The sequence below is a fragment of the Crotalus tigris genome, unplaced genomic scaffold (genome assembly GCF_016545835.1).
Source record: "Crotalus tigris isolate CLP2741 ecotype Arizona unplaced genomic scaffold, ASM1654583v1 scf7180000017624.2573661763:2888555, whole genome shotgun sequence".
NCBI classification, from domain to species: Eukaryota; Metazoa; Chordata; class Lepidosauria; order Squamata; family Viperidae; genus Crotalus; species Crotalus tigris.
The window spans coordinates 2,135,322-2,279,500 of NW_024096519.1; the positions used below are offsets into that span (position 1 = coordinate 2,135,322).

At 37.9% G+C, this 144,179-nt stretch overlaps 3 protein-coding genes across 7 annotated transcripts; 1 reads left to right on the forward strand and 2 right to left on the reverse strand.

Moving 5' to 3' along the window:
- Window positions 1–12,268: 12,268 nt before the first annotated feature.
- On the reverse strand, window positions 12,269–59,887 carry BZW2 (basic leucine zipper and W2 domains 2). Of its 3 annotated transcripts, none has more exons than XM_039332727.1 (12): window positions 59,770–59,887; window positions 47,089–47,153; window positions 45,971–46,147; window positions 45,080–45,183; window positions 43,252–43,317; window positions 27,282–27,417; window positions 25,170–25,279; window positions 23,558–23,728; window positions 22,393–22,539; window positions 20,921–21,059; window positions 15,440–15,562; window positions 12,269–12,708 (listed from the first exon to the last, which is right to left on the reverse strand). In XM_039332727.1, exons 2-12 carry the CDS (start codon window positions 47,144–47,146, stop codon window positions 12,671–12,673), a joined length of 1,269 nt encoding a protein of 422 aa, XP_039188661.1. In that variant the 5' UTR covers window positions 47,147–47,153; window positions 59,770–59,887; the 3' UTR covers window positions 12,269–12,670. The 3 variants fall into 3 exon arrangements, with proteins under 3 accessions (XP_039188661.1, XP_039188672.1, XP_039188681.1); XM_039332738.1 differs by lacking the exon at window positions 59,770–59,887 and adding an exon at window positions 59,468–59,489; XM_039332747.1 differs by lacking the exons at window positions 25,170–25,279; window positions 27,282–27,417.
- A 253-nt stretch (window positions 59,888–60,140) lies between these two features.
- ANKMY2 (ankyrin repeat and MYND domain containing 2) lies at window positions 60,141–79,655 on the forward strand. Of its 3 annotated transcripts, none has more exons than XM_039332792.1 (10): window positions 60,141–60,317; window positions 64,420–64,484; window positions 66,588–66,726; window positions 67,456–67,554; window positions 68,119–68,279; window positions 73,016–73,227; window positions 73,600–73,735; window positions 75,284–75,412; window positions 76,257–76,377; window positions 78,485–79,655. In XM_039332792.1, exons 1-10 carry the CDS (start codon window positions 60,251–60,253, stop codon window positions 78,700–78,702), a joined length of 1,347 nt encoding a protein of 448 aa, XP_039188726.1. In that variant the 5' UTR covers window positions 60,141–60,250; the 3' UTR covers window positions 78,703–79,655. The 3 variants fall into 3 exon arrangements, with proteins under 3 accessions (XP_039188726.1, XP_039188745.1, XP_039188735.1); XM_039332811.1 differs by having other exon boundaries at window positions 60,142–60,317; window positions 77,323–78,627; XM_039332801.1 differs by having other exon boundaries at window positions 60,142–60,317; window positions 77,328–78,627.
- Window positions 79,656–84,516: 4,861 nt separating this feature from the next.
- LRRC72 (leucine rich repeat containing 72) lies at window positions 84,517–104,818 on the reverse strand. The gene is made up of 9 exons (XM_039332819.1): window positions 104,599–104,818; window positions 103,135–103,208; window positions 98,635–98,704; window positions 97,947–98,028; window positions 92,994–93,107; window positions 90,665–90,754; window positions 88,677–88,835; window positions 87,705–87,732; window positions 84,517–86,912 (listed from the first exon to the last, which is right to left on the reverse strand). The coding sequence occupies exons 1-9, from the start codon at window positions 104,710–104,712 to the stop codon at window positions 86,747–86,749; spliced, it is 897 nt and encodes a 298-aa protein (XP_039188753.1). The 5' UTR covers window positions 104,713–104,818; the 3' UTR covers window positions 84,517–86,746.
- Between the last annotated feature and the right edge of the window lie 39,361 nt (window positions 104,819–144,179).

Sequence of the window (144,179 nt, forward strand, 5' to 3'; positions counted from 1 at the left end):
GCAGCCATTTTGTAGTGTTACTACCATATATTTTCAAGATTCCAAATAGTCCAAGTCAGGCATATTTGGAATCTTGAAAATATATGGTAATAATATTACAAAATGGCTGTCAAGGAAGATTTCTCTACTCATAAGATGGCCACCTGATAGGTATTGTCTGTACAGATGATGAAATAATATACACACAGACCTGAATATTTCTATTATTCCATGGGACTTTGGTGAAGTTCAGTGGTATTTCTCCAAATGTATTTTATTTCTTTTATTTTAGGCTACCTAGAATCACTTAAAAAGTAAGCGGGTATATAGATCAAATGAATGAACAAACCAACAAACTAGAGGCTGGAATTTCTCTTTGCGGCATTCCAGTTTCCTATTATTGTATTTTTTTAAAGTCAATTGGGAAAACGAGACACAAAAAGTGGTGTCTGGGATTACATTATTCTAACACTGAATTAAAGTTTAGTTCACAAAAGCTTATCTGATAATTCATTTGTTACTCTTGATTATCTTTCATTCTTTTGTTTCTGCTGTGCAGCTGTGTTAATCCTTCCCTGGAAATCAGGAAAACATGTAGATGAGGAGTAAGATGTTTATAAACCTGGGCCTAAATATTGAATGTGGACAAAGTCAAAGGCTGTATGAGTAGGCAGCATTATTAGATTTTTTTTTAGTAGTACCTTGTGTAGAGCTGCATTTAATATCCTTATGAACTCTACACCCTTCTATAAATGGTTGTAATAAGATGGCCAATATTCATTATCTGCATACTCAAGGTGCTTTCTTGACTGAAATGTTCAGTTTACTAGATAAAGGCAAATATAAATATCTGCTACAGCAAGTTCACAATTTAAAGAGAAAGCTGCTGTAGATGATATGTCCGGTGCAAGTCATGTGTTGTATGTAAATGTAGAAATAAAAATGCAGTAATTATGAAAAGATAAATAGGTTGATCAAATGCAAAGGAAGGAATGCCTGAAATGTTTGTGGTGGAAGTGAAATGTGTGAATCCAGAGGGGGGGGGGAGTTAGCATTCTCAGTGTTCTACTATAGCATTAAGTCATATATCATGTAGATGCAGTTTCTTATCCTTGCATCTTGAGATGCAACATTTTCCTTCAGTAGATGATTAGCAACTCTGTGCATTTGTTGTCTGTTGAAACAGTTCAGAAAAAAGGTACCCTTCAACACAAATAGACATTACAGAGCTCCTCAAACAATTTGTAGATTTCTCCCATGCCATTATTTTTAAAAGAAGTTTAAAATGTGGATGTATTCCAATGTTTCATCCCCTTGGCCTCTCAGGACCATAGTTTTAATTCTGAAAATCTAAGCATACTTTTAACTTAATTGTATGCCACTAAGTATATCTAAGCATAAAAAAACATAGTGTCTAGATTTGCCTGAATTTGATGAAGATTTCTGTTTAATGTGGAAATAAATTCTACTGGCAATTGCTCAGAGTTTTGAATTCGGCATAATTGGGACTGAACTGCAAGGAAAGAAAATTAATTTGTATTGGAAATGTGATCCTATATCTTTATACTTCTTGTAAATGTATAAAATTGATTTTGTTTGCTGGGAAAGGCATAGTGATTTTGTCTGACATATAAAACATTAAGAGATAAAAAACACTACATCCAGACAATGCCAGTCAGATTATGTTATCATGGATATCCGTGGGCCTATTTTAAACGTGCTAAGTGCAGTTGATTTTTCCTTCATTGGAGTTCCAAAGGCTCTATTCATTCTGCCTTTGGTGTCTGTTCTTTGATTTTTTACCACCATTCTGTGCTCATAACAATAGTTACTAATACTACAGTTTACTATTAAGTAAACAATCTGATTTGTTTCCAGACCCATTTTTATTTAAAATACAATCAATGAGTTACTAAAATATTTATCAAATTTATGTCAATCAGAAAAACTCCAGCAACTTATAAAAATATGCAAACAAAATAACAGCACCTTAATATAATTGCTACCCTTACTGCCCCAAAGCAATATTTGATACCAGATTCCCCAAAGTTCTCTGGAAAAGCGTTATCTTCAAGGTTTCCCAGAATATATGCCTATTATTCTGACTAATGAAAGGAATGCTTCTGGAAACATTACCTTATGTGGGTTTACTTTGCTATTTCTGCCACAGTTTTAACTAGATCTTAGCGATCAAATCGGAAAAATTGAACATTTGCCCAATCTTAGTTAGAAAGATCATATATTGGGTATGTTTAACAGGATTTTTATTTCCTCTTGCTTGTGCATATAAGGAGCGAACAAAGGAACTACTTCAGATATTACCATTTTCTACAGGCTAGGGTCTCTTGACAACTAGACATGGCTGCCATATTCCTGGCATGTAAAGATTTTAGTTTTTGTATATTCCAAAAGCAGTTGTCTGTTTTAGGTCTCTGATTCACATGTGTTTTCTGCTAGGCTATATGATACGACATTTTGCATTTGGATGAGTTCCTTTTTTAAAGCAAAGTATAATCTAATGCAGGGGTCGGCAACCTCAAAGAGCCACTTGGACATATTTCCCAGAGAAAAGAAAACACTGGGAGCTGCAAAACTTGCGCGTTCACGCACACGAGGGGGAGGGCTTGATTGAAGAATTTAATAAAAAAGAAATAGAGACTGCTGTGCATGAGTTCTCTCTCTCTCTCTCTCTCTCCCTCCCTCCCTCTCTCTCTCTCCCTCTCTTTGTCTCCCTCCCTCTCTCTCTCCCCGCCTTCTCTCTCCCTCTCTCCGATCTTCTGCTCACCTGGCAAAATGGCTTCACGCGGTTCTCTGACAAGGTGACATACATTCTTATTGGGCTGGTTGTCTCTGCCCTTGGTCTGCCAGTCCTCTTCCCCCACTCAGTGTGTGTGTGTGTGTGTATGTGTGTGTGTGTGTGAGAGAGAGAGAGAGAGAGAGAGAGAGAGAGAGTTGCTGCTTGTTACTTTCTGCTTTCTGCTGCTTCCTGCTTCCTGTTGAGATGCAGCAAAGGCAGGAGCCCTGCCCAATAAGCTTGTCCGAGAACAGCAGAACAGCATGAGGCCACTCTCTTTTTACACACACACACACACACACACACACACACACACACACACAGAGAGAGAGAGAGAGAAAGAGAGGAAGCGCAAGTGCCTCTTTCTATCTCTGTCTCCCTCTCTGCAAATAGTGGAGGAGGCTGGGACCCGCAGGAGAAGGCTCAAAGAGCCACATGCGGTTCCAGAGCTGCATTGCCAACTGTGATCTAATGTAATAATCCACTGACAGAACATCTATTTTGTATGTGCAAAGCACATTTTTGCATGCAATTTATCAAACAGGTCTACTTATTGTCTGCAGTGTTACCCAAATCTGATTGTAGGTCTGCCTTGTTTTACCTTTTCCAATAAGGAACTGATCCGGAAGATCATTTCAGAGTAATTTAGTAAAGTACTCTGATAAAGTTGGGTTTCCCTATGAAAAAGATGAAAACAGGAAAAATGGATTAGATTTAATGTTATAGTTGCCCAACAAAGAACTTCAAAGCAAAAGTTGTTTGCTTTAGAAGTACTCATCTGTTTAATTGCATCACCAGAATTAAGGCATCCAATAATATGTGAGTATAGCCACTTACTTTTGAGTAAAAATAAAAAAATTGCAAAGGAAAAACATAAAAATAAATATGGGTAAGATACATTAAGAGCGCTTCTCAAGATTGAACTTGATTATTTCCTTTGTTCGTGGAGGCCTGTGAATAGCTAAAAAGGAAAATATTATCTACAATGTATCAAACGCTCTCCTGCCAATCCTAGTTTTAGAAACAGAAACTTTTCTTGAAGATTAAGGCTTATGGGAAATTATTAGCAATACAAATGAAAAAGCAAATTTAAAACACAAAAAACCCATGTTAGTCAGCCAATGAAACAGTACTACAAAAACCATGTTTCATGTATTACAAGTTCATCCTCTGTGGCCTCAGCAAATAAATATAGGGGAAACAGCTTCATCAGTTAATGGAAAGGATTATAATCTAAAGATAGTAGCACAATGTGTGATTCCTTTCCCAAACCTTTATGCGTTGGTGAGCCAATGCCAAAGCAAAGGTCAAATAATTGGGGGAATATCCTCTTTGTCACCTTTCTGAATTTTTCAGCATTTGCCATTAGTTGTCCTGATCCTTTTTCATCATGCATTATTTAGAGGAATCTTTTTTTCACCAGTGAATAGCAATATTTTTCTCTGCCACCTATGGAGAACAAAACAAGCTAACACAATAGTTTTAAACACTATAAATCTCATAAAGATTAAATGAAGGATGGAAGCTACTAAGAGAAAACAAATGCAATAAATCCCATTGCCCATTTATGAATTTAAATCCACTGCTAACCTGAATCTCTCTCCAGCTTTAATTGGAGATGTTATCTAACCACTTCATGATTTGCAAGAAGAAGAATAGAGATAATTGCTAGCAAAAATGAAAATTATTTATCATAAAAATGGTCAAGAGAAGCCAGCTTGGGTAGTTTTGCCTGGGACACATTCCCTCCAATGGTCTTCAGATTTGCCTACAGTTATAATTATGATAAAATATAGGTAGGAAAGGTTATAAATAATTCTGTTGGGCATTTCTAGAATTGTCATTTATTTATCAGGCAGGTCTGAAAGAAAGGCTGTGACAAGTTGAAGTAGTATATTGAAGGGAAAATAGCCTCAATGTGTAGGAAACCTTTCCAATCATCTTAAGATACACTGAAACTACAATTCCTGGTCAGCATCACTATTGGTAGATGCTGAAAAACTCTTTAAAAAATCTGATGGCACCCTGTTGGAGTAGGCCAAGTGAAACTTTGTGAATCCTACTTCTAATTACAATGGCAGCAACTGTACAAAATTCAATGTTAGACAAAAGTGCTGTTTTCAATCAGATGATGTTGTTCCCCAGAGATGGTCCATTGCTTACCATCTGTTATTTGACATTGTTAAAACTGGCATACATCTATTATACCAGTGTAATATTGTTAATACAACTAGGTCTTTGCAGCATGTGTGGTGCTTCTGCTGCTTGTTTTGTTAGAGATTTCACTCTATCCTCTTTGTTTCCATTGTTTCTTTCAAACCATTTTATTCTTTTCAATAGCATTGCTAGTAAGTGGTTCGTGTTTGAAGACTGTGGATTGTTTCTTCCATGGGAAAGGGCAGGAGTCTTTCTTTTTCCACTCTGGGGTTTTGTACATATCACTGAATACATTGCATAATAAATGAAATGGTGAAAAGAGATTTGTCCATTCTATAATCACTCCAGGCTTTGCCATTTTAGTAGACATCATTTATGCACAGCATCGTCTATTAAATAAACAGCATCTTGACATTATAACCAGTATGTTTCAGATTTTTACTAGTTTTGATTAGTAAAATACATAATCTATTGGTTGGAACCTTATAAGGGAGCCAGACACTCTTCAGCTAGTTTCTGGAAAATGCAGTATTGATATGTTCGATCTGCAGTGTTTAGAATTTTCTTTAGTCATGCCTACCTGCAGGATACTTGGCTGGGAAGGATAACCTAGTGCAGTGTTTCCCAAACTTGACAATTTTAAGGCATGAGGACTTCAACTCCCAGAATTCCACAGCCAGCAACGCTGGCTGTGGAATTCTGGGAGTTGAAGTCCACATGCCTTAAAATTGTCAAGTTTGGGAAACACTGACCTAGTGACTACTGAAGACAAAATGCCAAATTACATCTGCAGATAATAGCAGCCAGTACGTTTTACTTTTTTTTTCAGATTTAGAAATTGCAAGCTTTTTACTAGCCTTTCTGGCCTGCTTCTTATTGCACTAAACCGAATGGGACTATAAAACAGTTAGGTAAGACATAACATTAGAACATCAAATCAAAATGGCAACATATTCTAATACTAAGTGACAAGAAACACAACAGCATAAGTTAAATTAAAAGATGAAGGATTTTATAGTAATGTGTTTTTTTCCTACTTTTAGCACAGGGTATATTGGTGCAATGCCTCAGACATTGTTTTTCTCTTTCTTTTCTTCATTATTTCTCCATTGGCTGAGCTACTGTTATTTTGGCAATCATAAATTGCCTGTTAAATTCACCATTTGTACTTATTTTGCAGATACCAAATCTGACTATCATTAAGATAATTGCAGCCATAATTCACAAGCTGGGACTCTTTGAGTGGTAACAGGCTGACATTATCTATAAATATAGCAACAGATGAGAGAAAATGAAACATGCTCAATGTTAAATGAAACATCACAAATTGAAAACAAAGGTCTGTTAAATAAACTGAGGAGCTGCTTAACAGCCCAACCAGCCACCTGCTGTGCTATCATATGTTTTACAAAAACTCAGTGTCTCTGCCAACTCAAAGAAAAATGCTATTATATATAAGCATTAGGAGAGTATAGAATTATAGTTGTATGCAATTGTTTAGCACCCTGGTCAAATTATGAATTTATTTCCTGAATTTATAATTAAGGTAGTCCTTGTTTAGCCAACACAATTGAGACTGGCAACTTGGTCATTAAATGAAGTGAAATCACGATTGTGCCTATGATCTTACTTCAACTTTGCTTTGCATTATAGACCTGTGAAGATTGAAAACACAAGAAGTTACTTTTTTATTGCTGGCATACCGTATATTCCGGCGTATAAGGCGACTGGGTGTATAAGACGACCCCTAACTTTTGAGAAGATTTTCAGGGTTTAGAAAGTCATCTTATACGCCAGAAAATATTGAATTTCTGTTTATAAATGAGCACAATAGGAGCTCCATTCCTTTGCTGCTAGAAAGCGAATGTTGCCCACCACTGCTTCCCTAATGCTTCCTGAACTCAGCTGGTATTTTTTCCCCGTATATTTTATTGATTTTTTAAAATATAAATCACTTAATAGTTGTAAACAGTGTGTTTGCTGGGTTTACATTTGTAAAAAAAATCATTAACAATTGGTTTCTATAATCTATAATACACATAGTACATTTAGTTGATTTCCCCTTTTCCCCAGAATGTCTTCTTTGCAAACCTTGAAATAATATAGTACTTATTATTTTGATAAAATACATTTAATCTTTAAATATTCCATTTAATGTGCCTAGTCATCTAATCCTTTAGGTCTTATTCAAAACATTTTTTTCTTTGTTATACATTATAATTTCCTAAATTCAGACACATTTAATTATCTAAAACATATCCTTCATCTAGGCCATTTCAGCAGTATTATATTACTTATATCAAGAAATAAAATAAAGGGGGGGGGGAAGCATACAGTATTATTTAAGGAATTCATCTCTCTTAGAATGACATATGTATTCAGAATCTTTTCTGTTTCTTTAACTATATTCAAACAAATGTTTCTTTTTTAAATATTCTCTCTGGTAGATCCGATCATCTATTTTCTTAATTTTCACTTTGATCTTTTTCCTTTGACCAGTATCTTTCTTAATCAATGTGATTTGCTGAATCAAAAAGTTTTTCCATATATTCATGACTACTGCTATAGTATAAAAAGTAAATCAAATGTTTCTTTTTTTTTGTAGATGTAATGTCCTTAATTTATATAGCTTACTGTTTTATACTATTTAATTGCTTTTCCTGAAAAAGAATAAAGTGATGGGCAATGTAGAAAAATGTATGCTTTGTCCTGTTAGTGCTTATTTCTGTAAAAAAAAATAGAGCTGGCCACTAGGGAGCAGATTGATTTTAAATTCAGAGAACAGCTACCCGTATATTCCGGCGTATAAGACGACCCCCGACTTTTGAGAAGATTTTCAGGATTTAGAAAGTCGTCTTATACGCTGGAAAATACGGTAGTTGTAAATGGTTGCTAACTTGTTCATTGTTTTGTAAGGAAATCTGTGCAGATTTGTAATTGTAGTGCTGGCAAGGCAGTATTACAGGGCATTTAGTAAATCTCATTGCATAGCTAAAGAATTTCATGCTGATTTCATGGAGACACCTATGTAGTTTTCTAGCCAGCAATACAGAAATAGTTTGCCACCTCACTCTTTTATTTTTGTTTTTTTAGTTCCCACTGTGGCCTATAAACTTGCAATCCTTGTAATCCCCTGGAGATCTCCTGACTGAGTACACTCTGTACCTAACCCTGATTATCTTCAGAGGTCAGACAAAAACAGCCAGGTGATGTCTTCTGTCAGGAGAGACTTCTTAATGTAGCCCAGCTGCTTACATTTTGAAGTTGAGGGTGTCTCTCCTGCCCATAAATAATTGCCTATGAACTGAAAACCATGTTTGGTGAGGACAAAGAAGTATGAGATGCTCAAATGAGCAGAAATTTTAAATGACTGCATATAGCACTGCCTGAAAAGTGTAGGCAGTGAGGTAGTCCTCGCTTAACGACAATTTGTTCAGCCCCTATTTGAAATTACAATGGTGCTGAACAAATGGTACTTATACCCAACCCTTAAAGTTACAGCCATTGCATGTGGTCACATGATCAAAATTTGGGAGCTTTGCAGCCTCCCATGTTTATGACTACCAAGTGTGTTTCAGCTCCCCCCCCCATTTCTGCCCAATCTCTGCTTTGCTTGACTGTCCTGAAATCTGGTTTCCATCCACCAATCTATACTTCACAATTTCTGCCTACTAAACCTATCAGCCTAACAATCTGCCCTGGAATTATAATGATGGTCTTTACCAATTGTGCAATTATAGAAGTGGGATTACATAGAAGAAGCTCTTTTTGGGAATTAAAAATGGAATCCAATATATTCTAGACTACTGGAATCAATCAGAATAGAGCTGGAAGGGACTATGGATGTCTTCTAGCCCAACCTCTTGTTCAAGCAGGAGACCCCATACCATTTCAGACAGGTGGCTGTCCAGACTTTTCTTAAAAACCTCCAGTGATGAAGCATCATCAACTTCTGATGGCAAGGTCTTCCACTGGTTAATTGTCCTCACTGTTAGGAAGTTTCTCCTTAGTTCCAGGTTGCTTCTCTCCTTGATTAGTTTCCATTCATTGTTTCTTGTCTTGCCTACAGGTGCTTGATAAATAAGTTGACCCTCTCCTCTTTGTGGCAATCTCTCATATACTGGAACACTGCTACCATGTCACCCCTCATCCTTCTTCTTTCTAGACTAGCCAAACTCAAATACTGCAACTATTCTTCATCCTACTTGCTCTTCTTTGCACCTTTTCCAAAGTATCAACATCTTTTTTGTAATGTGGTGACCAAAACTGGGTGCAGTATTCCAGGTGTGGCCTTACTAAGGTTTTATAGAGCGGTATTAATACTTCACATGATTTTGATTCTATGCCTCTGTTCATACAGCAAAGGATTGTATTAGCTTTTTTGGCTGCTGCCACACACTGCTGGCTCATATTTAACTGATGATCCATTAGGACTCCAAGATTCCTCTCAGTTTCTGTTTTTGAGCCAGATTTCATGTAATCTGTACTTGTACCTTTATTTTTTTCATGCCTAAAGCCTTGCTTTTCTCTACATTAAATTTCATGATGTTGGATATGGCCCATTGTTCAAATCTGTCAAGATCTTTTTGGATACTGAGCTTGTCTTCTGGGTGTTGACTATTCCTGCCAGCTTAGAGTCATCTGCAAATTTATGAGTTCCTCTTTTATTCCCTAATCTAAGTCATTTATGAAGATATTGAAGAGTACTGAGCCTAAGATGGAACCCTGTAGCACCCCACTGCTTACTTCCCTCCATGTAGATGTAATACCATTAAGAACTACTAGCGGAGTATGGTTGGTCAGCCACTTACAAATCCATCTAGTGGTGATGCTGTCCTAGCTTACAAAGAAGTAAGTTGTGGTCTGTTTTGTTGAATGCCTTGCTGAAGTCTAAGTATATTATATTCACAGCATGATGTCATTACCTTGCCATACTAAAATCTAGGAAAATCACACAGGCATGCATACACGCACACACACACACACATACACTCACACAGAGACACTCACTCACATACAAATCTCTTTTTTTATTACAACAGAAAGTTCTCAGATGGAGGTAGGAAAGAAGAAAGAGAAGATGTCTTATTTCATGGAGATAATGGAAACGGGATGGGAAAGAGGAAAAAAAAGAATAAAACAAAACAAACTTTTCTTGGACACAGCAATATACATTTAGGGATTGTAAGGACTTCATTTAAATGTGAAAGGAAGAATACAATCTGCCTGATAATCATGATGTATTTAGAGTCCAGGAATTGAAATAAATTGAAATAGAAATTGAGTGCAATTTTCATTAATCCACACTAGAGGGCACTAGGACTTAAATTTAGATTAAAGGCTTTCATAGCACTTCTGATGGAAAACATTAACTACCAGATTTTCTTCATATAAAATAGTTTTGCAGGTTTGTAAATGTTCAAGTGTATAATTAGGAATAGAAATTAATGCAACCTAATACAGAAGTGATGGCAAAACTGACACTACTCCTTTTGTTGATTTGTACTAATTTGGAAAGAGTGATACAGAGACGACTGCATCCTGAACGGCCTTGCTTTGATGGAGATACTGGGGCAAGAGTTTCAGGGAATGAAGAAGCAAAAGAGACATCTAATGTGATAGCAAAAGTCAGAAGACAAGGAGCATGATTAGACATGGTACAAGCCAACATTAAGCCCTATCAATGCTGATAAAGATGGCAAAACATTCTAATTTATCCAGTAGTATAGTTTAAGACAAAACACAATCTGCTTGGAATATGATGAACTGGAAGATCTTCCTATAAGCTGCTACTGCTTCTTTGCTAGAACTATGTTGGTAGTTGATAAGTCATTAGTGGATCAAGGAACTCAAGACAAAATCATAAAAATCATGATTTTTATGATCTAATTTAGATCTATGCACCTTAATGTATTAAATCTAGAAACTTCATTCAAGTATCTCATTCTCCTTCTTAGATTGCTACAGTAGTTCTACAATATTTAATATAAATATGAAGGACAGATCTCCATTTATCTCACACCAATGGATTATTGATACATATTCTTTGTGTCCAGAATAGACTTATTCATCAACATGATTTTCAAGCAATTTTATCAAGATTCTTGGGTTCTTTTCTTTGATTTTCAAGTTGTTATTTTTTAAAAAAAATCATTTATCACACGTATTTACCATTACCTTGCTAATTTCGACCTCAGCAGCAAATGTAAACTAATGTATATTCTTCTTACTTCTGAGGTGTACGATATCTTTACTATTCAGTTACAATTACCAAAGGGTAGATACCATATTTCTGAAACAAATCTGCTTTTATGCAGGCAACAACATAATGTTAAAATGATTGAGATAGCAAACTTATATCCTCCAGTCTTTGTTTAATTTATATCAAACTAGGCAGCATGATTAACAGAAATGATGGGATTAGAATCCAGCAATATATGGAGAGTCAGGTTTTTCATTTTTATCTTAGAAAGAAATAATTCTTACTTACAAGAAAGAAAAAAGGAATACCTTTTAAAAGTTTTTTGCATTCAAATATAGATGATTTCCTCTACTGGAATGCAAAATTTCTATTGCTAAACAATACAGTTAAGTAAATTTTGCCCCATTTTATGAACTTTCTTGCCTATTGACTTTGCTTGCAGAAGGTCAACAAAAGATAATCACACGACCCTAGCATACTGCAATTTTCATAAATACCTGCCAGTTGCCAAGTAACCAAATTTTGATCACATGACCATGGGGTCATGTGAAAAATGGTCGTAAGTAACTTTTTTCCAGTGCCATTGTAAGTTTGAACAATCACTAAATAAATGAGAGTGTAAGTCAAGGACTACTTGTATTTGCATTCAAGTTTTCTTTTAAATCTACCCAATTATTAAACACAGGATCTCTTTAATTGATTAAAATTATTTTAATTGATTAATATAACCACCAAGTCAATTAAATAGGCTTAAACCTTTTTTTGATGTGATTTATCACTGTTTCTCTTCTGTGAGAACAGCCACATAACTGTTTAAAAAAATAAAAGAAAGCAGGCTCCAGTTTAATGTTGGTATCTTAGGGTTGGCACACTGGCTCTTCTTTAGTTTCTTGCTGGTTTTTATGTGAAATATCTATTTAAGTCAGGAGGTTTCTGCCCTGGTATCAAATACTCCTGGAGGTATCAACCTTAAATTTGGAAACATTTCACGTTGGTAAGAAAGTTATACTAAGGAAGCTGGCTATATGTATAAGATAATGTAACTGACTAGTCTTTGAATAATTCTCCTGTAGAACTTCAGCAATAGTTCGTTTCCATACTAACCACTTCTGAAACAAAAAGTCTGGAAACATGAATATATAAAAGCCATTTAATTAAAAAAACATAATGATGTTGACTCACATACACAAACAAATACTGAACTGTGTACACAGATCAAAAACAAAAAACAAAAAAACCCTTATGGGCAGAGACTAGTACCTGAAAATATGCCAACAAAAAGTCCTTAAGCTTTTAATTTCAATTTCTCTAACTGTCTCCTTGCTGAATGCCATTGTCTATGTTAGCATACAGCTTGCCAAAAGAGGCTCATGTATAACAACCAATGCTTCAGGCCTCCAATATTTTATTTTTCTAAACAAACTAACAAAGAAAAAAAATCTGTCCTAAAGTTTCACTATGACACCCAAGGAAGAATCCTGCTTGGATAGTACAAAATTATGAAATAGCAGCCAGCTGTAATCATGTTTGTGCTTTGTTCAGCCATCTTGATTTTCATCCCGTTCAGATTCAGATTCTAAAAAACAAAGAAAAATACTAAGTTTCTTATAGCTTTAAAAATACTATACACACACACATGCACACACACATGCAATCAACTCCACAAATAAATAAGCCACAAGCCAAAAGGAGGAGATTTAAAGTGAGAAGTATTTATTTTAATCAGTGGTGTAAATGCCATCTATTGTCAAGAATAAGTTTCTCCACCCAAGATATTTCGTATGTTCCTCATTAAGATGTGCTATTGGATATGTTGAATTTAACATCCAATACATGTGGTGGGACTGTAAAGATTAAAAATAAATCTCAGGATGGGGACTTTCTTAAGTTGAGAGCCTTCAAATTATAAAACATTTTTAATAGGAAAAATTGGGAAAGAAAGACTACAATTACTACATTTCATGACATACAAAATGTAGCAGTTGTAGTCTCGCCCTCCCTATTTTTCCTATCAAAAATGTTTTATAATTGTACCATGAGATGTAGCAATTACTTTTCTATCAGCTGATAGTACTTCCCAAATAAAAATAGTAACAAACCTGAACATGATATTACTTTACCAAGTACCACTATTCCCACTAAATATGTTTCAGTCTCTGAAGGCCACAAAAATCTCTCACCGAAAAACACAACCGACAAGACCATATCTCCCACCATCAACCACATAGTGCCAATGTCTGGCCACTCCACAAAGCTTTCTTGAAGAAAAGGGCTCTGAGCTATATTAGCAACAAACCAAGGCAAGGTTTCCCCAATGTGAATGACATGGACAGGTTCCAACTATCTCTAGGACTCAGCATTAAAACCTGTTCTCCAATCACTAAGGAATCCTCTCTCCCTGCTGGCTGCTGCTTCTTTCTTGGGACAAGTTGCCTGAGTTGTAATGAAACAAGACGGTCATGAAACGTAGCTATGCCTTTCCTTTTATCATCATTATTCTTATTTTGCAACATCATTTTCCTTGATTTTCAATTAAAATACTACCTAGGATGGTACAATTAAAGACATACAAACAAGGCAACAACAACAAAACAGGAGTGCTGCTGTTCATTTATTTGTGAAAAGCCCCAACATGTGATGTTTAGACAGTTTTACTTTAATAACTCTTCCTGTGTCTCACTTACTGTTTCTTACCACAGTTTATTGTATTATGTGTGACTTTATCTCTTTGGGGGGATGTTACTTCTTTTTAAAAACAAGAAGGAAGAATTACTAAATTGAAGAATTTATAAGAATTGAATAAAGCAAATTTTAATTCTAAAGGCAAAGTACGAACTTATGATCACAGCTGGCCAGCTGTGTAGATTATATTGAATTAGACTTCAAGGGGATTTGTTTTGTGACTTTGCAACAGGATACAAAAACACTTCTTTATAGAGGCCACCATATGGAGATGGAGAATGAAATCAACCACAATTTTAAATGGCTCTATGCACAACAGAACTAGCCATAGCTTTTGATTTAAAAGCAGAAGTAGGAAATCTTGCGATTTTTACTTCAAAATATTCAGCATTTTAGCTTAAATAATACCCACTAAATAAGGTGATGAACTCTCAGTTTCAGGGAAGTGATAGTGAAATAAAGAAGGATGATGTCAAATTTAAGTTGTCAATTTTCCAAAAGAATAACATGCATATATAGGCAGCACATACGAAATACCTCTTCTTACATTTTTTTAAAGCAGCCAAAATTTTTTTTCAGCTTATAGGGCTGCTTTGGAAAATGGTCCAAGGTGTCTCCATATGGGTGCATTTTGCTCAATAAAATGGCATGGCTATGCCATCATATGGAGATACACAGGAACAGCTTTAAAAAGAAAATATGAACCTATAGAAAGGCATAGTTGTTTTGTATGCTTTTCTCTGCATTTCAAAGCACTTTTTCTGAAAAATTTGCAGAATTCTAATGTATATACTAGACATTCCAATAAAGAGAATGGATGATGTGTATTTATGTGTGAGTGTATGAGAGAGAGGGGGAAGAGAGCGAGAGACAGAGAAAGAGAAATAATATTAAACATCTATAAAATAAGAGAGACATTGCAGAGATATACTGTCATTTTCACATTCACAATTGTCACATACAGGTGCACACATTTCTTCTTCCTGTCTCCAGAAACCAGAAAAGGAAAAATAAGGTAAGGAAATGAGGAAAATGGGAAGTAACTATTCAGGCAAGGCAAGGCAATGAGAAGAAAAGAGTAAAACAATTCCTATAGAATTCATAGAAAGATCTAAATTCACCAACAGCAGAAGGTAAGTAATCTATTTGCTGATCATGTGAAGGAAAAATAATAGCATGCAGTTTATCTATAACAACAATGTAAACACCTCTCCTAAACTGAAGACCAATCAAATATTTGCAAACGTATTATATAAATATTTAAATATTTTGGGGATGAGAGTAGACCAATAATGTCATAGGAAGGCTCAACTCTTTTGAATAAAATTGCTAGCCTGACTTGCTGATATTACTAGCCCTACCTAGCAGTGATAGACTGAACCTGAATCTTCTTATGTGCAAAGCAAGATTCTCCACTGCTGACACTGATTCAAGTGTCATTCAGGGACTAGCCAACGCACAACCTGTCTAGCTAATGCATAGCCTATTTAAGCTTATTCAGTTTAGGCAATGGATAATCCAACAGATTCTGTTCTGTGGATCAAAGAAGCTTAGCGCCATATAAGCAAAGAAGAGCTCATGTAATTCAAAATTTAATTAAATTAAAAATTTAATTAAAAAATTACCTTCTTCAGCATTTTTCAGCCATTCCACAAACTTCTTCATTTGATCAAGAAACACACTTTTGCCTTTAGCAAGATGCGCCTCTTTGAACCATTTCAAAATGGCTTCTTCACTTAGGACATCAGCTGAAATTCAAATTCAGAAAAATAACCACTAGTAAATGTTCTGGGTAAAGGATTGAACTATACAAATAATCCTCAACTTATGATAAAAATTGACCTCAAAAATTCCGTTGCTAAGCAAGACAATTGTTCAGTGAATTACATCCTATTTTACAACTTTTTTGCCACAGTTCTTAAAAGAAATACTGTGGTTAAGTGAATCATGCATTTTTTAAGTGAATCTGGATGGAAAGGTTACAAATGGTAATAACGTGATTCTGGGCCAGTGCAACTGTCATAAAAATTAACCCAAATTTTGATCATGTGATCATGGGGATGTTGCAACAATCATAATGTGAAATAGTTATAAGTTACTTTTTTGTGCCATTATAACATCAAATGGTCACTAAACAAATTGATTTTAAGATACAGACCACCTGTAAATAGTATTGCTGCTTTAAAAAAAAAAACATCCTGAAATAATTTACTACTGTGACAGAAACAAACAACAAGGTTACAGTTGGACATTAAGGTATGAAGGAAACAAAGGTTCAGATGTACAGACCTCCAGAGGAGAAAAAAGTCTAATTAAAAGAACAGTGGAGAAGATCTGCTTACAGTATATTTGTATTATTTGCTTAGAAACAGAGAGAATGGAGAGATCTTAATACAATCATTTAGGAGCACAAAAGTGAAACATGCTATCTAGAGGAATTCAAAGGCCAATTGCTTTTTCTTTTTATTTAGAAAAGTCTGATTTTTAACTTTTGTATGCTTTCCATATATAGCTTTTTGCAAGATAAAGATTTTGTCTCAATCAATCATCTTTGAACATCTCTCATTTTGGAGTAGTAATTTAAAGATTAGATAGATATTTTAAATGCTAATACAATTTTTGACGAACTTTTATGGGACTTGGTGTTCTCCCAATAACTCTAGAGAATCATCACTTGGAACAAAGCACATGAACTGTTGCAGAGTGCAATTTTAGAGATTGCCATTTTCTATATCTCCAAGGAAGAGCAATAGACATATAAGAAAAGATATATCACAAAATAAGCTGTGAAATATTGGCATGCTTTCTGATTTGCAAAATTAACGTGCAAGTCAACATAATGTCAAGCTATGAACTCTACTGCCTTTAGGACCGCTGCATGCCAACAGTGGAGGAGGGAGATGGGAGAGAACTTTGGATGCACAGGTGTTCTTATTTGTTATGAGAAAGCCGGAACTGTGGAAGAGTTGGTTTTGGTGAACCAAAGTTTCTTCTCATAACAATTACTGGGAGATGTATTGGACAATGTGACTTGAACTGTCAGAGAGGAGAGAAGGAGATTCATTCCTTTAATTACTTGTTTCCCACTTTTTCTTCAGAGCTGGATTTCACTTTGAATCTACCGAAATGATTCTGCTCAATAAAGACATTAGAGTACTTAATGGTTCTGGGGGTTTTCTTAGTTGGGCTTTTCAGCCGGATGTTGACACATAAATTATGTTTGCTTCCATGTTTGCTCTTGCTGGAAACAAAAGCCAAGAATACCAAATTAGTTAGTGGGGTTTATCCTTTAAAACTGAATATACAATAGTTGTGAATGAAGGGCAGTATAGAATATATTCTGGCCAAATTATAATCTTACAGAAATTAGAGATTCAATGAAATTACTGAAGTCAGACTTTCAGTCAACAAATAGGCAAGGATCTGATTTATGAAGAACGGGAATCAATAAAAAATGTTTAATTTAATGACTGTTTAATATATTCCACAATAAATGTTTCCAATTAAGCTAATTGGAAAGAGATTTAGAAATTATATCTTCACATAGCACCATAATTTATCTGTAGAATTCATTAGTACAAGACATATTAAGAGCTATTAACTTAATGGATTTGAAAAAAGACTGAATCTATTAAATGGAGATCTATGAAAGCCACCAGTTTTTCAATTAACACAATTTCAAATATGAATTACACGGGAAAATGGGGAAAGAAATGCATTTCTCCATTTCCTGCTAATAAGCACCTCTGAGATATCCAGTTGGTCATCATGAACATAAAATGCCAGAATAAGATGGATCTCGATCTGGCTCAGAAGAGCTATTCTTATATTCTGAACTTCTTTCATACTTAGAGATTCAGGTGAAAATTGGGTAAGGAACATATATTATAAGAGATGGATTTCATATTGAGTTATATGGTGGCTTATTAAAATATATTTTTCCAGTAAAGGAAGAATAGGCTCATTGATAGCAAACAAAAAAATCCTTCCATTTACTGTTCAGTGGTCATTACACCATTCAAAACAATAAAAACAAAAGTATTATGAAATTGTTCTACTGAAGCTGTTTTTCCCTTTCAAGTATTTATAGCAGCAATCCCAGTAAGATCCAGCCAAAGAATTTTGGTTTCCATGACAACTAATCTAAGCTTGATGTGAACACAATCCTTAAATAAAACTGAAAACGGAGAAAGGAAGAAACCCAATAATTTAGCCAAAGAATTGACTGCCTTCATGTAAGCCTTTTGAACAAAAACAAAAACAAATTGGCTTGTTCCCTTTGGAAACCTCTTTCCCTGAATTATAGGCTGTTTAATATTTCTAACACTTATGTTCAACTTTCAAATCTTTGTCGCTGTGCCTGAATGCAAGTTCAGCTCAGCCAGCAGAGAAACAACCCAAAAAACTGTCTTGATTTCAGTTCTGCGTCTTTTATTGCCAGAAACAAATGATGGAAAGCCTTGATATCTAGCATACAGCTACTTTTCATGACATTTGTAAAAAGACCATCTTGTGGAAGATGATCATGTTCTAGATACTTCAGTTCATTAAATTTTATAAGACATAGTTATGCTACTTGAGGCCCAAAAGATGTCAATTGCAGTCCCTTTTATTTTTTAATTTGATGAATGACCCACAACTATTTAAAAGCCTGGTGTGACCTCTGACCAAAGAAAATAGCAAACTCCAGCAAGATGCTTCCAAGAATTTGAAGCAATATGAAGGTAAATCTTATCCCACTGCTGTTCCCCCACCACTCTGATTAGACACATTGGTAGAAGAAAGTATAGCAATATTTAAAAAATGGAAAGAAAACAAAAATAAAAAAGCCAATAGGCTTTTATGGTGTTATAACCATGATTTTTTGTTGGGTTGATCTCAACATCTCTAATCTTAGAGAGGACTTGTCAGCAGTTGACCTTCTCTACAGAGCAATCAGAATAAATCCAAGGAATAAGGACTATAATATAGGAACAGGAATATTCTTTATTGGCCAAGTGTGATTGAACACCCAAGGTATTTGTCTCTGGTACATAAACTCAGTGTACATACAAGCAACAAATGCATGAATCTATGTTAGCAGATATAATTCTGCCTCGTGTTCTTCTGGACAGTACATTAGAACACTAGCGATGCAGTGATAACAGCTATGATTTTCACTGCATTTTGGTATTTTTTAAGAGTAGGTTGGAACTGAGAAGTTTCTGGAGGTCCCCCTCCCCCCTCTCAAATTATCCAAAATTGCACTATGCCTTTGTGCTGCCAAAATTCAGCAGTGCAATCTTGAGATATTGATGGTTTATGCAGAGTGCACAGGACTCCATTCCTATATCAGATTAGTATATGCTACATGAATTTCCAAATAAAATTAGTTTACTAGCTGTATAGCAAATAAAATAGGAACTATTAGACATGCTCTCATGATGAACATATTAGCCCACCTGTGCAAATCTTTTTAATAAGCAAGCTAGAAACAAAGAGTATGTTAGCTTCTAGCAAGTTCTTTGGCATACAGACAATGAACTCTTCTCAAATTGATATTTTCATTCTCCTTACTTCATTTATCACTCTGTCATTTCAGTTTTGTGCTAGAATGTATTTTCCATCTCCTTTATATTAATAGACCATCAAAACGTAGGACTCCATCTAATATATCTGTCTCTCTATATTGGTTTATCTTTCCTCTGACCTTAAAAATCTTTTTTTATAGAGAGAGTTATTTAAATTAGCTGACATGTAATTTAGTTGATTAGGCTGATCAAGTCACTAGTCAAAACAGAAATATCTGGTAATGTTTTGATTTTTGATCTGAAACCTAATTTTTCTGTAATGCGTTTTAACCCAGGGGGGTAATAATAGCCATGCAAGTGATTACAGAAAGCGAGAGAACTTTGGTTTCTTAGGTGTTATTGTGTGACGTATATGTACCAACAAACAGAACTGCTAGGGAATTCAAACACCTTTTGCTAAACATAGTCTGCAGCTGAAAGTAAAGTTCCATTCCAGTTTAGAAAACCCCTTGACATTCTGGCAAGAAATGCCTGAGCAACATGCTGGGCTTTTGAAAGCTGCTTTGATAAATGCTTAAAGTTTCTACTCTTTTGTTAACACCTGTAAAACTGCAAACTTTGTATAATATCAAAATCCATAGAAATAGTCACCAAGGAGGACTGATGCTAACTTGAACTTTCTTGTTCAAGGAAAAATTGAATATTAATTTTCTATGGAAAATATTAATACTCCCCTCTCCCAAGGTGTGGCAGGCCATCACTCTTCTGAAAAGGAATTAAAAAATGGCTCTCTATCTTTGAGTAGGGATCCCGGAGGGTCACATAGCTGTGGGCTGGTTGGTACCCTTCATCTTTTTAACTAATTTTTAACTGTGGTCATCCATCCTTGTCTCCTTTTAAATTCATTTTTTTAAAAATTTATAATTCTTAAATGCTGTTTTTATATTTTTACACTTTATTGCCCAGAGTCCCTTGTTTAGGGAGATAAGCTGTTCAAAAATGTGATAAATAAATAAATATGATTGGAATATAAAAATATAAACACAGCTGTCATATTTTTATTATTTTTTCATATACTGACATAAAAAAGAGAGATTGTAAAGAGAGATTGTATTGAGACCTACTCAATAGGTCATCCACAGTTGATCATACAAGAAGGAAATACTATTTTATCAAACTTGATTGATTTACTTTACTAGCAATGGAACATAATTTGATATATTCCTTATTGATGATAAATTTTCATATGCATGATACCTGATTTTATTCACATGCTAGTAGATTTTTTTTTTAAATTCTATTCTTCTTTGTATGTGTCTTGCAATTTGAGAGTTTGTTGTAATGTTTAAGGTACCAGACTAGAAACCAAGAGAATGGAAGTTCTAGTCCCACTTTAGGCATGAAGGCCAACTGGGTGACTTTGGGCCAGTCACTCTGTATTAGCCGAACCCACCTCACAGGATTATTGTTGTAGGGAAAATAGGAGGAAGTATTAGGTACACTGGCTGCCTTGAGTTATTTATAAAGATGGGATAAAAAAAAAACCTAAGCAATGAAGATAACTTTGAAATAAAAAAGATGGATAAAAGGAAGTACCTTTATAAAAGAGCACCACAATCTTCTGAAAGGCTTTCATAAAGTGGATGTTATCATAACAATATTCTTGAACTTTCTGAAGAAGGATCAGTTCTGACTGGCCTTGGGTGCTGAACACTGCCAGTAAAGGTGCATATTGCTAAAACAATCAAAGGAGAAATTGGATTAGTTATTTACAGACAAATACCAAGTAGAATATTATTCAAATGTTTCAAAGGCTACAGAAGTTGATAGTGCAATATTTTCAATACGGGTAGACCTCGACTTACAACAGTTCATTGAGTGACTGTTCAAAATTACAACAGCACTGAAAAAAGTGACATGACTATTTTTTACACTTATAATCTTTGTAACAGTCCCACAATCATGTGATCAAAATTCAGATGCTTGGCAGCTGATTCAAACGTATGACCACTGCTGTGTCCCAAGGTCATGTGATTCCCCTTTGCAACCTTTTGACAAGCAAAATCAATGGGGAAGCCAGATTCGCTTAACAACCATGTTACTAACTTATCAACTGCAGTGATTCACTTAACAACTGTGACAAGAAAGTTTGTAAAATGGGGCAAAACTCACTTAACTATCTTACTGAACAACAGAAATTTGGGGCACAATATGTGGTCATAAGTCGAGGAATACCTGTATTTTTTTTTTACTGCATTTTATGTTGGATTTAAGTGGCTATTAGATAGTTTTACATTATGTAAACCCAAAAGGTGGGACAATAAGTGGCTATTTGCACATATACATGTGAACACACTGATTTTGTTTATTCTCAGTCTCCTATACAGTATAAGAATGCCACTGAATTGAAATTGTATAGTAAAATTAATTACACTGCAATAACTATTTAGTTTGAATAGTGCTCAAATCATCCCCAAAGCCTCCAGGCAATAGAACTGTGAAATTATGTTATGCACTTTATTGTAAGTTTGAAGAGCCTGATATATTTTTGAAAGAGGCAGGTGCCATTTATCATCACAGACATATAACACTGGCCTATGAAGAAGGTGTTTTGTTGGGATATATATCCCATACCTCTCATAATTAGCAATCATAAATAAAAAAGTAATGGTTTACCCTGTCCAGTCTAGGACTGGTGCTAATCTCTGTTTTCCAGCTGAAGGAGCCAGCATTATCTGGAGACGCTTCCATGATGATGTGATTGGCAGGACTATATGCCGATGGCAGACAGAATGATGTTACCTTCCCACCAAAGTGGTACCTATTACCTACTTGCATTTGCATACTTTCAAACTGTTAGGTGGGCAGGAACTGGGCCAAGAACAGGAGCTCACCCCACCATGCAGTACTATTTGGGTCTCAAACTGCCAGGCTTCCTGTTGACAAGCCCAACATCTTAACTGCTAGGTCACTGCACCTCTTTATTAACAGTCATACTTCTTTTCAAACAGCTGCTTACATAGCTAGAACCTGTGTTCTCAATGCACTAACATTTCCCACATGCATACCTTCAAATGCTTAAGTGCTTGTTCTGCAACCAGCTCTTCTTTCTTGTTCCATTCAACAGCATTCATTATACAAGTCCACAGGAGTCCAATCACTGCTGGTTCCGGCAGATCATTTTTTTTCATTTCTTCTTTTACATAAAGCACCATCTGGAATAGGAAATTTAAAACAAAAAAAGCATCATTTTTCAAGCCATTACTTTAAATAACAGTGCCCTATCTGCCACCAATGTCTTTCAATAAGGCAATTTGCTTTTGATCCAGTACTCAGTGGTGTATGGAGAAAATAGAGAAACAAAGAGAAAAATAGAAAAAAGGAAGAAGCATGTCATATTCCTATATGCTTTTGATTTAATTTTGTAGGATTGTGTTCATACACCAAACTCACTTCACAGGAAATGTTCAACTACATAAATTAAAAGAAAATTAATTGCACTTTTATCACCACATAGTGAGTGAGAATTCCTGCAGCTGTAAAACTCCATATGGGAGGGGCAGCTTTGTTTCCTTGATAATCACTAAATGGATTTTCTTCATATGATACACTAAGCTATTCCATCTCTTTGATAAAGATTTAACCCTGGGTTGCAGTGAGTTCAAGTGCAGAAACATCACTTTTTCACCCATTCTCATTCAACACCTATTATCGACACCTATTCTCTTGCCCTGCAAGCAGTGACTCAGTCTTGTTAATGTCACAAGTCAACAGATGCAGCAATAGATAGCATTGGTAATATCTTACAGGACTTCTGCTCTGGATCCAAGATTGGGAGGGACAGCTAAGCATGGAGCAACATAGACTTTTCTGAGATCTGCCCAGTTGCCTCTCCACAGAGATGCATTTAAGGATTTTTTTCCTGGATTGTTTTTTTATTTACTTGAGACTACATGTCTCGGGTTTTTTTTTTTAATGGCTACAGCAAAAATGTGTCAAAATTCACTTAAAATTGACCCTACAATTTCTCATGCCCAATTTTTACATTATGCATGCAAACCTTTATGAAAATCAAAGCAGTAACATCAATTGTCTATGGAACAAGCATTACATGGAGCTATTCTGAAGAACCTATTCTGAGCCTTAAGAACAGCTCTTAAGAGCTACATTTTATCTTTCTCCTGTGGCATACTCTTTCAGTAGCTTAAATAAAAGAAAAAATATTTTTTACACCTCTTTAATTGGACATTCTTGAGAAAGACGTTCCTGGAGTTCTCTTTGTAGTTCTTTTCGGGTCCCCAATGACTGCTGGACTCTAAGGAAATCTGAAAGCTCTTTTAGGCCAGCATCTGTGAAATATTTGGCAAAATGGTCCACATTCTGTCGATTGGCTGGAAACAGTTCCTAGAATAGAATAATAAAAAGAATATTATTTATTTTTTAAAGTAATTTTAAATACTGTAAAGAATCAGAAATATTTTGAGAGAAATCCTTCCTTAAGTTGCAGAAAGAGGCAAGAGAGTACACATACATCATGAAGAACCTAGCTGGCTTACAGAAATTGCCACAGTTCAAAAATAGCACATGGAGGGTCACTGAATCTAGAGATTTAAATGGCTAAGCATAACTGCTAGCTATTTAGGTAACTATCAATAGTTTATCTGGAGGATTAAAGCACTTTAAACAGCAGAAGGATTAAAGAAAGGAGACTAACATATGGGCCAGCACCCAGTTCTGTCCAGGAAGCATTTGAGTAATCCTAACTGTTTTCCAAATTATTGTGATGGATTGTTATTAGGCTGAATTCTCATGAGGGAGGAAGTGCTTTCCAGTAACAGACAGCTCAGTCTAGAGTTAGAGAAAGAGGTGAAGACAACCTTCCCTAATGGTTCTCTATGTATATGATTGCTAGTCATATAATGGGTTATGTATGTGGCCAATCTTTTGTGGTGGTCACTAAGCAACTACCATGGTCATTAAGTAAATACCAGAGTCATTAAGCAAACCAATGGTTTGCTATAGGCTGCTTTTGCCAAAAATTGGAACTAAATGCCAGTTTTCTGCCAAAAATATAAAACACGGCTGTGTGATTGTAGAATGCTGCAAAGCCATCAATGCTGGCCTGTTTGCTGACCGCCCAACATGCGGATAGAGCATGAGAACATCAGAATATATTGTAAGTACCCTTGAGAGGTCCATTGTAACTTTGAATGCTCACTAAGTGACTGGTCATAAGTCAAGGACTATCTGCATGTTTATTTTGGAATAAATCTGAGAGGCTATTTATTTTGAAATAAGCATTAATCAGATCAGTTTGCATTACTATCTGTGTGGATCTTTTCTTATATGAGATTTTGAATAATTGGAATGAACTATTTGATTTTTTATTCTTTTCCTGAAAGCTGAAAATTCCCTGACGAAAGCCCAATCCAGATTTTTTTTTCATAAAGAATTATTTTATTTACCGTACTTTTTGTATTTCTTTGTATGGGTAATCTTAAGTGGCAATTAAGTGATTAACTCCTTAAATAGGACATGCAGTGAATGATCAACAGAAGAAAGAACCTTTTTTCATAGTGGTCATACTAGATGGGATTTTATTTACTTTAAGATTTAAATGCCCTATTTTCTATTTTTCCTTTCTGGTACTTTTTAATTTTTTTTTTACAGTATTGATGTTAGTTCCTCATTGATGATTTTCTTCAGACTTTATGCTTTTGCCATTTTAAGCTTCATATTCATATTTTATGTATTTATTTATTTTAGATTTTTTTTTTTTTTACTTCAGGATTCCTACAGGAGCTTGCTTATTGGTCACATCGATTATAGGAATAGGGATACTTACAAGCAGTCTCTTGTCTAAATTAGTCTTTCTTAAAGAAGAGGTAACAGAGTTGGCATCTTTCTCAAGCATCCATGCTTTAAAAAGCTTGACAGCAAAAGAAGCTGCTATACCTACAGAAAAAAAATATATCCTAAGCAAAGAAGCTGTGGTCTTTATTTAATTCAGTCTTTTACAATCTAATATTCTCTAGATGTATTTAGACCAGTGTTTCCTAACCTCAGCAATGTTAAGATGAGTAAACTGATTGGGGAACTCTAGAAGTTGAAGTCCATATATCTTAAAGTTGCTGAGGTTAAAAATCTCTGTATTAAACTACTATTCTCATTAGAGTTTGCTGGCATAACTATCTCACGCTTTGAGGGGAACTGCAATCCAAAATCTCTACAGGATAACAAATTGGAGAGGTCTGAATTGGTCTCTAAGATTCAAAATTGATGTATTGCTGGTGGTCTTTCACATACTACAACAGCTTTCATTGGAAGTCCATACTATGGTCTTTCTAAAACTGTAATGTTTAAACTATCTGCAGTAGTACAAAATCTAGTTATACATTTATACATATTCAGATTATACATATGCAAAACGATTGAGTAAGCCAGAAAAGGATACGTTTTCAGAAGTGACTAAATATTTGGATACTTAAAACTCCTTGTTTCACAAGAAAGTAAAGGAGAAAGAGAATGGGAGGAAACACAAATGAACAGCCTGTATTATTTGGACAAATGCAGAATCTAAGCAGCTAAGTGACCATAGTTATCATCTGTTGAGAACAGCTAGAAATACACCTAGCCATACCACATTTCTAACATTTTTTAAACATAAGAAAAACTCATCTGAATTCAAAATAGGTTATTCAACTGTGACTGTCCATGGAACAGTGTTTCTGACATCCAGCAATTTTAAGATGAGTGGACTTCAACTTCCAGAATTCCCCCAGCCAGCAGAGTGGCTGAGAGAATTCTGAGAGTCGAAGTCCATTCATCCTGAAGTTGCTGAGATTGTGAAACACTGCCAAAGGGGAATTTCTCAATAGACAATCATAGTAGAATCCTCCCTTTTGTCCCTAATACAAGTTGTCATACCCATCTTGAAACACTTAGATGAAAGTACTGCAGGCATCCCAAAAATGTAACCAAGTAGAAGAGAACAGAAATGGCCTTGGTATCTCTTCCTCAATTCAGGCTTTCACTTGTGTTATTTTTTTTTTTAAAAAAAAATCAATTTTCAGAGATTTATTGAGGAATCATTTAGCTCTTCTTAATCCCATAATGAAGAGTCACCACGTTTAGGGAATAGACCTCTGGCATTGTGTCATCTACTGTTAAAATCTGTTCTGCTACTTAGCCTTCTCTCAAAGATAAATTATACTTGAAAGTTCAAACACATATAAATAACACTCTGTTAACAAAAAGAAGCCTGCAAAATCTTCAATCTGGAACTTCAATGCAGAAGATGGTGAATTTTAATCTCATAATTTTCTTGCTTAAAATATTATCTCTATCCTAAGCATATTTAGAAAAAGAGAAATCTTTAAAGTAAAACAGCAGGAGAAAACAGGATTGTCTCTTTTCTTGCCAATTATTTCCAGTGGCCGGTTTGTTTGTTTTTGGCAAGAGAAAAATGCCAGCAGCTCTTAAGCAATACTCAGGTTTATAAATTGTCCTAACTTATTACTTGGCCATTAGATTCAAGGTCACTTCTTGGAAATACCGATTTCCTGATTTCCTTTAACTTCTTCAGCCTTTTTCTGGGAAGGTAATTATTCACTTTAATGTACTAAGCCCTGCAAATATATTACCCATTAAACAAACAAAACAAAACCCATTAAATTCACAAGATGGCATCCAAGATTCTAAAATTAAATCATAGTCACTCAATATTAACATGATGAAATAACAAAATTATAAACAATTTATACATGCATAGCATGTAGAGTTTGCAGTTTTTATTAAAGTCTAAGAGAAATGGAAAATACAAAGGACCTCAAGGGAGTGATCCCTAATTCTAAAGCCACAATGTCAAAGATCCTGCCTTTTCGAAATAAAGATAACAAAGTTATCCTGTGGGAAAAGATAATGTACATCCTTTGGGATAGGGAGAATTTCTAATTACCTTCTTTAACAATGTTGTCAGTGAAAAGGCTTGTTAAAATGGTAGCAGGTAGTGTTCCATTAGCTAGCAAGATTCCAGTGAGGATTGCCAATTTTGCCTGCTCAGTTTCAGAAAAGGCTTTAAGAAATAACAGGAGCTGTGAGGCAAAAAAAAAAAAAAAAAGGGCACATGTTTTTGGAAGCATATAAATACAGATAACAACCTGAAGTGCCCAGGGCTGCCAAAATAGTTAATGCAACAATTTCAACTTTGGGATCATCAAAACTAAAAATTAAAGTGTTCATCAGTTTATGAGAAAGAACAGCATTTATATTAAATCAACTGAATGTAATTTAAAGTCAATCTAATTAATTTCTGCTGTGGAATGAATTTAGCATACAGTAACAAGAATAAGCAAGATAGATATATTTATTTTATTTCAGAACAGGGATACAAAGTAGAGTATTTGGTTACACTTTGATCCACAACTTTGAATCAAAAGTTCAAAACTGCATAATCATATTTTGCTGACAAAAGAAAATGAATAATTTGTCTTAATTCCTGGAAAATCTATACTGCCTTTTAATTTCAACATGCATTCTTGACCTTTTGACAAATCAATATGTAGACTCTATGATTTAAAATATTGGCTTTTTAACACAGAGCTATGGTACACAAATAACTTTCAATAATCACTGGCTGTGCTTGTAAAATACAGTAGTAAAGATAGATAAGCTTTTTGAACATATATAAAATGACCTTGATGATCAATATTTTCTTCTAAATATAAAGGTTATATTTAGATTTTAAAAAAAAAGCTTTCTATATCCATTCTGTGACTTTGTTAAACATAAATTTAAATTTTAACTATATTCTTTACTGTACTATTTTACTTTACTGTAATATTTCATGAATATGCATACAAAAATTATGTTTTATTATCCACATTTATTGTATTTATTACCTATTGATTGCATATTTTCATTGAGCTGAAAACAATTACGTTATTTTCTGTTGTGTCCTGAGTCTGCTGAAGCAGTCAGTAGGCTCAGAAATGATGCAAATGGTCCCGGGCAGACCAAAAGCTGCCTGGGACCAGATTGACTATCGCCAGCCTTGTGCGCATGCGCAAGGCGCGAAAACAGCCAGATTCCTATTGGCTGACGCTGTCCGAGTTTATCACAGTATAAAAGGCCTGCATGCCTTTTTGGTTGTTGCTGATTGTAAGAAGAAGTCAATAAAGAAAGCTTAATGTTCACCATGTGTCTTCGTTTAATGCCTGAGACCCGAAAACATAAAACTGGTGATGAAAGTGGGATCGCTGCAGACAAGAGGAAGATTTACAACTGAATTGAGGACTCACAGAAGGTCGTGAAGCTTGGAAAGTCGGTATCCAGCTCTGCACTCAGCCAGCCAGTACAGCATCGCTGGAGGTGAGCTTGGCAAATGGACCCCTTCCCCCAGTAAGACGAGATTTGCAGCGAAAGGCATTAACGAGGCCTGTGAAGACTTAAGATGTCGAAGATTGGCCGCTTATCTGACTTTGATGTCTCCCATCCGGAGTGCTGGAATTCATATGTAGCGTGGGTGGAGAACTACTCAATCAGATAAGGGAAGACGGCCTTAAAGCGGCAACCCTGCTGTGTGTTTGTGGACAGGAAACGTTCGACATAGCAGAAAACTTGGTGGCCCCTGCGCTTTTAGAGTCAGTAACTTATACTGACTTGGAAGATAATGCTTAAAGAACATTTCCAGCCTAAACTTTCTGTAATTGCTTGGAGGCACGCATTCGAGCAGAGAGACCAGAGGCCGGATGAGTCTGCTATGAACTTTATTGCTGCCTTAAGACCAGCGGCCAGGCCTTGTGAATTCAAGGACCTGGAAGAGAGGCTGTGAGATCATTTTATTTGTGACCTACGAAGTAGGGAGCTGCAACAGAAGATCTTCGCCAAGGAAGAAGTTTCATTCCAAGATGCATTGAGAGAGGTTGCAGCTGAAGAAGCAGTGGGCGGCGCTGTGAAGGCTTTGCACTCGCCAGAAACCCTCCAGCTACCGTGACCGTCCATCAAGAAGTCACTAGAGAAGATCCAGAAACGAATCCTGAAGAGGAGGTGGATAGGCTACACCAGCCAGCTGAGAGAAGGCCAAAGGAGTGTCCAGACAAGGCTTCAGCATCTCCTCAGTGCATCAGGTATGGAGGACGCCACAAGCGCACAGACTACAGATTCCGCTCCGCCATTTGCCGGGCATGTGGAAGGCAAGGCCACATTGCCTCCATCTGTTTGGGTCGCCAGAAGGTCCAACCTTGGGAAGAATTGCTTCAGAAAGGTACCAGGGTCCCCAGCCAACACAGGGTGGGTTTCTGTGCATCGCGCAGGAGTATTCTGAGGACAGGGACACACAAGCTCCTTAAGAAAAAGCTTTGCATTGACGTGAAGCTGCAAGGGGTTTCCTTGGACACAGGTCCGCTCTATCAATCATTTCACATGACACCTTCAAAAGGATTTGCAGCAGTAGTGTCCTTCGAGTCAAACTCAGGCCATCAAACTTAATCCTCACTGACTCCCAGAATTCCAGAGTCAGTGTGAAGGGGGAGGCTACTCTCAAAGTGCAGCATAAGGCTTTTGAAGGACTACTAGATGTGGTGGTAGTTGGGGGTGATCGCATGAGTCTCATTGGACTCGATTGGATCAAGGCCCTTGGAATCCAAATGACTGGGCTGCACAACCTGCAAACCCCCGGCCTTGCAGAACTCTGCAGGGAATTTGCTGAGGTGTTTAGCTCAGAGCTTGGCTCTTACAAGGGGCCTCCCATTGCCCTACGCTTAGACCCAACTATCACACCTATTAGCATTAAACCTAGAAGGATGCCTTTTGCTCTCAAGAACAAAACTGATGCAGAGCTGGACAAGCTGCTCCAGCAGGGCATCTTAGAACCTGTGGACTCTAGTCCAAGGGAAACCCTCACTGTAACGCCTTTAAAGGCTAATGGAGAAGTCTGAATCTGCACGGACTATAAATGTACATTGAACAAAGCATTGCAAAGCATGCATACCCAGTTTCTGTGGTAAGTCACATTCTGGCCTCCCTCAAAGGGGGGGGCGCATTTTTGCAAAACTCTATTTGGCACAGGCCTACCACAAGCTACCTGTTGATGAGGCAGCAGCTGAGGCTCAAACAATAGTAACACAGAGATGACCCTTTAAGGTTAAAAGATTGAGTTTGGGGTTAATGGAGTCCCTGGCATATTCCAAAATGTCATGGAGCGTAAACTTTGTGGTATTCTTGGTGTCTGTCCCTATTTTGATGACATCCTCATTGCTGGGGAGTCATCTCTAAACTTAGCTGAGAGATTAAGGGCTGTCTTGCTTCGTTTCCGCCAAGCGAGTCTGAAACTGAAGCAAGAAAAGTGTAAGATTGGAGTCACTTCCACTGAATTCTTAGGTTTCAGAATTGATGCTCAAGGCATCCATCTTGCTGAATCGAAGTGATTCAGCAGGCCCCAAGCCCAAAAGCGAGCTGCAAGCTTTCTTGTGGCTCTTAAATATCTATCATGCATTTCTTCCACACAAGGCTGCAGTGGCAGAGCCATTACATCGGCTCTTAGATAAACAAACTCCATGGCAGTGGACTAAAATCAATGAGGTTAAGGCCTTGCTCTCTTCAAATGCTGTATTAGCGCATTTCAATGAGCAACTGCCTGTGTGCATTGCATGCGATGCATTTCCTTATGGGGTGGGAGCAGTACTTAGCCATCTGAAGGCTGATGGGATACAAGTCCCTGTGGACTACTACTCAAAGACTCTGTTATCTGCAGAGCGGAATTACGCTCAGATTGAAAGAGAAGTCTTGGCCATAGTGGCTAGCATAAAGAAATTCCATGATTTCTTATATGGCCGCCACTTCACAGTCTACACAGACCATAAGCCTCTGCTGGGTTTGTTTACTACTAACAAACAGATACCACACATTATTTCTCCACGTATGCTGAGATAGTCCATTTTCCTGTCAGCATATGACTACATGCTAATTCACTAACCTGGAAAAGAGATGGGCCATGCAGATGGCCTCAGCAGATTACTTCTAAAACAGATAGAGGCAGATCCTGCTCCTGCTATTAATATTCTTTCCATTCAGGAGTTGCCTGAATCTCCCCTCAATGCCAGGAACATGGCTGCTGAAAACTGCCATTGATTACATGCTCATACACGTGCTGACATGGGTGTTGTCAGGATGGCCTGACATGTGTCCAGATACAGAGTTTCAAAGCTTCTGGCAAAGGAAGCATGAACTTTCCACTTTCAAGGGATGCCTGTTATGGGGTAGTAGGGTAGTCATCCCAGCCTCACTGAGGTCTAGAATCTTGCTCTCTCTGCATGAGGGACATCCAGGCATAGTAAGGATGAAAGCACTTGCGCGTAGCCATCTCTGGTGGCCTGGGCTCGAGGCCCAGGTGCACAGGTGCCAAGTGTGCCAGCAGTCAAGGCCTGAAATGCCTCAGGCCCCAGTACATAGGTGGGAGGAAACAAAAACCCAGTGGTCACGGGTACATATAGTTACGCTGGGCCCTTTCAGGGGCAATTCTTCCTTCTTCTCATTGACAGCCATTCCAAGTGGCTAGAGGTTGTTCCTGTTTCCTCCACTATTGCTGCCAGGACCATCCAGGGGTTGAGAGGGATCTTCGCCTCACATGGATTTACAGATGTTCTTGTTTCAGATAATGGCCCCCAATTTACCTCTTTTGAGTTCCAGGCTTTTCTTCAGGCCAACTTCATCCAGCATGTGACTTCTGCTCCCTTCCACCCATCTTCCAACGGCCAGGCAGAGAGGATGGTGTGCACTACCAAAGATGCTCTCAAGAGACTCACTTACGGCAGCTGGCATCACAGGTTAGCTGATTTCCTTCTTGCACATCGCACCACACCTTGTACAGCCACAGGGAAGAGCCCAGCAGAACTCCGCTGGAGTTGCCGCCCATCACGAAACTGGACAGGTTGCACCCAGACCGGGTGGCTTTACAGGTGTCACAGCCACGGGCACCTAGGAGACTACAGGTGGGTGATCCAGTCTGAGCAAAGAACTATGGCCCTGGACATCTCTGGGTCACAGCAGTGGTATGCAAGGTCTTTGGGCCGCTGTCATACGAAGTGGCCTTGGACGATGGGTGCGTCATCAGATGACACATTAACCAACTGCGTTGGAGGCTCTCCAGCAACGTTTCCGTGCCTGGCTCTGCTCTCGGGGGGGAGGAGGACCATAATTTGCATTCTGGGCCACAGTCTCCCAGCTCCAGCGGTTTCTCACACACTAATGCACATGTTTCAGTGACAGAAAGGGGGTCATCCTGCACATCAGTTATTGCTCCAGACAGGTAGTCTCACCGGGGGCATCCACATAATCCAGTTATCACTCCAGACAGCGAGTCTCCAGAAAGGGGGTCATCCCATACTTCAGCAAGTGCTCCAAACAGGAATTCTCTTGAAAGGGGGTTTGCCATGGAGGCGGCTCCTGACTCTGGCACCTCTGACACGCACACGGAGCCAAGGGGGTACTGGGGCACATCAGCCACTCAGGCCACTCCAGCTGCTGGTCTTGGGCTCGAGGGACAATGCTCCCGAGAGGAGTCCATTGTGGATTTGGGGAATTCCGCCCCACCACTGGACTTGGGGAATTCCATTCCCCCCCCCCCCAGGAACCCTGGCTGGAATTCAGAGGATTCAGCCAGTCAGCAGCTGGGTGGGGCACCTGAGCTTTTGGGGCATCAAAGTCCTGGCCTGCCTAGCCTGGCAGGTGAGCTGGCAGGCCAGGCACACACTCACTAGCCATCAAGTCACAACGGGCCAAGGGCCCACCTAAACATCTTGAGGACTATGTGAGGTTTCTGTCAATTCTAAGGGAACCTTACTAGTCCTTATACAAGATGCAGAACAAAACACTCAGTGAAGGAGTGTTATTTTCAGCTTATTATTTGTTCTATTTTATTTCTGTATGATTGTATATGTAAGATTGTATATGTATATGCTTGCCTGTGTGCAGGCAGTTGTGATTTCCATTAACCCCCAGTCCCTTGAACACATGTACCTATGCTGTTACATCATAAGGTAAAGTGTTTTATCTAGGAGGGAGGGGGTGTTGTGTCCTGAGCCTGCTGAAGCAGTCAGCAGGCTCAGAAATGTTGCAAATGGTCTTGGGCAGACCAAAAGCTACCCGGGACCAGACTGGCTGTCACCAGCCTTGCGCACATGCGCAAGACGCGAAAACAGCCAGATTCCTATTGGCTGACACTGTCCGGGTTTAGGACAATATAAAAGGCCTGTGTGCCTTTTTGGTTGTTGCTGGTTGTAAGGAGAAGTCAATAAAGAAAGCTTGATGTTCACCATGCGTCTTCATTTAATGCCTGAGACCCGAAAACATAAAATTTTCCATAGCAACATCACTTCAAATAATGCATATGAGAGCTAATTTGTTCTAGTGGTTAAGACGAGAATCTGGCTAGAATATAGGAGACTGAATTCTACTCCTGCCTTAAGTATGAAAGATCACTGGGGACTATGAAATAGTCACTTTCTCTTAGCCCAGCCCACCCCTAACAGAGTTATTGTTGTGGGGAAAGTAGGAGGAGGAAAAAGTATTAAGTATGTTTGCTACATTATTTATAAAAATAATAAACATGGATTATAACTAAATTTGAACAATGAGAATATTTTGTGGGATTTATTAACCGCACTAGTCAAGACCTATTTGTATTATTGCCTAATACAAGCTAAAATGCACTTTCAAATCCTAGTGCTTGCCAGCTGTGTTTCTTAGCATAATCTTTGAACAGAAATTTTTGGACTTGATGCACAATTCACTAGGAGGGAATACATTTAAGGAAGTTCAATTTATAGATGAAAGCAAAAAAATCTTTTACTCGTCTTTACTATGAAACCCCCTTTTATAGATTACTGCCTTGTCGTGGCGAAGGGGCTTATGTAACTCAATGAAGCTATAAGCTATGCCAGCAGGGCCACCCAAGACGGACAGGTCATAGCAGAGAGTTCTGACAAAATGTGATCCACTGGAGAAGGAAATGGCAAATCACTCCAGTATCTTTGCCATGAAAACCCCATGGACAGTACTAAAAGGCAAAAAGACATGACGCTGGAAGATGAGCCCCTCAGGTCGGAAGGTGTCCAATATGCTACTGGGGAAGAGCAGAGGGCTAGTACTAGTAGCACCAGAAAGAATGAAGCAACTGGGCCAAAGCCGAAAGGACGCTCAGCTGTGGATATATCTGGTGGTGAAAGGAAAGTCCGATGCTGTAAAGATTTTTTCTCCATAGGAACCTGGAACATAAGATCCATGAATCAAGGCAAGCTAGACGTAGTCAAAAAAGAGATGACAAGACTGAACATCGACATCTTAGGAATCAGCGAACAAAAATGGACAGGAATGGGTGAATTTAACTCAGATGACCATCAGGTATACTACTGTGGGCAAGAATCCCTCAGAAGAAATGGAGTAGCCTTCATAGTCAATAAAAGAATAGGAAAAGCAATACTGGGATACAATCCCCAAAATGACAGAATGATCTCAATTCGAATCCAAGGCAAACTATTCAATATCACAATAATCCAAATCTATGCCTCAACCACTGGTGCTGAAGAGGATGAAATTGACTGGTTCTATGAAGTCCTACAGCACCTTATAGAATTAACACCAAAAAATGATGTCCTTATCATCATGGGGGATTGGAATGCTAAGGTAGGAAGCCAAAAGATAACCGGAATAACAGGCAAGTTTGGCCTTGGAGTACAAAATGAAGCAGGGCACAGGCTAATAGAATTTTGTCAAGAGAATACGATGGTCATAACAAACACTCTTTTCCAACAACCCAAGAGACGGCTCTACACATGGACACATGGATTTAAGGAATTAGATCTGATAGACAGAGTGCCTGAAGAACTATGGATGGAAGTTCGCAACATTGTACAAGAGGTAGCAACTAAAACCATCCCAAAGAAAAAGAAATGCAAGAAAGCAAAATGGCTGTCTGAGGAAGCTTTGCAAATAGCTGAGGAAAGAAGGGAAGCAAAAGGCAAAGGAGAAAGAGAAAGATACACCCAATTGAATGCAGAATTCCAGAGAATAGCTAGAAGAGATAAGAATGTCTTCTTAAATGAACAGTGCAAAGAAATAGAAGAAAACAACAGAATAGGGAGGACCAGAGATCTCTTCAAGAAAATTGGAGATATGAAGGGAACGTTTCATGCAAAGATGGGCATGATAAAGGACCAAAATGGCAGGGACCTAACAGAGGCAGACGAGATTAAGAAGAGATGGCAAAACTACACAGAAGAACTATACAAGAATGAGCTTAACGTCCCAAATAACCACAATGAGATGGTCACTGACCTCGAACCAGACATCCTAGAATGTGAAGTGAAATGGGCCTTAGAAAATCTGAGCAACAACAAAGCTAGTGGAGGTGACAGTATTCCAGTTGAGCTATTCAAAATCTTAAAAGACGATGCAGTAAAAGTGCTACACTCAATTTGCCAGCAAATTTGGAAAACTCAACAGTGGCCACAGGATTGGAAAAGGTCAGTTTACATTCCAATCCCAAAGAAAGGCAATGCCAAAGAATGTAAAGTTATGCTTAAAATCCTACAAGCTAGACTCCAGCAGTATGTGGATCGAGAACTACTAGAAGTACAGGCAGGATTTCGAAGAGGCAGAGGAACTAGAGATCAAATTGCCAACATACGCTGGATCATGGAGAAAGCTAGGGAGTTCCAGAAAAACATCTACTTCTGCTTCATTGACTATGCTAAAGCCTTTGATTGTGTGGATCACAACCAATTGTGGCAAGTTCTTACAGAGATGGGAATACCAGACCATCTAATTTGTCTCTTTTTTTTTATTGAAAATTTTTAGATTTTACAAAACAATACAATTCCCTTCCCCGAACCCCCCCAACCTTCCCCTGACCTTCCCTGAGCTGAATACAGGCTTAATTAAAAAATGTTCAAAAAGTCTTAAAACAAATATAAACCATAAACAAGTCTAAATACATTAATTAAACAAATTGTAAAATAGTTAACAATAATATATGTATAAAAAGACAAAAATACAAGGAAATACAAGAAAATAGGAAGAAAAAGAAAAGAAATAAAAAGAAAAAAATAGAAAAAAGTCTATAAAGTCTATAAAATATCTTAAGTTTTAAATATAAGTTATTGAAAAGCTAAATAATATTTTTTATATCCAACTTATATTGTATAAAGACTATCCATTTTTTCCATACCAAAAAATACTTCTCTTGCGATTGGTCTTTCAAGAAAGCCAAAATCTTTGCCATTTCCGCCAAATAAGAAACTTAAAAAACCACTCTTGCAAGGTAGGCAAAGATTCCTTCTTCCAACATTGCCCTACTAACAACCTTGCCGCTGTAATTAAATTTAACATCAATGTAGTCTCTTTAGTATTACAATCAGAAACAATACCTAACAAAAACAATTGTGGGGTAAATTTTACCCTTCTTCTGAAAATTCTTTGGATATTCCACCATATCTTAATCCAAAAAGCTTTTATATTTTTACATGACCACCAAATATGATAATAAATAGCATCCAAACATCCGCATCTCCAACATTTAGGCTGTAAGTCAGGATACATACGAGACATTTTTTGTGGATCAAGGTGCCATCTATAAAACATTTTGTAAAAATTTTCCCTTAAATTTTGGGCTTGTGTAAATTTAACATTCCTCACCCAAATAATTTCCCAGGTATCTAATAGAACCGGTTCTTCAAAATTTTGGGCCCATTTGACCATACATTCTTTGACTAATTCGGCTTCTGAATCCAATTCTACTAACACCCCATAAATTCTCTTAATATGGGTTCGTCTTTGATCTTTTATTTGTTTTAATAAATTCTCATCTTCTCTACGTAAACCCACATTACGATCTATCTTCCACCTCTCCACTATTTATCTATAATGAAACCATGAATAAATAATATTTTCTTGTATTAAATCTTCCAAGGATTTTAATTGCCAATTTTTACCATCCCATCTAAGTAGTTGTGCATAAAAAACACTATCCATCTTGACTCCTCTCCTTATCCCTTCTATCGCATGCCCCGGTATAGCCCATAGTGGAATTTTAAAATCACTTCTATAATATTTCCTCCAAACCCGAAGTAAGGAAATCCTTATAATATGAGATTTAAAAACCCTATCAACCTTTTTATTAAAAATTAAATAGGCATGCCATCCAAAAAGTAAATCCCAACCCTCCAAGAGGAGTATTTCTACATTTGTTAAATTAACCCAATCACTTATTAATGTTAAAACCACAGCATCATAATACAATTTCAAATTCGGTACCTTGAGTCCACCTCTCTCATGAATATCCTGTATAATTTTAAGTTTTACTCTTGGTTTTTTCCCTGCCCAGATAAATTTGTTAATACCTTTCTGCCATTCATTTAAGTTAACCTCATTCTTTAAAATAGGTATCATTTGAAATAAAAAAAGAAACTTTGGCAAAACATTCATTTTGATCGCTGCAATTCTTCCCAAAAGAGATAATTGTAACTTCTCCCAATTTTCCAAATCTCTTCGTATATTGACCCACAGCCTTTCATAATTGTTTTTGTACAATTTTGCATTAGAAACAGATAAAATAACCCCCAAATATTTTACCTTATTAACAACCTCAAAGTCTGTCAACTTAACCAAAGTCTGCTTGTCCAAATTAATCATATTTTTAGGCAATATTTTAGTCTTGTTGTTATTAATTTTAAAACCCGAAACCTGTCCATACTGATGTATCAATTGTAATAATTCTATTACAGAATGGGTAGGTTGAGATAAGGTAACCACGAAGTCATCTGCAAAAGCCCTTAATTTATATTCTTTTTTATTAACTTCTATTCCTTTTATTTGCTGTGATTCTCGAATTTTGATCAACAATATTTCCAAAGTTAAAACAAACAGCAATGGTGACAATGGACAACCTTGTCTAGTCCCCTTCTCTATTGCAAACACCTCTGACAAACCCCCATTAACTATAAGTTGTGCCGTTTGCTTTTGATAAATAGCACCAAAAGCTTGTAAAAATTTTTCTCCAAAATTCATTTTCTCAATTAATCTTAACATGAATTGCCAATTCAGCTGGTCAAAAGCTTTTTCAGCATCTAAAAATATCAATCCTGCAGAAACTTGATTGTTTTTATCTAAATATTCTAATAAGTTAATAATCTGTCTGACATTATTCTTCATATACCTTCCAGTTATAAAACCCGTTTGGTCCATATGTATTACATGATGCAAAACCCTCATAAGCCTGTTAGCTAAAATTTTTGAAAAAATCTTGTAGTCTACATTTAAGAGAGATATAGGTCTATAATTCTTTGGTAAAGTGAGATCTTGATCTTCTTTTGGAATCAAAGATATAAAAGCTCTACCCCATGACGGGGGAATCTCTGAACCCTGTAATATATTATTAAAAAGCTCACTTAACTTTGAATCATCTCTTGTACCAATGTTTTGTAATAAATAGATGTCAAACCGTCCATACCCGGTGCCTTACCTAATTTTAATTCTTTAATTACTGTCTCAATCTCCCCACTAGTAATCAAACCATTAATTTCTTGTTTCTGATCTTCTGTTAATTTAGGAAAGTTGGCTTCATTTAAATAATTATCTATATCTAAAACCTGTACTTCAGTACTCATATATAATTTTTGGTAATAATCTAAAAAGGATTTCTTAATCAACTCCTTCTGATATACCAATTTACCATTATAATTTATTTTATCTATAATTCTGTCTGCTTCTTTCTCAATTGATAAGCCAACCATCTCCCTGGTTTATTAGCATTACAAAATGTGTTTTGTTTCATATACAGTAAGTTAGTTGCAGTTTGATCAGCCATCAACATATTAAATTGTGATTTAAGCAATTTTATGGATTCCTTAGCCCTCTCGTCTGTAGGATTTAAAATCAAAGCTTTTTCTTTTAGTTTAATTTCATTTTCCAACTCCTTGCGTTTCTGCATCTGCTTCTGTCTATAAACATTGTTCATTTGTATCAAAAACCCCCGCATATAGGCTTTACCTGCATCCCACACCATTGACATTGAAGTTCCCTTATACATATTTAAAGCAAAATAATCCTTTAATTGCTCCTTTAACTTTTGAACATTCTTTTCTTGTCTAAATAAATTTTCATTCATCCTCCACGATCTCCTCTCCTCTTTTTCATCAACCAATTCCATCCAAACTGGACTGTGATCCATCAATGTCCTGGGAAAAATTTTAACATTCTTTACCCTAAAATATAAATCCGTCGTAATCAAAATAAAATCAATTCTTGAAAAAGATTGATGTCTATCCAAAAAAAAAAATGAAATCTCTCTCCTCCAAGTTATGTTCACGCCAATAATCTCGCAGCTCCCAGTCCTCTTTCAAATCAAAAAAAGCTTTAGGTAGTTTAGCCTGTTTAAAAGAAATAGAGGATCCTTTTTTATCTCTTTGTGTATCTAACACACCATTCCAATCTCCCATTAGTATAACAGATCTGTAATCCAACAAAGTTAATTTTTGATGTAACAGTCTGTAAAATTGTTCCTGTTGTTGATTTGGTGCATACAGTCCCACTATAAGTACTTTCTTACCATACAAGCCCACTTCAGTCAAAACATATCTCCCTTGAGGATCAGATTCTACAAAACAGGCTGATAAATTTTGCTTAACATAAATAACTACTCCCCCTTTTTTTCCAGGAGCAAAAGATACAAAATGAGATCCCAGAAGAGCATTAACAGAATATTTTTGATCTTTAGATATAATATGTGTTTCCTGCAAGCAAATAATATCATTATTATGTTGCTTTAAATAATGAAAAATTTTCTTTCTCTTTTGAGGGGAATTGAGGCCATTAGCATTCCATGTCAGGAGCTTTACCATCTCCCTTAACCAGAAGCCTGGAGAAGACTGCTTGAAGATCTGCCATTGAAGAATGTGCTGCAGAGCTCCTAGGTCTTGCTCCTCCCACAGGCACCGAAACAACTCCTTGAAGAACTTCTTTAACTTCTTTCTTCTGTTGTTCCTTTTCCTTACGTCTATGTGCTGCGCGAGTCATTCTTTGCTCTTTAATCTCTGCTTGTTGCAGCCACTCTGCCTGTGACTTTCCAACATCCATCAATACTACTTCTTCAGACTGCTGTTCCACCTCTTTGCCATCCAAGACTTTCTGCATCATAAGTGGTGGTGAACCTGCTCCCAGGACCGACTTGTAAAACTCCTTTGCTTTAGGAACTGTCTATAACGCATCCCCGCATGGCTCACAACAATACCCATCGGAATCTCCCATCTAAATGGCATCAATCTTTTTTTAAGTTCATTAGCTAAGAAAGCAAACTCTTTTCTCCTTCTTAAAATTTGGGATGGGATCTCCTTTAAAATAATAACATCTTGAGCAGCAATCTGAAACCTCTTGTTGTAAAAAGCTTGTATAATTTCATTACGCAGAGATCTCTTTCCAAAATAAATCACCACATCTCTTGGTAAATTTCTTTGTTTTGCAATCCAGGAGTTAACTCTAAATATCTTTTCAACTTCTCTGAGTATTTCCTCTTTCTCTCTATTCAAAATAGCAGCAAAGTCATTTACCACAATCTCTCTCAAGTCTTGCTGCATGTCTTCTTTCAGGCCTCTGATTCTTAAAGCATATTCCATCTCTCTGTACTGAGACATAACAATGTCATCTTGTGAAATTTCCATCTTTTTTTCCATGCCTTCAAATTTGTCTTCCAGAATATCCACCTTATCTGCCACCTCTTCCACTCTAGAATCCAACTTCTCTACCACAGAAGCAAGTCCTGTTAAGGCCATAACTATATCTTGCCTCAAGATAGTATTATTCTGCTCTAAAAGCTCCTTCATTTCCCCTCTAATCTGAGTATTATTCTGCTCTAAAAGCTCCTTCATTTCCCCTCTGATTTGAGCTACAGCATTTCCCATTATATCTTTCATATCTTGTACCGTTATTGCTGGCAAAGGAGGAGAGGGTGGTGGTGTAGCTTTAGGTTGTGTGCCAGTAAGATCGCAGGAGAAGAAGCCACCTTAGGTACTGTAGAAGTTGCTTGCTTCTTTGAAGCCATTTTAAAAAAGAAAAAAAATCTTATTTCTTCTTTCCTCCTTCTTTAAAAAAAATAAAAAAAAATAAAAAGTCCCTTAAAAAAGAAAAAAAAATAACAAAGGAGAGTTTAACAAAAAAAAAATTCTTCCCAAAGCACAAATCCACCTTAAAAAAAAGTTTAGGGAGAAAAAAAAATCCTCTAATCCATAACATTCCGTTTCACTCAATTTTTTTCAAAAAAAAAAAAAAAAACTTTCCAATCGCCATTTTACTTTCACTCTCAGCACAAGAAAAAACGAAGAAAAAAAGAGAAAAAGAAAAGAAATAAAAGTCAATCTTTCAAACTAAAGTCCAAATGAAATCCAGTAAAAAAATCCTTTATCCAACTCTGTCCGCTTTTTTTAAAAATAACTCACCTGGTCCCTTTAAGCGCGGAGGTGGTAGCGGCGTTTTGCTTTGTTCCTGAAGGAACAAAGACAGCTGGGAGGCGGAGGCAACCCGAACTCCGAGGGATCTCTCTTTTCACCCCCCAGGGAAAAATTCCTGGGGGGTTCAAGAGGCTCTACCTCTATTCAGGTGATACTCCCCTCCCCCCCTTCGCCCGGGAGGGAGGTTTTGAGCCGCGGAACAGCTGGTGCCTGCTGTTCTCCGCGGTTCTCACGCTTTCCCAGGAGGACGGCTACAAAGTAGCCGCCATCACCGACACTAAACCACCGGAAGTCCCATCTAATTTGTCTCTTGAGAAACCTATATGCGGGTCAAGAAGCAACAGTGAGAACTGGACACGGAACCACTGATTGGTTCAAAATTGGAAAAGGAGTCCGGCAAGGCTGTATACTGTCGCCCTGCCTATTTAACTTATATGCAGAGCACATCATGAGAAAGGCAGGGCTAGATGAAACAAAAGTTGGAATTAAGATTGCCGGGAGAAATATCAACAACCTAAGATATGCAGATGATACCACGCTAATGGCAGAAAGTGAAGAGGAACTAAAGAGCCTCTTGATGCGGGTGAAGAAGGAGAGTGCAAAAGTTGGCTTGAAACTCAACATTAAGAAAACCAAAATCATGGCATCCGGCCCTCTCAATTCCTGGCAAATAGATGGGGAAGAAATGGAGGTAGTGACAGATTTTATTTTTCTGGGCTCCAAGATCACCTCAGGTGGGGACTGCAGCCAAGAAAATTAAAATACGCTTGCTCCTGGGGAGGAAAGCTATGGCAAATCTAGACAGCATACTAAAAAGCAGAGACATCACCCTGCCAACAAAAGTGGTATAGTCCAGGCCATGGTTTTTCCAGTTGCAATGTATGGCTGTGAAAGTTGGACCATAAGAAAGGCTGAGCGCCAAAGAATTGAGGCCTTTGAACTATGGTGCTGGAGAAGACTCCTGCGAGTCCCTTGGACTGCAAGGCGTTCAAACCGGTCAGTCCTAGAAGAGATCAACCCCGACTGCTCTTTAGAAGGCCAGATCCTGAAGTTGAAACTCAAGTACTTTGGCCACCTAATGAGAAGGAAGGATTCACTGGAGAAGAGCCTAATGCTGGGAAAGATTGAGGGCAATAGAAGAAGGGGACGACAGAGAATGAGATGGCTGGATGGAGTCACTGAAGCAGTAGGTGTGAACTTAAATGGACTCCAGAAGATGGTAGAGAACAGGAAGACCTGGAGGAACATTGTCCATGGGGTCGCGATGGGTCGGACACGACTTCGCAATTAACAATAACACTATGAAACCCTGAAAAATCTATGCAAATATGAAGTATTGTAATAAGCTTCATTACATTACATTTCAGCAGCCAATAGTTTTATTCTACTTGAAGCATATTAAAAAGTTATTACATGTTAGAATAAAATTACCTTTTTGATTTCATCTTCAAATGCCTTTTCCAAATATTTATATCTCCTGATCAGCTTATTGAAGACCTAAACATAAAAAATAAACATTTCACAAATACAAACTAATTATACTACTGTCATCTATAAAAAAGTTTACAAATAATGATAAAACTAAAATGCAGATTAAATATATATTCATTAATTTACTTATTTATTAAATCATCTAAATACACAGGCAGATGTTTAATGCTATCCTTACTGTTCTGCAGTTTATTTTTTATAGTCAATTCATTTTTGTGATAGCAAACTAACATGTAATACAGTGAGTAAAGCAGAAAGCAGCAACATAAATCAATATTTGCCATTCTTAAATTAAGCAATTTATTATTCCATTGATTATTATTTATCATAATAAAATACACTTTTATCAGATATTATCAAAAATAAACCACTAAATTAGTAGTTAAATTCATTTATAGTCATTTATTAACTCAAGCTGAATTTTGAAGGAGGATTCAAATCAGTCAATTTACTGTTAAAACAAAGTTGAAGTTTCTTTATTTCAAAGAAAGGGATAACTTAAATTACCAGCATTAGCTGGCTCATCAGGTAACATAATCTAGCCATATAGATTTAGCCATATAGTTGTAGCTTCCTGAATTAAATGATCTCACACTGGAGACTACATTTGAAAATGCTTTAGTTAATAAAAAACATAACTTCTAGAAAGTTAGCTGAAGTGGTTGAATGGAATTACAGATTGACCTCAATTGATAATAAGGCACTTAAGCGACACCATTCAAAGTTATGATACCCCCCAAAAAAGGTACTTACAGCCGCTTTCCAATTTACGGTCACTGTAGTCCCCTTATGGTAGTTTATCCTTATGACAGATTGCAAGAAAACTGCAGCGTCCCCCATCTCTCTCACATATCCCACAGGGTTCACCTAACCTAACCTAATCAATCTGGCAATCCACTTGGGTTCAGTTTGAAGAATAGATGACCGTTATGACCAGGAGGCTTTTGCAGAATTATATCTGGTTCACCAGTTAGGACCTTTTCTGGAATAGGAGACCCTACTTACAGTTGTTGTGAGCTGCCTAGAGTTGCTTAAGATGGGCAGCTATATAAATCTTTTAATAAATGATATCTTATTCACCTTTGATTACTACAACTCATTCTATTTGTATCTTTTATGAATACCATCCAAAAGCTTTACCTAGTTTAAAATTCATCAGCTTAAGTACTGATTGTAAATCAAAATTCTACTTCAAGAACTACATTGCCAGCTTGCTTTTATATTCAATTCAAGGTTCTTTGCCATCGTTATAGCCCTAGATAACTTAGGGCTATACTATATAATAATATAATTATTATCTATGGAACCCTTTACTCCCAATGGCTTCTATCCAACCAGTAAGATTAGGAAGACTGACTTTGTGGTCTCTTCTCTAGAAATTATCATTTATAGGGGTCACAGGATCCAGACTTCTTGCAAGTTGCAGAATCAGACTAGCTTTCACCCTGTTCAGATTCATGAAAGCTAATAAAAATGGATTAGAAGTAGAATTAATATGGGTAGCAAACTTCCTTTATGGATTGTGCTTTGTTATCTGACTGCATCACAAATGCTGAAATCTTTTTTAATTTCAGTTGTAATACTAATAGTCTTTTAGCTGGGATGATGGTGATGATGATTGGACTGGAAAGCAATTATACTGTTGATGCTATTGAACTATTTATTTAATTATTTATTTTGCTATTCATGTACACATTTATTAAAGCATAAAGCTTCAAAATAAAAACTACGATCTATTTATCAACTGTCTCAATGTTTTTGACTGAACCTGAGCATAGTGTCGGAGAGCATCATGATCTTCATCTGCAGAAAACACACACTGGTTTGTCATCTTGGTCTTATCATGATCATCTATTCTTGTCCCACCTGGAGCTGAAACGGCACATTCAAAATAATCACACAATTAAATCTTATATTATCCACATGGGAAAAAGAGATAGTATTCATTTTATATATACATATAAAAATATACACACATACATACACACACATTTATTTATGTAGTACCGTATATTCCGGCGTATAAGATGACTTTTGAGAGCGATGAAACAGCCTCCGAACTCGGGGGTCGTCTTATACGCCGAGTCATAACGTTTATTTATTTATTTATTATTTCCGGCGTATAAGATGACGTTCTAGGCATGCGACTCGGTGTCGATCATCTTATACGCCGGAAATGACGTTATTTCCGGCGTATAAGATGATCGACGCCGAGTCGCATGCCTAGAAAGTCGTCTTATATGCGACTCGGCGTCGATCGTCTTGCGACCCGGCGTCGCACTCGGGGGTCGTCTTATACGCCGGGTCGCCTAATACGCCGGCATATACGGTATATGTGTTCAGAACACAGACATTTGCCATATGAAATATTATTACAAAAAGTTTTCAACCATGTAACTACGACATATGAATATCAAAAGTTATAATGACACTGCCTATAATGCAGACTCTAGTTTTATCTTCTATACTCAATACTACTTCACATATTTACAGTAATCATAGAAAACCAAAATTTCTAAAACAAACTTAAGATATACACCACACAAAAAAGAATTAGTTAGGAACAGTTCTTTAACTCTATGGCTAACAGAATCAAGAAGACATGTGGCTAGAACTACTTTTGATGAAAGTGTTGAAGTTTTGTATGTGACATACATACCTAGCATACTGCCAGCTATCAAAATATCAAACAGAGTGTCAGCATAGCGTCGGTAATCTAGCCTTGAGCCCGTAGCATCCAGAAATTTGGCTACCGCTTCCAGGTCGTCACCAGCTTCATTAAGACCTTGGACAATTGTATCCCGAAAGACAGTAGGCTCAAATTTTTCCTTTTCATCTGTAATAGAAAAGTAGTACTAATCAGTTTACACAATTTATTGCTTATCTATATTGACCATAAAGTATTCTTTTCCCATTGTAAGCATATGCTTATTATGCTTATTAATGCACAACTATGCTTATTAATGCTCTAGACCACTATACCACTGAGAATGCTACTTACATTGTGTTCCATTTCCTGCTATTTGTCTCTGTTACCATTAGTTTTAACTCAAATGCTTTTAGATTTATCTTATTATAGAATTCCAAAGCAATATCATACTGATTTTGCATACTTTCAAATTAATGATACAAAGAGAAATTGTGATTTTTTTTTTTTTTACTGAATCAACTTCTTAAGATATACTGGAAGAGTAATTAACATTTTAGATGACAGCATTCTTTCTCTACCAGTGTACTTGTACAATAATAGCATTAAATAAACTTAGCAATTACTATAAAACCTCTCAGATGGTTAGTCATACCAATTTTATATCTGAAGTTTTTTTTCTTCATATCAAGTACATATCAGATTAGGAACATACCTTCTGTTTCTATATAAAAGATATAAAATCTCTTATGTTTCAAAGGAATTATATTTAACATTATGTTTATTGAAACAGGACAATATTACTAAAATTTGAAATTAGTTGATTTTAATGTGTGATAATTTATATAGTTTTGCATAGAATGGGCAGCTATATAAATGTTTTAAATAAATCAATAAATATGCTACAGTAAATCATAATGTGCTTTGTTTTAACCAAACATAATACATAAGCAAACTTTTATGGTTTCCAACTTATTCAATGCTATGTGATCCCAGCAGTTGTTTCAATATATACCATTAAAGCAAATCATTACTTCATTATTTTGTATTTTGTTTGAAGAAAGAAATAAAACATAAAATACTGTATAATGTACTATTTCAGTACTACTACGATAAATTGTTAAGCCTACCCCTCTTTCTTGTTTTGAACCGCTGGCCTGTTAGAACCGGCTTCTGGGGCTTATTCATAAAATTTCTGGAATACAAATTTTAAATATAATTTTAAAACAGAAATATTTTAAATCAAAAGACCATTAAATATTACACTGAAAGTACAAATGATTGTATCACTGCATCTCTCAACTCAGCCCACCTCACAGGGTTGTTGTGGGAAAATAGGAGGAAGATAATGTATTGGATATGTTTCTGCCTTGGGTTGTTTGTAAAAATAAAACAGGATACAAACAAACAAAATAAACTTTGATTTAGGAAAATGACTGACAAAAGGCCACAACTGTTGCAGTAGAAAGACTAAATTACTTTGATTTAATGCTTTCACATTGTTTGTGGATGGCTACACTGATTCTACATGCAGTTTAATGGGGAATCATCCCAAGTCCAATTCTGCATTCCACATACACATACACTGTTTTCTTCATTATGTTCATCATTCTCATGTCTTAATATGTTCTTAATTATTCTTCCTGAGTAACCAGAGTCAGGGAAAAGAAAACACTAAAAATAATCATTAGAAATAAATCCTAAAAGTGAAATGGAAACAAACACCTTAAAAAATAACTAGGAGAAGAAGCCAGACTTATCACCTGTAGTGGACTTAACAGTTTCATTGCAAAGCAGAAGTACCATTCCAGAGATTATTTTTATTTAACATCTATATTTAGCTGTAAAATGCATCACACTATAATCTGCTTTAAACCAGGCTCTGTGATATAGCTACTAAAACGCTAAAACCAATCCTGCTGAAAGAGCAGCCAAATAAATTTAATTATAACTAGAGATCAAAGGAATAGTACAACGTAAGTGGGGAAGGCATTGCTGGATTGATGGAGCCTCACTTAGCTGTGAAAATCACATAACAATAAAGACACATTCAGTTTATTGCAGGAATAAAATGAAGAGTATTAATAAGTCAGATTTGTCAATCTGAAAGATTTGGAAAGTCAAGGCAGGGTGAAGAAAAGTGTATTTTGTAACCATTATTGGTGTACAAAAGTAATTCCAAGACAAGTAGGAACAGAAAAAGGGACTCAAAACTGAACTGAATTGAATATTTTCCTTGGCCAAGTGTGATCAGACACACAAGGAATTTGTCTCTGGTGCAGAAACTCTGGGCATACATGCAAAGCAACAGAATAATGATAATGTTAATAATAATAAAACCAGTAAGAGGGGGAAATAAGAAATACAACAACAACACTATAGCCATACTACATGGGTAAATACACATATACATATACACACAAATACACATTAGACAACACTGTGAGAATTAGTTCTTCAGCAGAGTGATGGTCCAATGCAAAAAAACTTGTCCCTGTGTTGATTTGGCCTACAATAGCGCTTTCCCACTGGGAGACATTGAAAGAGTTTATGTCCAGGATGTTAGGTGTCTATAGATACCTTTTCAACCCTCCCTCTGGCGGGTGCAATGTACAGATCTTCTATGGAAGGCAGAATTACCTTTAGACTTTAGAAAATTTAATATTTTTTTTTTTTTTGCTTTCAGGGGTTACTATCTACAATTAACTGATTTGCTATAACATTTTAAATATTTGCTGGGAGCTGTCAACATATTGCAAAGCATCTTACTCTTCATTTGAAGGTACACTACTTCACTACTTGAAACAGTGAAGCTGAATACCTGGTTCTTGCTTCAGGTGAATGGATGGTGTCTTTAATTTACACAGAGGAAGATTATTTGATTTTTTTTCAATAAGGTTATCTTCATTTGCTAATTTTTAGTTGGTGAAATATGCTAAATCTTCTGGAACTCACATTTAAAAGCCACTGGTATAAAATAAAACTTGGAAATAATGAACAATGGAATTATACACTTTGATTATTATTTTAAATACAGAGCCTCAAAGATTGCATTTATATATTGCCTAAAATACGATTTAATCATACAGCAAATTCTTGAATAAAACATTATAATATACTAAAACAAACCAAATAAAATAAAAACACATTGTGGCTGAAAGTTCTTAGTAAATACATTTAGGATTACATTGTGAATTCAAAATGAACAGACACTGGCATTTAATAGTTTAATTTTTATTGCAGTGCATAATACAAACTTCCTTAGCACATTGCTCAAAACGTGAAATAACAACCAAACAGCAGTCCAGATGATATGAAAAAAATTTAAAAAGTTCAAAGTGTAGCACCCAATATATTGCAAAAGAGCAATAAATGTTCAAAGTCAAACAGAAATACAATGAAGTACAGAAGTACAGAAGCAGAGCATGAACAGAGTATAGGGAAGGAAAAGAAACAGAAAAATATTTCTATTTACATGCTGGAATATGATTTAATGAGAGAGACATGAATGAAATAAGTGGTTAAAGACTGAAGAAAGCAAAGACAATAGGAAGCACTAAACAGAATTTCATTTTTAAATGTCTCAAAGTGGCATTTAATGTCATGAATAATTATGGGAGCAGTATTTTAATACAAGCATCTCCGATAAAATACGATCACTTAAAATTTTATTCTTCTGTTATTCTTCTGTTAATAAATGAAAAATCGTACTTTGGCAGCATTCTCTGTCTAACTAGGTTTGCAAAGCCTTCTTACAAACTACCTGGCTTTGCCAATTGGCTTGGGTCCCTGATAGGGGTGTGTTATGTTGTGGGTGGCTGATGGGGTACAGAAGATCCACATCCTCTTGTTACCCACCCTCTTGATTTCTAGCTATTTAATTTTCCTAATTTAAATCATTTTGAATTATGTTTACTTTTTTGTTCTAATATATGCTGTCCAGGGTTACCGTTAAAGGGAGCATCTCTGGTGAAGGGATTAAATGCATTTACAGTTACTTTTATTTTTAAAAATGAGAATGTGTAATTTATTTTCTCCCTTTTACAGAACAGAGTAAATGCCCCCTTGTACGTTCATACTTATTTTCAAGCTAATTTGATCCAGCTAATGGTGGTGATGGTGATGGTTTAGGAGTGGGGAAACCCTAAATTTTAGACTTTACAGATAGTCCTCGACTTACAACCACAATTGAGCCTCAAATTTATGTTGCTAAATGAGAAATTTATTAAGTGAGTTTTGCTCCATTTTATGACTTTTCTTGCTACATTTTTTAAGTGAATCACTGCACTTGTTAATAACACGGTTGTTAAATGAATCTGGCTTCCCCATTGATTTTGCTTGTTGCAGGGTTGCAAAAGGCAATCACCGTCATAAATAGGAAGCAGTTGTCAAGCTTCCAAATGTAAATCACATGACCATGAGGATGCTGTAATGGTCATGTGTGAAAAATGGTCATAAGTCACTTTTTTCAGGCCCACTGTAATTTCAAATGGTCATTAAATGAACTGTTGTAAGTTGAGGACTACCTGTATTTATTACATTTATATATTTATTAAATTCATTCATAACCTATCTTCATGTCCTGTGACCTATTTTTAAAACTTTTAAAAATATAAAACTTTGTTTTTATTTTGTACATGACAGTACCCAGCTGAAGAAAGTAGTTGGTTTCATAACAAGATCATTTATTTGTTTTAGAGAAGGCAAAGACACATCCCTTGGATGTAGGATATATAAAAAAAAACAGAAATGAAAAACAGAAGAGAACGTGTATATTTCAGCTACTGCAGGATATGCTGCTGACAGGGTGTCACCTGATTAACATGGAATGGAATAGAAAAATGAGCCAGACTGCCAAGTCTAGGGTTTCCAGCCCTGGCACAAGAATCCTGAATTGGCTTGTCAGACCAGAAGGCAGACTGCACTCTGAGTATGGAGATTCAGATACTGAACAGTGGAACATTATTTAATTAAAGGCTGCGTTTGGCAGCTGGAAGATAACTCATATGCATTCCAGTATAAGGAATTATGAAGAGGAAAATAATCCTTGATAAATTGTAAGCAGAAAGTAAGAATAAGAGAGGTAAGAAAATTAAACAGGTTAAAACATGGCATTATACTTCTTATCCTATTCTGTATGTTTATAAAAAAAACATACTGGTTTTGTAAATAATATTTTCACCTATTAGAGCACAGTACTTCACTAGTATAGGTATCATAGTATCCGACTATTTATATTATCCATGCTCTAATATTCTATAACTCAAAATGTTGTACATAATGGTCCTTTCTTGTAGATCCCCCATAATAACTCTGTGGGCTGTGCTGAGAAAAAGTGACTGGCCCAGAGTTGGTTAGCTAGCTTTCACACCTAAGAAAGGATTAGAACACATGATCTCCCAATTTGTAGTCTAACACCTGAACTATTATACAAAACCAGCTGAATACAGGTAGCTCTTGACTTACAAAAGTTTATTTAGTGACCATTCGAAGTTAGAACAGCACTGATTGTTTTTACACGACCATTGCAGCAGTCCCATTGTCATGTGATCAAAATCTGATCACTTGGCAACTGATTCATATTTATGATGGTTGCAGTTTTCCAGTCATGGGAAAATATTTTGCTATCTTCTGACAAACAAAGTCAATGGGGAAGCCAGATTCACTTAACGTTATTTAATGTTACTAATTTAACAACTACAGTGATTTACTTAACAACTGTGGCAAGAAAGTTCATAAAATGGGGCAAAACTCATTTAATAACTGTATCATTTAGCAACAGAAATTTTGGGCTCAATTGTACTCATAGGTTGAGGCCTACTTGTAGTCTTGTTCTAGGCATTAAAGCCAGCTAGGTGACTTTGGCCAGTCCCTTTCTCTTAGACTTAGACCTTGGAAGAAGGCAATGGCAAATCACTTCTGAAAATCTTGCCAAGAAAACTTCAAGACAGTTGTCAGAAGATAATACTGACTTGAAGAAAGAGAAAATAAAACAGAACAGAACAGAAAATCCCTATTAGTGCATTCACATAAAATACTGTACCTAGTCTACAACTAATATTGAGCACAATTGCAATATCTGCTAATTAAAAAGAGAAATAAATTAGCTAGTCCCTAGTTGTATTATTCTTTGTTTCCAAACATGGTATTTTTATAGAAACTTTAAGATCAGCCGTATTTGTAACTGTTAAAGGCCTGATTTAAGACTCCCAGGTCAAAGGAAGCTGTTAATACACTGCACTGAAGACCAGTTACAATCACACAATACAGTTGAAGAGAAATCATGGAAGAACAGAATGTTTGATTGTGCCAAAGTAGCAAAGCTCACAGATGCTGTCCCATGAGGACCGCGAGACTGTAGAAAAATCAGTAAGAATTTAAAAAGCTGATAAACATGACAAATAATTCATATGAGAGAGAGATGACTAAACTCGATGACAGAAAAGCTGACCTCTACTTTGAAATCTAAGAGGCTGAGAGGATGATCCCAAAGCAACAATGCTTATTTGCTTTGCCCTCAAATTAACACAACAGCAATCAAATGCAGTGACTACAGCTAACCTGGTATGTCAGATATGTCATGGCATAGTTAGCCATTGCTAGCCACAGTGAGTTAATTTTCTTATTTGAAAAGGGATGGAAAAAGTAACCTTTTCATAGGATGGAAGGAAGACAAAAATAAATAGGAGAAAAGGAAAAACCTCATTTAGTTTCTTACTTTCTTAAAAGTTTAGCTTTTATAAGTCATAGCCTAAGGGAAGAAAGAGCCCAAGCAGGAACTTCATCTGCAAGGTACTAGAAAAGAAAAGATGGAATATAAAATTCGTGATTCCAAGACTGCTTCCAACTTTCATTCTGAAGGATGAAAGTCTATGAAACGTCTAGCGGCAACGTGGATACTTTCCTGCACATTCATGATAAATTTGTGGAAGCCTACTAGGATACATTACATTAAACTGATATTGACAAAACAAGGAACTTAGCTGGATTCTCACTTGATAACAGATTTGGATCCATAATAATTAAAATGCATATATATATTATTGTATTTTTATTAAGAGAAAGACCCACATGAGTCAAGCTCAATTGCTGATGACTATAGGTATAGAACCATAAAACTTTCTAGCACAAAAGTGGCTTGGCCTGGATTTTTAGATATTCAAAATACTCTGGATTCTATTCAAAGGCAAATTAACATAACAATAGCGATGGAAAGAAATTTTTATATCTCCTTCTTTGTCTAGTTTCCACATGGCTTAGAAAGCTTCCAATAATCCTGGGATGTCCTGCAGAAGACAAAATGTGACTGGAAACTTTCCATCCATGTAAATTATTGAAGTTATTTTAACTCATAACATTTGAAGGCACAATATTCATTCTATATTATAAAAGTAGTTGCCTGCTTTTGATTTTCTTTTTCTTTATACAATTTTAATAATCCTCAAATGCCACAGAATTACTATTAAATATATTTAAGGATAAAACCATTTATTGATTTTAACATGGGCAGGTTTGAGTAAATTTTAGATTTTAAGCTGGATTTCTTTTGTTCTGAAAAAATTACAGTAATAAAATAATTATGCTTAAAATCCTTGCATTAATAAAATTTCATGATGAAAATAACTGCTTAGTCTTCACATGGCAGATATAAATAATTACTCCTAAAGAGCAATCGCGTGTGGTCCTCAAGGGAACTGCATCTACATCAGTGGTTCTCAACCTTTCTAATGCCGCGACCCCATAATACAGTTCCCCATGTTGTGGTGACTCCCAACCACTTATACATCACCGGGTGCCAAGAGCGTGGCCAAAGAAAAGGGGGGAAAAATGGCAGACAGCCTTGTTTGGCGACCCCCGTGAAATGGTTGTTCGACCCCAAATGGGGTCCCGACCCACAGGTTGAGAACCACTGATCTACATAGAGGGAAGTGTGTAGTGTGGTGCCCCAGGGCTCTGTTCTGGGCCCAGTGCTCTTCAACATCTTCATCTTGGATGAGGGGATAGATGGGGAACTCATCAAATTTGCAGATGACACCAAGCTGGCAGGAATAGCCAACACTCCAGAAGACAGGCTTAGGATACAGGAGGATCTGGACAGACTTGAACACTGGGCGCTATCTAACAAAATGAAATTCAATGGTGAAAAAAGTAAGGTTCTACATTTAGGCAAGAAAACCCAAATGTACAGATATAGTATAGGGGTACCTTGCTCAATAGTAGTAACTGTGAGAGGGATGTTAGAGTCCTAGTAGACAATCACTTAAATATGAGCCAGCAGTGTGCTGTAGCTGCCAAAAAAAGCCAACACAGTGCTAGGCTGCATTAATAGAGGGATAGAATCAAGATCACGTGAAGTATTAATACCACTTTACAATGCCTTGGTAAGGCCACACTTGGAATACTGCATCCAGTTTTGGTCACCACAATGTAAAAAACATGTTGAGACTTTGAAAGAGTACAGAGTAGAGCAACAAAGATGATTAGGGGACTGGAGGCTAAAACATATAAGGAACGGTTGCTGGAATTGGGTATGTCTAGTTTAATGAAGAGAAGGACAAGGGGAGACATGATAGCGATGTTCCAATATCTCAGGAGCTGCCACAAAGAAGAGGGAGTCAAGCTATTTTCCAAAGCGCCTAAAGGCAGGGCAAGAAGCAATGGATGGAAACTAACCAAGGAGAGACAGTTAAAACAATTAACCAGTCGAACAACCTGCCTCCAGAAGCAGTGAATGCTCCAACATCGGAAGTTTTTAAGAAGAGACTGGACAGTCATTTGTCCGAAATAGTATAGAGTTTCCTGCCTGAGCAGTGGGTTGGACTAGATGGCCTTCAAGGTCCCTTCCAACTTATTATTGTTGTTGTTGTTGTTGTTGCTTGATTTTTTTTCCCTTTCTGAAATGTATCTCTTATAACATTTTTCCCAGTATAAATAATATAAATCCAAAATCCAGTGTTCCTGAAATTATGGAGGGGCCCAGTCCCTGCAATTTATTTTTTTTAAAGCATTACACACAAGTCTTAATTGTGCTCTATCTAATTCAGCTATAAACATAAGCCTAAGCCTAAATTTTAAGCAAAGGAAAGAAGTTTATAGAAATGTATTATTTTATTATGCAAGATCCCAAAACTGAGAAGCTTGCTTGGAAGTATATTCCAAAGAAAGGAAGAATCATTATCTAAAACTAAATGCTTAACTCTTGACCCAGAATATTACTCTTTAGAAAAATACTAACTTTATTCTTCTCTGTTCTAAATAATGCCAATTCAAAGTTATCACAAAAGTCATTAGGCATGGCATGAAGAATTATTTCAAAACATTTTCATCTGTGCCAAACTCATAATTAAGTTTCACTGATTATCCAGGATATAAGAAAAAGACTTTATTATTCTTTATCATTTCCTTTCTCTAATTCAAAAATAAAACAAAATAAAATGCAAAACACTATTTTACTGTTTTTTGTACCTATTTCATTACTTCAATATGAAATATATATATATATATATATATATATATATATATATATATATATATATATATATATATATATATAGTAAAGAAATAAAATGAACACCAGGGTAATAAAAACTGTAAAAGTTTTTAATTAATTAAAACTATAAAAGTTTAATTAAAAGCGCCAAGCTTTCGCCGTCACCTGCCGGCATCTTCAGGGCTAGCGCGCCAGTGAATGAGGAAGTCCTTTATAGGCGTGTCAAGGTTTGCGCCCGGCTCCTTGACCTTGTTATCGGGCCTGATTGATTCAATTGCGTACGGTTAACCTGTTTTTCCTTTCTCTTTTTGGTTGCATTTCTATCTTCATCCATCCTTATTTCTTTCAACCTTGGGGTGGTTGGGTGGCAACTCCAGTTGTTTCGGTTGTCTTTGCATTCTAATCCCCCCCCAGGTTCAGGTGATAGTGCACATTCCACGTTCCTTTCACAGCCATATCCTACCCAATTGTTCCTTTTAAAGTAACTTTCCTTTTTAGTCCCAATACTTTCATTTTTGGTGCGCCCGTCACCAGCCTGAAGATGATGAATGGGACTTCATCGAAACGTCGCCAAGACACTTTCAATTTTACGCGGGAGAAAACCCGAACAACCAAAGACCTATATATATATATATATACACACACACACACACACACAGAGAGAGAGAGAGAGAGAGATGCATATACACATATATGCATATACATACATACATACATACATGTATGTATGTATATATAAACACAAACTAGAGATGAACACAGAGTATCTTATATAGAAGGGTAAAAAGCCATTGTACAAAATACAGCTCTTGATTCCTTTTGTTATATTTTTTTTTTGCAACAGGACTGACATTTTTATCCAGTATTTATCTTATTTTATGTATCATTTGGGTGACAGCATTAACCTGAAACATATTTTTACTAGGAAAGCTAATCAATAAATTAAATACATTTTACTATTTTGGTGGAGAAGGCAATTATTTGGGAAAAAATTAACTGACACGATTTCTCCATTTACCAATTATCTTTCCATAGCTATATTCTGAACAAAAATAGCTATTTTAATGGTATATCTTTCAAGTAAAAATACTAATTTTATGTTTTTAACGTAAAACACACATATACTTTATAAAGGAACAAAGAGGCATTTAATCTGTATTCTTGAATTAAGAACAAACTGTAGTTACATTTATCATACTTTAAATAGAGCGTGGGAAGTACTGAGTAGTTTAAGTCCTATTCCAAATGTGTAGGCCTATTCCAAATGTGATTTAATTTGAATCTAGACATATAATTCATTATAGTTGAATCAATATTTGCTATTATTATTTGCCAAATACTATTATTTGCTCTAGATACTTAAAATAATGTTTTAGTGTAGAGATACTTATAAAGCTTTATACAATTTTATCTTGCAATCTTCAGTGGCATAAGATTTGTACTTTTGAAAAGAAAGCACAATGGAAAGGAAGCAGTACTAAAAAGACAATCTTAAGTTTGTCCAATGTTACACAATGGAGAAAGATTAAGATAATAACAGAAGTTGCAGTATCTGCACTAGGCACTACACTGTGTAGCTTAATATAGAACATAAGGACAGGATGATGAATTGCCATTTCAGAATATTATTAGGAAGAAAACAATAGTTGAAAACTTTAATCTATTTGTTCCAAATTAAACATGTTTATCAATCCACCTATGAATAATCTTCACTTCACTGCATATCTGGTTTAGAATCATGCAACTATGTGTTTTTCTTAAATAATGGTCCAAGAATGATAAAGTACCAAGAAATATTATACAAAATGGAACAAATTATCACAAGTGACAAATTCATCTAATAATATAGACCTTAATTGTGGTGGATTACAGATCTTATAGTTTCCAGATAAACATAACCGCAAAGTATAAAAGAGTATAATCCTTTATTACAGGGGATTGGTAACTTTCAGGGAGAACAGCAAGATGCTCTAGCTCTTTTCGTTTGGCTCTGATAATCACCTTTGATCATAGTTGCTAAAAACTGGTTGGTAATATAAACAAAGAACAAAAAACAAAGACAAACAACTAGAAGATCCTTGCATCACTTGAATTAGTGTTGACTTCTAAGACTAGAACTCAGTTTCCTGGTTTCTGGTCTACTACACAAACTGGATCTTATCTGATTCAGAAGGCTTTACACAGGTTAGGGTAGTAGTTCTTTCCCTCATCTCTACCCATTTTTGCAGCTCTCCATGAAAATGCCTGGCACATGATATTGGATGTGGAGCAACTTGGATGCAGATGTGCATCTACTGGAAAATACTGGTCTTGTGTAATTAGCCTAATACAATCAATAGTATAAAATGCTTCTCAGACTTATTTGCAAGCTATAGAAAAATCTCTAATAGCCAAACAAGAATTAAAACTGACAAATAAAATATTAAAAAGTAGTTGTATGTTTTACTATATTGTTTAATAAAACCAATGTTAAATTATATAGTTTTAATATTGCATTTGTGAAACTTTAAATGTTTATTTAATAATATTTATGTAGGTCAAAGAACAAAATCCCTCTTCCTCTATGTTTTTATTCTTTGATATTATGTAGCATTTTATACTACTACATCTGTAAACTAGATGGTCATAATTCTAGGTTCCTTACTCAAAAGTCTCTGCTTAATATTTTATTAGAATCTAATGAATATCTAAATGAAAAAACTCTTACTATAGACTAGATCTCTTAGCAGGAATTAGGGTCTCGATAATGAGATTTCTCTATAACCCTGTTGAGCATTGGATTGGATTTCACAGAAGTATTTCTATGTTCAAATCTCTTCTGTGCAATAGTTTAGAATACGGCGCTCAAAGTCATATTCAGAAGGTATTCCACTAAATAAACCATATTGTAAAATAGAATTTCTACTAACCCATAGCAAAAAATAAAAGAAGCAAGAAACCCTAATTTTATAAATCATCTAGATTTCATCTAGACTTCATCCTACATCTATTCAATCTCCTCAAAAAATCTTAAAATCTGAAATCCGTGACTTTACATTACTGGTTGATTGCTACAGTATCTTTCAGTGGAATAGTAAACCTTGTGAACAATTTTAATAAATGTTATTTTTAAGCTGTTTGTCTTCCCTACCCAGTTAAGGCATAATAAACTTGAATGCCTTCAAACAAATCCATAGAAATTTAAATAGGATGTAAATTTATTTTTTAAAAAAAGCATTCAGAGTGACAGAGATAAAAAGTTTCAGTTTGGTACAAGGATTTTTCAAGACATTTGTTATCCCCCAACTTACCTTTTACCACAAATCTCAAATCACTTTGAAATATATTTAAAAAAAAAAAACACCTGTACATTAATGAATTACATTCCAACTATACACTGGTTCCTTTTGATAGATGTAACCCACCTGACAATTCGGAATTTAGCCAAAATGGAATTTACTGTCAGATAAATAATCTAATATTTGAGGTTATCATAAAATGCAACACATGAAATTTATACTTCTCTAGTTGAGATTTCTTGGATGCCAAGGGCGCTTCTGCAATAAAATTGCATGCCCCGCTGCCACCCAGAGAGACACAGTTTGGTTTTAAAGACTCCCAAACCAGACAACCATCGGACCGTAGCAGTGCAGACCAGCCAGCTTTCACTGCCTCAAGCAACCCGTACCTGCTTTTGGGATATTACAAAATATCAAAACGTTTCCTTCGTTTACAACCGTTTCACCAAGCGCAGTGCCTTCCCAAAGAGATCAGAAAAAGATGAAACGTCTATGATTTCCCTCCAGTACTACTTCCGTGCCCAACACGTTTCTTAGCATCGTATTTTAGCAAGCAGTTGGAAACAGTCTTGGGACCGCGAATTGTTCTTTTCCCCTCCTCCAAATCCCTATTACGAGGCCTTTAAATCCCCACGCAAAGACAGTTTCTGGCCCGCTCTCCCGCAAAAGAGGCTGCACAAATGAAAGCTTTAAAAGCTCTCAGTGCTGCTTCCAACCCAGCATGTTCTTGTCCCGTGTCACCTTGCTAAAGTCACGCACGTACACCTCTTCCACCACAAAGTTCCTCTCTCCTCCAAAGATATTCCGCCGCTGCTGTTGCAGTCGCTTGAAAGCCTTTAGCCCGAAGCCTGACTAACTGATAGGCTAAGGAGTCAAACCTGTCGGAAAAGACAAAAGTCTTTCTTTTTCTATGCCCTTTAAAGCCAGAGTAATTATGCCTCCTGCCGCAGCAACAACTTCTTTTGTTCAACTTTTTCTCCTCTTCGCTTTCTGACCTTTTTTTGCTCAAGGAGCCGCTTCCCCACAACCCAACATTCGCTTACCTGTGCCGGGGAAGAGGCTCTGGTCTAAGGAGAAGCAGGAAGACGCAGACGAGACCAGCGTCCACACACAATGGAGAAGTGAAGAGCGCGCACGCTGACACCTAAAAGCAGTCTGAGCTCCGCCTACTTCACGGCTAGACCGCACCATTATAACCAAAGAGGGGGAGATTAATCATAGTCAGGAGCGGGATGGCCAGTTTAGCATATTCCTAAATTGCTACTTTTAGTTTTTTCTTCGCACATATATTTGTGACCGACCAAGCCGCTCAGGTGCCGCAAAGCGATGTATTATTACCGTGTACATGTCAACCTGGCTTTAAACCTCCCCTCTTCCCGGTGACAAGGTGATACCGGCCATGAGGTTGGAGCGCGCGCGGAAAGGCTTTAGTAAAGCGCAACATTGTTGGCTCAGCTAACACGCTCCATTTTATTAGCGTTGGCAGGAAGGGAAGAAAAAGGAAGAATACACATAAAATAGGCGATGGCGCTTCCAAAGAGAGGAGACTTGAATGAGGAGGAGAAAGCATTGCTTGAAGTCATTAGCAGCGGTGAGTGGTTTGCAACGCGGTACTGTCTCAATTTGCATTCGCTGGTTTGCTTCCTTGTTCAGGCCCAGACGGCGAAGGTTTTGTTTCTCCCAATTGGAATGGCTGGAGGCAGCTATTTTTGGTGACTGCGGCGAACCGCTATGCAAACCTCGTGGTTAGGTCCGATGGTTTTTAAAGCGGGTTGTTTTCCGACAGTGAACGTAAGATTTAACAAGGTGCAGCTTGTTCCAATACAAGATAAGGACATCAATGGAGAAGTTGCTAGTTCAGATCTGTCTGTGTAATGAACTTGAGTTCCATTAAATCTAGGCCTGGTCGTGTATGAACTGTAGTGGTCTTTCTGGTGTTATAGGACATTTAACTACTTATAATGGGTCTTCAAACTTGGCCCTTTTATGACTTGTGGACTTCAACTCCCAGAATTCCTCAGCCAGCATGCCGTTTTTATTTAGGAGGGAGTGGGTTACTTTGAATAGAGCTGTTGACTTCTTATTTGCAGGTATGACAAGAACAGAAAAATAGTTATGTTTTGTCACTCTTATGAGCAAAAATAAATGATCCTTAACCATGCATACTTGAATTAAGTCCTCGTGTGCTTCCAAGTGTCTCTTCTGCTATTTCATCTCCTGGCATTCCTCTATTCTATGTATGGATAAGACCTTAGTCAAACCAGGCAGCAGATTTCAGAAACATCCCAAATTTCTTCTGAAATTCATCAAAATCCATCATGTGCATGAAGCAGCCAAGTCAGATCGACCTTCCCTTTCTTCAATGGGAATAATTGCAAAGAACTCTTAAGACTGTCAAAAAGTGATCTGACCATGACAAATGATTGATGCTAATATCCCCTACCTCCAGATGTCTCTGCCACTATCCTGAGACAAAATCCAGATATGGATTTTGCAGTAACTTGGACCTTCAGTATTCTGATCCGGACAATGAATTCTTGAACTACCTACAATTCTTCATCTAGAGAAAGCAAATTGAAGCTCCTCAGTAGCATAAATCTGAAGAGATCCATTAGCTGTTTGGCCAAAACATTAAGCAGCTCAGACTTTGAAGCCACTTGCAACAGGCAGGCTGGTACAAAAGTAGCAATCCCATTTTAAACCTGAAGGCCACCTTTACTACCCAACCTCCAACACCTATCCAGGTTTCAATGATACATACCAGGCTATCCTTCTTACCTGTTATTCAGTCCTGGATGAAACAAGCTTTATTCCAAGCTGAACTAATACCTAGTGGCAGCAATGGCAGAAATCCATGCCACAGAAAGTCTGCATCAGTCATTTGACTGGAGCAGAGCCAAATTGGTATAAAATATGAAGACTGCTTTCCCTAAGAGTAGCTTTCTGTGTCCCACCTTATTGCTTGCCTTTCCCTTTCCCAATCATCAACCTTTACATCTCATATCCCATAACTCCAGTTGATTAATCTAGTTACTTTGTTAATGTGTGGCTCCCACTACAAAAAAGATATTGGCAAATAAAGGTTTTACAAGCATGAATTATCTTTATCTTTATCATTCTTCCTTGTAATTAACAGATGGACTGATAGTGACAGATTGTGTCCCTTCTATATTTTTATACAAATATATTCTGTTTTTATGATTACTATATGACAACCAGTTCATGCTCTCTTTAGTTCATTCACATGATGAGAATCAGACAATGTGCTTTGCTAACTGCATGCTCAAAATTGCATTAAGCTAAACAGGTGGCTGCTTTATAGAACACTTCAGTCTTTCTATTCAGGTTTGCTTCAGATACATTGGACTATATTTTCCTTAATGCTTCTAAGGTTTAGATTCATATTGTGAGTTTTCTAAATTCATTAAAATGGCGTAACTCCCATCAGCTTAGATTGATGCTTCAGCAATGACTGTACTGGGGCATAAGTAATCTTTTGATAATTATGCACTCAAATGGAAACATTTGGAATATTGAAATCAACAGGTGCCTGTCTTCAAAAATGGTTCAAAAACTTCAGACAGAATATTCCCTGACATTAGATAGCATGATTATATTATGCTGTCTTCACGCTGAAAAAAATAATCTGAGGCTTGTCTTTCAATGTTCTTGTCAGATATGGCAATGAAGTTGCTATAATAGAGAGCATTTTTAAGTAATGGTAAAAAACAGAATATGTTTCCAAGGGGGGGAAAAGCTTGCCAGAATTACAGTATTTTTAGCTCTAAGTGTGGGCCTAACTTTGGGAACTCATTTTAGAGGTTTGACTTGATGTCTTTGCTTTCAACTACTTCAATTATCAACTATAGGTAGTCATTGACTTACAACCACAATAGAGCCCAAAATTTCTGTTGCTAGGTGAGACAGTTGTTAAGTGAATTTTGCCACATTTTACGTCCTTTCTTGCCACATTTGAATCACTGCAGTTGTTAAGTTAGTAACATGGTTGCTAAGTGAATCTGGCTTCAGCATTGACTTTGCTTGCCAGAAAGTTGCAAAAAAGTGATCACATGAACTTGGGACACTGCAATTCTCATAAAAATGAGTCAGTTGTGCCCAGCATCTGAATTTTGATCACGTGACCACAGAAATGCTACAACAATTGTAAGTGTGAAAAATGGTCATAAGTCACTTTTTTCAGTGCCATTGTAACTTCAGACTGTCATTAAATGAACTATTGTAAGTGCATTCAACTATTCTGTTGATTTATTACCCTGTTCAATTGTTTTTCTTTGTGTAGCTCACGGAAATAAAATTAAAATAATACATAAAATTGAGAAGTGGCACCAATCTAACTATTATTTTTATTTGTATAATAAATAGAATTAAGAAATATTAATGAAATGAAAAAAAATCCCCTTCTTCCCACAAAATCTAATATAGTTTCTTTTTATCTTGATTTTTTTTCATAGCAATGTGAATGATTTGATAGAAATTTTTAAATACTATCTTTTTTTTAGATTATATGCTTATATTTTCCTGCTTATAGAAACAGAATGGAAAATTAAAATTCATATTCAGAATTAATGCATGAACTATCACTAGTGGATTCTTCTTAGTAACCATTGTTAGATAATTGTTTTGCGTTAATTACGTTCAGACATAGAGGTACTTTATACTTTATACTGACACTTTATACTTCTGCACATAAACTTAGCACTTAATAAATTGTTTGCATACCAAATGGATCAAAAATTATATATTTATTAGCAGACTGACCAAAAATAGTCAGTTGCTTTGTTTGTCAACAGCATCAGAACCTGCTATATTTCTTATTAAATACTGAAGTTAAACAAATCCTGGTAAACAAGGAATATGCCAAATAGTGTTAAATGTGGTTAAGATTGTATCCTTTAAGTCCAGAGGTAGCAGGCAAAAAATATGTATCTGCCCATTTTATGCTTTCACTATGTTCTTTGTAACCTGTTTTAATATAATTTCTAGTATTTCCCCTGAACCTAGAAATGCAGTTAGTGTTATCAGAATGGGATCATTTAACCCAAAACATGTATGAATCATCAAAGCATCATTGTTCTATGAGAACATTTTGTTTGTGTGAAATCAGAAGAATGAGATAATGGTTCTGAATTTCCCAGTTACTCCTCAAAAAAGTAAATAGGAGAAGCAGGCTGACTGAAAATACAAAACTCTTTATTTGAGTTTACTATCAATATTTATTAGTCACAGAATATACTTCTGGCTAAAGCATATCAAACCAGTTAATACTAATAAGAACTAAAGCTAGGCAAGGGCTAAATTCCCCAAAGGTTGACCCTTGGCCTAATTGTGTTCTTCCAACAGTAAAATGATGCCATCATTGATCTAAGACCAAAAATCTTGAAAAAAAATTATCTAAAATAAGTTTATTATTTCTTAATAATAATGTATTTGGACAATAAGGTAAAGTAACTTTAATTTATAGTCTTAAAGATTTTTATTAAAGTTTAAAAGTGTAGAGTAATGATTAGAATTGAAATAGAGCTGGAAAATACTCAAGATTCAGTCATGAACTGTGACTGTAAATACTTTATAAGATTTATGGATACTTGGAAAAATTATATAAATACATTAAACTATATAATGTAATACACATTTTTTTATGATTTCTTCTCATAAACTTTTTTTACTTTTAGGAAACACCGAAGAAGCTTCAAGACTCCTTGGCAGCAAGACTGTCCGTGTGAATTGTTTAGATGAGGTAACATTTAGCAAAATTATATTTTTTATCTGAAACTAATAGGTTTCCTTAAGCCAAATAAAACCTAACAAGACATTTTGCCACAAATTTAAGATCCAGGAAGTAGCAATACCTGAACTGCATTTAACCTTGAGTAAGAACGATCGCTTTTAGATAAGTAGTAGCATTAAGCAATACAAATGATAGAAAAGCACTTAGATGAGGTGGGTAGGGTAGAAATATGATCAATAAAAAAAGAAATATGCTTAGACCAGGGGTCCCCAACCTGTGGGCCATGGCCTACTACCAGTCCATGGCCTATTTGCAACTGGACCGTGTGAGTGGCTGACTGGTGTGTGCGTATGTGTATACACAGCCCCCTCATGTAAAGGTCACGGGCTCACGGCCCCACTTGTGTGAGTGTCATAGGTCCTTGTGGCCTCACTCATGCGAGTGTTGCAGGCATCATAGCCCCATTTATGCGAGCATTGTGGGTGTTCAGGGCCTCACTTGCACAAACACTTGGGGGCCCACTTGCATGAGTGTCACAGTGCTTAGGGCTTCACTCACGCAAGTGCTCAGAGCCTCATGTGAGCATTGCATGCACTTGCGGCTCCATTTTTGCGAGCGATACAGGCACTTAGGGCCCCATTTGCATGAGCATTGTGGGTGCTCGTGGCCTCACTTGCACAAGTGCTTGGAGCCTTTTTGCACAAGCATTGTGGGTGCTTGCAGCCCCACTCGCATGCGTGCTCAGGACCTCATGCATCATGGATGCACTTGCCCCTTCCACAAAACAATCCCCTCTTCCCCCTCCCTCCCCCCGCTCTGGGCCGCAACCCAAAAAGGTTGAGGAACTCTGCTTTAGACTCTCTAGAATTTTTCATACTTTAGTAGTAGAAAACTTGGAAGTTTATACATTTTTATGTTGTTTAATTGCTTCTAATACAGTTATTATCCCCCTATGGATTTTGAATATTTTATAATGGAGCAAGTCTTACTTTTTTGTTTTAACATTAGTTAAATTATTCCGTATTTGCTATTAGTTTTTTTTCATTGTTTGCTATTAAAAAGAAAAAGAAATGCGAAGTGCCTGAAGAGATACAGATATTGTGTTGGAAATAATACCTTTCAAATGCAATCCTATACGTGTTTATTCAAAATAAGCTTCTGAATTTGTAACCATAAAAAAGATTACAACACAACTTCCAAATGCATTCATTTTTTCAAAGATTTTCTATCTTTTGTTAATATTAATCATATTCTGAAATCATTTTAAAGCTTCTATCTTTCCAAGCTATATAAAGTCCAAATAGCCCTTCAACTAGCTTTAATTACAAATATGTATATTCAAATAAAGCTAAGAATATTTATTTTCAATTCATATTTTCTAGATGACTTGAAAATGAAATTATCATATTCCCCTATATTTAATGCTCCTGTACTCCAGAGAATTTGATTTAATCCATCCAGGTGCCATGTTCTACTAAAGGCAATTCATTCTAGTAAACCACATCTGTCTTTTGATTGAAATTTTGATGTAATTTTAGGTATACATTTTCTTATCAGTATTTACTGAAATTTGAAGAAAATATAGTTAAACAGTCTTTCCTGGGATGATCATTCAACTTTGTCTAACCTCTTAACCCTATTTTTTTTATTAATTCATACTGCTGCTTCCCATTAGAAATCTCAAAGAGATTTGCAGTAAAATTCAAAATAATGGGACAACATTCTAAAGCAAATGGACATAGAACAGACACTAAGTGTTATATAAAATATCCACAATATAATAAACAGAAAATTGATAAAAGTGAATAAAAGTAGCAATCATAAATATAAAAATAGAGGAAAAAAATCCTTGTCTTTAATAACTTGGTTATATTAAGGCAATGGAATTAAAATGTTTTTGTTAAGCTATGTAACAATAGAAATATTATACTCTTATACTGTTCACCTGCATTGTTACTGGGCCTTAGGGCTTCCCTGCATTTTTCATTTTTATCTTTAGGATTCTAACAATTTTTTTTTTGTAAGTCCACCTAACATTAGTGTTATGAGTCTTGCTATGGTACTGTTAACTAGAAAACAAATGGAACTTTCATTTATATATTCTTTCATTAGCATGGAATGACCCCTCTAATGCATGCAGCATATAAAGGTAAAACTGATATATGCAGGCTATTGATGCAACATGGAGCTGATGTAAACTGCAATAATCATGAATATGGATATACTGCCTTAATGTTTGCTGGACTCTCAGGTAAATAGTGTTTTCCTTTTTCTCTTAAATATAGTTTCTTATTTAGGCAAAGAAAAAAAACCTGTTAGTTCTTTTCTCAGGGACTACAGAAGTGTTAGGAAGATTTTGCTTTCTACCAAATGTATAAAAGTGGTAATCTTCACTTTGATCTGATGGCTTAAGAATCTCTTAATGATGTATATATTTTTAAAGTTATATTTTATTTTTATTTGAGTTGTACTGATAGAAAAAAGCAGGTGGTAACAGAATTTGAGGAAATCAATGGGATGGGCATTTTAATTTGGTATAAGATTTTGTAGCTTGATTTAATATAAATAATTGAGTGATGGGTCATGTCCACAGAACTGCTTTCTCTCCCATATATTAGAATTATTTGATCCATGCTCTTTTCTTTTTCTCCTAATTGGAGAACATGCAGAATCTTTGGCATCAGTTGATCACAGTAATGGTGGACAGGTGGGTCAATTAAAGTTTTAGAAAGCTTGTTGATGCTTGTTTCAGCTTTGCAAAGAGAAATGTTCTGTGACTCCAGATACTTCCAATTGAAGGTACAATAAGGGGAAAAAAAGAATTTGAACCTGTGTAATGGATTCTGTTAGAAAACCAATCATTTGATTTCCTTCTTGTTAGTAGAAGGGTTAGTTTTAATATCTATCAGAGGGAAACACATTTCATCTATAGTTTGTGAAAACATCCTTAAAAAGTCTAAATAAAGTTTCTTCATTTTAGGCAACAAAGAAATAACCCGGATGGTGTTAGAGGCTGGAGCAGAGATTGATGTGGTCAATTCTGTGGGAAGAACTGCAGCTCAGATGGCTGCCTTTGTGGGTAAAGATCTATCTAATTCTCATTTATTATTAGATTTATAATCTATTCTTCTGCTTTCTAAATATTTAAGACTCCTTCTGCGTTTTCTGTTAAAGAATGGAGCTTGATTTGTATCATGTGTTAAATTAAATCGTGAAAAAGTGTAAAATATTTTGGTAGGAAGAGTACTCTCCCTTTTAGCTAACACACCCATACACTATTGTGCTTCTGAATATGTGGTACTTTTATATAAAGTTGTGAGATATTTCTAGAAATATTAACTCGTTGTCTAACTATACTTTTTAGATTGGATTGATACAGCGCATTTGACTAAAGAAATACTGGCCTGAAAAATGGGAATGAATTTAAAATTATATATCAAAATGAATCTATTTTAGATCCTGGGTTTTCTGTACAGAAGAGTTGATTTGAATCTATCAATTATTAGCAAATAAATTATTTTCACTGTCTTATGCAGTATTTTTTTTAGCAAACTATGCTTTATCACCAAATGACCAGTTTTAACTGTGATTTAATAATCCTATAGTCTTTCACTTCATAAAAGGAAATCATTGCTCTCTTTAGGTCAGCATGATTGTGTAACAGTTATCAACAATTTCTTTCCGCGTGAAAAGCTAAACTACTACACAAAACCACAAGGACTGGATAAAGAACCCAAGCTTCCAATTAAGCTAGCTGGACCTCTACATAAAATTATTACAACTACTAATTTGCATCCTGTTAAGGTACAAGAATATATTTATTTGAATATGTTTATTTAACATGTTGGCAGCTAATTGGACCTGAAAAATGAAATTAATCCTGTGACATACCTAATTTGTATCTTAAAGCTGATTTCATATATAAGCATTTTTATTATTGTATAATGCAGTTGTCTTTGCAGTGGCTTTAGAGTCCAATTTTCACATAATGTCTCATTTGAAACTCATGTTTTCTCTGCTATAGTGTCCCAGATTTTTGAATGTACAGACCAGTGTTTTTCAAATTCGGCAACTTTATGATGTGTGGAATTAATTCAGTGTTGGAGTTCAGCATTCAGTGGTACAATTTAGTAGTACAATTCTCAAAACCTATTTAATAGCCATGCTGAATTGGAATTTTTACAGTTGTATGCAGAACACATCTGGAACTTAATATGATTGTTTATTTTATTATATTTCTACTTTGCTTCAATCATGATACACTTTAACTTAAAAGATCACGGGTAAATTTCCAACCAGTTATAACAATGATTAGGATATCAGCCCTGACATGCAACACTAAGGATATAAAAAATGACAAGAAACAGAAAATAAACAAGAAATGGAAAGCAGTTTGGCTATTGACTCAATGACAGGCCCACAGAGGAAATACAATTTTTAAAAGATTCCAGAAAATCAACATGGACAAGATCAGTGTGATGAGTGTGATGTCCAAAATATAAAGGAGCCCTTGTAGCACTGTGGTTAAAATGCAGTATTACAGACAAACTCTTCCTAGAGCCTGGAGTTCAATCTTGATGGTGGGCAAGGTTGACTCAGTTCTCCATCCTTCTAAGATCGGTAAAATGAGGACCCATTTGGGGCAATATGCTGACATTGTAAACTGCTCAGAGAGTGATGTAAAGCACTATGAAACAGTATATGTCTAAGTCAGGACTTTTCAACCTTTTCAGAGATTGTACCACTTTTAGGATATGGCAATATTTAAGTATCACCAGTCGCCTAGCAGATGGGCACCACTCACCGGACACAGCTGACTCGAGACAACTGGGTTGGAATGGAACAAGTTGCACCAAATAACTCGATATAGGGACAACTCAGTTCCCCACAAATTCCTCATCTCCCCAAACTGCTAGCAGCAAGTGCATGCGCACACGTGCATACATCGCATTCCAGGTTTGGGGACTTTTATCCACAGAGGAAGGAGAGGGCCTTCTCCCCAAGCCCAGGTATGATTGGCAGTTTGCTAGGTCAGATGTGGATAAAAGTGTCCAAGCTTGGAATGTTTTATATTTGTGTGCGTGCGTGTGCGCACACATAGCATTCCAGAGGAAACCTTCTTCTTCCAATCCCAGACATCATTTATGTTTTCCTGTCCGGTGTCCCCTTCTGGCAAAGCAGGAGGTGGAGGACAACGTGCTGCGTGTGGAAGCACGGAGGAGAAAGTTTGCAGGAAGCCACTGTCTCCAAGTTCAACTTCTGCCTTGACAGATCTCTGGAGAGCAAGAGAAGGTGGCAGGGAAGCAGTGCTCCCAGGTCCTGCACAAGGAAGGCTGGCTCTTCTCAAAGGGAATTCCCATTTCCAATTGTATGTGGTAAGGATGCTGGTTTGTTGGGGCAGCCTTCCCTCACACAGTTCCCCTGCCACCCCCCTCCTCCTCTCCAGAGATCTGCAGGGGAGGCAGGTCTGGAGGGCAAGGTGCAGCCTCCATATTGACCACTTCTACTTCTCCAAGCCCTCCTCAATTAAACATACATTATATAAATTAAAACACAGCCAAAAAGAAAACATAATTAAATCATTAATTACAGCTCCTCACATATTTTCTGGAAAAACCATCTTTATTGATGTTAGGAAGGAAGAGCAAACCTTATTAAGGAACTCTTAACAGAAAGGGAATTGAAGACGCCAAAAGGTCTTGTTCTTTCTAATCTACCTTCCCTTTGAGCCTTTAGTTCTCATTATTTTATTATTATGTATTAAAGAAGATCAAAGGCCTCCATAGCTCAGGATACTCACCTTAAAATTAGAACCCAGAAAAACTTAGTTAATTCACAATACTGGCCTATAAAGAATGAAGATAATCTTTGGACCCTGAGAGCATGCAGGTGTCAAGTCAGAATATTAGTGGCACACCTGTCAGCAACTGGAAGTGCATAAGTCCATCTACTTTCCTTTCCTGTTTCATAACTCAATCCATACATCCTTTAATTTTCAGACACATCTTTTTCTCACAGCTCTTAAAAAAACCCATAAAGTATACTGTAATTAGCAGTAAAAATAAAACTAGCATTTCTGAATTCTTTCTCCAAGGGGGGAAGGAAAGTTCGCAGCCTGCAGGTTGCTAGCAAAGTCATCAAAGAACACAGTTATTGCTACTAAAGGCAAGAATAAATAACAAATCAATTTTGCAGTTCTCTCCTGTTAATACATCCTTTTACCTCCAGAATGTAGGTTAGGATTGCACAAAGGGCTAGGCTAAAATCCAGTTGACTAGTTTGCAGCCAAATGTTCAATACAGACCTTGCCTATGTGATTTTAATAACCCAGGAAGGGACAGGAAAACCTAAGGAAAACTTGGCAATCAATAAACCATGATGGATCATGCTTGTTTTGCCCTACTTTGATTCTTCTCCCCAGCAGCAGCACATCGATTTTAGAACTACCTCCTTTGGAACCTTAGGATGGGGCTGGATCCTGCTTCATCCTCCCCCCTGCAGCTACCTCCTTCGGAGCCTTCCTGATCCTAATGGGGCTGGATCCTGCTTTCCTTTCCCTCCTGCAGCTACCTCCTTCAGAGCCTTTCCCCTCTCCTCTGCAGCTATCTCCTTTGGAGCTTTCCTGATCCCAATGGGGCTGGATCCTGCTTCCCCCTCCCCCCTGCAGCTATCCCCTTTGGAGCCTTCCTGATCCCAACAGGGCTGGATCCTGCTTCCCCCTCTCCCTTGCAGATGCCTCCTTCAGAGCCTTCCTGATCCCGCCAGGGCTGCTGGCATGACATCGGGCAAGAGCGCCAGATGAGCCCCGCTTTGCAGGACGAAGCAGGCAGACACAAGCGCCAATCAGCCTGAGCCGTGCGCCAATCAGTTGGAGCCCCGAGTTGATCCTGGGCGCTCAGCAGAGCCCCGGCAACACTGCAGCTCCAGCTGACTCTCCCACAGGCCTACACTTTTACACTTTTTTTTTTTTTACACTGCTTTTCAACCTACCGTACGCATACTACCTGCCAGGTGCCGAGGTACCACCAGTGATATGCGTACCATGGGTTGAAAAGCCCTGGTCTAAGTTATATTGTTACTGGAATTGCCAGAGAAACAATGCCATCTAGCCTTAACATCTTAAACTTTGAGAGGTGTAAAATTACATAAAAGCTTCCCCCTAACAATTCTAACTGATTGCACTGATACTGATTAGAGCAGACAATCTGGAAGGTGTCCAATCCTAAAGGGCTTTATAGGTCAATCCTAGCATCTTAAAATCTACTTGGAAACTTACTAGTAACTACTGCAGCCTGCAAAGTTGAATAAGTACTAGTAAGCACATGGGATATAGTTTTCAAGTAGATTGTAAGGACAGCCCCAAGTGTATTGAAATACTTAATATATGTAATAATGAGGGCAGGAGTTGCTATAACTACATCCATTTGCCCCAGGTATGGCCACAACTGTGCACCAACATATGTGAGCATGGCCATGCCTCCATGTATCACTTAATTGCACTGGCAAAAATATAGCTTTATGTTTATTGACTAAACATCAGTAAACAAAAACATTTCACCGGCAAAACCAGGCAGAGAAAAACTTGCAAGAAAGCAACATTTTATATTATTTTTATCTTATGTTTCAAAAGGCATGACAGTACTGAGAGTAACTACGAGTAATGTCATAATTAAGGGTTTAACCCTTTTATGTACATAACCAATACACACCAGAGAGAGGGGGAGAGAGAGAGCGCATGTGCAGTTCTGTTAAACTGCACTTGTTAATGCTTATTATAAAGAATTCAAAAAGAATTAACTTTATTTCCTTTTTTAAATTTAATTTATACAGCAGCCTATCTTACACTCGTAAGATAAGGCAATCACACAACAAATATATCAGTTAAAATTGTAGATAAAGTCACTTAGAAAACACAGTAATTTATGAACAGTCATTTTATGGGCTCCACATCACTCTGATCCCAAGATCATCAAGACTGGAATCAGTCTGACATTGGGAGAATGCTCTTTCATAGATCACATACAGCAGCAAAAAAAGCTCTTCTCTTGGTGACACTTTGTATTGGATGGACTACAACAAGTCTCTTCTGCCAGACCCAGTGGTATTGGTACATGGCACTGGGGGGAGGGGTCCCTCAAATAAGCCAGCTTTGAGGGATTTTAGAGGTTATCACCAGCTTTAAAGGTTATCACAAGCAATTTGAATTGGCCTAGAAGCAAATTGGTAACCAGTGCAACTCATTGAGCAGAAAGATAACATATATAAGTGTAGATTCACACACAACTGCCCCATGCTACTGCATTTTGCACCAACATAAGTTCCAAATAATCTTCAAGGGTAGCCCCATATCAAATGCATAATTTATATGAAAGATGACTAGGACATGAGTGACCTGCATGTAGAATATCCTTTTTCAGGAATGGCATACAAAGCTGTGCAAGGGCCTTCCTAACTTGACTTTGAGCCATGAATGTAGAAGAATATCCAATTGTGCACTGGCTATGTTTTAGGAAGTATATCTTACCCTATGTTTTCTATAGGTTGTGTTGCTGGTGAAAGAAAATCCTCTTTTGGCAGAAGTTGAAGCAATGCAGAAATGTTACAAAGTATTAGATCTGATCTGTGAGAAGTGCATGAAACAGAAAGAGATGAATGAAGTTCTTGCAATTAAAATGCACTACATTAGCTGCATTTTCAAAAAATGTATCCTTTTTCTTGAACAAGATGACAAATTGGATGGATTAATCAAAAGGTATATTTTTTCAGTAGAAGGCTCTTTTCCACACAATATATTATCTGTCCACAAGTACAGATTCTTGTACTTTTCGTACTCTTAAGTACAAAACTGGGGCTTCCCATTAAGTTATCAGGCTGTATGCATGATTTGAGAGGTAAAATAACTATGGCTTACTTTATACATACTACATTCTTTAGAAATTAAAATCCAATGCTGTCATTTGAGGTGATTGAATATACTGCACTCAAAAAACTCATATGTTAAGTATTTGCATCATAGTTTTTCTTAATGCTGTGATCTTATTCTACACATACATTTGCATCATGAGTAGGAAGAAAAAACGTGGCCAACTTATGTAACTTCAGCTATATTTACCTTTAATTTCAGCCTTTTAAAAGGCAGAGAGAGAGATGGATTTCCAGTTTATCAAGAGAAGATCATCAGGGAATCTATTCGGAAATTTCCTTATTGTGAAACTACCTTGCTTCAGCAACTTGTGAGAAACATTGCTCCTGTTGAAATTGTAAGTGTATCCTGACGAACAGTATGTCTATTATTCTGTACCGATTGAACATTTAGAATCTACAAGATAATTTTTAGTGTGCATTATTTACACATGTTCACTGTAACCAAATTCTAATTAATGCAAGGAAAGGGAAGGAGGAACAAATTTCTGCAAAATTTGGTTCTTTGGATGATTATCTCAAAGCGTTCTCTACCTACTTCGTGTTTTTTTTTCCAAAATTGTCTTTTGCCTTAGCTCAGCTCTTGCTAACCTTTTGAGTTTCTAAGACTTGCATAGCAGTCATGAAAACCTAAGGTACCAGGTATTATGGATTCTTTTAGTGTCATCTTACTAAATATTTGGAGGCAAAACAATTAACACTTAGCACAAATACGAATCAATCTGGCACTGGCTGCAGGGGGAAAAAAGCAATCTAAGCAGATCCTTCAGCGCATCTGTTAAAAGTTATGTAATCCAGCTAGATAACTGACCTGAACACAATCAGGGAACAAGGATACATAAGCTTCCAAGCTTATGCTGCTTTGTCCTTGTCTTCCTTTTCCAACTAGTACAGGGAAGAAATATGGAATCATGTTTTACGAATCCTTAAAGGTCTGATAGAAGGCATTCAGCAGTGACATAATCCAGGAATTAGCATGGGTACCAAACCTTCAGTCCTTCCAATAGAATGTTTCCTGATTTAGACATCTAGACATCTTTAGGATAACACATAATGTCGATATTCATTGCCAGAAACGTGAAACTGGATGCTTTCGGGACTGACTGGCTGATGGGTCTTCTTTATACCTTTTCCTTAAGATAATTTCCAAATAACATAGAAGGCCTCACAAGCAGAGGTCATAGTTATTCTGGTGATACCTGATTGCTCTTGGTTTCCAATTCATCTAGATTAAGCAGTGTGGAATTGCAGAGGAAATAATGCAGAAGAAATAGTGTTGATTTAGGGACAAGTTATACAATTTCAGCCAAACCTACTCTAACAGTAGAATACAAGTTATTCATCAGTGGGTCTACTTTCTTGAACAAACCTTTCTTAGAACACTTCCATTAATAGATTTATAACAGTGCTTGAAAGGGGTTTTGGCTTGATGTGCCAACAAGAATCAAAATTTGTCAGGCAAGTTCTTCATTTTCCTGCCTTTTGTTTTGGCAAGTTAGTTTAAAGGCCTGAGAATCAATGTGTACCATTAAGTGACATATATCCATTTAAATAGTATTTGGAAATCTATAGGGACATGTAGATTCTTCTCCATTCTCTTTTTAAATATTTTCTCATGAGTAAAATTAGTCAATCTAGTTAGATTGTGTAATTCCTTAAATGGAAACTCTGTTAATCCTTTCAGTGAGAACAGTATTTAGAAATTTTGCCCTAAATCATTTCATTCTTTTCAGGATGCCTGGTATTAAGGTAGATGCATGTCAGGTGCTTTTTTAAAAAAATAAAAATAAACAGCCAGAGCATAGAAGATTTGTTTTTTCCTTTGGGCTTGGATTTAGAATTCTTGTTAAGAAAAACTGCTATTTCATCTCCCTTTGCCTCTCCAGGGTTCTGACCCTACAGCATTTTCTGTACTTACACAAGCTATTACTGGTCATATAGGCTTTATAGATGCTGAATTTTGTACAACATGTGGGGAAAAAGGAGCGGACAAAAGATGTTCCACATGCAAAATGGTAAGAGTATGCAGATAAAGTAATAAACAGATTATCCTCATCACATATTATATATAACTAACACTCCATTCCCCCTCAGGTTAAGCATAATGCAAATCACAAATGCACAGCATGCATCACATGTGAAAAAGAGATCACTGCTCCATACTTTGTGATCCTTATAAACAATTCATGTTTCTGCCATATCCATACACTAATTCATATTGCCTTTTCCTTACTCTTTTTTCTCTTCAAGATTTTCACTTAGTATTACTTAGTCTTTCTCGTGAGCCGTTCACTTTCCTTCACATATGTTTTATAATTTAGTCGTCATTCAATCTGTCTGCAGTCTTAACACACTTCATACTGGTCACTCATCAAGTCATTCTTGCCTTCCTTCACTTATCACACACACTGTATAATCTTCCACATTGCTTTCAATTTTCATTTTTCTTGGCATACCCAATTTCTACTTCCATGTATTAATGGCCAGAAGCCCATTCTCACAAACAATTATTTTTGCTTCTTTCAGCTAAGGTTTTTTATACATTATCTTTCTACCATCACTTTTATGTTCTTACTTTTCATTTTCCCATCCTTTGTAATTATTTATCAAATAAAATTACCTCCAACTGAGTGACAAGATTGAATGTATCTCAATCTTCAAAACAAATTTTATCTTTTAAAATGAAAACAAGAAAATAACTTCTCAATATTGTAATTCTAACTGTGGGAGCAACTGGTTGTTCATTTATTTAAAAAATATCAGTTGTATTTTTTTAATTGTAAAGGGATGTCTCTGATCCTTAGGTAATTCAAATTGTTTTAAAAATCAAAATGGTGATATACTTTTGTTGATTTTCAGGTTATTTACTGTGATCAGACTTGCCAGAAAATGCACTGGTTTACGCACAAGAAATCATGCAGCATGCTAAAGAAGATTTATGAGAAACAGATGGTAGACGCAGCCAAAGAAAAAAATAAAGGTTGAGATGCCTTATTATTTCAAGAGCATTTAGGAATATGTCCTTTATGGTGGGAAGTATCTTCAAAACAAACCAATAACTAAAACAGATGCTGATTGTATTCCAAAATAACAGGTTATGGCAATCTTTACAGTAGTGTACTACTTTTATATTTTTATTTTGTCAGAATTCATCCCTTTCCCTGTCATAAGCTTCAAAGAGATTATCTTGAGACAGCATTTTATGCTGTGATTATGCGATAGCAGTTTTTTGATGATTTTTTTTTCAGATAAACCTTTTTCCAATCTTGAGCTAATAATTCTCAAAATCTTTTTCTTGGCAGTTAATTTTTACCTGAAAATTTGATTTTTGTCAAGTATTAATATTAGTTGGTACAAGTAGTCCACAAGTTACCACCAATTTGTTTAGTGGCTATACGGTTTCAACAGCACTGGAAAAATGAACTTATAAACAATATACAATTATTTATGACCTTCACAGGTTCCTTGGTCACATGATCACCATTACAGTCAGTATAAATAGTCCTTGACTTGTGATGGTTCAAAATTACAGCAGACCAAAATATTTTTATGACCTGATTCTGAATTCCAACCCCTCCTCTCCATGTTCACATATTACATTTAGGGTGTTTGGCAACCAACCTGCATTTATGGCTATTTCTAGCATCCTATGGTCATATGACTGGGATTTATGATGTTTTTGCTGAAGGGATTACAAGAAGAGAGTAAGCGAGCACACAGTGGGAATACACATCTGAAGTAATGCCCTGGCATTGGCATTGCAAGAGTGCATGGCGAACAGACAGAGTATTCTTCATTGTGTTCCTCTTTACTCTCTTTTAGTCAAGTCCTCTCCAATCTCTCCTCTCTTGCAGTGCGGGGTACATAAGGCACAGGAGACATTGCCAATAGAAATCTGTTTTCTTCTTTTCTCTCCCTCTTGCAGAGCAGAAAACTCTCTAGGGAGATGATACAAAAGTAAGGCAATGCCTTCCAGCCAGGGATCCATCTCCTGGGCCGGCCGGCCAGGTTTCCTTGCAGCTCAGTGCCCTTTGGGGGATTGATGGCCATCCAACAGTGTCTCCCGCGCCCTGCCAAATCAGGCAGAGAGGTAGCTCCATGGCTCCTCACCAAATCCTGACCTCTTCGCAGTCCCCTTCTTTTGATCAAACTTTTCTTCACAACGAAGCAGCTGCCACTACAAAGCACCATCTTTTTCTCAAGGCCAGTTAATTTTTCCCCATAGATCCTGCCCCAATAAAAAGAAAAAGTCAGCTGGAGTCCCAGGTTGATGTGATCTAAGCCAGCAAGTCAAGCTGCCCATGGACACCTTTTCTTTGCAAGCACTCCAGGGTAGAGACTCCAGCAATGCACAACTCAGAATGTCAAATGGAGCCAAGAAGGCTCCCCTTTGAGTTGCTTCAGATCGAAGGACAGTTGGGAGTAGATATACAAGAGATGTCACGGATCCTTCCATGGCAGACACCCAGTCATACCTGTGGTAAAATAAACATCTTCAGCATTCCACACAAGCACTGCAGGCAAGAGGAATCTTGTTGACATCCTGTCCTTTACCACTTCTCCCTTCCAGCACCCATATTGGACTAGTGATGCCCACCCCTATAACAGGAAGACCTTTTTTTCCTCTTGTGGATCCTCTTCTATCCAAATGTCTGGAAGTTGAGTCATGGCAACTGGACTTCTTTTTTGTTTGTTAGAATTTCTTTGTTGCTAATCCAAATAGCTTCTTCAGTCTGACCAAGTTAGTTAGCCTATTCACATTAGGTAAAAAATGAAACCATCCTGGAGGACATACATGTTTTTTCCCTAACCAACCTGTTCAGACTGAACAACCTAGATATTCTTTTGTGCAACCTAGATATTCTTTTGTGCAGACATGATACTTCGACTGTTAAAAATATTAACACATATGGCATCATATTTTAATTAAATTTCTCCTTTTAATTTATTTTCAAATTGACAGAAATATTATAAGTAGCTTTCTTTATTAGTTGGAATTCAGGCAGGAGGATGTCAGTTTTCTGTATTACTTGCTGAAATGTACATGGTTCTATATTTCATTTGACACATGCTTGTTTTCACTCTAGAAGCAGCACAAACTTCAGAATCTATTTTAACAAGCGAAGAACAGTACTCTGAACCTGAAACTCATAAAGACATGGAAATAAAAAGTACTGGAGACCAAAGTGAAATGATTCCCAACATAAAAATGATTGTGTCTTCTCCAGCAGTTTGTAACTCTCTTGAAGAGGAAACTACTTCAGAAAACATTGTTAGTGAAAAAGTTCAAGAATTTAAAGAATAAACAGTACTTTTTAAAGAATGTCATCTGGATTACAGTCTATAGACTGGATTTCATAACGTGATAAGTGCTCAATAACATACTGGGTTTTACCTTATATCAGTTTTTATATCAAATATAACTCAAAGAATTGTAGATTGTGATAAAGAGTTTTAAACAGATGGTTGAAATCAGAATAACATAAACCTATCTTTTTTGTTCCTATATACCTTAGGTATGTTTTAAAAAAACAGTTTAAAACCAGTTTAGTACAAAAAAAAGCTTTCTATTTAATTCAAATATCAAGCTAGTACCATAATATCTGAAATATAAACATAGCTAGTCCTTGACTTACAACTGGTTGCTTAGCGACTGAAGTTATAGTGGACCCTCCCCCAAAACTACTTAAATATCTGTTTCAAAGTTATACTTGTTGCAGCACTTCTACGGTCGTTTGTTCTTATGACCAACTGCAGCTTCACTGCAGCAATACCCCTGCCTATCTCCCACATGCCTTGGACCTGCTTCCAACCCACGGGGCTCTACAACCTCCTCCTCACCTTTAAAAGATCTCTGGTTAGGAAAGGAGGATAGATCACTATGTTCCTGGACTTCATGGTCAGTTATGGCTGCAATCCCATTACTGGCCACTATTGAATTGTGGCCACTCAGGAAATGGCATCCATTTCCAGGATTGCACAGCCCAGGAATGAGGACACCTGTCGTTCCCTAATCCTATTTCCAGAGTTTGAAAAGTAAATGCACAATGAGTGAAGTGGTATGAGGAGGGTGTAGGTTCTGTTGGAATAGAAACAAGCCCAAGGCCTATAAGAATTTTGGATTTTGGGGGGGGGGTTAACTTTGTCTTAAACAAAATAAAATATATACAAAAATGATCTCTGACCATTATGGATAGTTTCTATTATGGTCATCAGTCGAAGATTACCTGTACATTAAAATTCCTAGTTTTCATCTTCTATGCTTCTTGCCTGTTTCTGTTAAACAATATTGCTAATCTATATTGGTTTAATTGACTTTAATTATAAATTTTCAGTTATAGAACTTTTTTCAAACCAAATTAAGCATAATGTTGCTGAAAAATTGACAAATAACAACATGGCTATATATACTGTATATGCCGGCGTATTAGGCGACCCGGCGTATAAGACAACCCCCGTCTTTATAGCCGGGCCGCATTCCTAGAACGTTGTCTTATATGCCGGAAACTACCAGTATTTCCGGCGTATAAGACGACTCAGCGTATAAGACGACCCCCGTCTTTGGCGCCGATTTCAGCGCTCGCGGAAGTCGTCTTATACGCCAGCATTTACGGTAAGAATTAGGGATGCTTTAATAATTAATCTTTAAATAATATGTTAATCATTATCTGGAGTAGAGAGGCCTGTAACTTGAAGCCAGATTTACTGGGGGAGGAGGGAAGATAAGGCTAAAAGAGCTGAATTCCACAAATTTTCTTGAATTATACCTGACTTTCATTATATCCCAGACACTCAGATTATACTTTTAGGAAAAACAGAAGCACAGACTGGTATTAAAATATTCAGAAATAGCAATGTCAATTTCTCTCTTTGTGATTGGAATGGAAGTACAAATTATACAGGATAGCTTTTTATTTAGAATTGACCAAATTTAAATATAGTACAAGCTGTCTAAGTTTACCTGTTAGCTGCAGTGCTTATGTTTTCAAAGAGATACAGGCTTTATGGTGGGAGGAAGAATTACTTATTTATTACAACTGTGACTCTAATAAATTAATATATAAGGATATATATAGGGATTTTTTACCTGTGCAATAAATTATAGGTAATTCTCACTCAACGACCATTCAATGACTGCTCAAAGTTATAATGATGCTGAACAAATGATATTTGCAGCCATTGCAGTGCCCTCATAGACACATGACCAAAATTTGGGCAATTAGCAGCCTGTTCACATTTAGGACCACTTCAGCTTCCACCTGCCTATATCCCACCATCTCTGCCCTCTTAGCCATCCTGCACCCCCAGGGACCCTGCCATCTGCGTTCTGCTGTCCCCAGCTGACCTTTACTGTCTTCTTTCTCCTGGTGCTGGTGAGAAGGCATGTCAACCTTCCATAAGGTGTATGCAGGTCAGTGAAGCCTTATTTACAAAGCCTTGGGAAGGCTTTTTGAGGCTCCAGAAAGGCTGCTTGCAGTTTCAGGAAGAAAGCCTCAGGAAGGACCATGCCAGGCACACCTTGTCAGCAGTGAGCATTGGAGTGCAAGGTGGTGGGGATCAAAGCAAAATGCAGGAAAACCAAAGGCCAAAAATGGAGGACATAGATGGGTGTGGAGAGTTGAAGAAGAGGCAAGCATGGCAGGGCAGGAGAAACATGAAGCTGCCTATCAACCACCACTGGGATTACTGAAAGTATTGTTAATAAACAGTACAATCCTATGAAATTTTACCTAATGACTCATTGCTTAGCATTAGAAATTCTGCTTCAAATTAAGGCAATTAAATAAGGACTACCTGCACACAGTTACTGAAATCCATATCTGCAGATTGAACAATATACAAACAGGAAATATAGCTGCACTCCCTTGGAACAAACTAGTTTGAAAAATAACCGAAATGTTAGCATGCTTGGCAAGAAGAATCTACTGTGAATCTTTTTTCTTTGATAAACTATTTTATTTAAATATCTTAAATAATTTGGCCAATAAGCTTGCACCAGCCTTTATGCTGAACTGCACTATTCTTTTTTTAAAAAGCAACATAAATTATAAAAATTACCACTAATATTTTAAAAAAAATTTACATGGTATTTTAATACCAATGTGGGATTGGCTCAATCTTTGAACTTATCACTAAATCTAGAGAAATCATAGAGAAACATTGTTCCAGCTTTTCATTTTTGGAATATTAAATATTTAAAATATTAAAACATCTCTAAATAACAATCATCTTCAATCCACCACTTATATTTCTGTAATTTTATTCCTTAATAAAACCAAAGCTTTTTATAAAATGACAAGTTTCTTACATTAGGAATATAGTATTTATATGCACATCGTTCAACTGTTATATTTCTTTCCAAAATTATTAATGTAAATTGTAAGTCAAAATCAAAGGAGACCTGTAGCAGGACATGAGCAAATCATATGAATTAAACAACTCTCAAATTTTTCCTAGTGACAATGCACACAGAAAATAATTTGATACCTAGTCTCTTAAAAACATTATTTGAGGGTTCCATAAACATGAAACATACTTTCTGATGTATTAGATTCTTTCTTAAATCAATATCTGGACCTGAAAAAAGTGAAGGAAATGATTGATCCATTAGTGGGTGAAAGTGGCAAGCAGGTGACAAGCAACAGGGAGAAAGCAGAACTATTTAACTCGTTTTTTGCATCTGTCTTTACACAAAGGGAAAAAACAGACCAACCTATAAAAAAGGTGCCACAAAAAAACAGAATAGAAACACAAGTTAAGATAGGCAAGAAAATGGTAAGTGAGCACCTGTCCAGTCTAGACAAGTTCAAATTGCCAGGACCAGATGGATTACACCCCAAGGTTCTCAAGGAACTGGCAGATGTGATCTCAGAACTACTGAATTATATTTTTCAATGATCCTGGAGCACGGGAACTACCAGAGGACTGGAAAAGAGCTGATGTAGTTCCCATCTTCAAAAAAGGAAAAAAAATGGATCCAGGAAATTACAACCTATCAGCCTGACCTCAATACCTGGGAAGATCCTGGAAAACATAAGCAACGAATCAATGAACACCTAGAGGCAAACAAAGTCATTACTAAAAGCCAACGTGGGTTTGTCAAAAATAGATTATACCAGACAAATCTTACTCCATTCTTCGACCAAGTGACAAAATTAGTGGATCAGAGGAATGCTGTGGACATAATTTACTTGGACTTCAGTAGGCATTTGATAAAGTAGATACAACCTACTACTTAACAAGATAGAAAAATGTGGCTTAGACAGCATCACCACCAGATGGATCCGTAACTGGCTGACCGGCCGTACTCCGCATGTGGTCCTCAATGGAACCGCATCTACATGGCGGGAAGTGTGTAGTGGGGTGCCCCAGGGCTCTGTTCTGGGTCCAGTGCTCTTCAACATCTTCATCAACGATTTGGATGAGGGGATAGATGGGGAACCCATCAAATTTGTAGACGACACCAAGCTGGCAAGAATAGCCAACACTCCAGAAGACAGGCTTAAGATACAGAAGGATCTGGACAGACTTGAACACTATGTGCTATCTAACAAAATGAAATTCAGTGGTGAAAAAAGAAAGGTTCTACATTTAGGTAAGAAAAACCAAATGCACAGGTATAGTAGGGGGTACCTTGCTCAATAGTAGTAACTGTGAGAGGGACCTCAGAGTCCTAGTGGACAATCACCTAAATATGAGCCAGCAGTGTGCTGCAGCTGCCAAAAAGGCCAACACAGTGCTAGGCTGCATTAACAGAGGGATAGAATCAAGATCAAATGAAGTATTAATACCACTTTACAATACCTTGGTAAGGCCACAGTTGGAATACTGCATCCAGTTTTGGTCACCACGAAGTAAAAAAGATGTTGAGACTCTAAAAAGAGTATAGAGAAGAGCAACAAAGATGATTAGGGACTGGAGGCTAAAGCATATAAGGAACGGCTGCTGGAATTGGGTATGTCTAATTTAATGAAGAGAAGGATGAGGGGGGACATGATAGCAGTGTTCCAATATCTCAAGGACTGCCACAAAGAAGAGGGAGTCAAGCTATTTTCCAAGGCGCCTGAAGGCAGGACAAGAAGCAACGGGTAGAAACTAAGCAAGGAGAGAAGCAACCTAGAACTAAGGAGAAACTTCCTGACAGAACAATTAACCAATGGAACAACCTGCCTCCAGAAGCGGTGAATGCTCAAACACTGGAAGTTTTTAAGAAGAGACTGGACAGCCATTTGTCCAAAATGGTATAGGGTTTCCTGCCTGAGCAAGTGGTTGGACTAGATGACCTCCAAAGTCCCTTCCCACTTTACTATTGTTGTTGTTGTTATTATTATTATTATTATTATTATTATTAATAATAATAATAATAATAATAATACTGAATTACCATTTCTGTATATCACTCCAAAATACTGCAAAGGACCAGAAACAGGTTTCAAAATATTGGGCACTGTCATACAGAGCAGATAATGCTGCTAATTTCCTTTAAATCTTAGTTAAACAAATTAGCAGTGTTATACACTCTCCATACCACTGATTGATAACATATACATATGGTCCTCAAGATACAATTGTAATGGAGCCTGCCTATCATGGTTGCATGTTGCAATGGCATCTCACATAACAATATCCCATGCCTACTCTCCCCAATACAGTCAGATTGTTAGGTGGGAGATGGAGTGCCTCAGATGGGGAAGGCCCTTGGTGGCCTAGAATAGGCCCTGGTCTGCCTGCCCTGGCCATCCCAAGGCCTCTCCATTCTCCAAGACATCCTATGCTATACTTCCTGTCCCTGCTCTTGACTCCCATTGTGACCCCCCTAGGCCAGTGATGGCAAACCTTTTAGAGACCGAGTGCCCCAAAACCACTCCTCACCCCCGTCCCTGCTCCGCCCTGCCAACTGGGCCACCCACCACCTCCACGGCCCGCCACAGATCACTCAGGCAGCCCAGCAGCACCATGCAGCCACGCCCTCTGCCCATGCCCCACAGCATCATTAGCGTGCAACGGGGCAGAAGGGCAGAGTCTTGTCCCTGCTGTCTGGCTACCATGTCCTTGGCTGTGCTGCTTTGCATGGGCCGTGTCCAGGGGTGACTCTCCTCTAGGGGGGCTGCTAGTGAAGAGGGGGCTGTGGGAGGAGGTAGGGATGGGGAAACGGTGCATGTGCCCACAGAGAGGGCTCCGAGTGTCGCCTCTGGCACCTGTGCCATAGGTTCGCCACCACTGCCCTAGGCCTTAGGCCTGATTCCCATGCCACTGAACTAAACACTCTCTTCACTTACTGTTTGAAAGTTCAAGGTCTCCTAGAGTGATGGAACAGATCTCTTCATCATGCCATGTGGCACAATTCTATAAGTGGCAGAAATATTTATAGCTATCAGAATGCAGTTCAACCGCTGGGTATTTGGCAGCCACTTCTGGAATAGTGCCATATGGGCGAGGGACAATGTAGTTTGCACCATCATTCAGAAACCTCTGGGCCAGAATTAGCTACCGCTTTCGGAAATGCACCATGCAGCCACAGGACAAAGCATTCTGCTTTGCTACCTAATGAGGTCTGCCTAGCGTTGCAGAAAGTTTCTGCATCACTGTGCAGTTTTAAGGCAACAAAACCGATTTGTCCCTTGACTGCCATTTTGCCCTGCCACAAGTGGGTGGAACAAAATGGTTGCATATGGATCACCGCTGCATGGTCCAAGGTCACATGGTGTGTCCTTCTGTAATATGATGTCCAGAAATCTTCAAAAGATAAATGTGGAATGTGTGACAGAAATGTAAGGAGCAGGCCCAAGTGGTATGGGGATGGTGAGATGAAAGGTGGGGGAAAGGAGAGGAGGCACTGCAGCAGCTGTAACTTTGAAACAGGGTCATATGTAAGTTTTGGGGGTTCTGTTGTAATATCCAACAGCTGTTAAGTGACCTTTGTATCTTGAGGAACTACCTCTACAAACCATAGGAAAATCTTATTAACAATACTTTCTCCCTACCTCCTATACATTTTTAAGGATATAACAGATAACTTTTAAGATTTCTTACGGGGAAAAAAATTAGAGAGCTCAGAATATTGTTGCATCTACTTTTATTTTCTATATTAATTTGCAGCTAATTTCCAAACTAACAAACAATACTTTTTCTCTCATTTCTGTATGAAATGCAAAATACTGAACTTGGGAAGACTGTACTAGGAATATACACAAAACAAAGTATTTTATAAGCAATCCAATATCAAGACAAACCGAATTGTTCTGGACTCACTATTTTTACAGAATAAGTAGGGCAGTCCTTTAAACAGTTCAGTATTCTAACTAATTTCCATAATTTTTTAAATCCACGCAAAACATTGTCAGATTGAATATTTGCTTCCAAAAGTTAATATTATAATAGGAGAAATTTTATGTAAGACATACCAGTCTGTTTTAATTTGATAGACTGTTTATTTGCTACCCAATTGGAATGCCTAATAGATGTCATTCTAAATTAGCAAAATAAATGCATCTATGGTAAAGACTGCACCTAAAATATTTGTAAAGAAAATCATAGTTTAGCCTTTAACTAATCTATAAAATAAAATTTACTTAGGGTTTGTTACAAAGAAAACAATATGATACTGGTTAGGCTGGGTGGCTGTGAGTAATTTATGGCAGATATTCAGGGCTATCCAGAAGTTGCTAAGTTGTCTCACTGGTAGATATATTAGCTGAGACAGTTGGCCCTGGAGTTCAGTAATGTTCAGAGAGCCATATATGTAGACTTTTTAAAAATTAATGCCAGATAATTTTTTTAGCTTATTGCATTATTTACAACTTGTGGATGCAAATGAAATTTGACTACTATAGTTAGACTCACTTCAATGGTCCTATAAATAAAGATATTGACACTTATTTAACTACTACGATAGGCCTTATGGGATGAAATAACTAATCTCATACAGACTGTTTCCCCTACCCATTCACAGTATTTCTTAACATAGAAGGCAATAAGGACTGAGACATTTTAATAGTCATCGCATATCTTTGAAGATATTTCAAGTAATATAATTGTAATATAATCCTTATGTGCTATAGTTGGGTGGCAAAAATTGGTATTTAAACCTCCATTATTTCAAAATATTCCAATTCTTTTCAAAAAATACCTTGAAACTCAAAGGCTGATCTATTTCAGTATTGTAATGTTATTGCTCTGGCCACTGAATTCTTGAATCACACTTATTTTAAAAAGTGCTCCACATTCAATATTAAAACAATAAATAATATTTTCTCTCTTAAAATATCTTCAATTGACAATTAGAACATTTAATAGGAATATAATTCAAAAGAAGCTCTTAGAGATAGTTTTCTGTAGGAAACAGGCTCTTATCTGAATCTAATGGTCAGTTTTTCTGGCCTTTTCTCTGGATTGCTGCCAAGGCGTTTTTCTTCACAGGTGGGCATTTTCCCCCAATCGACAGTTGAAAATTCCATCATGCCACGCTTCATTGCCCGCACAAAAACAGCATCTTCTGGATTTGCAAATGGTATTCTTTAAGAGTAACCCCCACCCCAAAAAAGTTAGTAAATGACAATATTCTTATTCAACCAATGGTTAAATAGGCACTTGCATTGGAATTTAAGCATATTCTTAAAATAATCACCAAAATGGACTACCATTTCTAAAATTAGGCTCCTCTTAAGTTTTTTCTCTGTAATCTCAAAAATTGCTCCAAACTCACAACCAAATTCTGCTCAAATCTCAAGACCTGCTCCAAACCCAAAATTGAACTCTGTTCTGTCCAAAATTATTTTTTTCCATCAATGTATTTTGTTTGTTTTTGTCTTTAAGCTAACCCTGACTCCTGTTGACTGCCTGGCAACATTTTTAGAAGTGGTTTTCCATTGCTTTTGTCCTTGATCTAGGAAGAGTGAGAACTCAAGTTTCCCCACTTCTAGTTACTACTCTAACCACTAGATCAAACTGGTTCTCAGTATATTTTGCACCCTGTAATTATGCAAATGGTATACAAATTAAATAGGAAAATATAGATGATATAAAAGTCAAATAGCATAGTCAATATATTCATACCAATTATATCTTCCATTGAAATGTTCTTTTGCAAATCATTTAAAATTCAAGATGGGTAAAGCTAGTGAGATGTTTAAACTTCTAATGCAACATAACTCTTCATGAAGTTTATAAAATGAGTATTAATGTTTATACAACATAATTATCTGTTCAATTTAAGCAGCTATGGCTTGACTTGTCCTTTTACTTATATAGAACTTTTTTATTTACAATATAATCTTAAAATATGGAGAAATTGTTTCAACTACTTACTTAACTAAGTGATTTCCAAACTCGCAACCTAAAATAATTATTAAAAATATTGAATGTGGTATATATCTTTTGTCAATTGACATATACTACTAAACAACTAATCAATTTAAATTCCATTTATTTTAAAAAATAAATACATAAACTTATCAATCTAAAATATTTATTCAGTAAAATGTATTGAATTTTAATTTCAAATGGTTAAGGATAAGTCCTTATAATTTGTAAATCTTTACAAATTTACAATTTGTAAATCTGGCATAAGAAATATTGCTTTTTTCTCTTCAGATTAATTTCTATATCTCATTATTTTTATATAATTCGGAGAACTATTTATATTGTCCAAAGCCTTTGTCACTTAATCATTATTCTGCTCAACAATCATTTCCTTTAACTTCTAGAAGCAAAACAATTAATTTTAATAGGTGCTTCATTATCATGCAATATATGCATATAATAAACATTATTTTTTTAATTTAACAAAGTTCAAAATCTCCAATAGTTTAATTTTTGAACCAGAAAAGCTAAAAATAGATCAAATGATTCAATACAACTATGTTTTATGAATAATTTTTATTGATATGTACAATATAATTACAAATAAAGATCTTTTGAGGTGAAGAGGTAAAATAATGATTATTATAAAAGTTTAGATAATGTTGAAAATTGTTAAACATTTTAGGAAAAGAATGTTGATTGGTAATCTATGTTATTAAGAAGCCTGGTGGTTCGTGTGATTAGAACACTGGCTTGACAAGCAGCAAACTCATGTTCGAGGCATAAGTGCTGCCATGGGGCTGGGTAAGCTCCCATTATTTGCTCCAGCTCCTCCTGGAGATATTAAAGAAGCCCCCAACTGGGTGTACACCAGGCAACAGTGATGTCACTAGCTAATCTTTTCAAGCTGGAATCACCTTGGTACCTCCAACAAGAGTGCAAAATCTATTCTATTTTAGTAAATTATTGTTGAAATACCTGAAGGCAAGCGCAACACTTTTGTGGGTGCCAGCCCGAATGCTGCCTTTGGCAACAAAGGTATATCTACTCTCTTTCCAAATCCTATGGACTGAAGGACAAGAGTCTTCTCATGATTGTAGATGTGCAGAGCTGATTCTCTTTCTTTTCTAGTTATTTCTAGGGAAAATAAGGTTTTGTCAGATCATTAAACTATTTAAATACCTTTCATTACATGCTCAAGTCTTTTTGGCTTTTATTTATTTTTTAAGAGACTTATCACATTCCACAAAATATTCCAGAGATTCCTTTGTGTCTTTCTATTCTTTCTTTAGAATATTCACTGAAAATTTCAGTACCAATTGCCCTTTTAGAAGCATTTTGAAACCTTGCTTCCATAAGGTATTATTGGTGGTTGATCCATAAAATTGAGAATTTTTGAGATTTATGTGTGAATAAAGTGGATAAGGAGTAAGAGCTTTTTCCCTTTCAAAATATTATAGCCAGATGTCAATCAATGAAACTGAATAAAGAAATTGGAAAAATCAGGACTAAAAAAATCATTTTTCATAACACACAATTAAACTTCAGAATTTGCTACAATGTGCTGTGTTGATGGCTGTCAGCTTGACTGGCTGCAAAAAAGGGTTAGATTAATTCATAGGAATCATGGGTATGAATAGTGACTACATGTAGTTTGCAACCTACAATCATTTGTTCAGTGACTGTTAGGTTACAAAAATCCTGAACATTAAGGTGGTTAGGACCAATCCTTGAAATGCCAGTCATTATAGCACCCTTATGGTCATTTGTTTGCAATCTGGGTGCTTGGTGATTGGTTTTCAGTTACGACTAGTTGCAGCATTTTGCAATAATGTGATTGCCATTTGCTATCTTCTCTACTGACTTCTTCAGAAATTAAAAGGGAAAGCCATCAGAGAAGGTCACTAGTTGCCCTAGTGCACCCTCCCTAACACTCATGTGATCCTTGAACTATCGTACAACCTCCATGACCCATGTCTCTTGAGCCCCTTTGCTATAATTCTCATGCACCTTCAACATAGTACTTTCCGTGAACTGCACCCCTTGCACACTCCTTGCACTCCTTCCTCAATCCTTGATGGACCTCTCACATGCACTTGCATATACCTTCCTCATTTGCATAGCATCCCCAATCCCTAATCCGCATCCTCATACACCCTCACATCCCTCTTCCACACCACCTTGCACACTGCTCTTGCATGTCACACCTCATGCACTCCTTTGCACCTACTCAGACTTGCACCTCTCATGCATCTCCTCAGCCCCACTCCTTGACCTGCAGTGTGCCTCTAGCCCAGCCCTCATACTGTTACACATCCTGCCTCACCCTTTCCATTCCTTCCCATGTACCCCTTGCTACTTTCTCCATCCAGCAGCAGCCACTTACCTGCCTGATAGTTTGTGATTTTGTTCTGGAAACCTGGCAGGAACACACTTCACCAAGTAACCATGGGATCGGTTAACAACAGCAACTAGGACTACTGGGATTGCTATTGCTAAGCAATATAGTAGTTTGTTACAATTGCATCACTTAGCAATGAAAATTCTGATCCCAATTTCTACTGTAAGTCAAGGACTACATGTACTCTGCTGGGAGACTAATGGGCTTGCTGCTGCAGTTGGCTGGGCACTGTGAGAAAAAACTGCTAAACTAGACAACCCAAAAGATCAATGTAACCGGATACTGATTATATTCTTATTTATTTATCAAATCTATATAAACAACCCTCTATTAGGGTTGGGAAGCAAAAAATAAAAAACAATATATAAAGATTATTAAAACTAATGAACAATGTTGAGGCCTCAATAAAACTCATATTTATCCATCAACCATCCAATGCTAGCTCCATCAACAAAATATACAACAATAAGATCCATGCACATTAAACCTTATATAATTATTTTAACCACAAGAATAATATTTTTATTCTTTGCAAAACACTTCTCTTGAAACAAGAGAATTCTACCTTTTCTGTCGAGCAAAATTACTGAGGGAATGTGATATATTACATATAGGCGATATCTGCATTCTTGTGACAGAGGATTGTTAAACAGGTCTGCAGAAGTTGAAACACAGAAGAAAATTATTGAGCAAAAACTTGACAATATTCATGCTAATTTCCACTTTGCAAACATAATATGCCATTTTGAATTCAGAAAGTATATTTTTCCTGAACCTTCTGACCCATTGTGAAATGCATTGTGAAAATATGACCACCCTTGCTTTTTGGCATCTTTTGTGTCATTATCTTTTAAATGCTTATGTACCTTATGATTAACTAGGAAAAGTTACTACTTTAAGCAAAAATCTACAGGTTCCACATAATGCGTTATTCTTTTTTTTCCCTGCCCCTCGCAAATAGACTTACTAATGAACTTCAAGCAGAGACAAACTACAACTGCAATAGACCTGCCTCTTTCCTAAGTGACTTATTAAGATCATCATCAGATTTCAGTAAAATAGCATGTATTTGATATTACATCCAGGTTTACAAGGTTGATGAAGTAGACAAGCTCAAGAAATCTATGTACTACACATTGAAATAGGCTATAATAATAGAATCTTAATATCCTGATTGTGTATTACCACCCGTCCTTTTATATTGTAGTGTATTGGGTAGTAGCTACATTTGTGTCTTCTAAATACAATCTTGTTTCCCAAGAATTAAGTTAAGTCTTAGATCTCTTTGCTTATACAACAGTTTTTTGCCTATTTCCATCTCCTAACTCTCTACAATAAGCCACAAGTTACATTAAAATTTTAGGATTTGAAGATACATTACTTTGGAAAAGCATATTGGTTTAGTACATCTGAATAATATGAATGTCTATATAACGGATAATAAGGTGTTTTTTTTCCAAGGAATTCTAAAAAGTCTGTTTTAGAAATAATTTTTCATAAAAAGGAAATCTAATTAATTGCACTTAAAAAACCACTAGATGGCAGCAGTGGAAAGAACACATATTTACACTATTTTTGAACCTTTCTTAGGAATTATGTCAATATTAACCAGAATATTTTCCTATTATAGTATGGATTTTCATTTCAATTATTTGTAGAGTATGCTATTTTGCATAATCTTTTGTGTAATTTAATAAATTACACAAATATATCAAGATTTAATGTAATAAATGAGTAGTTTTGCTGAACATTATAATTAATACTTTTGCAAAATAAAAATAGTTCCTTGTCTATAATCACTGGATAAATTACATTGGTTACAGGACTGTCAGTTTGAAAGACTATAAATAATGTTTTTAATATTGTGTAGTATGGTGGGTTTGTTTGTTTTTAAAATAGATGGCATAATGACCTTTTATATATTGTTCTTCAAGTCAGTCTTGACTCCTGGCAATTGCCTGAATTTATACACCTTTCTTGACATGATTTTCAGAAGCAGGTTGCCATTGCTACTTTCTTAGGCTAGGAGAGCAACTGGCCCAAAGTCACCCAATAGTGTCCTGCAGCAGTAGAACTCTTCAGTTCCCTGGTTTCTAGCCTGGTGCCTTTTACCACTATAATGAACTGGTTCTAACTGATCTAGTTAAATTATCTTAAATAAATATTCTTATCTAAGAAAAGTGTTTGTTCTTCTAAGCCAATCTCAACACAGTTATTTTGGAAATGTCCATACCCATCATAAACTTTCTCCCCTTTCAATAGCTGGTATTTTCAAAATGTGGTGGCTATATCTTCCATAGTAGCTGGGATAATCTGACAATCATTAATCATCTTTTTAATTTTAGAGTGATTCAGATTTGTTTCTGTGAAATGTTCAGTATGCTAGTAATGATTTGGATGTTAATACTTATTTTACCAAGGAATAAGTTCTTACTTCTTAGAATTCTGAAAGCCTAGCATGAGTGCATTTCTTGGGGGGGGGGAGGAGAAAGATTGCCTACACACTCACTTTAAGGTTAACAGTTTATAATCCTACTTCCCTGCAGGCAATGTCATACAGCAGAATTTAGTGGCGCCAGTACTGTCTTGTTATCTTAATACGAAGTTTCAGACTAAGGCATTTTCATCTGTCCCTTGCTCTGCCCAATATAGTAAAGGAAAACACACACACACATACATTAATTAAAAAGTATACAGGTATGCTGAATTACAAAAAAAATGTTTCTTAGCAAAACCTATTTTAAAAAATTGAAATATAGTATTCCATTCCCTTCTCCAAAGCTGCTTCTATGAAACAAATGTATTTATGTTGGTACTGTTATTCTATGTGAGAAATACACACACACACACACACACACACACACACACACACACAAACACACACACATTATTACTTAAGGTATGTAAAGTTCGCAATCCTTGTAGTTCTTTTATAGTCATATCCAAATTTTTTAGCTGATTGTTGTGAAGCAGCAAGATCTGCAGTGAGTGTAAATTTTTCAGAGCACCTAAAAATGATAATAAAAAAATAAGGCACTATAGGAACAACTTGTACTTTAATTCCTATTGCAAGAAAGGCAATAAAACAATTAAAACATTCATGCTTTCTTTATAAGATTCTTGAAATCATTTAGTTGGATGGTAAAAGCTTGATGGACCCATAATCAAGATAAGGAATGTGCAAACTCTTCAATTCATCACCTTTTTCATGAAGTTTCAGATTGCTCATCCATCTCCAAACGTGAAAATAGTAGTCATCATCTGGGACTGATCATCATATTCTAGATATTATTCATGCTGCTAATATCTTGCTGCTTGCTGCTAGATATTATTCTAGCTGGCCTACTATTATTGCAAATAGTTATTTTGAGAGCTATGGTGGCACAATGCTTAGAACACAATATCGCAGGCTAACTCTACCCACTGCCAGGATTTTGATTCTGACTGGCTCAAGGCTGACTAAGCCTTCCATCCTTCAGAGGTCTGTAAAATGAGGACCAAGATTGTTGGGGGCAATATGCTGACTCTGTAAACCGCTTAGAGAGGGCTGTAAAGCACTATGAGGCAGTTATACGTATAGTTCTAGTGTTATTGCTATTTAACAGAAATCATAATAAAATTACAGTAGACCAACATGCCTGTTATTAGCACCTGTCAGTTAAATTTGACCTATGTGTTTGTGTTCATTTACAACATTTATGATTATGCCATTATGCAAGTGACATAGCTGATGCAATTTCATCATCACAGAAGTGATACAAATCACTGTTGAAATATAGTCTATATTGTATGTAAAACTTCTTTTATTAACATCCACGTAAAGAGATTTCACTGGATTAGAACATTACTTAAACTCAGGCAATACAAATACCGGTATCATATAACCAAGTCAATATAAGAATTCAACTAAAAATATGAATAAATTAGTCATATAAAAGTAACAATTGGAATTTAAGATTTATTGTTGAGTTAAACTAATATTTCATCTATCTCCAGGGAGCTTACTGAGACATACTATGAAAATATTTTCTTTGTTTTAAATATATATATATATTCTACTCTAAAAGAAACTTTGGAATTATAATACTTTAAAATTACAATTAATACATTTAAAGTAAAAACAATTGTTTTTGTGGCATTTCAAATTACAGGTAAGAAAAATTAGATCAAAAGGACCATTGCCATATAAAAATCAACACAATATATATATATATACACACACACACACACTTCATAAAAATCAACATATATATATATATATATATATATGTGTGTGTGTGTGTGTGTGTGTGTGTGTGTGTGTGTGTGTGTGTTTTCTGAGGTTTTCGCGGGTGTTTGTATGTAGGTCTTTAGTTATTCGGGTTTTCTCCTGCGTCAAATTGGAAGTGTCTTGGCGATGTTTCGATGAAGTCCCATTCGTCATCTTCAGGCTGGTGCTTTCGGCTTTTTGCTTCAAGGAGCAATGTGTGATCGTAGCTGTTTCTTCCTTTTAACTGCTAGTGGGGGTATGAACTGATTGGATGGGAGCTTGGCTGTGTTCTGATTGGGTGGAGGTGTGTTCTGATTGGTTAGGGGCTTGGCTTTGCTCTGATTGGATGGGAGGTTGGCTGTGCTCTGATTGGATGGGGGAGTGTTCTGTTTGGGTGGGGGCTTTGTTGTGCTCGGGTTAGTCTGAGTTGCAGGGGTATTTGAGATATTGAGCTGCATTACTATTGTTTGGCTTCGCATTCGTGGTCGTGCCTCATCTTCATGGTGGGTGTCAGCTTGCTTCATATATGGATTGGAGGGGTTTAAAGTGGCTAATGATACAGCTGTGGTCTGGCTTCTGGTTTGTGGTCGTGCCTCATCATCGATGTGGGTTTGGGTTTACTTTTTGCGTGGATGTGTGGTGGTGACATCCTGTGTGGTTTTCGTGAGTGTGGGTCTGGTGTCATTCTTTGTGTTAGGGACTCGTTTGTCAATAAGGGCGGGTTTCCAAATGGCTGGTAGGTGGGAGGTATCATCTCGTTTATTCATGCTGTGTGGGCGTTTTTCTATCTCGATGGTTTCTCTGATTATTCTGTTATTAAAGTATTCAGTTTTGGCAAAAGCCCCCACCCAAACAGAACACTCCCCCATCCAATTAGAGCACAGCCAACCCCCCATCCAATCAGAGCAAAGCCAAGCCCCTAACCAATCAGAACTCACCTCCACCCAATCAGAACACAGCCAAGCTCCCATCCAATCAGTTCATACCCCCACTAGCAGTTAAAAGGAAGAAACAGCTACGATCAGACATTGCTCTTAGAAGCAAGAAGCTGAAAACACCAGCCTGAAGATGACTAATGGGACTTCATCGAAACGTCGCCAAGACACTTCCAATTTGACGCAGGAGAAAACCCTACATATATATATATAACCTGAAAGAAGACACCAGCATAATAATCCTACCAGCAGACAAGGGCAACGCCACAGTGGTTATGAACACATCTGACTACGAAACCAAATTAACCAACCTATTCCAAGACTCCACATACAAACCCCTAAATACAGATCCCACCACCTACCTGGAAAAAACCACCAGATCCAAAATAAAAGCCTCCCCCATTAGCGAAGAGATCCAGCAAAGAATCATTCCCAGAGAGAAATCATCCAGATGCCCCAAACTCTATGGTCTCCCCAAGATACACAAAGAAGGAACCCCACTCAGACCTATAGTCAGCTCCATAGGCTCACCTCTACAAAACCTAGCCAAATTTCTCACTAAACAACTACAGCCCTATGCAGAATCCATCACCTCACACGTAAAAAACTCATTCCAGTTTATAGAGATCATAAAGAAACAAAACTTACAGCCCAGCGACCTACTTGTGAGCTTCAATGTCATATCCCTCTTCACCCAAGTGCCTATCAAAGAAACCTTGACAGCTATCCAAAACAAATATAACCCCCCCAAACACATCTTAGATCTGACCAACCACTGCCTATCCAACACATACTTCATCTATAATGGACAAAAATACAAACAAACAGAAGGAGCACCCATGGGATCACCCCTCTCACCTGTCATTGCAAACCTCTACATGGAACACTTTGAAACCCAAGCTCTAGAAAAATCGGATCACAAACCCAAACTCTGGCTCAGATACGTAGACGACACCTTCATAATCTGGCCACATGGGAAAGAAAAACTGGACAACTTCCTCACACACCTCAACAGCCTACACCCCAAAATACAGTTCACCATGGAAACAGAAGCTAACAACCAACTTCCCTTCCTGGATGTCTTAGTCTACAAGAAATCCAATGGCTCCCTAGGACACACCATCCACCAGAAGAAAACACACACAAACCGCTATCTGCACGCTCTCTCACACCACCACCCAGCACAGATCAACTCCGTAGCCAAGACACTCATCTCCAGAACAAAACGCTTAGCTGACGAACAACACCTAAAACCCGAACTACACACTCTCACCAATGTACTAACATCCAATGGATTCCATAGAAATAAGATTACAAACCTAATCCAAAAAGAAACCCCCACTAAAATCCAAGACAAAGAACAAGAAAACGGCAAAGCCCTCCTCCCATACATAAAAGGCACCACAGACAGAATCAGTAAGATCCTCCATAAACACAACATCAAAACAGCATTCTGCACAAACAGAAAAATATCCACCATCCTTAGAAACCCCAAAGATAAAATTGAATTAGAAAATCAAGGAGTATATGAAATCCCATGCACTGCTTGTCCCAACACATACATCGGACAAACCAACAGAAGAATAAGTGCACGCATTGAAGAACATAAGAACTCAGTCAAAAAAGAGGAACCAACATTTTACCTGGTCCAACACCTTAAAGCCACAGGACATGAAATTGATTTTAAAAATACCGGAACCATTCCCAAAAGTGAACATTTTAATAACAGAATAATCAGAGAAGCCATCGAGATAGAAAAACGCCCACACAGCATGAACAAGCGAGATGATACCTCCCACCTACCAGCCATTTGGAAACCCGCCCTTATCGACAAACGACTCCCTAACACAAAAAATGATACCAGACCCACATTCACAAAAACCACACAGGATGTCACCACCACACATCCACGCAAAAAGCAAACCCAAAGCCACACCGATGATGAGGCACGACCACAAACCAGAAGCCAGACCACAGCTACATCATTAGCGACTTTAAACCCCTCCAATCCATATATGAAGCAAACTGACACCCTCCATGAAGATGAGGCACGACCACGAACGCGAAGCCAAAAAATAGCAAGGTAGCCCAAAATCTTAAACCCCCCTGCAACTCAGACTAACCTGAGCACAACCAAACAGAACACTCCCCCAGCAAATCAGAGCACAGCCAACCCCCCAGCCAATCAGAGCACAGACACACCCCTAACTAATCAGAACACACCTCCACCCAATCAGAACACAGCCAAGCTCCCACCCAATCAGTTCATACCCCCACAGGCAGTTAAAAGGAAGAAACAGCTAAGACCACACATTGCTCCTCGAAGCACGAAGCTGAAAGCACCAGCCTGAAGATGACGAATGGGACTTCGTCGAAACGTCGCCAAGACACTTCCAATTTTAGGCGGGAGGAAACCCGAACAACCAAAGACAGACATACATACACACACACACACACACACACACACACACACACACACACACACACATATATATATATATATATATATATATATATTCAAAAGAAAATAAATAGAAGAGCAAAAGTCCTTATCTAGTGCAAGAATGGCCATTACATATTTTAAGAGAACATTTTTACTGTTCATATATTAAACTTATTTCTTACTCAGAAAAATCAAATAAAATGAAATGTTTAAGCAGTACCTGTTATATTCCTGATATCATTATTATGAAGATATAATTCTGTCAAGCAACAGTTATTTTTCACGAATGTTATATACTGAATCTAACAAAAAAAAATTAGAATAGCATTATTATTTTATTGGTATAGCAGTTGTCACTTTTACAATGGCTTTGTTGATTTTTTTTTAAATTCCTTAATAACATATAGGGTATTTTGGGAAATTTATTCTAATGAGTCTGCCGAATTAAAAGAGATTAGAGATGTACACAATTATATTTCTGGAATTGACTCTTTTGGAGAAATCCAGAAGATTTAATTTGTCCTTTCTCTTGCTATTCTTGCAGAGTCTGGATATTTTCCAAAAGGTAATCTGCAAACCTGGAAGCATTTTGTGATATGCCAGAAAATTGCTGTGATATCCCAGACAATATCCCATTCAATTTATATTCAGTTAGATTCTATGGAATATTGTAGTTTTATGAAGACTCTTAAACATGCGTATTTATTTAGCTTAGTATGATCATTTAATAGTCCACTATTCATATAGTTATGTTTCAGGGAGGCCACTGTAGCTTTTATAATTTTCATTATAATTCTGAAATTTTGGCTTATTTGTAAATACAGCCAATATGCTCCCCTTGAAAGAATAATCAGAGATAATCAGAGATAAGAAATAATTGCAGTTATGAAAATTCCTGTATTTAATACCTTATTATGGTTTAGCCACAAATTTTTCAATTTCCGGAACCGTGATAAATGAGGAACATCTTTTAATCCACTGAAAGAGAAATTAATAACTTTATTAGGAAGTGACTAGTGAAATACTATACTACAGTAACACAATACTCATGACTGAATATTATTAAACATACAGAAATATTCTTACTCATTCATATTACAATAATTGGAACTGGAATTTCCATTGCTGATGTGGTCATAAAGCACAATATCATGTGATTGTGCCATTCAACGACAGCACTTCGAACAGTTCTAAGTTACATAACTACAACTTCTTGCTGGCATACCTCTTAACTTTGCTTTGGGAAGCCAGCAGGGTAGATCACAAATGTGACCATGTGATTGCAGGAGTTCTGCAGCAGTCAGAACTTTGAGGACTTGTTGTAAGTACTGGTCATTCAACTCCATCATGCATTTGAATGATTGCTGATTGAATGGTTGTTAACTAAGGACCACCTGTATTAACAACTAAAGATAGTAGATATGATGCAAAGGATACAGAGAAGACACTAGAAAATTCATCACTAGCATGATTTGGATTCACATCAGCTTTTCCATATCCATCTTGAACCGTTTAATTTATTTTAATGGAAACAAAAAACATGACTTCAGATTTACTTTTTAAAAATGAAACTGAAAAAACTTCACCATATGCAGTTTCAAATATTACTTCTATTTTGTCATAATCTAAAACAATTCGGTGGTAGAAAAGGAAAAACTTTGTCAAGTCAACATAGTATCTAGAAATATGATAACAAATATCTCTTTCATACATTGATGTCACAATGCCCCTAAATAATAATTTATTTTCTTTATTTTTGCTTTCATGAGTCCAGCTATAGGTTGGAGAATTGTAAGATTAGTCAATTGTGGTTTAGCCTACAGATTATGATTTTGCAAGATAAGCTTAAAGCTTAACATTACTGTGAGACTTTGTCTATAAAAATGGCAAATACGCTTAATGGGCTTCATTTACTTCATTCACTTCAATTATGATGAAGTGTTTTGAGAGGTTGATAAAGGACTATATGGTTTCATGCCTTCCCCCTACATTTGACTCATTACAGTTTACCTATCAGAAGAACCGCTCTTTAGAAGATATACTTTCCTGTGTGCTCCATCTTAGCTTGGCACATCTGGAGGGGAAGAATACTCATGTGCCAATGCTGTTTGTGGATTTAGTTGAATATTCAACACAAGCATCCCTTAGCATCTGGTGAACAAACTAGTCCTATTAGATTTTAATACTCCTTTATGTAATTGGATACTTGATTTCCTTATTGATAGGCCCCATGTTATGCGAGTTAGAAAGAAAGTTTTCAATTCCATCTCTTTAAATACAGTTTCCCCACAGGGCTATGTCCTGAGTCTGCTACTTTCACCCTGATGACTCATGCCTGCCTGCTGTGCCAAATCTGCTATGAATCATATTGTGAAGTATACAGACGACACAGCAGTGGTGGGTTTATCCGGGATGACAAGGAAGATGCTTATAGGGAAGAGGTGAAGGATCTGGTGGACTGGTGCAATAAAATTGATAATAAATATTGATTCTAAATATTGATAAAACAAAGGAGATCATTGTAGATTTTAGAAAGAGACGGCATAGTCATACTCCACTCGGTATCAAGGATGCAGCTATAGAGGTGGTCAATAGTATTAAGTATCTGGGGGTGCAGATAACTAACAATCTGAATTGGTCTCTCCACACATCAACCTTAGTGAAGTGTGCAAACCAGCGTCTGCATTTCCTGCGTCAGATGAGGTGACATCTTTCTCCTTCTGTCCTTACAGAGGCATGATTGAAAGCATTTTAACAAACTGCATCACTGTCTGGTTTGGTGGCAGCAGTGCCTCAGATAGAAAGTCCATACAGAGAATGGTAAGGACAGCCGAGAAGATCATAGGAAGCTCCTGGTATTCAGGATGCTGCTTATAAGTGCTATGTTCTTAGAGCTCACAGCATTATTAGAGACCCTACATACCCACTTTATGGTCTGTATTTGTTGTTCCTGTCTGGGAGGAGGTTTCAAAGTATTTCTAGTAGAACTACCCGATTCTGTAATAGCTTTGTTCCCTATGCCATCCAATAAACTTACAAGATTCGTTTTTCTTGCCATGCACATGTATATATCACCAGAACTAGACTGTTGTTTCTGTGTCATATAATATATGTGGATATATGCATAATTCTTTATTTATTTATTTATGTCATATTTATGTAGTATATATTGGAGGTGGGAACCCTTTGAGAGCTGTATGCAACAAAATTTCATTTTAATGTATGCTGATTAGTGTGCATTCAAAGTGACAATAAAATTATTATTCTATTATTCTATTCTTAATTCTTCTCAACAAACCAATCTAAAAGAGAGACAATTTTTATACTGCATTTTGGTTCTAAGATACCTAATTTTGTATTGATAATACCGTTTTCTTTTAAATATTTCATGCTGTCTTTTTATTTACAGAATACGAAATTACACAAGCATACAAATATTTCTACTTTTTATTTGTTTTCTAAAATCATGAATTTACTTCTAAATGTTTTCATTTATCTTCCAACCTGTTCTTATTCCTTAGATAATCTGGTTGCAAATCTCAAACTACTTACACTTGAGACATTTCACTGAAATCATTGGCAAAAATCTGAAGAAATACATTTGAAAACTGAACCCAAAGGGATCTATTTTTTTCCCAGCAGAATTTCATTTTAATCTTTTTTTAAAAAAAACGCTCCTTATCACAAATGTCCAGATTTATCCTTTATTTTAATAAAACTAAGATCTTTGGGCTTTGAGCATCCAGATATAGAGGTAAGGTTATCAATTTGCTTGTGGTTAAATTTTATAGTATTTTACTATAAAACTAAGAATCTTATCAAATCTTAAAAACAATTGATCATCCCATAAACTTTCATTAAATAAATGGAGTCATAATAAGGAAGTAGTCTATACATGCATATACATTTAAAGTAAGGCAAAGGAAAAAAAATCAAACTAAGCAGTTAATGACAATAAATGCAATAAAACATAAGAGACATTTAATTAGTCAATTAACATATGTAATATAATAACAATCCTGGGCAGTGTAATCTCTGATAAATGATTTTAAATCTAATACATTTTAGCTCAGTGATTTTAAAATTAGTCTTTATAATTTTTTAAAGATGGATGGTTTGAGATTTGTCACAATATTTTAAGATGATATTCCTAATATTCCCACTGATTTTTAATATTGCCATTTTTAAGCCTACTTTCAATTTCATTTCCAATAAACAGAACTTCAGGTCAGATAATACAGAGGTACTATTTCTAATCCAACAAACTATTAATTGAAATAATGGATATCTCTGCTCTTCCTTTCCATTCTGAAAATCAGGATTAAATACAGATAAGAAAAATAGAAATCACAGTTTGCTGATATGAGTATCAAATTATGAAAAACAAATACAAATTTATCTTATGCAATTAGACACAGTTTACTTAAAACAATTGAAATCAATGATCTTTAGAAACATGTATTTTGGCATAAGTGTTATATTTCAGGTAAATGTCTGCATTTGTTATCCTTTCATTTTCTAAAACTTGATCTGGAGGGAAGCAGCTGACAGGTTTGATAGTTTGTACTTTTTTTAGGGGAGGTGGGAGTTGGCTGGAATTCCAGATTGTTTTGTTATGACTAGAATTGTGGCAGGGGGGTTAAATTTTGTCTCTTTTTAACTGAGTGTTGTACATGTGTGTAGACTCTTATATTTCTTTGTCATCTTTAATAAAGTTGATTTTTAAAGCAAATTCTGGAGTTACTGATGGCTTCTAGCATCTACCTCAGCTTGGCTGAGCTACTAACTCCCACAGTTATTTGGTTTCTCTTCCTGCAGTTCAGTCAGATCCAAGGCAGGGATGAGGATTATCCATTTAGTCCTCTTCTGGTTGCCTAATGGAAATTGGCCTAATGGAAATTGGTTCAGAATTTCAGAATAAAGAAGAGGTGGTGGCAACAACAAGATTTAATTTTCTAGTCTCCTGGCATGGATAACCTCAGAACCAAAATACCTCAAAGGCATCTTTATTATTCCCCTCTCTTTCCAAAAAGATAGGGATAGAGATGGAGAGGGAGGGAGGGGGAAAAAGAGAGGGGGGAGAGAGAGAATTTTAGTTAGGCGATCACTAACATGGAACAAAGTATGTAAAAAAATTGCTGGTGAGGAAGCAGAATGATTCTTATTTACAATTATTTCTGTGACATCAACTTGGAACATTTTCTAAATTCTGGTACTTAGACCATGCTAAAATAAGTAATGGTCCAATAAAATAAAGACTAAACAGTAAAGCTGATACCATACTTTGATTTAAAATAATGGAAAACATAAATTAAGAAACAGCCAAAAAAATATTCTGTCTGCCATTGAAATATTCATTGGTCTTACATAGTATAGCTTAATTATAGTAACAGCTGCAAACAACTTACTTTTCTCCAAGGTACAGATCTGTGACTTCTTTATCATTCCTATAGCCACAAATTTTTAGTTGTTTTTCTAAAATCTGGAAATAGATTGTGTCAGAAAAAATTATTGTACATCAGAGTCCCGCCTCAAGACACATCAGTGGTTCAAAAATGTGAAAAATAAATAAATAGAATAAATATAAGCATTACAAAAAGATTCTACATTATATAAGGGGCAGTTACACGGCCATGCTCTTCAGAACAACCATTCTGTGAGACTCCATTGTCTTTTGCTCCAAGTTTGATAGTTAAAGCATGCAAGTAACAGAGATGACAACAGCTTGAGGTAATAGGACTTTCATAGTTTTTCCTTGAAGATGTTTTGCTCCTCATCAAGAAGCTGTTCTGATTTCACTTCTTGGATAAGAAGCAAAATGTCTTCAAGGAAAAACAAAAGAGTCCAGTTGCCTCTTGAAAAAAGGCACCTTTGGGATAACCATGATCAGGATATCTGAGACTCTCCATAGACATCTGGAGGGAATAAATTTGCTGTTCCTAGGATAAATTTAAGCTCTGCTGCTGCTATTTCTTCTTTTGTATATATACTTCTTTCTCCTGCAGAAGAACAGATTGGCATCTTGATAAAGAAATAGAATCTCTTGGGTTCATGTATCACCTTAATTCTGCTTTACCTGATTTTCTGCCTAGGTTAATAGTTGGCTGAATATAGATAGCACACTTTCACAAAGGAGTCTGAACGAACTCAAAGGCATATTTTTTAAATCATAACTGTTGAATAAACTGCAGTTGGCTGGGCGTACACATTTCAGGAAGTCATCCACAGTTCCCACAATAATCTAAACCAGTGGTTCTCAACCTTTTTAATGCCGCGACCCCCAACCAGTCGTAAGTCGAGGACTACTCAACCGGTCGTAAGTCGAGGACTACTCAACTGGTGCAGCACCGTTTGCAGAATGGGACTTTTGGTGGGCTCAGCAGGGCAGAGACAGCCTGGACAATTCCTATTGGCTTTTGAAAGCCAATAGAATTAGACTCTATTCAAGAGAGTCTATTCTATTGGCTTTCAAAAGCCAATAGAATAAAAGGGAGTAGCACAGCTAAGGAAAAGGGGAAAAAATGGTGGACTGCGTTGTTTGGCGACCCCCGTGAAATGGTCGTTTGACCCCAAATGGGGTCCCGACCCATAGGTTGAGAACCACTGATCTAAACCCAAGCCAAACACATCATTTTATGTGCCAATCTCCAATACGAGAATAGGATTGGGCACAGTCTAAAAGGGAGGCTAAAAGGGATACTTCCTTCCTCAAAACCTTTAGGGCATATATATGGACTTGAAAGGCTCTCTCTGATTCGAAAACGGTTTCTTTATTAGGAAAGGGGGAAAAAGGATCTTCTAGGAGAAAAGGGCTTAAAGACAGACCCCCTGCTAAACTGCCCGAGAAGGAGCGGGATGGTGATGAGACTCACCCCGTTAACAATTTGGTGCTCATCCAAACTGATACTAGGTCCTTCTTTGCCCCCTCCTGGACCACATTGAAAAGCTTTTGAAGTCTGTCGGGCATCAACGGACCTTTTCGACATTTTTATCAGGGAGAGTTGACGCGTGGCTTCCTAGCCCGGTGAAAGAGGGATACACGAGACGTCCTGGGGGCAGCGCTGGCGTCCCTTCTCGCTGCTCTGGGCTCTGTCCGTCGCTCCTGTCCACGGCTGGTAGGTCGTGCAAAGAGCAAAGTGGCCAAACGCGCCGCGTGACTGGAACGGTCGCTATGGCGACAGGCAAGCGGGCCGAGCTGAAAACGGTCGCTCTAAAGCGCGTTGAACTCGGCACTTAGAAAACGCACAAGAACCCATCTCTAATCGATGGCTCACAAAATCAGGGAGAGGTAGGCGGTTCTTCCTACTGAGCAGCAATGCCGGGATGCCTTCTGAGCATCTTTCCTTCTAGACATAACTTCGGTCTGGCTTATAAAACCACTGATTTTTACGAAGCCTGTGGTTCACGCAGAACAAAAAACAAACCAAAATGCAAAAACTGGGATGGGCTCACCATACATGTCCGCAGGTATTTTACCAAGTGTTCAGAATTGTCATATTGCACGAAATTTCCTAACAGTATAAATAGTTTTAACAATTACTCAGAAGGCTACTGATTTCCTTATGGCCATCTATCTGGAGGCTTTAATATGAATTCTTGCACTGAGCAGGGGATTGAACTGAAAGTTTACAAAGCTCCTTGCTATGATTTCATAAATGCAGACGGGGGTTGAATCTGCCCTTCACAGTCACTAAAATTTATAAATTTATTACTTTTTGCTTCAATATGTTATGCAAACACAGTTATGCTCTATGCGTAAAGTAGGACATTAATGAAGTAAAGGCACCAGATGTCAATTTTTTGGAACATTTCTGTATACTCTGCTATAATTACTCCTTTTCTTCTTACCAGGAAAAATCTTTGGGGAGAAAAGCAATGCCTTTTGGACTGTGGAGCTAGTATAGGTCTGTCTGTAAACTGGCAAAGAATTTTGTGATTTGAAAGTGAAAATTGTATTATTGATTATTAATACATTCCTGGTACGATGGGTATGACTGAGATGGGTATGACTGAGATTTTTATAATATATGCATAAAATTATTGCAGCTCTATGGCACAACATTTATACATGTTCAAAAGAACATTCACTGTTTGTCTGATGAAGTGTTATACATAAAAACATTATTTTAATAACATTTGTTACTAAGCATTACCAGGATACCAACTTTTGTTATTTTCTGTAGAGAGATTGATTTTCTCATAAGCATGCTTATGACTATAGCAATGCCAATGAGCTGTTACAGAATAGTCCCACTGAACACAAATGGGCTCATTCTCATATCCTGCTTGCCATGGCACAAAGACACTTCGCTATGCTTGACATACATATCCTTCTCATACCCAACCTAATTGTTCCATTTTGAAAGTCATGCTTTGCTTGTCTGGAAATAAAATACCCATGTAGGATGATGTGATTGGGAACAACAATTTGCTTAGCTCCAAATGGCCTGTAAGTTTGCTTTTGAAACACTCCTCTCACGTTAAATTACTGGGCTTTGTGTTTCCATGATCCTTGTGACTTTAGCTGTGAGAAAGGCCAGATATGTGCTTTTTTTTCCTCTTTACATTGCAATAATGTCATTAATGTATAATTCATATATAATTTATTATCTTGAAGAGGGAGTAGTGCCATTTATATTGTTATACTACTTTGCTATCGTTACTTAATTTTAATATCATATTACATTATTGTCAACTTGTTTGTTGATCTTTGGGCTGTCTGGCTATTTACAATCTAAAACAAATACTAATTCAATAATATGAGCATTACCTTTGATATGTTATAGTCTGTAGTTTGCCTAAGGCGGTGGCAATGCAACTCTAGAGGAAGTATATTTTACATCTTGGCATTTTCCCTATGTCATCAATAACGTTTGCAACTGCAGTATTAATTACTAAAGTGGTTCTAATGTAGATCTGATTTTCCTTCAAGGTTAAGGATGGAAAAGCCTAATATATTCTACAACTTTTAAAGTTGATCTTAGATGGGAGTTAGAATAAGGGGGAAATGCTGCAACACTGGAATAGCTAAGGAACTATTAATTGGAGACAAAATGAAATCTGTATCATGGAAATGAATGTTGCCAGGACATGTTTGTTGCAAGACATGAGAGAGGAAAACTCTATTAGGAAAGGAAAAAACAATAATAAATCATGGAAAGCACAAGAGCACATGAGAGGTTGAGAAAAAAAAACCCATAGAAATTGTAAAGAGTACATAGGATGATTTTTGTGGCCAAAGAGAAGTTTGAGTACTAAAGCAAGCAAAAGAAAAACACTGCTAGAATCCAGAGAGTGATGTGTCAAATAGACAGTCCCCTAATTCACATTAATGTTAAAGAGGCAAGAGGGAAGCATTAATCAGATTTTAAGATTATGTTACTTAGCCAATCTAAAGAAACAGATGGAGATCTTTTCCTGACCTAAAGGGATGACAGAGAGGGTAAGAATTCCTATCAAAGATAAAGTTACTTATCCTATCACCATTGGACTCAAGTATCTCAAATTATTAATCACAACTTTTGCTACCTGGATTTGACTGATTGTTGTCAATACATTCATGTATCTCCAAGTTGATGGGATGTTGGCTAAAGCTTTATGGTTATATAATCTCTAGATTACAGATCCTAGCTTGCATAGAATATGATAAGTAGTTTAGTTTCCTTTGTGAGATACTGGCCAAAAGGTTCTACTGTCATGGTTCCAATAGATGAAATCCCTTAAAGAACTTTAAGGCAAGAATTCTTCCTTAGAGAACATTTTATTCAGGAAACAAAGTATCAGCACTACATAGTTGAACTCAAAACTAGATTCCCTTCCCCCAGATACAAAGTAACAAGTTGCAAGACCCACCTCCACTAAGCAGTCATAATTTACATTCTCCAATTATCCCAGAGCATGGGCTCTCTCCCCAGCTCCACAGTCTGCCAAAATGTTATCGGTTTGTGTCCTTGAGTTCCCATGGAACTACATTATTATTATGGCTAGCTGAGCTCAAGCATTTACCTCATTCCCCCCTTCAACACCTGATCTCTAAACAGAAGAAAAAGCATGTTAAAAGCAAAGTAAAAATGGCTGCAATTTCCCTCAGTTGTCAGAGCAGGAACATCCATTGTTACAGTGTTGACATCTATACTGGTTGCATTATTGTTAGGAGGGAGTGCTAAATGAAGAACAGATGTGTCTAAAAAGTGTTCTATAGTTTTATCTTATGAAAATGCCTTATATCAACCCATAATTGGTGATGTAGGTCAATATCCATGAGATTGTCTAGTGATGATAATGGCCAAAGGAAGACTGACTGAGAATTTAAGTGGAATAAATAGTAAAGAACAAATTAAAGAAATGCATTTTCATTGTCTTTTCCCACCAGGTGATAATTGTTTGCAGACCGCATACAAAAGTGTGAAGTATCATTAATGGTAAATATTAAATAAGATGTCTAGTAGAATAATAGTGAAATAGCCTGAGATGAAGAAAAAAATGTACATAAGAGAATGATTGCAACATGAAACGAGAATGACAAAAAGATATGTTATACTATTTACAAAGAGAAAGAGATTGTTGAAAAAAATAAAAGAGAACAGGCAACAATTAAGATTAAAAGATAGAGAAAAAAATACAAAGCAGAACTGATTGAAATTTAAAAAAATGTTCTGCAAGGAAGTGAAAAGAGCTAAATAGGCCTCCAATAGCAGAAATGATTTTCAAAATGAAAGTAAAGAGATGATTGGGGTGAAAATGAAGTGAGAAAATGTATGGACAATTCTGGAAATTTTGCTTGGAAATGATAGTGATATATAAGGAGTGAAATTGCAACTATAAATTCAGTGTCCCAGAAGAAAAAACTGATAAAAATAATGAATGCTGTGAGAATATTGAAAAAAATAAGTGAAGAAATATAAAAATATAGGTGTGGTTTCCTTATGGAAAAGCTTTGCACTTGGTTGATGTGTATGTACAGTTGTAAATTGCATCCGTTAGAGAATTGGAAGAATGTCATTATTGTTCCTTGATATTTTTTTTGTAAAGTCAATACTGGGGATGATTTGGGTATTAGGTGTGCCTGAGAATGTTTTTGGCAAACAAAATTCAAGAGGTAACGTGAACAGAATTTGGAAAGTGCAGTCAGGTTTATTCCAGTCAGGATGTGCAAATGAGATTTTGTTTTTAGGAGATCATTGAGAAATGAATGGATATAATAATGGGGAAGTTGTAAAACACAATGGATTATAAATGAATTTCTGTATCAAAACAATATAGATGAAATGAAAATAAACAAAAATGATTAAAATGAATGGGTCACAATGTTTGAAAATATTTATTTCCATTGAAGGTCCTTAAAACTCCATAGCCTCTATCTTGAAAAAAACATGGAAGAACAGATTGTTCTGAAGAAAATTTATTTATTAGGTTAGTAATCATCACCAATTTTATGATAGATAATCAGTCAAGGCATTTGAAGAAGTTCAATTTTCATCAAGTTTACGTGAGTGGAAGGAATTAAATATTTCTTTTTAGTATACTCCAATCTGAGTGAAGATTATCTTCCTGTGCTTTTTATTAAATAATGTTCAAACATTGTTTAGATTCTGTTATACATAAAAGGATTTGTATAATTTAATTTGAATACATATGGCAACAATATGGTTTGTGTGAACTAGGACACAATGAGATTTGGCCTCTAATAAATGGGTGGCACTGTAGGTTTAGAAAGCGAGATGTTATTGATATTTTCACATTATTTACATGAATCTCTGTACCCCAAGGCTATGTATTAATTTTGCTTCTTCCAACCAAAATAATAATAATGTCACCCAGTTTTTTAAAGATTGCAAAAGGGCATGGAACATTGCTTCTCTGTCAGAAGCTCAGTTTAAAGATTACACATTCCATTAATCTGAACTGAATAGAATTGATATTTTCTCTGAATAATTTTCTGGGAAAGACAAAAAGCTTGGTTAAACACATCCACCTTTAGCATTTTGTTATTAGTGATATTCTGATGAAATGAAACAGAAATTCTACAGGAAAGATAATAAAATATTCTGAATTTTCAGAAAAATGACAGCATCATGATTGGACATTCAAATATATTATAATCACTGGAGTTAATAATTTTTGATAAACAAAAAATTAGGCTGAAAATATTCAGCAAGTTTATCCAGGATATAGTTTGTAGCTAATAAAATATTTTTGTCTCCAGTCTTAACCATTAGATGGCAGTCTTCAAACAATTCTAGGAAGATAATGCTTGAGATGAAACTCAAGTCTAAGATATTATTAGCTGTTTTCAAAAGAAATGATACCATTTTTGCTTTATTTAAGAAACAAAGCAATACCTTAAATTTAATAGTAATAAATTTAAGGAAAGTAATAAATTTAAGTAGTATATTTAAGGATAAGTAATGTACATCAAAATGTGTACATACGTATAGGACCATGATTAATACTGAAGGATGACATCGTTCCCTTCATTGATGCATAACTATGAAAATTGTTACTTCAGATCTGCTTCTCCAGCACTGGAGATGGAGAATCCATCAATGGATTTAGACTGTATTCCTGCCCAATCAGATCAAGCCAGCCAAAGTTGCCACGCCCGTCCTGGACCATAGAGATCCCAGTCTTGACTTCATCTTGCCCAGGACAGACGTGCAACTTTGGTTCTTAGGCAGGTATGGTCTCCATTGGTGGATTTTCTTTTCCCCAGTAGCTTTGCTGTGCTGTAGTTAACACAAATTTGGCCTACAGTACCAAAATTTCTATTCCTCTTCCATTCAGGAACTTGGAAATTGGCTTCCAATCTCCTACATTGGGGGGGGGGGAGAATATAACTAGCTTACTTGAGGGAAGAGGCTCCTTCCTTCTCTTCCTCCTTCTTAAATTTCCCCTTTACCTCAACACCTGATCAGGCAGGGTCTAACGGCTGTTAGCCCTCATCTGCACATGGGGAGGGGGGACTTTGAATTTCCATCGGAGCTTGCTTGTGGCTGCAGCTCCGGTGAGAGACTAGAAGATCCACAGGTTTCCCAGATCGCCCTCAGGATCGTGCGTGGCTCTTTTAAGGCTTTTCCAGCAAATTCAAGCCCCGCATTCTTTGCTTAGCTCTCCCGGTCGGATTTCACTGGAGGAGGTGCATGCGCACACGAGGGCAGCGCTGATCAGCTGGGAGGCGACTGCTCGGAGAAGTAAAAGGGGCCATTTTTTCCCTTGCGCTCCGGTCGCATTCCTCTCTTTAAAATCGAGCTCTTTGGGTCGGGCTTGCTCCTTAGGGCCTGTCTTCACGTGCTGATGCCATTTTGGCCACATGACTAATTAGGACTCCCCAGGAATGACAGGCCCTTTTGAACTCGGGAGATTCAGGGAAAAGGACCCTTCCTTCTCACCACCGAGGTGCGCATTGAAAGCGGGGGCTCTGAATGTGGGGAGGTATTCAAAGTGGGCACAGTCAGGGCAGGTCCGATCCACTTAGCCAGGCCGTGCTCCTGTAGATGGCCGCCATTTTGTAACACACTCAGTCGGGCCGCCATCTTGTAGACAGCCGCCATTTTGTGGCCAAAACCGGCTCTGTTTCGAACTGAGGCCTACTGTCAGGAGAATACAGAGCCTGCAGACATCTCTCAAATTCATCCCACCGTCCTGTCTGAGCCCTGACTGAAGGTTTTAAGCATCCAGTCTCTCACTTTCAGGGTTTGGTGTCTCCTGGACCCTGCTTGTTATTATCTGTACAATTCAGCTCCACTCGGATTCCAGGCACCCCCAGTAGTGTGTCTGTCCTTATCCGGGTATCAACTATACTTGGATTCCAGGCGCCCCCAGTAGTGTGCCTGTCCTTATCCACAGTACTTCAGGCCAGATTCCAGGCGCCCCCAGTAGCATGTCTGTTCTTATCCGTGCACAGCCATAGTTGGATTCCAGGTGTCCCCAATCGTACACCTGTCCTTATCCATGCAAACGCTGTACCTGGGTTCCAGGCGTCCCCTGTAGTATGTCTGTCCTTACCCAGCATGTAATACTCTCTAGATACCAGGAGCCCCCTATCGTGTTCCTGTGCTATTGGAGAATGGAGGATTCTACTCTTGCCTCAAAGGGAGCCTTGCCATCCTCATCGGGTCCACCTGGTCTGGAAGGCATTGATCAGACAGCGGCCAAAACTAAGGTCAGACCTATCGCCAAAATTTCCAAAAGAACAGACAAGCAAGCAAAAAGGAGACACCAAGCCTTAGAAAAGGAGTTCTCCAAGGCACAGAAAAGAGCCAGGTTGGAGAAACCTCAGAACGAAGGGTTAACCTTGGACTTACCCCGGGAGCTCCAACCTCCCCTCTGGGGATCTGGTCAATGGAGGAATCCTTACATTCCCCTGCACAGTACGGGACAGGTGAGTTTCCTTCTGCTTCCCAATCTTCTGCTGCACAGGTTCCTCAGGGGGCTCCCGAGGCCACATTTACCCCCACTGCAGCAGAATTCCATCCTAACGAACCAGCCCCCTTCCCTACGGAGGACCGCCTAGCCTTACTGATCGCACAAGCAGTAGACCGAGCCCTGATGCCAGGGCTCAGGCTTCCAGGCCAGTGATTACCTGTTCTATCCAACAACCGGGGACTGAAGTCTATTATAGTCCTTCCTCTCCATCTGGGTCATCAGTTTCTGAGGATTCTTACCTCCACCAACCCGCCACAGAACAGGACATCCCAATGTCTGAAGAGGAGGAAGCTCCTCCAGAGGCCCTTTCTTTCAGTGGCCTCTTTAATCCTTCTTTCTTTATCACCCTACTACGTAAGGCCACATCCACTGCCCATCTTGGGCGTGAGCCTTCATCAACATCAACCCCCATTCCCTCTGACTCAGAGGCAGACCCGAACTTCATCGAACCAGTCCCGGCGCAACACCGCATCCCTTGCCCTTCTCTGTTTCTGAACGTGATCCGGAAACAGTGGACATCTCCAGCTTCTCTTCTCATCCCAGGTAACACTGACAAGAAGTTGTACAATGTTGCCAAGGATCTGGAGGAGGCTCTGGAGGTACCGGCTGTGGATGAGCCCATAGGTCCCCTAGTATCGGTCACCGCTATTTCCGGGGATTTTTTTGAGGCCCTTAAAGCCCTTATCACAGAACGCACCAAGTGGCTGCATGGGTGATCAGGGCTGCAACCTCCACCTCATTTTTCAACAGGGCCGCCCTCTGCTGGCTCTGACAGTTTCAAGCCCGGATTCCAGCGGAGAATATCCGCACACACCAGGACCTTAGCAAGATGGTGGCGGCCACTGAGTATGCGTCAGATGCGACCCTTCAGGCTGCCAGGTTTTCATCCAGAGGTATGGCGTCCAGTATCACTGGTCGCTGTATGCTTTGGTTGAAACACTGGCAAGCCGATGCTAAGTCTAAGTGGAAGCTGGTGGCTGCTCCATATCAGGGAGGTAAATTATTTGGGGATGCCCTAAATCCCTACATAACTGAAAACAAGGACAAATGCAAGGTCCTTAATCATCTCCTCAAAAAATCAGACAAACACTTCAATTATTATCCATGAAGACAGTCCTTTCGTGCAGGAGCTAGATATAATTACATCCAGCCCTTCCACCCTTTTATGGCCAGGCAAGATAGGCAGGAGAGACCGACTGATAGACAAACTCCCAGACCCAGGCATCAATCCCAGGGTAAGCATTCCTTTCGAGGAAACAGCAGGCCATTCCGCCGATCCAGGTGACCCTCCATCAGTACCTCCCATAGGGGGCAGACTCTCTTTATTTGCCCACCAGTGGGAGACCACCACCACGGATGCGTGGGTGCTCGACACCGTTCGTCATGGTATTTCCCTAGAGTTTATCTCCAGCCCCCCAAATTGGTTCCTTTCTTGTCCATACCCCCAGAACCGAACAAAGAAAAGGTTGATGAATGAAGCTGTTCAACATTTACTGCACATATGGGCCATAGAACTGGTGCCTCTGGGCCAAAGGGGTCAGGAATTTTATTCCATCCTCTTCGTCGTTCCCAAGGCGTCAGGGGGATGGAGAGCCATTTTAGATCTCAAGGGCTTAAGTTTTCATCTTGCATACCGCAAATTCAAGATGCAAACGCTCTGCTCCATCTTAGGAAGCGTAAGAAAGGGGGACCTCCTGATGTCTATCGACCTCACGGAGGCATACCTCCATATTCCTATCTCTCTGGCTCACCGACGGTTTCTACGATTCGTGTACAAGGGATGCCACTTTCAGTACAGGGTGCTCTCATTTGGCCTCTCATCAGCTTCCAGGGTGTTTACCAAGATCCTGGCAGTTCTGGCAGCTCACTTAAGGATGGTACAGTCAGAGTCCAATGCTATTTGGATGACATATTAATCCAGTCATCGACCACCCAGTCCGCCATGTCGGACCTCGAACTGGTGGTAAAGCTGCTTCAGAATCATGGGTTCTCGGTAAACTTTCAGAAGAGCCATTTGGTCCCCACAACAAGGCTGCTACACCTCAGCACTATCATAAATACGATGGCGTGCCGGGTCTACCTGTCTCAAGAACGCTGGGACAGTATAGGGGAGTTAGTCCTCCAGATACGTAGGAGTCGGTCAGTAATGTTGGCCAGTCTCTCCCAGTTGTTAGGGAAGATGATCTCGGCCATAGCAATCGTCCTGTGGTCCAGGCTTCCCTCCAGGGAACTACAATGGTTCATGCTCCCCTTCCAGAGACAGAACCTCAGTGCTTCCCAGCAAAGAGTAAGACTCGCACAACAGATATTATGCTCCCTCATGTGGTGGCTATCACCAGCTATACTCAGAAGGTCATGTTTCAAGGAGCCGGACAGGATAGTGCTCACGACCGATGCCAGCCTGCTTGGCTGGGGAGCACACCTTCGGTCGCAGTGGGCACAGGGCCGTTGGTCCAACTCAGACCCCTGGCACAACATAAACTGGCTCAAACTATGAGCCATCCATCTAGCCCTTCGTCACTTTCACAACATGGTGGCACGGCGTCATGTACTGGTCCTCACGGACAATGTGGCAGCCAAGGCTCACATAAACCGCCAAGGGAGTATCCCCTCTCGGACTCTTTTGATCGAGTCTCTCTTACTGGGTTCCTGGGCAGAACACAATCTGGCCTCCATCAAGGCCGATCATATTTCAGGGGAAGCAAACACCCAGGCCGATCTTCTGAGCAGGACAATGGTAGATCACTCGGAATGGCGCCTCCACCTGAGGGTCTTCAGAGAGATTTGTCACTGTTTCGGCCTCCCACTTGTGGACCTCTTCGTGTCCCCGTCCAATGGCCAGCTGACTCGCTTCTTTTCCCGGTTCCCATCTGCAGGGGCGGAACAGACAGATGCTCTTCTGAGCCCATCGCCACAGGGTATGCTTTACGCCTTTCCCCCTCTACCTCTTCTCCCAGCGGTAATTTGCAAGCTTCTTCGGGAGCGAGCGGAGATAATCCTGGTGGCCAAGGAGACCTTGGTTCGCCGATCTGATGAGCCTCTCCCTCGCAGAATGGGTCTCGCTCAGCCAAGGGGTTATTCTTCATCCAGACCCCAATGACTCCAGTTAGCTGTCTGGCATTTGAGCGCTCAATATTAACAGGAGAGCTTTGCTCGCCAGGGGTCATTACAGTAATCCAGGCCTCCCGCCGCCCTTCCACAAACCGTATTTACGAGGCCACGTGGAAAAACTTTCAATCATGGTGCTCCGGGCGACAATTGTCACTATTGGAACTCACAGTTCCACATATTTTGGACTACTTGTTAGACGGTCTGGAGAGGGGCTTGGCACCAAACACATTGTGCAGGCATGTTGCTGCTCTTTTCATGGTCCTCACATGCAACTCAGCGGGGGCATTGGGTCATTCACCCCTTAATCCGCTCATTTCTTAAAGGGGCCGCTAACACCAGACCCCCTACCGTGCACAGGTACCCTTCGTAGGAATTACCACGGGTCCTTCGGGCTCTTACTAAGTTGCCTTTTGAGCCCCTAAGGACGTGCGACATTCGCTACCTGTCCCACAAAGTGGCATTCCTGGTGGCAATCACATTGGCACGACGCATCTCCGAATTGGTAGTGCTCTCGATCAGGGATGACTTGTGTGTTTTCCACCAGGATCGAGTGATCCTTCGACTCGACCCTACCTTCGTCCCGAAAGTCAATTCTCTGTTCCATAGATCACAGGAGATAGTGCTGCCAGATTTTTGCCTTAACCCATCGCACGTGCTGGAACGGCAATGGCATGGTTTAGAGCACTTTGGTATTATATTTCTCGGATAGCGAAATTCCGCAAATCAGAAGCCCTCTTTATATCTTTCCACTCTTCCTCCAGAGGTAGGAAGATTTCCTCTTCCACAATTGGCAGGTGGATTCGGGCATGCATCGCCCAGGTGTATCAAGCTGAGGCATTGCCGGTACCACGATGGGTTACAGCCCACTCTACACAGAGTGCAGCTACTTCTGCGGCATGGGCCACCCAGGCTTCCATTGAGGAAGTCTGCAGGGCGGCCACATGGGCTTCGCCATCTCCTTTCATTTGGCACTATAAAATCAATAGGTTTGCCCTCCACGGAGGCTTCCTTTGGTAGGAGGGTTCTCCACATCAAAGTGCCACACCGGACCAGTCTGCTTCCCACCCTCAGGGACAGTAGGCTTTGGTATGTCCCATTGGTGGAATCCCCATCTCCAGTGCTGGAGAAGGGGCGTTGTCTTACCTGAACGCCTTTTCTCAGCATGGAGATGGAGAATCCACTCCCACCCTTGCAGGTCATCTAGGCCTAGGATTAGTTTAGTTTGTGAGCCACAACGTCTTGCTGTCAGTCAATGGCTATGCTCACGTCAAGACTGGGATCTCTATGGTCCAGGACAGGCGTGGCAACTTTCGCTGACTTGATGTGATTGGGCAGGAATACAGTCTAAACCCATTGGTGGATTCTCCATCTCCATGCTGAGAAAAGGTGTTCAGGTAAGACAACGCCCCTTTTCCCAGAATACAATTTATATTCTTTAAATTGCCTAGAGTTATTGGAATTGGTAGCATATACATTTATAAACAAATTAATAAACCAACATCCCTTAGAAAATATATAGAAAGATCAATGCAAAGGCCAACCAGATGATATGCAATAGGTTAGTGTGTGTGTGTGTGTGTGTGTTTTCAAGATTTTCTGCATGAATTCATACTAGATTGGTAGGAAAGATTTATGTCCCAGCAGTTGAACAAATATATTTATCAACAAAAGATTACATCCGATATCTAGAAAGCTATATGTAACATTCACAGATCCCTGCCATTCAGCTATAAACATTTGAAAAGTGAGTAATGCTATTTAACATGGCTGAATAAGTAAGGATGCTAGGAACTGTTCATAATATATAAATAGCAGCTCTCTTGTAATATAAAACAAATAATTTTAAAATCCTTATATCTAAGAAATCATGCAAAAATAGATAGCTGTTGATCCAATTCAAGTCTCTCAACTAAGCCAGGAATTGGTTGCAACAGTCCTGAAAATACAGGAATACTGAGTTCCACTGCAATTTTAAGATGTAGTGCAAAATTTTCCTAGGAAAGTGCACCTAATCTTACAATATGAGATTGTGGATAATGCTTATTTAAAGTAAGAGACACTTCAAGGGAATATTATAGAAAACATTTTGATATTAATAGCAATTACCAAGTAGATGCTGGCTCTCATTTGTGTTCAAGTGAAGAGTGCACAGCCATTTGGCAGGGACAATTTAAGTCTAAGTATTTTGTTCCAATTCTATTTTTTTTTTATTAAATGGCAAGACTTTATGTGACAGTAGAAAATTACACACGTACAATTTAGGCTCAAGCAAAGTTACCTATCCTGGATGCAGCCTGGAAAATTCTAAGAGTTTTAGGTTCAAGAAATAAGACAATGATTGATGCTTCAGTTAAAAAAATAATAATAATCAAGGAGATTATTAAAATCAGTTGAAGCTTATTTATTGTTCTTATACAGATTTTCAATCCTATCCTAGTTAAAACTGAATGTTAATGGATGGGGAAAAAGCATTCTAAAATAATGTAGTAGTAGTAGTAGTAGTAGTAGTAGTAGTAGTAGTAGTAGTAGTAGTAGCAGCAGCAGCAGCAACAACAACAATAACAATAATAATAATGTTGGAAGGGACCTTGGAGGTCATCGAGTCCAACCCCCTGCTCAGGCAGGAAACTCTACAACATTTTGGACAGATGGCTGTCCAGTCTCTTCTTAAACTTCCAGTGTTGGAGCATTCACCGCTTCTGGAGGCAGGTTGTTCCACTGGTTAATTGTTCTAACTGTCAGGAAGTTTCTCCTTAGTTATAGGTTGCTTCTCTCCTTGATTAGTTTCCATCCGTTGCTTCTTGTCCTGCCCTCAGGCGCTTTGGAGAATAGCTTGACTCCCTCTTCTTTGTGGTAGCCCCTGAGATATTGGAACACTGCTATCATGTCCCCCTCATCCTTCTCTTCGTTAAACTAGACATACCCAATTCCAGCAACTGTTCCTCATATGTTTTAGCCTCCAGTCCCCTAATCATCTTTGTTGCTCTTCTCTGTACTCTTTCTAGAGTCTCAGCACCTTTTTTTTTACATCGTGGTGACCAAAACTGGATGCAGTATTCCAACTGTGGCCTTACCAAGGCATTGTAAAGTGGTATTAATACTTCATGTGATCTTGATTCTATCCCTCTGTTAATGCAGCCCAGCAGTGAGTTGGCTTTTTTGGCAGCTGCAGCACACTGCTGGCTCATATTTAAGTGATTTGTTCACTAGGACTCTGAGATCCCTCTCACAGTTACTACTGTTGAGCAAGATACCCCCTATACTATACCTGTACATTTGGTTTTTCTTGCCTAAATGTAGAACCTTACTTTTTTCACCTGGATTTTGTTAGATAGCGCCCAGTGCTCAAGTCTGTCCAAGCTATTCCTGCCAGCTTGGTGTCATCCGCAAATTTGATGAGTATCCCCTTGTCCAAATCGTTGATGAAGATGTTGAAGAGCACTGGGCCTAGAACGGAGCCCTGGAGCACCCCACTACACACTTCCCTCCATGTAGATGCAGTTCCATTGAAGACTACACGCTGAATACAGCCGGTCAGCCAGTACGAATCCATCTGGTGGTGATGCTGTCTAACTCACTTTTTTCTATCTTATTGAGTAGTACGTTGTGAGTTAGTTCTTCCTATAGTTAATGGGATAATACATAACCTACTCTTTATGTGGCTCAGGCCACAAAAAATAGGATTGAAGTTTAAGAGGTAGATCCACGTTCCGCTGAAAATTTAATATTGCCTTGTTTCAAAGATTGAGTTAAATGAAGCATATTTGAACATGTTTAAGTGTAATGATCACTTTCCTTACAAAACAACATAGCTACAAAGGTTCTCTTTTTGTCTCTTATTCAACCCAGAAGCATTAAACTATGTTGAAATTTTGGTTTCTTTATTAACAAAATAAGATAGATCCATTTGACTAATGGTTAGGACATTTCTTTTATTATTAGATAATCCATTAAAATTTGTATGAGTGATTTAGTCATTTCCATTATCTCACTCGCCTTCTATCATTGTCCTCATATAACTTGCCAAATTGTGGTCATAATAATTTGATCATCCCATGCAATATTTTATAACAGTCAGAATTTCCTGTTTACAAAATATGTGTCTTTCTAATTATTCAGCATGTGTGGCTTGTTTCTTGGCAATCGGATGAAATATTGTCTTAAAGGCAGGACCAGACTATGTCTAATGCACCCTTTTGAAAACAGAATCTCAATTTAAGAACCCCAAACAAAAGATTTTCTGAGTTTAATTAAATAAGTAGCATTTTGATGGAAAGCATTGACTTACAGTATAAGCAAGACTTTGCAGCTTCTTTCTTCAAGTTTTCTTATATGGTAAAAAGCAACTAATGATATCTGTTTTAAACTGTTGGCAAAGAGGAGGATTATAATTTGTCCTTTTATTTTCATTGTTTATTTTTATTTTATTATTTTATTTATTTTTTACATTTCTATATGCCATCTCCCTCAAAGAGGGACTCCGAGTGCTGTACAGTTAAATGCATTTGAAATAAAATTCATGGATTACAATCATTTTGTTTGGAAAATATTTTAAAATAATATTTTCTACTAACTTAATGACATTCCTTGTATTCTAATAACAGAAAAGTTATTAGAGAATGCAGAGAAAATGTTGAAAGTATTAACTTGAAACCACATTTTAGTAAATTTATAATATACATGTTCACTTGGTGGCTTGAATTAGATCTAAAGAAAGGAACAATCACATATGATCTACAAACAGGATCATTCTAGAGTTTACAATGTATCTAATTGCAGTATTCCTGCCACTTTCTTCATAATACCGGTAGTTGTATCTCAGATACTTCAAAATAAACTTTATCCATAAAACATCTGCCTTCATTAGAAAGCTTTTACTAATAGAACCTGTTTAGGGAAAATCTAGGTAAATTTATTGAGTGTAACTTTAGTTCCAACTCATAATTGTGGAGATTACGTGATTGATGCTGTGCCAAAGTGGATATTTGGAGAAGAGGATCAGGATTGTATTAAATTATATTTATATTGCTGCAAATCAACACCAAACATGAATGTGTGGAACAAACAGAATGCATTCTCAGTCATTGGGAAGAATGACAAAGTATTAGAAAATACTGGAAAACAAACAATGAGGAGAGGGAGAGAATTAACAGGCAAAGAAATCAAAAGAAGAAAGCAGATGAGCTTTTCATTTGTTTCCTTCTAACTTAATCTTCAAAACAATGCAAACAAACATACCCTTTGTAGAACATTCAGTGGGATTACTTAAGTCTTTACCAAGTCTCAGAAAAAATAACCTCTGATCTAACTTGGACTAAATTTTTCTTTCTGGAAGCTATTCTAGCTAGCTAGTGTCTAGTGGCTGCAAAGTATGATTAAATACTTTAAAATGACAATCCTAAAAATAGGTTAACCTTCAAGGTAAATCTTCTCCCCCTGTCTCTTCCCTCCCTGATACAGCTGACAAAGTGAGAAACAGCCTGTGGCCTAGAGGTTAATACAGCTGCCTAACATGCACACAGCCCAGGTTCAAATCTCAGAAGGGTATGTCTGGCTGAAGAGAGTTAAGAAGCTTGAAATAGCTATTCCAGTTCTCCCTTTATTCTTTGTTGGCAATCTAAAATGTATACGTAAATGATGTTGCAGTTGGCGACTGCTGCCTATGGATGGCTCTAGATTGAGCTAATACAGGCAAAAGAAAAAGAAAGAAAGATTTCTTTCTACCATATTTGGGCCGACAGGGTGCATAAAAAAAAACACTATATATATATATATATATATATATGTTTTCTGAGGTTTTCACGGGTGTTTGTATGTAGGTCTTTGGTTGTTCGGGTTTTCTCCTGCGTAAAATTGGAAGTGTCTTGGCGACGTTTCGACGAAGTCCCATTCGTCATTTTCAGGCTGGTGTTTTCAGCTTCGTGCTTTGAGGAGCAATGTGTGGTCTTACCTGTTTCTTCCTTTTAACTGCCAGTGGGGGTATGAACTGATTGAGTGGGAGCTTGGCTGTGTTCTGATTGGGTGGAGGTGTGTTCTGATTGGTTAAGGGTTTGGCTGTGCTCTGATTGGCTGCGGGGTTGGCTGTGCTCTGATTGGCTGGGGGGGTTGGCTGTGCTCTGATTGGCTGGGGAGTGTTCTGGGGGAGCCCCCACCCAAACAGAACACTCCCCAGCCAATCAGAGCACAGCCAACCCCCAGCCAATCAGAGCACAGCCAACCCTCCAGCCAATCAGAACACAGCCAAGCTCCCATTCAATCAGTTCATACCCCCACTGGTAGTTAAAAGGAAGAAACAGCTAAGACCACACATTGCTCCTCGAAGCACGAAGCTGAAAACAACAGCCTGAAGATGACGAATGGGACTTCGTCGAAACGTCGCCAAGACACTTCCAATTTTACGCGGGAGAAAACCTGAACAACCAAAGACCTACATATATATATATATATATATATATTCATAATTGATTGAATAAATAAAAGCATAACATTGCTAACATTGGATGTTCCCGCTTTGACAACTGATGAAAATGCAGCCATCTCTATTCCTTTAACATGCTTTTTCTTGCTTTAGAATAGACATGTCAAATTTGCGACATCATGTAACATCGCGCAACATATCAGACCAGTTTTGCCATTGCTGGCAATGGGGTGGGAGCGGCTTCAGTATGATGAATCTGGCCTGCGGGCCTGCAGTTTGACACCCCTGCTTTAGAAATTAGGTGCAGTGGGGGGGGGGTTGGAATGTAAACTCAGCTAGCCATAACATAACACTGTGGTGGGAACTCAAGGACAAGCTGATAATATTTTGGTGGGCTGTGGAACTAAGAAGAAAGCCCGCGCTTTAAGCTAATTGGGGAATGTGATTTATGACAGTTTATTGGGGGTTGGAATTGCACTTTGTTACTTTGTATCAGGGGGAAGGGAATTTAGTTTTTGGGTTCAACTATGTAGTGCTGATACTTCGTTTCCCAAATAAAAGATTCTTTAAGGAAAACAATGCCTTGAAGTTCTTTTGAAGGGTTTCATCTATCGGAACCATGACATTAACCCAAAAACTAACATTTTCTACCTTAACCACATTGGAGTCCTGAGCTCCAGTCACCGTCCCTAAGTCAAGGGGCTGGCTGACAAAGACTTGGGGAAGATTGCAACATGGAGAAGAAAATAGTGCCTGGATCCAGCACCCCGGCCATGGCTGTCACCTCAGTGGAGGGAGTGCAAGCCAGCGCACTGGTGGAGAAGGAATCTTCCCAGGCCTTACAGCTGGGAGTGACACCCAAAATGTGGGAGATGATCTGGTCTTCGGAGTGGATCCTGTCCAGTGAAGACTCCAAACCCTTTGAGATGACCCTGCCAAAAGCAAGTTCTTTGAAAGCATCCAAAGTTGCTTTGCAAGAAGGAACCTCTTGAAAATTGCATTCCTCAAATTGCTGAAGATTCAGAAAATTGATGACTACTGAGGACTCCAGAGAATGGAAATACCTGTCCATTGCCCGTAGCCAATCAGTGGAGAAGTTGGTGGAAAGATTTGAGGGGATAGAGATGAAGAGTGGGGAGCAACCCTCTCACTCTTCCCCTGCAAGTGATCACAACGATCGGCGGAGCAGACACCAATCCATGCCTAAAAGAAGCCCCAGACCCACATATGGAGTACAAGCAGCTTCCCCATCTTCGAAGCCGCCGACATTAACCTCCAGCCCTGCAAGGAGGGACAGTCCTCACTGCCACTCTGAACACGGCGGCCTGAGACATCATCATTCATCTAGAAGCCCTGACTGTCACTACTATTGGTCACACAGCCCAGAGCTTCTCCATTGGCACCACCCAAGCCTGAAGCCTATGCAGGGGATAGACTCAGATGTACTGTAAGTGTTCAACATGACATAATGCAACAGTTGTGTGATCTGTTGGCCAAGAAGCAACAGGTGAGAGCGCTGCAGCAGTTGGGGCCCCTGCAACCACTGGAGATGCTACAGCCACTGCCACTGGGAGGTCAGCAGCAGGTGGGGGCACCACAGCAGTGGTGCTGGTACCAGTCCCTGAATGTGCAGCAACCATTGGAAGCCTGCATCAACTGGGGATGCCGCAGCCACCGATGGGAGCGCAGCAACAGTGGGGCTGGTAGCAACCTCTTAATCTGCAGCAACTGCTGGGGGACCTGCAGCAACTGGGGATGCCACAGCCGCTGCCACTGGGAACGATGGGAGGCCTGCAGCAGCTGGGGATGCCACAGCTGCCACTGCCGGGAGATCAGCAGCCATTGGGAGTGCAGCAACAGCCCCTGAATGTGCAGCAATCGCTGGGGGGCCTGCAGCAACTCGGGATCCCACAGCCACCATTGAGAGGTCAGCTTCCACTGGGGATACAACAGCCACAACAGGGAAGCCAGCAACCACTGGAAATGCAGCCACACAATTGGGGGGGACAGCAACCCATGATGGCTCCACCCCTCAGAGCGACGTTTGATGGTGACCTGGAGAAGCTTATGTTATTCCTAAATCAAGTGCATTCCCACATGAATAGCAATGCCAATCTCTACCCAAATCCAGCTGCTATAGTCGATGTTGTTGTGGCCAATTTGGAAGGGGAAGGATCTGAATGGCTAAACAATTTGTACAATGAGCAGGCGCCTGAGTTGGGGAACCTCCATTTCTTTCTCCTTGGACTAAGAACCAGGACTGAGGACCCATCCATAGTTCTTAAAGCAGAGACACAAATATATAAGGTAAAACAATATGGCAGACCTGCTCTGGAATACGTACGAGAATTTTGTAAGATGACAGGTCAAATAGAAAGGTGGCCTGAACAATCCCTAGTGCACCACTTCAAAGAGGGACTTGATGATCACCTTTCCCAAGCCTATGTCTATCGAGTTGTCCCCAACTTATTGCAAGAGTGGTACCAGGCAGCAGTAAAATTGGTTGTTGAACTAGCTCGTTATAAGAAGCCATCACCTCAGAAAGTCGGGCAGAAGCCAGACCAGACCAGATGATCAGCCCCATGTAAGCCTCCAGCCATTGAGTCTGCGGAGCCCCCCAGACCACCTGCCGGTCCACCAATCAAATGCTTCAGATGTGGGCAACAAGGACACTGAGCGGCGAGCTGCCCAGTCCCATACCCCCAACAGCAAAGCAGATCAGGACCATCAGCGAGGAAGAAACCAGTCCTGCAGCTGGCAAAGGAGAAGTCAAACTGAATCACACAAGAACCCATCGCCCAGGTTACATCACCCATGCAGGAGAGTGCCGAAGCCCAAGCTGGACCCACCAGTGCTCTGCTTTCCTACGACAGTGATGACAAGGGGAAGAACAACCCGATGGTGAATTGACCCATTCCACCTTTTTCACTCACAGCCAAACTCATAGTCCCCAAGAAAGGTGAATGAGTAGATTTGAAAGTGCTAGTGGACTCGGGGTGCTCCCGATGCATTATTAGCTTGCCACTTGCCCTCAAACTGGGCATACAAGCAAAGTTGCTCTCCAAACTCATGAGATTTGAGCAAGCCGATGGCTCTTTAATGGGAGGAACTTTGGTCACACAATTAACTGAGCCAATACACTTAGAAATAGGTGAACACTGGGAGTTCATCCACTTCATGGTGGCTTTGAAGATGACTGTGGCTCTGATTCTAGGGCTAGCCTGATTGGACAAATGGAAACCATTTATTTGGTGGGAGAAGAGGATGAGGACTGTGAGACTACCTATAGGGCCCAAGCCCCCCCTTAATTCGGTTGACATTACTGGAGAGTTTAGGCTGATCACTGAGCTAGCAAAGATAGCCACCTTGCCTCAACCAAATGAGCCACTCATTCCCAGCAATACTGGGACGTAGCAGAGGTGTTTAGTGAGAAAGAATGCGACACCCTGCCTCCCCACCAGCCCAATACTTGCTCCATTGAACTGTTACTGGGAGCTAAACTCCCACGGCTGACGATGTACACCATGACCCCCCTCACAATAGAGGAAATGCAGCAACATGTGAACAAGAACCTAGTGAGAGGATTTATTGAATGGGCCAAATCTCAGGTGGGAGCTCCAGTGTTATTTAAAGAGAAAAATGATGGCTCGCTTCATGTCTGTGTAGACTATAAAGAGTTAAACGCTGTAAGCATATAAAACAAGTACCCCCTGCCCCTCCTGAAAGACTCACTAACCCACCTGGTGAAAGGGAGTGTCTTCACTAAATTGGACCTAAGGGAGGCATATTACTGAGTAAGAATAAAAGAAGGGGATGGATGGAAAACTGCTTTTAACTGCCCCATGGGGAGCTATCAATTTAAAGTCATGCCGTTTGGACTACAGGGGCTCCAGCTGTCTTAATGCAGCTGATCAACCAAGTACTAAATGACCATTTATACAAAGGAGTTTTGGTGTATCTTGATGATATCCTGGTATACAGCACAAATATGGCTGACCACATAAAACTAGTGCGAAAAATGCTAAAGAAACTGTTGAATGCCAAACTTTATATTAAACTATCAAAGTGTGAGTTCCATCAGACCCCACTAGATTATATTGGCTACAGCATTTCCAGGGGGGGCATTGAAATGGACCCAGCTAAAGTGAAAGCCATAATCAAATGGCAACTCCCAAAGATTTGCAAGTAGCTTCAGAGCTTTCTGGGATTTGCCAACTTTTACCGACAGTTCATCCCCTCCTTTGCTGAAATTGCTTTACCCCTCACAGACTTACTGAAAACAGGCAAAAAGAGGGGGAAGCTGCAACTGGGCCAGCCACTAGCATGGACTATGAACTGTCAAACTGCTTTTGAGAATTTAAAAAGACTATTTGCAGTCGAACCAGTTCTAAAACATCCTTGTCCGGGGAAACTCTTTATGATTTGAGCTGATGCCAGCGATGTGGCTGTACTATTGCAAAAGAACCATGACGGAGTCCTACAGCCCTGTGCCTACACCTCGAAAAAGTTCACTGATTGTGAATGAAGGTGGGCAGTGTGGGAGAAGGAAGCCTTTGCAATATGCTGGGCTCTATTAAACTGGCAACACTACCTAGAGGGGAACAAGGTGCCTTTTGAGGTATGGACAAAAACCTAAAGGCACTGAAAACTCCCCACAGACTGTTCCTGAAACAAGTACAGTGGGTACAATACTTTAACCAATTTAACTTCAATCTGAAATACATAATGGGAGAAAAAAAATTTAGCTGACGCTTTATCCAGATTACCTCAGTACAAGAGCCAGCATGAAGAGGTTGATGAAGCAATTATATCTACACCACAAGTTACTTCTCAACTAATGCCATGAAGAGCCCCATCTTTGAAAGTCCCAAACCCCGATGACCCTGGGGCGAGGAAAATAAAACAGGAACTCCTCAACGATTAATGGTTCAAGGAAAATCAAACCTCGTTGATGTGCAGGGATGGTTTGGCTTACAAAGGGGGAAGTTGTATTTACCTGAAACCCTCCACCTTAACGCTCTTTGGCATGGTCATGATATGAAACAAGCTGGACACTTTGGATATTTAAAAACACTGCATTCTGATTAGTCAGCAATTTTGGTGGCCAGGTTTAAAACAGAATGTAGAGAACTATGTCAAGAACTGTGCTATATGTGCCACCATGAAAAGTGGAAAAACCCCTGGACTATTCCTGGAAAAACCCCTGGATTATTACAACCAGTTGCGGACCCTTCTCAACCATGGGAAGAAATTGCTATGGATTTTATAGTAGAGCTACCTGAAAGTAGGGGAAATAAAGTGATTTGGAGTTTGATAGATCTGTTTTCAAAACAAACTCATTTCATTGCCTGCAAAGAACTCCTGTCAGCCCAAAGATTAACCAAGATATTTTTAAAACACATCTACATACTACACAGTGCGCCAGAGCGACTAATCTCAGACCAAGGATGTAATTTACGGCCAAGTTCTGAAGGGGTTTCCTCAAGCAAATTGGCTTGTCCCAAGGTCTATCATCAGCTTTTCACCCATTTACAAATGGGGCAGCTGAATCAGCAAACTCAATGGTGGAGCAGTATCTCAGATGCTTTGTGGACTATCAGCAAACAAACTGGACTGACCTCCTCCCTTTCACAGAGGTGGTTTACAATAACTCTGTTCACAGGAGCACTGCTTTTACGCCCTTTAAAGTTGCCACAGGAAGATTTCAACCCAATACCCGAATATCTTCAGGGGCCCTCCACTTCCCAAATGCTCGACCAGTGGGTGAAGGGGTGGGAGGAGGTATGGAAAAAAACTAAAATGGCTCTGAAAAAGGCTTCTGAGACGTATAAAAAGCAACCTGATAAAAAAGAGCTCCCCAAAGATCATTCCAAGTTCGGGGAAAAGTCTGTTTATCTACAAAATATTTACCACTTAAGTTGCCTAGTAAGAAGTTAGTACTGAAGTACCTGGGTCCCTTCCCCATAGTGAGAATCATTAATCCAGTCACGGTAGAATTAAAACTTCCCAGACTCCTAGGGAAAGTCCACCCTGTGTTCCATTGTAGCTTAGTGAAACCTTTTTGGGGTTCCATTTATGACCTCCCCCTAAGAAGGCACCTGGACCTATCGTGGTAGCTGGACAGATTCATTATGAAGTGAAGCGTATTCTTGATTCTAGAATTTTTCAAGGAAGGGTACAGTACTTTGTGCAGTGGAAAGGATATCCATTGTCTGAAGCCACATGGGTAAAATCTAATGACGTAAAACCGACAGACTCATTAATAGATTCTGTGAGAAACACTCTAATAAACCAAGGGGCAACCCCTAAGCTATAACTTTGTTTGAATTAAAGGATTTGTTCTTTTTGTAAGGGGGGGGGACGGATGTCAATGTTGCTAACATTGGATGTTCCCGCTTTGACAACTGATGAAAATGCAGCCTTTAACATGCTTTTTCTTGCTTTAGAAATTAGATGCAGTCGAGGGGGGGGGGATTTGGAATGTAAACTCAGCCATAACATAACGCTGGTGTGGGAACCCAAGGACAAACTGATAAGCTAAGTTGAAAGCCCACGCTTTAAGCTAATTGGGGAATGTGATTTATGACAGTTTATTGGGGGTGGGAATTGCACTTTGTTACTTTGTATCAGGGGGAAGGGAATTTAGTTTTTGGGTTCAACTATGTAGTGCCAATACTTTGTTTCCCAAATAAAAGATTCTTTAAGAAAAACAATGCCTCAGAGTTCTTTTGAAGGGTTTCATCTATCGGAACCATGACATACATACTGTACAGTACTTACATAAATGTTACCATCTTTCCATTAAAACAAAGAGGGCAGGCAATATGCATTGGAGAGTTGTATTCATATTTCTGTTTATTAAATGAATGATTGTGGGGAGTCAACAGAAATTAGGTAAAATAATAGGCTGACTCTTGAATGTATTTTCAATTGCATACAGATATGAATCTTCATTTTCTGCTGTTTGCAATTACAATGTGTCATTTGCATAATTATTTGCTGTTGCAATTATACATAAAAGGGGGATTAAAAGCAGCCATCTTATTCAGAAATTCTCATGTGCACGCAAACATATACACACACAGTGTATATCCATATAATTCAATTATTTATGCATTATAAAGTTTATTTAATAATAAATTAAGCATATAAATTAGAGTATCTAATATACATTTCTTGATAGTTGTTGGTAGTAAAATGGATGTTTAAATATAGAGGAAAATGTTCTTATCTTTGTATCTTTAACAATATATTTTTTATATCTGACAAAAAAAAGCATGCAATATCCATTTGTACTATCATCCTATTAGTTTCCTAACCATTACTATAAAGGCCCCACATTTCTTCCTTCTCTTGCTAAATGTCAGATGATAATGAATAAGATCATTCTCTTATAAGTTCTGGCCCAGGTTGCTGGTTGACAGTCTGATTTGTGTGAAGAAAATAATTTGTTCTGAAATGTTAGATGGATGTATCTATATATTTTCCCAACTAAATAACAAATATAATAACAAATATACAAACTCTGAATCATATATTAAAAATATTTAAAATTCCAGAAGATTCTTAAAATAGTACCAAAGCTCAATATACTCAAGATTCTTAAAATAGTACCAAAGCTCAATATACTCAAGATTCTTAAAATAGTACCAAAGCTCAATATACAAATAGTATCAATACTCAATATCTTCAAATGTCAAAATATATTTAAAATATCATGTCTTTGGAATGGTTTAATTCCAAAAGCAAAAAATCCACTTCCCAGTCTATGGAATGTTTCTTTATCCATAGCATCCTTTGCTGGCGATTTCCCTCTGTTCTCTACCATTATTTTGTGTGGAGGGGGCAGAAGAGAGCCAGAGACAATATTTTTTTCTTCCTCCTTTGGATTTTTGCCTCAGTAAGAGAAATCACCACAAATGGCAACAGTATATATGACAATGATTGCATAGGTTTACTGAATCACAGCTAGAACAGAGTTGTCCCTTTACAGTACTACATTTTTCTTTCAGCACAACTAATGTAAGTAAAACTATCTAATAATCAGATAGTTATCACAAGTTGCCTTGTAACGTCTTGCCTCCCCAGTGCAGAACCTATAGAAAGTAGCAACTAACATATCTTTCCATTATATGCACATGTATATGACTTATTCTCTTATCCTTTGTCTCTTATGTGTTGGATTTTGACCAATAAATTTTCATCAACCATGTAATGGAATTTATTTATTTATTTATTTATGAGACTTATATACCGCTTTAAGTGCAAGCACTCTCTAAGCGGTGTACACCAGTAAGCAATGTATATATATATTTACATTGCTCCCAACAATCTGGGTCCTCATTTTACCTATCCCGGAAGGATGGAAGGCTGAGTCAACCTTGAGCCGGTGAGATTTGAACTGCTGACCTGCTGAACACAGTCAGCTAAAGTGGCCTGCAGTACTGCACTCTAACTGCTGCGCCACCTTATAAAAGAAAGTTTGGCAGAACCTGGGACAGAATTAAAAGAGTGATCAGTCTAGAACAGGGCTTTTCAACCAGTGGTACCGGTACCACCTGTGGTACATTGGCACCTGGCAGGTGGTACGCGACCATCCTAGACAAGTGGTAGTGGGGGAGGGGAATGAGCTGAACTGGTGACAGCACCGCACAAGCCTGAGTGAGAGATGGCTGGAGCTGCAGGGCTGTCAAGGCTCAGTGGAAGCGCCAGGATCAGCGCCAGGCTCCAGCTGGAGCTCGTTGCTGATCCTGGTGCTTCTGCTGAGCCCTGAAGAAGCACCAATCAGCTGGAATGTTGCAGCATCTCCAGGGTCTTGTGATTTACATTCAGATGCTTGGCAACTGATTCATATTTATGATGGTCACAGTGTCCCAGGGTCAGTTAAAGTGACCAAAACCTGCTGCAACCACCCAGTAGACAGGGGAAATAAAAACCAAACACCCCCCACCCCACCCCTGCTGCCAATCCTCAATAGAAATGCTCACAACAATGAAAACCTCGGACAAGAGAAAGAGTGCCGCTGAGCGGGCAGGCAGGTGTCTTGCTCGGCTGTGGCTTGGGGGACACTTTTTTCAGTGCCATTGTAACTTCAAACAGTCACTAAGCGAACTGTTGTAAGTTGAGGACTATCTGTCCTTTATCACTTTTTTCCTTTTTTTTGTCATCAAGTTTTTGATACCTTGCTAGGCGACTGGTGGTACTCGGATGTTGCCATATCCTAAAAGTGGTACAATGGGTGAAAAGGTTGAAAAGCCCTGGCCTAGAATCCCTATGTAGCCACTAGCAAACTAAGTCCAATTTTCCTTGAGTGCCATTGATTTTTATCTAATTCTAACCAGGTGTTAATCATTAGTTGAGAAGATTCCTGTGTATAGGTTTAATTCAATCTTCATTTGTGGACCTGATCTTTCGTGCCTGACAGGAATATAGTTATAGTTTATAAGGCAATTTAGGAATGGGTCTGGCTGTCCCTTGATGCCTTGCTTTTGTTACTGTTATCCAATAATAATAATAATCATCATCATCATCATCATCATCATCATCATCATCTTTTTTACATTGTGGTGACCAAAACTGGATGCAGTATTCCAAGTGTATTCCAAGTATTCCAAGTGTGGTCTTACCAAGGCATTGTAAAGTGGTATTAATACTTCATGTGATCTTGATTCTATTCCTCTGTTAATGGAGCCTAGCACTGTGTTAGCCTTTTTGGCAGCTGCAGCACACTGCTGGCTCATATTTAAGTGATTGTCCACTAGGACTCAGAGATCCCTCTCACAGTTACTACAATTGAGCAAGGTACCCCCTATACTATACCTGTACATTTGGTTTTTCTTGCCTAAATGTAGAACCTTATTTTTTTCACCATTGAATTTCATTTTGTCAGATTGCGCCCAGTGTTCAAGTCTATCCAGATCCTCCTGTATCTTAAGCCTGTCTTCTGGAGTGTTGGCTATTCCTGCCAGCTTGGTGTCGTCTGCAAATTTAATGAGTTCCCCATCTATCCCCTTGTCCAAATCTTTGATGAAGATATTGAAGAGCACTGGGCCCAGAACAGAGCCCTTGGGCACCCCACTACACATTTCCCTCCATGTAAATGCGGTTCCATTGAGGACCACACCCTGAGTACAGCCAGTCAGCCAGCTACAGATCCATCTGGTGGTGATGCTGTCTAACCCACATTTTTCTATCTTATCAAGTAGTAGGTTGTGATCTACTTTATCAAATGCCTTACTGAAGTCCAAGTAAATTATATCCACACCATTCCTCTGATCAACCAAAGTTTGACCTCTACTGTGACTAAATGCTATCAAGTCATATTAGAAGTTATATCTGAAAGCAGCCTTATTTGAAGTCCATTGAAATCAGTGGAATGTACTTGTAAAAACTCTTACTTGGATTTATTTTTCTTTGAGAAACCTGAAAGTGTTCCACCAGGCAATTGTGAAGTATGGGCACCATATTTTAATGGACTAGAACCAAAAACATATAAACAGGGAATGATGCAACCTGGATATTTTACAATAAGAATAAAATGCTGAGGGATTAAGTGATGGTTGTTTAAATATGTCACCCAAAAGAAGGTCAAGCTGTTTTGTGTGCCACTCCAGATTGCAGAACATGGAATACCAGATTTCAATTACAGGAAGATAGATTTCATTTGGAAAGTAGAAGAAAGAGACAATCAATCAGAGCAAACTAATTACAGAACTGAATTAATCAATGTGGTGATGGACTTGCCCTTTCCTTGGATGTATTCAAGTGGAGCAGGATAGCTATCTGTCCAGAGATGTATTGATTTGTATTTCTTCATGAATAAAGGCAACTTTGGCAACTTTAGGATATATAGACTTCATAATCCCTTATCCAACTCTGGGAGTTAAAGACCACACATTGGTCTTTATGGACCATAAACTTGCCAAGATTGAGAAGCATTGGTCAAAATACTGCTTCAACTCAAGTTGTACTGATTATTATAGGTCTGTTCTAATTATGACTAATCCTGGATCCAACTCCAATAAATATGTAAGATTTTGGATGACATGAATGAATTTTTAAAAAGGGAGCCTACCACACACAAAACATGTCTTTGTTGAAAAGAAATATGCAAGAAGAATAGCATCTATCAAATGGAACATTCACAGTTTTGATGCCAGTAACACTAATTGAAAAATTAACAAAGCCACATTGTAAATACATTCACATTAATAGTGAATGTCATCTTTCTTGCTGCAACTGGCAAAAAATAGTTCCTGTTAATGGTTAAAAGCCACTCCTTCATTTATGTTTTTAATCTTTTTCATCTAGTAGCCTACTTCCAGATTTCTTCTGTCTCTGTACAATTCATATTATAACATGCATGCTGAGAATAGGGAAGGAAGCAAGAATGTTTCTACCTGGGGCAGACTGTATTATTATTCCTTTTCTTTTTATTTTGCAGAGTTAATGTCCGGATACAAGATCGTTGAAGTCAGTGAAAATATCTCCATTGACGTCAGCAGGCTTTGGTTCAAGCCCTCAGGTATCAATGCAATAAGTATCTTAATGAAATCACAGACGACTCTTGTCATTATCATTATGAAACAATTGTCTGTTTTAAATATTTCAACACTAAATTGTCAAAAATGTTCAGAAGAATTTCCCTACGAGGATCTGCTGATGTGAGGAAATACTGATGTACCTTTTTATTTGCACACACCTTTTCCCTTGGTTTACTAGCTTAGTGACATGTATACATCCTGCCTTTTGTTTCTTTGATACATGCCAAATATTTGTTTGCTTATATGTTTATTTCAGCTGTTTGCATATTTCCCCAATTACTGAACTCTGGGTGATGTATAGTATAAATCAAAATAATATAAAACATTTAACCACAAACTAAACAATTCCCGAAAACATCAGCATGAGTCACCACCACAAAATAATTTTGATGTCCTTGCAAAGAGCTAACAACAAGGGAACAACTAAAATCTCTGGAATCAAAGTAGTTCAAAACAGTGGAGCTACCATGGAGAAAGCCTTTCTCTTGATTCTGTTTCCTTCAGCTAGAATTTTACTTTTTCCGATGACCTTCATAACATAGGAATAACTAGAGGAGAGTCATTCCAATAGCTCAGTACTGCACCAGATATACCTTTACAGATTATAAACAGTACTTTGAGTTGAGTTTGTAAGGGGCTCAAAAGCAGGACTTGCCTACCAGTTATGTGGCCATTGTATTTTGTACCAATTTTAAGTTCTAAATGTTTTCACAGGTATTCCACCATGTTGTTGTGGTCTGTGTAGTAATGAGGATGTATGTCCTTGTCATAGAAATTCATGATCCAAGATGAGTACGATGGCATACGAGTTGAAGCTAGGCAAAAATGTCCTGACCATGATTTCCATCTGCTTATATAGCTGGGATTGTAAAGCGTTAAGGACTACAAACTTGTCCAGAATTATCACTGAAAGTAATAGAGCTATGATTTTTCTGATTGAACAACAAAGAAACAGGTTTAATCTGACTTTGTTTTGTCCCATCCAATCCCACACAGCTTGCAGACATTGGCTGAAGTCCTACATAACATCTTCAGTTTGATATGACATGGCAGTGTACAACAGAATATTATCAGTGTCCTGATGATATCTTATTTAAAAAAACATTACTTCTCCTAACAAATAGATGATAAACAACATAATTAGATCACCAAGCTCTCTGCTAATCCTTTATTAGAGTGGCTAAAGACTCAATTGCTCCCTTATTCTCTACTCATAAAGGACTCCATGTTGGTATATTGAAGGCCACTGAGCAATCCAAAATGATGAGGCATGCACTTCCCCAATCAGAACATGACGAAGGACAACTAATATTGTCTTAGACCTGTGTTCTCATCTATATTCTGAATTGGAAGGGACCTAAATGATTTAGGATCTTCTATAGATGATGCTCCAACAACTTCTTCAAAATGTATCCTCAAAAGCTGATACTGGAAATTAGGTATAGATAGTCCTCAGTTTAGAACTATAATAGGGACCAATCACTAAGTGACACAGTCATGAAACATGTGACTGCACTGACTTACTGTGGCAGGTCCAGCTTACAGTTCAAAGTTACAGTTGCAGCTTTTAAACAAATCATGCACAGTCATTAAGCACAATGTCATGACTTCAGATTTATGTTGGACATGTGACAATCAAAAGATCATTTTATCATGATTTTTAAAAAAGCTGAACATTTTTTTCCCAAACAATTTTATTGATTTTCCCTTTTTTTACACCAGAAAGCTTAAGAAATAATGTGGAGATAAGGTAATCAGTTAGGTACAATAACATCATACATATACAGCTCAAATAATGCTCCTTCAAATTTCCCTCTCTAACAATTAGAATATATAGTCAAACTAAGACATTTCTAGGTAAGATTAATTCATTAATACATTCCTAAATAAGAATTCAATTAATCAGTAAAAATTATCAACAACCTTTCATCGATGTAAATCAAACCCTGTTTTTAGGTTTATTAATTTCCAAATACCATATCTAACTTAGCCTTAAACAAAAATATTATTTACAATTCGGGTGTCTATAATTTCTCTTATTTAAGCATATTATTTCCATAATTACATTCTTACATTTCTCAATTATATTCTATTTCTTATTCAGTAATTCTTCTATTTCTTATTCAGTAATTCTTCAAATCCAAATCAATCCACATCTCTATAAAGCCATTGCAACCCATAAATGTAATCTTAAATTCCATATTTATATCTTATTCTAGCTTTCTTTCTGTTCCAAACGGGTTTCCATATTAAGACCTCTAAGTCCACAAATAAAACTCCCTCCATTTCTTGCCATAACGCATAAATCAGAGGAGAATCTCCCATTGTCCATTTTGATAGGCTAGTGAAAAAGTTGTAGCGATTCTCAATAGTTCATGGTTGAACTATTTAGAAGTTGCGTCTAGTTTAATTAGTCATTTTTGAATCATCCAAAGTCTCAATAAATTGTCTACAAAATAATGTAGAGTCTTCTTTAATATTATTTTGCTCTCCTCCTATTGGTTTTTTTCTGTCAGATAATCAGTTGGAGTCTGGAGATCAGCCTGCTGTTCTGGGGTAACATCCTTAGTTTCCGTGCTAAGAGTCATTTGTTCATTAGCATCAAAAGTTTTTTCTGGTGTAGGTTGGTAGTCCTGATGTAAGTTTAATTCCTCCATCTCAGTAAATTGTGAATAAGGTTGAAGACGGATCTCTTGAGTATATAACCCTTCTGCTGTTTCTTGGCTTACAAAGTGCTCACTTTGCATTTTAATTTGTCATTGAAAAATAATCTCTTTTGTATAGGCAATTATTTGTTCAGTATTTTCAAGAATTTTGTCCAATATATACTTGTAATTGAAATCTGGACAGAGTTCCTCCATTTCAGTAGTATATAAAGCCATTATTCTTTTGGTGGAGGCTGTATTTAATAACAACCAGTCATTATCCGTTTCCACCCAGCTATACAGCTTCTTTATCTTTCCCTTTTGAGATAATGTGAAGGTCAAAGTCAGACTCAGAGTCCAAAAAAGGAATAACAATTGCAATAAATACTTTCACCACAAGATGTCCCCAGAGGATTAACCAGTTGTTCAGTCTTTCCAGACCCCCAATAAAAATAATTTCTTCCCTCTTTTCCTTTTTTCCTTCTTTTCTTTAGTTATAAAAATAGTAGAAAATAAAAAAAAATTCCCCAAATTACTAGCATATTAAGTTTCTGTAACAAGGATTTTAGGACTCCCAAATATTCAAAAATAAAATCAACCATTGAAAAAGTTAAAATTAATTTTTCTTTTGATCCAACGCTTTCCTTCCCCCATCAACAAAGCCACTTTAAAAAGATAGGGAAATGATTCCAAAGGCTTTTCACAGGAATAAATAGGAAAGGGAGAGGCAAGGAAAGGTCTCACTGAATCTTCCACAGTGGTTCTATTTCACTTAGATGTTCTTGTGGCTTACGGATGGTGCAGCTAAGTGATCGGCCATTTTACTGACCGATCTTTACTCCATCGGCCCAAAGGATTCGCTTGGACAGCAGAGGGCGCTGCCACCCCTCTGCAGTCAAACAGGCAGCCTCCTCAACGGTGGTCACCCTCCAGAGCAACTTTCGACCCAATCAAGGGTTTACCGGCGGGGGAAACTCAGCTGGCAAGGAGAGACGCCTCTCTGCATGACTGCAGCACTGCGACCCGGAACCGGAAGCCAAAGCTGAACATTTCAGAATTCAAATACATGTAATGATGCAAAGGATATTAAAGATCAAAATAAAATTGAAACCAGAACTTTCCCTGTTGGAATTAATCGATCATTAGATAGAAATCCATATTTATCTACTCACATTTGCATGCTTTTGAGCTGCTAGGTGGGCAGGATGTAGGGCAAAAATGAAAACTCATCCTGTTGCATGGCACTCATGTTTGAAACCTGGGCTCTTGACTTTCCATCTGGTAAGCCCAGTGTCTTAACTGTTGAGCCATCGTGCCTCTGCTACCTTAAATAGAGAGGGTAAAATACAAATGCATTTATAACCTCTGTCAAAAAGATCCGAAGTTTCCTTAAAATCTTTTTTTAATTTATTTTTCCTTTTTCCGACATTTAGGCAAGAAAAACCAAATGCACAGATATAGTAGAGGTGGTACCTTGCTCAATAGTAGCAATTGTGAGAAGGATCTTGGAGTCCTAGTAGACAATCACTTAAATATGAACCAGTGTGATGCAGCTGCCAAAAAAGCCAACATGGTGCTAGGCTGCATTAACAGAGGGATAGAATCAAGATAACATCAAGTGTTAATATCACTTTACAATGCCTTGGTAAAGCTACACCTGGAATACTGCATGCATCCAGTTTTGGTCACCACAATGTAAAAAAGATGTTGACTCTAGAAAGAGTACGGAAAAGAGCAACAAAGATGATCAGAGGACTGGAAGCTAAAACATATAAGGAACGGTTGCTGGAATTGGGAATGTCTAGTCTAATGAAGAGAGGAGTGACATGATAGCAATGTTCCAGTATCCCAGGGGTTGCCACAAAGAAGAGGGAGTCAAGCAATTCTCCAAGGCACCTGAAGGCAGGACAAGAAGCAACGAATGGAAACTAACCAAAGAGAGAAGCAACCTAGAACTAAGGAAAAATTTTCTGACACTTAGAACTGTTAATCAGTAGAACAGCCTGCCTCTAGAACAGCAGTTCTCAACCTGTGGATCGGGACCCCATTTGGGGTCGAACGACCATTTCACAGGAGTCGCCAAACAACGCAGTCCACCATTTTTTCCCCCTTTTCCTTAGCTGTGCTACTCCCATTTATTCTATTGGCTTTTGAAAGCCAATAGAATAGACTCTCTTGAATAGAGTCTAATTCTATTGGCTTTCAAAAGCCAATAGGAATTGTTCAGGCTGTCTCTGCCCTGCTGAGCCCGCCAAAAGTCCCATTCTGCAAACAGTGCTGCACCAGTTGAGTAGTCCTCGACTTACGACCTGTTGAGTAGTCCTCGACTTACGACTAGTTGGGGGTCACGGCATTAAAAAGGTTGAGAACCACTGCTCTAGAAGCTGTAAATGCTCCAACAATGGAAGTTTTTAAGAAGACACTGGACAACCATTTGTCTGAAATGGTATAGAGTTTCCTGCTTAAGCAGGGGGTTGGACTAGATGACCTCCAAGGTCTCTTCCAACTATTATTACTATTACTACTACTACTATTACTATCAATCATCGCACAGTCAGCCAGATGTTCAGACTGGATTTGGCATTTTGTCTACCTATCGAGTCCTTACCCAGGACCTGGGATAGGCAGATGTGGATGTTTGATGGTATTACAGATATCGTCGCAGGATGGAAGCAGTTCCTAATAAGGCCGCCTTTTGAAATTGACTAATAGCGAATTAGTCAATGCCAATTGTGTTCAAGTGGTGCTCCAGTTGTTTTGGGATTGCACCCAAGGAGCCTATGACTATTGGTACTACCCTTGCTTGCTTTTGCCACAGTCTTTCTATTTCTATTTGTAGGTCTTTGTATTTTGTTATCTTCTCCAGTTCTTTCTCTTCTATTCTGCTGTCTCCAGGCACTGCCACGTCCACTATCCAGACTTTTTTGTCTTTCTTATCGACAATTGTTAAGTCTGGGGTGTTATGTTGCAGGTGCTTGTCTGTTTGAATTCTGAAGTCCCAGAGCAGTTTAATTTTATCATTTTCTATGACTTTCTCTATTTTATGATCCCACCAGTTTTTGCTTACAGGCAAATGATATTTTTTGCAGATCTTCCAATGCACCATTGTTGCTACTTTGTCATGCCGCTGCTTGTAATCAGTCTGTGCAATCTTCTTGCAACAGCTTACCAAGTGGTCCACTGTTTCTTCAGCTTCTTTGCATAGGCGGCACTTACTGTCTGTTGCTGTCTTCTCAATTTTGACTTTGTATGCATTTGTCCTTAAGGCTTGGTCTTGTGCAGCCAGAATTAGTCCCTCGGTCTCTTTCTTCAATTTTCCTGCTCTTAGCCATTGCCAGGTTTTATTATTATCTGCTTTCCCAGCTATTTTTTTTCATGTATTGGCCATGTAGTGCTTTGTCTTCCCATGCCTCTATTCTGTTCTTCATTTGGTCTTTCTTGTAGGCCAGTTTGGTCTCTCCAGTAGTTAGTAAGCCTTCCTGATATACTAATTTCAGTGCATCTTCATCATTGTTCTTCAGATATTCTTCCAAAGCCATTTTTTCTTCTTCAACCATCTGATGTACTTGTAGCATTCCACGCCCACCTATTTGCCTTGGTAGATAAAGTCTATCAATGTCACTGCGTGGATGAAGGGCATGATTCATTGTCATTATTTTTCTGGTCTGCCTATCCATTGCTTTTAGTTCTGCTTGAGTCCAGTCCACTATTCCAGCTGTGTACCTAATGACTGGGATTGCCCAGGTGTTGATTGCCTTTATGGTATTTCCTCCATTGAGTTTGGACTTTAAGATCTTCTTCACTCTCTTGATGTATTCACCTCTAATCTTTTTCTTGACTTCAGTGTGCTTGATGTTGTCAGCTTGAAGGATACCCAAGTATTTGTAGTACTCTTCCTCATCCAGACTCTTAATGTTATTTTCGTGGGGCATCTTGATTCCTTCAGTTTTCATTATTTTTCCTTGTTTGATAGTAAGTGTGGCACATTTGTCCAAGCCAAACTCCATTACAATATCTTGGCTATATATACGGACAGTGTTGAGCAGCGATTCTATTTCAGATGATGTTTTTCCATACAGCTTCAGATCATCCATGTAAAGGAGGTGGGATAGTCTGGCAGATGTTTTTGATGTTTGATAGCCATGTCCTGAGTTATTCAGTATTGTTGACAGAGGAAACAGTGCAATAACAAATAGTAATGGTGATAATGAATCTCCTTGAAATATTCCTCTCTTGATATTAACCTCTCCCAGCTTTCTCACCATTGATCTGCAACTGTGTCTTCCATTGTGCCATCGATCTTTGCACAAATTTTCTGATGTTTCTACTGACTCCTGTTATTTCTAGGCACTTTATTATCCAATCATGTGGCAGAGAGTCAAATGCCTTTTTGTAGTCAATCCATGCCACATTCAGGTTGGTCTTCCTTCTCTTGCAGTTTTCCAAGATCATTTTGTCTATTAGGAGTTGATCTTTTGTTCCTCTGCTATTGGGGCGGTTTCCTTTCTGCTCAGGTGGAAAGAGATTGTTTTCAACTAGATGCTGTTGTACTGCATCAGCTACCACACCAGTTAGTAATTTGAAAGTTGTTGGTAAGCAGGTAATTGGCCTGTAGTTACCTGGTGTTGCCCCTTTTGCTGGATTTTTCATTATTAGGTAGGTTTTCCCAGTTGTTAGCCACTTTTCAATTTCTCCTCCTTGTAGTATATTGTTGAACTGTTTGGCAATGAGTGGGTGTATAACAGTTAGATGTTTCAACCAAAACCCATGCAGTTCATCTTCACCTGGTGCTGACCAATTTTTGATTTTCTTTGCTCTTTTTTCTACCATTTTTGTTGTTATTACTAGTTCTTTCATTTCAACTTCTGTTTTATTTGCATCCACCTCTTTTAACCAAGCCGCATCCTTGTTGTATTTCTTTGGGTTATCCCATATCTGCTTCCAGAACTGCACTGTTTCTTCCTTGTCAGGTACTGACTGATTCCTTGCAGTTTCTCCATTGATGGATTGGTAGAAACGTTTCTGATTGGATTGAAATTGGAGGTTCTGCCTATAGTTTGCAATTCGAGCTTCATATCTACTGATTTTCCTGGCTATAGCTGTTATTTGTTGCTTTATTATTTCCAGTGCTTCCTTGATCTTCCTTGTTTCTAAGTGGTATTTCTTGATTAGGTATTCTTTGGTCTTCTTGTTCTTCAGCTTCTTTTCTTTCATCTGTTCTAGCTTGCTTGCATGTGATCTTAACTTGCTGATCTTATTTTCTAGTCTAACCTTCCATTTTTTGTGGTGCACTGTTTGTTTGTTTTTCTTCTTTGTTGATTTTGCATCCCAGGTATTCTGTTATAACTGCAGCTGTGCTGTACATTAGTTGGTTTGTTTCTTGCAGTGAATTGGTGCTTATACTTGATATTGCAATATTTGCATCTTTTAATGCTTGTGCTAGCTGTTTCTTTGGAACAAGCTTCAATGCAGGTAGCCTTATTCTGTTGTTTTTGTGCTGTTCTAGATGCTCAGTTATTCTTTGTTTCAATTCTTTTATTTCTTTAGTTAGAGGGTTTTGTTCTTCCTGAGGAAGAGGTGCCTGGTTTCCAAATGAGAACAGTTGTATATCTCTGCTGGATTCCTTCACTGCCAACTCCCCCTGGTTTGCCTCTACATTCTGAATTACTTCTGGTAAGGCTTTGATTTCTTTGCCCTGGGTAAACCTTTGCAGTTCGTCCAATTCTGTTTCTGTGAATACTTTATTTCGTGTTATAAATCGGCGTTGATCTGCTAGTCTCTGTTCTGTTATTTCTGATTCTGGATGTTGTTCTTTCCAGAACTGGTGCATTCGTTTTAGATATCCTCTTCTTGTTGGACTTGATCTGTAGTAACAGATCATTATTTCTTTGTTTTCCATCACTGTGTATCTGCGACGGGTAAACACCTTTTCTTCCAGTAGTTCTGCAGCTGCTGGCCCTGGTTGCTCAGCCAACAGTCCTGAGTCCTGTAACCCATTTTTCACCAGATATCCAGGAACTCCAATATCTAGCGCGGACCTTGTTAACCCGGGCGACATCCGAGCCGGTATGGCATTCTGAAATTTACGTCTCACCATATTTTTTATGGGAGAGACACTCTTTGTCTGACTCCTCTGATGAGACCTGTCCAGTATGGTTGAACCTCTGGCATAGCTCTCATCTTCCTCAGAGTACACAAGCCCCACAACCACGTCAAGGTAGTGCCTACTCACATTTGCATGCTTTTGAGCTGCTAGGTGGGCAGGATGTAGGGCAAAAATGAAAACTCATCCTGTTGCATGGCACTCATGTTTGAAACCTGGGCTCTTGACTTTCCATCTGGTAAGCCCAGTGTCTTAACTGTTGAGCCATCGTGCCTCTGCTACCTTAAATAGAGAGGGTAAAATACAAATGCATTTATAACCTCTGTCAAAAAGATCCGAAGTTTCCTTAAAATCTTTTTTTAATTTATTTTTCCTTTTTCCGACATTTAGGCAAGAAAAACCAAATGCACAGATATAGTAGAGGTGGTACCTTGCTCAATAGTAGCAATTGTGAGAAGGATCTTGGAGTCCTAGTAGACAATCACTTAAATATGAACCAGTGTGATGCAGCTGCCAAAAAAGCCAACATGGTGCTAGGCTGCATTAACAGAGGGATAGAATCAAGATAACATCAAGTGTTAATATCACTTTACAATGCCTTGGTAAAGCTACACCTGGAATACTGCATGCATCCAGTTTTGGTCACCACAATGTAAAAAAGATGTTGACTCTAGAAAGAGTACGGAAAAGAGCAACAAAGATGATCAGAGGACTGGAAGCTAAAACATATAAGGAACGGTTGCTGGAATTGGGAATGTCTAGTCTAATGAAGAGAGGAGTGACATGATAGCAGTGTTCCAGTATCTCAGGGGTTGCCACAAAGAAGAGGGAGTCAAGCAATTCTCCAAGGCACCTGAAGGCAGGACAAGAAGCAACGAATGGAAACTAACCAAAGAGAGAAGCAACCTAGAACTAAGGAAAAATTTTCTGACACTTAGAACTGTTAATCAGTAGAACAGCCTGCCTCTAGAACAGCAGTTCTCAACCTGTGGATCGGGACCCCATTTGGGGTCGAACGACCATTTCACAGGGGTCGCCAAACAACGCAGTCCACCATTTTTTCCCCCTTTTCCTTAGCTGTGCTACTCCCATTTATTCTATTGGCTTTTGAAAGCCAATAGAATAGACTCTCTTGAATAGAGTCTAATTCTATTGGCTTTCAAAAGCCAATAGGAATTGTTCAGGCTGTCTCTGCCCTGCTGAGCCCGCCAAAAGTCCCATTCTGCAAACAGTGCTGCACCAGTTGAGTAGTCCTCGACTTACGACCTGTTGAGTAGTCCTCGACTTACGACTAGTTGGGGGTCACGGCATTAAAAAGGTTGAGAACCACTGCTCTAGAAGCTGTAAATGCTCCAACAATGGAAGTTTTTAAGAAGACACTGGACAACCATTTGTCTGAAATGGTATAGAGTTTCCTGCTTAAGCAGGGGGTTGGACTAGATGACCTCCAAGGTCTCTTCCAACTATTATTACTATTACTACTACTACTATTACTATTACTATTATTATTATTATTATTATTATTATTATTATTGATCATAGCACAGTCAGCCAGATGTTCAGACTGGATTTGGCATTTTGTCTACCTATCGAGTCCTTACCCAGGACCTGGGATAGGCAGATGTGGATGTTTGATGGTATTATAGATATCGTCGCAGGATGGAAGCAGTTCCTAGTAAGGCCGTCTTTTGCAATTGACTAATAGCGAATTTGCCAATGCCAATGGTGTTCAAGTGGTGCTCTAGTTGTTTTGGGATTATTATTATTATTATTATTATTATTATTATTATTATTATTATTATTATTAATCATCGCACAGTCAGCCAGATGTTCAGACTGGATTTGGCAGTTTTGTCTACCTATTGAGTCCCTCTCAAGGACCTGGGATAGGCAGATATGGATGTTTGATGGTATTACAGATATCGTCTCAGGAAGATATCGTCTCAGGATGGAAGCAGTTCCTAGTAAGGCTGCCTTTTGCAATTGACTAATGGCAAATTTGTCAATGTCAATGGTGTTCAAGTGGTGCTCTAATTGTTTTGGGATTGCACTCAAGGCGCCTATTACTATTGGTACTACCCTTGCTTGCTTTTGCCACAGTCTTTCTATTTCTATTTGTAGGTCTTTGTATTTTGTTATCTTCTCCAGTTCTTTCTCGTCTATTCTGCTGTCTCCAGCCACTGCCCGTCCACTATGCAGACTTTTTTGT

Excerpts from the sequence above, each read along its gene's own strand:
- LRRC72 (XM_039332819.1), bottom strand. The coding sequence starts at position 104,712 with ATGTCGAAAAGGTCCGTTGATGCCCGACAGACTTCAAAAGCTTTTCAA. Across the intron at positions 93,108-97,946 it reads TGATATCAGGAATATAACAG|GTGCTCTGAAAAATTTACAC; the intron begins GTACTGCTTAAA and ends TATCATTTTTAG. Across the intron at positions 88,836-90,664 it reads AATTTTGCTCGACAGAAAAG|AAATAACTAGAAAAGAAAGA; the intron begins GTAGAATTCTCT and ends TATTTTCCCTAG.
- BZW2 (XM_039332727.1), bottom strand. The coding sequence starts at position 47,146 with ATGAATAAGCCCCAGAAGCCGGTTCTAACAGGCCAGCGGTTCAAAACA. Across the intron at positions 43,318-45,079 it reads CTCTCCGACACTATGCTCAG|GTCTTCAATAAGCTGATCAG; the intron begins GTTCAGTCAAAA and ends TTTTATGTTTAG. Across the intron at positions 25,280-27,281 it reads TGACAACATTGTTAAAGAAG|GTATAGCAGCTTCTTTTGCT; the intron begins GTAATTAGAAAT and ends TTTTTTCTGTAG.
- ANKMY2 (XM_039332792.1), top strand. The coding sequence starts at position 60,251 with ATGGCGCTTCCAAAGAGAGGAGACTTGAATGAGGAGGAGAAAGCATTG. Across the intron at positions 67,555-68,118 it reads TCAGATGGCTGCCTTTGTGG|GTCAGCATGATTGTGTAACA; the intron begins GTAAAGATCTAT and ends TGCTCTCTTTAG. Across the intron at positions 73,228-73,599 it reads TTGGATGGATTAATCAAAAG|CCTTTTAAAAGGCAGAGAGA; the intron begins GTATATTTTTTC and ends CTTTAATTTCAG.